The sequence below is a fragment of the Sceloporus occidentalis genome, unplaced genomic scaffold (genome assembly GCF_023333645.1).
Source record: "Sceloporus occidentalis isolate IW3139 unplaced genomic scaffold, rSceOcc1.0.p SCAF_4, whole genome shotgun sequence".
Classification (NCBI taxonomy): domain Eukaryota; kingdom Metazoa; phylum Chordata; class Lepidosauria; order Squamata; family Phrynosomatidae; genus Sceloporus; species Sceloporus occidentalis.
The window spans coordinates 87531797-87651990 of NW_028316984.1; the positions used below are offsets into that span (position 1 = coordinate 87531797).

Here is a 120194-nt window from a genome sequence, read left to right on the forward strand (position 1 = left end):
GAACAGCCGAAAATGGTAAATCGCAGAGACAAAACACTGCAGTCTTGCACAAGCCCTAGCCGTGACATTACATGCATCAAAATTATTTTGAGGTCAAGCCATTATGAAAGATTTCAGAGAATTTGCTGAGCTGGTTCCATTTAAAAATGGTTGTGTTCCCCACCTGTTTTGGCAACCATTCATGTCTCTGTCGAATTTGTCACCATTCCACACAAGCATTAATTGAGTGACCGAAGGTGACCAAAAAAAGCCATGATTTACCTTTAAAAACAAGGTGGGGTGTGTGTGTGTCAAAGGAAAATTAGAAAAGGTATAGAGTTGGGATATATTTACAATTAGCAGAAGTATGAACAAAGATAATGGCTTCTGGCCATACTACAATTTATTATCATAGTTGGCTATACAACAACAAAAAAACTATCAGAAAAGCCTCTTACTTCAAGGGAATTAACTTTCAGCTCAGCAGAATGTATTGCTTTGACTCCTCAAGAGCCACCTGCTTGACAAACCAGCATCATTTTACTCAGTCCTTTGAAGGTTTATGAGTGACCCTTGTCACAACTGGCATCTTTCTGCACCAGATGATGCTCTGCTTTACTGCCCCCTGCCAACTATGTAATGTGATTAGCAATAGCAAGTACATTTCTATACCGCTTATCAGTGCACTTAAGCACTTCCTAAGTGGTTTATAATGTGTAAGCTAATTTCCCCCAACAAGCTGGGTACTCATTTTAGGACCTTGGAAGGATGCAAGCTTGAGTCGAGCCTAAGCCCCTGGCTGATATTGAACTCACAACCTTGAAAAGTGTATTTCATCAATGCAGCTGAAGAAATAGACAGATTCACAAAAGCTCATGCTGAAATAAACCCGTTGGTATTTTCCCTTTCCATTTGATATTGAAACATAATGTAACTTAACTAATGTAACTCAGTTATGTTTTAGTTCAAGAGTTAGCAACTCCCACAGGTCCAGGGGCTAAGTAAGCCTCCCAGTGAAGCTGGGAGGGCTATATTGCCACCCCCTATTCTGTAGAAAATAAATGTTTCTATGAAAAATGCTCACCAAGCCTTTTAGAGAATATGAGGACAATTTTGCCAAGTTTCTGAAACAGACCAATATGGCTATCTCTCTGAAAATGGTTTCCATGTGTAGAACCAGATTGCTGCATGTGTTGCACTTCCACTTGGTTCCAGAAACGTGTTTCACAATGCCCTGACTCTCAACCCTCCTTGACTTCCCAGTGTTTTTCTCTGTTTCCGTAATGAATATGACTTGCAACGAGTTGTAGCAAGAGATCAAAACAACAAACATGATAAGGGAGAGGGTCAACGGAGCCATATAGGAATGATTAGGAAGGTCAAGTGGGATTTGGGTCTAATTCCAGCAGAACAAGTTCCACATGCTGGGTCCTCCTCTGGTGGCAACGACTGGCAGAGATAGGGTTGCATGCTGAGCCCAGGCAGAAGCTGAATGTATGGACTGCTTAACACATGATGGTGGGCTCTGTTTTCTCCAGGGTTGGGAAACATGTGGCTTTCTTTAGAAGTTGTCAGGTTGCAGCTGCAGAAGTTCACCGTCTTGGTTAACAACTATAGAATGTGGCTAAATGTAGCACCTTTGCTGTCTAGCCAGGTTTCTTGGGAAGGAAAATATCTGCAGGCATAAGAGCTACAGAGATAAGAGGTATGCAATGGTTGATGGTTTTCTCCGTTGATTCTTACTAGCCAGTCAGAAGAGATATCCCTTGAATCTGGTATTTATTTTGTTTTTCTATCATTTCTCTATTTAAAAAAAAAAACCCACAGTAGGCAGAAACTGGCATGTGATAGAGAGGTAGCACATGTTCCTTTTGAATCCTAAACTAACCAATAAATTAAGCTGACTCTACTAAGGCCCTGTGGCACATTCATCCCAACCTTTGGCTGCAGCCACTGTTGAAACTGAGAGAAGAGTACTTTGGACCTGTTAGATGAGCCTGCCAATAACAGCTGGCATTGGCAGCCTTGGTGAAGGGGCACTGACTCCCCCTTGAGGTTGATATCCTTGGGGCCACATAAGAACAACAGAAAGTAGCAGGGGAACCCCAGGAACACTTCTATCTAGGAGTCTGTATGAGAACATTTTGTAATTAACATTAGAAATGCTAGGATATTGAGATCAAAGGCCTATACGATCTAGTATTTTATTCTAGATGATCACAAGTTTGGCTTTAGTTAATCACATATCATCCAGCTGTCCTGATTCAGCAGGGACAGTCCGAATTTAACTCTGGCATTTCACTTTTTAGAGGCTCTTAAAATGTCCCTCCCCCCCCCTTTTTTTTTTTTTGGCCTCCTCCTACTTCCACTTTCATCCTCTGCTTACTTCCACTGTTGTAAACTGAGTTCAGCATGTAAAAGCGGACTCTCTGGTTCTGTCCTAGTATTGCCACATTATTCCATTGCCTGGGCTTTACCTGTATTTTGGGTCCATCTGCATAGTTTTTCTCCCACTTTTGCCCTTTTCCATAATCAGCTGGAAGTAGTGCCTGCCCATATGTTTATGTGCTCATACCTGTGCCAGTCGAATGTGTTCCCCTCCAGGTCTGGCCCCAATATGGGGCATTTAAATTCCTGCTCCTTCCCACTCCCACACCTTTTAATTCCATCTGTGCATTTGAGCTCTCTTTCCTTTTCACTAGCTGCTTTCCTCTGCTGTACTTAAAATAGTAAGTACTGCAAAGATTTATATGACATTTTAAGGGGGGAAAACAGCTGCCATGGAAGGGAGTTATTTAAAATATAAAGAACTTATAAATAACTTATGGCTTATTTGCAACAATAAATAATTTATATAGGACCTAAATATTCTAAAGGCACCAGATCCCATCTGATCTTGGCAGCTAAGTGTGGTCAGCTCTGGTTATTACTTGAATGGGAGACCACCAATAAATACCAGGTGCTAAAAACTGGCAAAAACACCTCTGAGTATTCTTTCCGTAAGAAACCCCTATGAAATATATGGGGTCACCATAAGTTGACAAGCAAGTTGAAGGCATATACGCACACACTAGAAGTAGTATATGCGCAGTACAGTAACTGTTCATGAACATCTGTTGCTCTGCATTAATTGGTGGGGAGTGAAGGGATGCAATGGCTCAGCAGTTAAGACACTGACTCTGACAACTGCAAGGTCAGCAGGTTGGCAGTTTGAGACCTAAATGCCACATGATGGAGTGAGCTCCCGTCACTAGTCACTAGCAGTTTGAAAGCATGTAAAAGTGCAAGTAGGTAAATAGATACCACTTCAGTGGGAAGGTAACAGCATTCTGTGCAGTCATGCTGGCCACATCATCACAGAGTTTGACAACACTGTCTCCATTGGCTTAGTAACAAAGATGAGCACTACCCCCTACAGTCGGACTTAACTAGACAACCCTGTCAAAGGGGAAAGTTACCTTTACGAGTGAGGAAGGTGCTACTTTTTGTTTTTCCTCCCTTCAAGCAATTTAAGGTTGTAAACTCCCTGGGACAAGGTCACTGACAAAATACATTAATGCTTGGAAAGGTAGAGGGCAGGAGAAAGAGAGGCAGACCACACACCAGATAGATAGACTCAAACAGGAAAGTCACAGGCATGGATCTAAATGAGCAGAGTAGTGGATGACAGGGCAGCTTGTAGATGTCTCATTCATGGGGTTGCCAGCAATCAGTGGCATCCCCATCCAGGGTTTCACCCAGTGTGGGGGAAGCATCTGGGGCAGGCAAAAAGGGCACTCCCCCTATTTCTCTGCCACGGTGCATAAAATGGCGCCAAAGCAGCAAGGTGGGGGGTGCTCTCCACCCTCAGCAGCCACTCCAGCCTTCCGAGTCCTGCATGGCCATGGCTGTGTGGGACCCAAAAGGCAGCCACTTCCCCACTGCCTCCCAAATTCCACATGGCCATTGCTGCAGGGGATCCAGAAGGTAGCTGCCCACTCCCCCCAGAGTGTACTACACCACTGGGTGACACCCCCCTCTGGGGCGTCACCTAGTGCAGTCTGCACCACTATACCCCCCCCCCTCCAGTGATGCCACTGACTTGAGTCAGGGCCAACCGGAGGGTAGTTAACAACAACAACAAAGCACTGGTGATATAATGGAAGATAAGTCTGTACTCTTGTTTTATAAATGAAACATACTGACGGGTTCAAGGTTATTCCCAGCCACATTTTTAGGTATAGAAATTGGTTTTAGAAAGTTTTTTTTATCAACAGACACAATAAAAAATAATTACTTGGTAAGTATTTGAGCAGGTACTTTTTGTAAAGTGACGATCAGCACAATAGATATTCTTGGGATTCAGAAAATTGTCAGTCTGTTTACAAATAGTGTGAAAATAATTGTTTTATCTTCCCACTTTTAAAAGTTTGTGTTTAAAAGCTCACCTCTGATAAAGAGTATTACTGTACTTATCTTTTTTTTTAATGGAAGAGCTGAACTCAGTTTGATTTTTGATTATTACAGTCTTGTTCTGCTTAGTGTATCAGGTCACTAAGACTTTTGACTTAGCCTTAAACTTATGTGGTGAAATATTTTACAGAACTGTGTCCACTGGAGTTTCCATGTTTCATATGTCATTATATCCCACTATTCACATATATAATAAAGGCTCCTGTACAGTGTTCATAGGCTCCCTCAATTTCTCTCACTCTCAATATCTTTGCTTTTATTGGGTAACTTTGTATTATTATTAAGGACCCCTCCCCTTTTGTTCTTGTATGTAACTAAAAATAGTTAAAACTTTAAAGAGGTTGTTATATTAGTCTGTTCCAACATATCAGCAAAGGGTTTTCTGACATTTTTAATGCTAAAAGTATGACTTTTTGTAGATTAAAACCCACTTCTGCATAGGCATCCATAAAAGTTCATGCAGAAATAAATTTGTGGATCTAAAAAGTACCACAAGATTCTTTGTTGATAAATAAAAATATATTTGTAAAAATATTATTTGTTGATCCAAACAGTTACAGTCAAAAACAAAGTGAAGTTATTGTTTGTTACAAAACAATAATAAACTAACTTAGGCCCGTTACAAACGGCCGTAATAGTACGGACTGGGTCTGTACTAGGGTTAGAAAGGGGCGTCACTTCTTGTCACCCCTAATCCTAGTACAGACCCAGTCCTTACAAAATGGCGGCACCCTATACAGATGGGCGCCGCCATGACTACGTCACCACCGTGCTGCCTCCAAACGAGGCGGCACGGTTGTGACGTTGTCGTGCCGCACGAGGGCGCCTAGAGCGTCCTTTCCGTGGCATGAGAAGGAGCTCCGAAATGGAGCTCCTTTGGCGGTTTGCATCGCTGGCGCAGCCTTTAGACAGCTGTGCCAGCGACGCAATGGAGAAAGGGGCCGAGCGGCCCCTTTCTCCTCCTCCCTGCCGCCATCGTGTGTCCTTGGGGCATGAAGCCCCAAGGACACCCCTTTCCAGGCCGCGGGGAAGCAACCTTTTTCCGCTTCCCCGCGGCCTGGAAAGCGGTGGATCGGGGCCTCAGAGGCTGCCGTTGTGGCAGCTGAGGCCTTGATCCGGCGGGGAAAGGGCTGGTTACAGGCCGCCCCAAACGGGTGGTCTGTAACCCACCTTACTTAGTTATATTTTAGTTCAAGAGTCAGCAACTTCCACTGGTCCAGAGGCTAAGCAAGCCTCCCCTTGAAGCTGGGAGGGTTATGTTGCCACCCCCTATTTTGTAGAAAATAAACATCTCCATGAAAAAAAAAATGCTCACCAAGCCTTTTAGAGAACATAAGGACAATTTTGTCAAGTTTTCCCAAGGGTTGCTTTAGGCCCAAGTGGAAGTGAATTATTTTGCAATGTTTTAGGATCCCTAAAACAGGCCAGAAGCATTACTTCCAATATTTCACAGGTAAAACTGGGGAACATATGGCCAAGCAACATCTGAATGCTCAAGATGACAACAATTATTAATGAGGATGAACACATTAGGTAGGAGATGATACAGCAATTTGCTTTTGCCTGAGTCTACAGGGAAGGGTAAAATCTGCCTCCTCCCTGTCCTCTTCTCCACTGATAACTGAATGCAAGCTCAGTTTGCAGCAAGGGAGAAAAGTGGGAAAAAAGAGAGAGAAATTGGGACATTTAAAAGGCATCTTAAAAAGTGAAACAACAGAGGATTAATCAGGAATGTCCTTACCAAATTGGGACAGTTGGGAGGTCTGCAGAAAGCAAGAGTAAAAAAACAAGCAAAATTGTACATTATGTCCTGTAAAGGAGGTGAGTACTTTTTGAGTGCCTTCCCTTAAAAAGAGAAAAAGTGGGGTAAAGACATTGTGAGGCACATGTATCCTGCTGGCCGTACTCTACTCTTTTAGTAGTTTGAAAAGAAATAACTACAAGTAATTTGTTATGTGTTGCTCATTACTTCCACATTTTTCCCTTGTTACTTGGTAGTGTAAATGATTTTACTGGTTAGGAGGAGGGATCTCATAGCAAAATGATGTAAACATTATGTAAAAATGGTAAAGCAACAATGATGTAAGCTAAGCCTCACGTCAAGTATTCTGAAATTCTACTGAGAATTAAAATTGGCAAACCAAGCTCACTTTCACATTGTTGAAAGGCTCCAGGGAGAATGTACAGCTTATCCCACCCTGGAAATGAACCTATTTATTATATAAAGCCCTAAACTTTATATAATGGTAGATTCTTTCATGTTTAATAAACACAGAGTCCCTAAAGGCCTTAAGCAGGCAAGAATGAGATCATTGTCAAGAAAGCTTACAAAAGAAGAAGAAAAAAACAGCTGTTATTGTATACTCACTAAGATTCCACATACAGCTGTGGATTCTCATCTGTATTCACAGAAAGTTCATCTCCGGTGAAAGATAATTAATAGAAACATACCTGAAGAACAAGCTGGAATACGCTCTGCTATTCCAGCAAAAATTTTGGATCCCCGCTGCCTAACTGGCCTTCTGCTTCCATTCTTTTATTTTCCATGTACATTGAATTGTCACAAAAAAGAGAATTTGTAAAGTACTTTCTTAGAGCAGCATTACAGTAAATTACATTGGTTACAGAATGTGATCATTTTGCTTTATAATACTTTCTGATTAAAGCAAGTTTAGGCACCCAGAAAAAATAGTTTAGCCCAGATCCACCATGACTACATTTACTCTGGTGTCCAAAGTTACAACAATTACACCAGTCCCACCACCACCACCAGCACCACATGTGTATTGATGTCAGCCAATCCACACTTTCCTCCACATTTTGCTCCAGCCCAAGGCAATTTTGCATGCTCACATTCCAAGGTGAAAATAGCAACTTCTGAGTGGTTTTTTTAAATTAAAGTTGGTGAGCATGAGCATATAGATGCATGAGGTTATGTATTTCTGATGTGTATGAATTCAAATCAATCCCTCTTGCAAATAGGTTATTTGCATTGAGAATTACTTTTGTACATTTCCAAGATGGAAACTAGTAGCATCTCTCAAGAGCTCTGGCTTCTATACATTTCTGCTGCCTCACTTGACCCATTAACAATCACACTATACTCCTTATTTATTCTTTCAGTGAGAAGATAAAAAAGAATGTATGCAATGAGTTTGTTTTGGCATAGGTATTGGGCTACCATTCATATTCTAAAACCACTGGCATCGGTAGAATTGATATCACCTCGTGTGGTAACTCATGGTGTAACTCTCATGGACCTCCTGGGTTGGAATAGTGCTCCCTGGGGAACCCAGCATCCTGCTGCCATTATCTTCTCCAGTTGAGACAGGAAAGATGCCCTCTGAGTAAGAACAGGTTTTTTTTTTAATTACAGTGGACCCTTGTTATACACTGGTGTTTGGTTCCAAATCCCCCGTGGAAAACAAAATCCATGGATGCTCAAGTTCCATTAAATATAATGACATAGCAAAATGGTGTCCCTTATAAAAAATGGAAAATCAAGGTTTGATATTTGAAATTTATACTTTTTTTTAACATTTTCAAACCATGGATGCTTGAATCCGTGTTTTAAAGAATCATGTATAAGAAGGGCCGACTGTACAAAAGACCTCCACTCTCAAGGAAAGAGGAAGTCACAGAAAGCAGCCTACCTGCCTCCAGAGGACAACAGTTGAAAGGAGCCAAATAGATTGAGAACCAGAGGTTGTGGGAGGGGGAGTAGATAGAAAGGTTTAAGGCTTCACTTACCCCAAAGGGGAGTGGCATGCCAAGAAGACTACCCTCTTCCTTTCCAGAGGAGGGGCCTTGTGATGCCTCATGATTGCCCGGTGTCACCCCATCTGATGGTGTCACCCAGTGCAGTCCACATCTCTTTCACCCTCTATTGATGCTGCAGTCTAAAATACAATGTTACATTTCTTGCAAATTCTCATTAGTATTTCACAAATTCCAGGCTTTTCCCAACAACACTGAAAAGCATCTTATAAAACTGGTTGGAAAATGTTGTACTTCCAGAGTGGCTTAACTAGAGATGGACTGAACATTTCTGCATGTCCAGGTCCACACATCTCAAAACTGTGTATATCCTGCACCCCATGTTAGAGAGGCAGGTGGCTGTGATTTGGAATTCCATTCCTGTAGAGAAGCATGCTGTGTTGACAATATGGCACCCAGTTAAAAGTTGGTTGTTGACCCAAGGCTTTGGATGTCATTAATTCAACCCAAAAACTGATATTTATAGTTTTAAAAACTTTTTTAAAAGTTAGATCTATCTCTAACTCATTATATTGTTTAATGTGCTTTAACTTATTTCAAATTATCTTTATGTCTTGCTATAGGGTGGGATATAAATATTTTAATTAATAAACAAAATGGCAGGCATATTATTGACATCAATGTAGATAGTTGAGTAGAAAGTGGTGTGGCCTCACTTGGAAACAAAACTTCAACCCACTCACCTACCCCAGTACCTGGGAACATTGAAAGTTTGTAGACCATCATCAAAGAAATCATTTAAGAACTCTACCACATACTGCTTTCAATTTAGAAAGCTTTGCATACATTCTTAAATCTTTCCTATGAAAATCAAAAGCATTCAACTTTGGTTGAAAAGCATCCATATATGTTTAATATTTCATGCATTGTTGTAAATGTGTTTTAATTAACACACACACACGCCTTTTACTCTTTCACTATTTGATTTGTTTTATGCTGCTTTTATGTGCATCATCAGGGCAGTGGTATTACTTTCAATTTGCCTTTATCTTTTAGTGAGCCATTCTGCAAACTATATAATTTTTAGATAAATACAGTCCCCATCTAACTACTTGCTTTGTAGAGGCCTCACAAGAAAATATGCCAAGGAACAACAGTGTAAAAGAAAATGAGATGTTATAGACAACAGGACATGCTAAAAGGAAAAGAAAGAAATAAGGTCTTATCAGCTAATCTTGTTTTGGCTGCTTTTTGATCAAAGTGCAGGGTGTGTGCATAAACATCTACTAGCATATTTTAGGAAACAGATAGTTTTCCGATACAAGAGTCATGACAAATGGAAGAAACAAGATAAATAAGAACCTGAGATATGAGTTAGTGAATTCATTATCTGAAATGGATATGGAGAAATTTGGGATACATCATTGAAGAACAAACTGAATTGCAGTGTTTCTCATGGGCAGTATGTACAGCAGCTGTTCCCAGCACAGAGAGGACCATGCTCAGTTTGTCTACTATACAGGTGTTAAGAATGAAGAGCTGCTCAGAAAACCAAGTTGGGATATCCTCATTCATCACCCAAAACATATTTGAATACATACGAATTAAGAACATTCAAAGCCCTGAGCCTGGAGAGATGATGAAATCTACAAGTTTTTCATTTTCCCACGTGTGTGTGTGTGTGTAAATAAAGTCTTTTCATCCCAAATATCATGCATTTCTGTAAATTTTTTGAACAGCCTAAAATGAAATTCTCCTCAGCTTTGGACCAGACAAATGGAACCTCCAGCATGATAAGAGACATCTGTTTCTGTTCCTGGCGTGTTGGAACATACCCTTCAGTCCTCAACAAAGCTTACTAGACAGTAGATCCCATTGATGTACATGAGACTTTTGAGTAAACTAGGATTACAGTATTTATTTATTTTAGGAGCAATAGAGAAAATAGATAATAATTAATGGGGAAGAGGCAGCCCCCAAAATACTGCTGTGCTGCAACTCTCTACTGCCCTAGTCTTATTTAACTTTTTTAAAAAGTATTTTTAATTGCTTATTGGTTTTTTGTTAATTGCCCTAAGAATATGAATGCTGGGTACTATTTAAAAAGTAAAAGAAATAACAATAATATTGTTGAAAATCCACCATTCAGCTAAGCCCATAAAGCTGATCGGGTTCTCTCAAGGTGAGTTTAAGGCAGAGGTGGCTTATGCTCTTGGACTACAGCTCTCCTGTCAGCCTAGTTTAGTAGTCTGTAACCCTGCTTCAATCCTTTGGGAGAGGCAGGGAAACACAAATAATTTTTTTATTATTATTATTAGCCAGGGTGAAGGATAATGGGAGTTGCAGTTCAATAACACTTAGAAAGCCACACATCCCTCACTACAAGAATGAATAACTGCACTCACAAGAGTAATGTGGCTGATCAACAGAGCTGGTCCTCTTGTGCTGAATCCACATTCTTCCTATGTTTCTATCTGCACTTGAGAATGTCTGCCTTCAGATCATTCCAGAAGCTCTGAAATCTGTCTGCATTCTCCATTAAGAGAAGGAGTAGATAGAAAGACAGATGGTTAGAATTCTACATCTTTAGCATTTTGGAAGGTGACCTGAGAAAATACATCTTCTCTCACAGATGTGTCTGTACAGTGATGTCTTCAACACATTGTACGATGAGTCACTAATGTTGGCTGTCTTATAGTATTAACTTCCTCTCTCCTCTCATTTTCATATTTTACCCATCAAGGCTGCACTTTCAGTTATGTTACTTACAGGGCTAACCTAAGACAGAAACAACTTTCATTGATAAGTGAAGACTTTTTAATACACACACACACACACACAGGGTTTGGGGATCTGACATCAGAAACAAGAAAGTTAGCAGGAAAGATTTTTCTTTCCTGCCCATGATGCCCTTTGCTGCCACCCACAAAGCTCTCTCCCTGGTAAGTTGGGGAATGCTATAACTTATGAATTTTCAATCTATCACAATTTTTGGCTGTAGCATTCTCTTTCACTAATAATTTAACCTGAATCCAGAATTAATGCTGAACTTCCTGTTTAAATCTTTCACTTTAAACAATGAACTAACTTGTCCTTTTTCATTAGAAACTTTTCAACTTAATTGGTAAATTCATTTATTTTAACTAGTTAGTTTCTGTCTCCACATATAAGGAAAGGGCTTTTTAAAAGTGAGCTGTACTGTTTTGTTGTTCTTGCCTTTTAAATGACTGTTTTAAATCGTTTTTAATTCTATAGAAAATTATATTTTAGCACTTTTTTTTGTATGCTTGTATCGTTTGTTTTTATCTGCATCTGATTTAATTGATGTGAGCTGCCTTTTCCACTTCTGGGAAAAGGCAGGAGAAATTAGAGAGAAGAAGGGAGAGAGAGAGAGAGAGATGTAATGAAAACAGTGTGTGTCCTCTTCCCAGCTTTTTTTTTTAACATAAAATAGCCATTTCCTTTCATGTCATTCAAGGACAGAGTACTTTTAAAAAAAAAAAAAAACAAGCAACAAAAATGTCTAAGCAGAGGGCCTAAATGCTCTAAAGATGTCAGATCCTGGCTGATCTTGGAAGGTAAGCAGGGTCAGCCCTGGTTAGTATTTGGATGGGAGACTACCAATGAATGCATGGTGCTGCAGGCTATATTTCAGAGAAAGAACTGGAAAAACCACCTCTGAGTATTCCTTGCCCAAGAGAACCAATTAGAATTCATAGGGTTGCCATATTTCAGCAAGTGACTAGAAGGCATGCGGGCAAACACACATATTGAGTAAAGAGTGCAGAAGCTGGAGTCAAACAGTCTTCTCCCACCCACCCAATCCAGGTGGTGGGATAGAGATATCATTGCCCATGGTGTGTATACATTTGTACATTTTGTTCTACCTCACAGGTCTGGCAAATGGGATTTACATAATAGGATACTTCAAAAACCTGCAAAAGCTGTATTACCAGAGACAAATGCAAGAAACAACAAATGTATGTGTGTTCACATATGATGGTGACAAATAAGCCTTGGGAAAATTCAGGTTTGCCAAAAATATAAAAGGGCAGGCAGATGATTTAAGGCTGTGGTGTGCTTCGAACCCACATCTTAACATTCCACAGCCTTTCTCCTGATACAGTTGCACTCTGTACAAAGTACTTTTGGCATTATAACATTTCCTTCAAAGCCATGCTTGGAAATTGGTCTACAGATGCAAGGGAGCTAGACCAATGGTTTTTAACCCTTTAGTGGTAATAACAAGTGAATCTGGATCACAGGCATGCAGGAACATGTGGTCCTCCAGATGTGGGACAAATCCTAGGATTCCATAGGATGGCGCTATAGCACCTAAAGGGCATTATTTCTACAGTGTAAATGTAGTGTAGAACCCTCAAAAAGCCTGGCCCTTGGAAAGGATTCATTCCCACTGTTAAGCACCCACTTCACAGCTGTCTGACATCAACAGAGAGAGCACAATGAGTATTTGTGTGCCTCTTTTTTCCATTTTGGGTTGTAAACAAGTCCATCTGAGTGAGGCTACTGCCCTTTACTTGGTGAAACTATTGCCAAACCAGCTGTTTCTTTGCATAGACTCAAGAGGCAGTTTGTTCACATAAAATGGTTTTACATTCATGTGTGTGATTTGGGATTTCATTGTTGTTTCGTTACCCATGACTCTAAAGGTGCACCTACACTGTTGAAATAATGCAGTTTGACCCCATTTTAACTGCCATGGTTCTCTCCTACAGAATCCTGGGATTTGTAGCTTGTCAGAGAAGGCAAAGGTCCCTTTGAAACTGCAAACCTCAGGATTCCATAGGACAGAGCTACAGTCTTTAAATAATGTCAAGCCACATTATTTCTATAGCATGAATGCACCCTAAAAGCGCCACTAAATCTCTCAGGTATATCTGTGGCTGTCTTTCAATGTGAGGAAGAAAGTTCTTTAAAATCACCTTTCTATTCTGTGTGTGTGTCATGTGCCTTCAAGTCATTTATGACTTCTGGTGACCCTAAGACAAACCTATCATGGGGTTTTCTTGGCAAGGTTTGTTTAGAGGAAGTTTGGCATTACCTTCTTCTGAGGCTGAAATAGTGTGACTTCCCAAAGAACACCAGTGGGTTTCATGGCCGAGTTGGGAATCGAACCCTGGTCTCCAGAGTTGTAGTGCAACACTCAAACCAGTACACCACACTGGTTCCTGTCCATTCTAGACAGTGTAAATTCTATATGGCACTCAAAAAGGCTGCATCATGAAAAGCAGTGTTTGTACACTTTCTACTCTAAACATAGAACAGTGTAATAACCACCCAGCTTCTCTCCCTGAGCTCTTTGGAGGCCAGGCTGGTCTCTGCTAGACAGAGGTGGTCCAACTATTTCAGCAGATGGGGCACTGCCAAATGCAGCTCACAGTTCCCAGACAGCAATGGGATGTAAGAAGTTCTTAGACTAGGGTTGGACCAATTTCCTGCCAGGGGCAACACTGTCAAGAATCCTCCAGAGGACACACTGTTAAGTACAGTAACCTCTTAGTTCAGAATACCTTTATTCAGTAACTAGAGATGTTCACCAAAGATGTTTGATGTCAAAGCTAACCAGGGAGCATTAGTAAAGCACAGTTAAAGTACACACAATTTCAGAACCTTGGCAGGCTACCTTCCTATTTGTTACAAAAGCAAAACATTATCCCCCCCCCCCTTTTTCTCATTAAGCCCACGTCTCCCTGACCCCAATGTAAATGTTCCTAAGAGACTGCCCTTGCATCCTCTAGTGGCATCTCAGCTACTTTCTAACTGCTCATTAACCAATAAGGAATGTGTGAACAGGTTTTAGCAATTAACATACCATTATGTATCTCATCATTTACCTGCAGTACTTTATAACATATGAAATGCCCAACAAATGACAGGTAAGTGAAGTCGTGCCCTTTTTTGTGAACACTCCAAACCATGGCAGGTAAGTGGAAAAATTCAGCTCCTGATGCACAGAGACCCCATTAATAAAAACAAGAAACCAGAAGTGGCTGGTCATCATTTCTAGGGATTTTTTTTTTAATTGTCTTTTTTCCCCCCAACACTAAACAGAGCAAGCAGGACCTGCATTCTATTTAAATGTTGAATTGCAGCTCCTGGAGGTTTCTGGAAGAGGCAATTAACTTGTTTTCTTTTTCTTTTTAAATCAGAGAAAGTGTGGTTTGGGAAGTGTCGAATACTTGAGGATTGTAAAAACATCCATGAAAGGCCACATGCCTAACTCAGAACTTGCAACAGACAAGGTTGTCTAGCAAATTGGAAGCCATTGACTTCACCTCAGATGACCTCATCCTCCATCCCTCTGTTGTGTCTAGAAACCTGGAGTTCTTCAAAGTAATAATGCAGACTCATTAGCTGCTTAAAGGCTGTAGCCTGTATGATTCTGTAGTAGGGATGTGCTGTGTTAAATTATTGATTCCTGCAGGGAAAAAATAATAACGTAATCAATTTTCTCCCCATTGCTAGAGGTCTTCAAAAACTAGGCAGCCAAGGATCTGGAAGACTATAGCTGCTTTCCTCCCCTTTGGCTAGCCCTGCATGACTTGACTTGGGGGGACAGAGGTAAAGACAGCCAGGGATTTTGAAGTCTGTAGCTGCCTTCCCCTCCCACCAGCCCCTGCATAACATTAGGAAGGTGAGAGGAGATGCAACCAGGGTTGTTTTTTTTCTCCTCTCAAGCATTCAAATATTCTTTCCATCCTTACTTCTTTGGTTTCTTCTCTGTCCAAAGCCACGGTCTAATGGTTCTAGCCTTCCCAGGGGTTCACCTGGGATGAACTTTCTACACTTTGACCAGGATATTATAACAAATCTGGCCTGGATCAAGGAAGAGATCTGCTGCACACATTTCACCCACCAACCCCAGTGGGCTGCTGCTAGACAGTTTTCACCACACTCGCCAAAGTACAAATACCAGTATTATGCAGCTGTTGTTCTCCTGAGCTGAAATATGTATCTTGTTGCTGGGTCTGATAGCAGTGCCCTGACTGCCAAAGAAGGACCAGCTGAACAGAGTTTGTTCAGCTGCTCCCTGCCAGAAAAGAACACTCTGCTCCAGCTGACAGCAAGTGACCTGGGAATGAAGAGCTAATGGGAAGGCCACTCTCTAGGTTCATCATTGCCTTTGGAATGAAGGGCTGCTGGGTGACTGTGCTGTTTGCCTCCTAGGAAGAACATCATGGCAAGAAAAAAAAACAGCTTCTGCCTTATTAGTCAACCAGAGAAGGAGGAATGACAAGTAGATACCCTCCAGTATCTCACAGGTGAAAAGCAGGACAGGTGTGGCAGAGCAACATCAAAATATGGTAAAGATGGCAAAAGCTATTACTGAGGGAGAGCACACAAGTAAGGAGAGATTGCAGCATTTTGCTTTTGTCAGAGCCTACTGGGAAGGGCAAGATTCCGTCTCCTCCACTGAGTTAACTGAGTACAAACTACATTTACATTTTGAACTCAGTTTTCAACAACTGAGTCAGGATAACACAGGGAGAAAGTGGGAGGAAGAGGAGAGAGAAACAGATATTGGAAAAGTAGCTGAAAAATTGGAGTGGCAGATGATTAATTGGGGCTGGCCCTGCTAAATCAGGACAGTTGGAGAACATGCAAGAAGCTTGTTTTGCTCTTCCCTCATGGAAAGAATCCCTTAAGTCTAAGAACATAATGACTAAGAATCAGTGCCAAGGTTGTTTTTCTTCTTCCATCCAATTCCTTTTTCCTTTCGTACTGTGTTTTTAAGGCTCTCAGTCCAAGCAGAGCTTGGAAACATTACTTTGGGGGTCACACCTCCCAGAATCCCTAAACCGGCAAGGCTTCTAGTCATGCTGTCCAAAAAAGTAACATTTCTAAGTACAAGGATGGGAGTACAGTAATTATGCTTTGTAAATTACTGTGGGAGCATTTTTATTGGAAGAGTGGGGTAAGAAACATAGAGACATAAATAATAGAAAACATTTATACTTATAGCTCATTAGAACTGTCTTTCATTTGTTCATTTATTTCATCTGTTATGCCTGTCTTATTCCTTTCTGTTCTTTCTGCCATCAAGCATTAACAGGATGATTATATTTCAGTGGAATTAACCACAGCTGCACAATGGCTAGCTTGTTTGTTTGTTTGTTTTTAGATTTACTTTGGGGCCTGGAACAAATGAATTCTGAACTCTCCCTAGGGGAAAAAAGATGACTAAATGAAGACTGTCATACTTTGGACGTGAGAAGAGAAAACAATGTTTGGTAAGGTAGAAAGCAGTAGGAAGGCTTGAACAGGGCTGTTGAGGATATGGTGACTTGGGGGTCCCTCATTCATAGGGTCAGTTTGACAGCACTTAACAACAAATGATCTTAGGTTGCTGTTTTTGTGCACAGTTATATTTAATTTTATGCTGCTGAAGTCAATCTTGCATAACAATTAGGACAAAACAAAAATGAGAAAAGATAATATGGAAAGAGGCTAAGCCTGCCATGCCCGCTATCCCAGCATGTTTTTTGAAAAAAGGATACATCTATGTCCATCAAAATGGACATCCTAAGAAAAATGAAGGCTGGTGAAAGAAAAAATCATAACTTTGGAAGAAGGATTCAAGTGCTTTCTAAAAGGTTCAAAATGTTTTTTTTTTATAATTATGGAAAGCTTCCTTGAACTTTCTCATGTACATATTGTTAGTTTTGAATAACAAATTTTCTTAAGCATGCTGAACTATTCTTTTTTGTGATTCAGAGAGTACAAGTTCCCCCTGTAGTCTCTGTGTTATTACTGCCTCTAAAGAATCACTGTCCAGGAATGCATCTACTTCATTAACTGAGGTGTATCTGCACTCTGATTCTGGCACAGCTTCAGATATGAATCTCTTAAGAGGAAAATGGTCACATAAGTCTGACTTCTGTATACTCTCTGACAAATATATTCTATGCCATTACAAAGGTATACCATTATACCTTTAACAAAAAATACTAACATTAAATATTACTGTACACCTGCATACCAACACTAAATACAGTCTTTTGATACTGTTGGCTGAACAGTCCATTTTTACACATTGCTTGATAGATTGTTAATGATAGATTATTAATTTCCAAATGATATTTACATAAAATATTATATAATTGTGTTAAAGTGTCTAACATTGTTTTACTTTCAAAGTCCTGCCCAAGTATTATTGGATATAAAGCACAATACAAATATTTTTAATACATTTTTCTGGTCCACCACACACTCAACAGACCAGTGAAGTGACATCAGCATGGTAGTAAAAACAAATGCAACACTTGTGGGGGGAAGAAAAGGGAGACGATAGCTCAGTCTAACTCCCTTACCACTGATCTCATGGCTGAACATACAATGATGTAGAAAAACATTGTCACACACACCAGGCTTGCTGGACCCAACCAGTCCTATCTACCTAACTCCTCCCACCCCCAGCCCCACATTGATGTCACTATGGAGCACAACCCGTGTGTGTGTGTGTGTGTGCGTGCACGCATGCACACACGCACACACACACACACAAAAATATTCACTGAAATCTAGAGTAAATCACCACTTTTCCTCCTCTGTATTAAAGCCCTGAGGTGTTGGAAAGGCTTGAATTTGGCCCAAATTGTCTCATACATCATCTGGACTTCTCATTGTGAAAATGAGATAAGATTGTTTTATTTCACTCATATATGACATGTCCCCAAATTCCAAGTTCAAAACTCAAATCACTACAATATGCTGACTCTGACAAGTTTATTATCCACGAGTTTGTCTAAGTTCCTTTTCAGCTGTGTGGCAGATACCATAATTCAACTATGAAGTTTATAAATAACTTCTTCTTGTAATCTTTCTTGGGTTTCCCACAATTTAGCTTCAATAGATGACTATGAATTCTTGCTTTATGAAAGACACCTGTTTGGGTCTACGGTGTCCATCATCTTGCTCATAACAATGTTTTTTTGGGGGAGGGGAGGTGCTGTTGATAGGAGTTCTTAGAGAGTGAATCATACAATCATATAAAAAGAAAATCCTGTCTTCCTTTCAGATGGTCCAGTTAAAAGTTGAAAACCCATCCCAAGCTATGTCCTGTGATCTTTTTGGCCCAGCCAGTTAGTAACTGCATTTATATTTCTGACAGACTGAACACATTTATGTGTAGACTAGTAGGAATCAAGAAATAAAAACAACTTAACAGCAATTAATTTGCAAACAGTATACTCCCCGGTGGATCTCTTTACTATTGTAAGATTGTTATTTGGGATTCTACTGCATTGGCAGTAAGAAAATCCTGAAAAAGAAAAACACCTGTTGTTAAATTAGAAATGCTTTTTCTTTCCCTGCACAGAGTATTAGGAAAGGAAACTTCCGTTTGAGATCTGAGGAATGGAAGCTGGTGGCTCCAACATCAGTGAGGCAGTGATTGTTCCCAGGGTTCAGTCCAAACTCAAAGGAGCTCCATAAGCTGCTGAAGGCTAGCCCCAAAATAGAGTCAGCACCTTGGATAGCTCCTCCACCATTCAGAGTAAAACTCAAGCATATTAATTGACATCTGTTAAGAAGATTCAGCTGTTATTGCCAGGATAATTTTTTATCCATTAACAAATCTACGTTAAAGGTAGTGGTGTTTGGTAAAAGACAGCAAAGACATAGATGGCAACTAGAGGGAGAGGCAATAGAACAAGTGAAGACCTTCTTCTACCTTGGTGTATTATTTTGTGAGAATGGATCCTGGTTACGTCATCACCAAAGGAGTTCACTTAGAGCAAAGGCACACACGAATCTTTTATTTAAACTCAAAGCACACAATTATCCTGGTTTATACATTTTACTTTCACGTTCTTCTATATAACTTTTATATAGAGTCTTATACAGAGTTTTATATAGAATTTTATCTTGGTTTTTTTTTTTATCTTGTAGTACTTTGAGGTGGCCTACGGGCTGATCAATAAAGATTGATTGATTGACATCTAATGCACTGCAAGGATAGGATCACAAACAGGAAGGACATATTTGCAAACAATGATTCTGTAGTCATACAACTGATTGGGGCAGGGAAAGTGAGTGAGAGAGAGAGAGAGAGACTGGATATAATCCTAAACTGTATCTAGCACAGTTATGATGGGACATGAGGTTGGTGTGATAAATATTAGGTTTTTTATCACATCAACCTTCTGTCCCATCACAACTGTGCTAGTTTAAGAGTTGAAGTATACTGGTTTGGCATCATTTCTTATCACACTTTCCCCCATGATAGTGTATTGGTGATCTATGGTCATGTGATCTGTTTTCTGCACTACAGAAATTCACCTTCTGGGAAGACAGGTGGAACAAGCAATCACAGCTGCCAGCTATTGCAACTGGCTGTGGGAGGTAATTGACAGCCACATCCATTTGTTCTCTCTGCCAAAGCACAGGGCTGCTGTGTATCCATTCACACAGCAAGCAATCGCAGCTGCCAGCTATTGCGTGAATGGGCACACAGCAGCTGAATCCAGGAAGCTGTTCATGGCCACAATCACTGAGAGTGGGGAAAGGAGTAGAATCACATCCACTTACATCACATGACTACCTGGGAAGTGGAACTGCAGTGGAAAGTACCTATCGCACAAAGACAGTAATGGAAAAGCAGTGAGACTGAGAGTCTATTGACAAGTTTTTCCATTCATTTAGAAGTTATACTACAGAAACAAATGGAATGAAAGGCATCAGGACAGGCACAATGTTGTGTGAGAGGTACCAGCCAAAGATGTTTTTTATCCTGTTAAAATTTTGCTTTTTTTTGCTTTGTGTGATAAAGTCCCTCATGTGGGATTCAAAGGGTTATATTAATTAGACTGTGAATACCATCTGAGAATTGAGCTGAACCCTGCATCTAAGCACCTTGCAGCTAAGCATTCCAGAGATAAGCTGAGTTCCTGGCTAAAAGTGTGCAAACTTATTTGGACTGTTTGTTTCCCCTCTTTCCAATCTGTGGGACAAGGGGGAGGTGTTTTACTGTGTCCGTTCTGCTTAAAACTGTCAGCTGTGCCATGTCAAGCTAGGTCCCAAGGCAGGTCATTCTGCCATGATCTAGGAACCTTTATGCCAGGTGAAATGATGTGACCACTTCTCTGTCACATGATCCACCATCTGGATCCATTAAGTTTCCACATATTCAGTAAACTTTTATTTTGTACCAGTAACTTATTCTAGCCTCAGTGATTTGCAAATCTTTTTGGGTGAGCTCTGGGTGGACCAGGCCTCAGATTAACAGAAGTGGTATTAAAATTGAGATCACTATCATGCCTTTAACACATTAGAAACAATAAATTGGCTGGGTGGATGGACTACTGGATGACAAGGGAATTAAAGAAGTATGCAAAGAGGATATACAGGCTACAGAACAAGCTGAATGAATTATTTGCATCTGCCCTCCCAGCAGAGGTTTGGGGCAGGTACTGAGCACAGCACTGATATTTCTAGCAAGGGAATCTGGGAAACTGAGGCAAAGAGCAGCAAAATGAGACCTTACTAGCAAGGGATAAATTTAAAACAAATAATCATGAGGCCTAGATGGTATTTATGTCTTTTAACTTTAAAGGTAAAGGTAGTCCATTGACATGAATGTCTAGCTGTAACCGACTGTAGGGGGGCAGTGCTCATCTCCATTACTAAGTGCCAGGGTTCTCTGAGGACTACTCCAATGGTCATGTGGCCAGCATGACTGCACCAAACACTGTTACCTTCCTACCGAAGTGGTACCTATTTATCTACTTGCATTTGTATGCTTTCAAACTGCTGGGTTAGCAGAAGCTGGGACTAGTGACAGAAGCTCACCCCATTGTGCAGCACTTGGGCCTAGAACAGCCAACCTTCTGATCTTCTGATTGTCAGAATTGGCATCTTAACCATTAAGCTACCACATATCTTTTTAACTTTAAACATCATAAATTACTCTAAATGGGAGGGGAGGTGAACAGTGAGTAAGCCAAGATTGCTGGCAGCACCGCATTATTCAGGATGGTAAGAAGCAGAAAGGACTGCAATAAGCTCCAGAAGGATCATTTCAAATAGCAGAAATGACACATACAGATCAGTGCCAGGTCATGTGAATGATCCCAACCTCACATATACAGTTATGAGTATTCGTTGACGGCCAAAAGAGGATTCTTGTGGTTGAGATGGAAAGCTCAATGAAAATGAATTTTAAAAAAGCAAATTCTGTTTTGGGGATCATGAAGAAGGGGAATGAAAATAAACATGCCAGTACTGCAAGGCCTTTATACATCCTATAAATCATCCAATAAAGCAGAAGACAGATAAAAGGGAAAAAATCCTTGAGACAACATGTAGATAAACTGTAAAATTTGATACCACAAGATATAGTGATGGCCATCAGCATAGACAGTTTTAAATAAGGGGATGAGTCAAATTCATGGAGAATAAGACTATCACCTGGAGGCAAACTGCTGAAATCCCATGCAAAAACAGGATTTAAAAGTCTGGGGGAGGGACCCCCCCAAAAGTAGGTTGTTTTTCAGACGTGTTTGTGTAAAGGCAAAATGACACGACATTAACCCAAATGGAAAGTTGCCAAAACCAAATCCTTTTTACTTTCATAAGTTCTCAAAAGTAAAAAGGAGCAGGTTTTGGTGACTTTCCATTCAGGTTAATGTCGCGTTATTTCTCCTTCACACAAATGTCATCTGAAAATCTTTTCCACTTTTTGTTCAGGTTAACCCCCAACGTCATTTGAAAATTTACCCCCTTTTACAGGGTTTTTCTAGTTTAAATTCAGCTTCTGCATGGGATCTGTCCTGTGTGATAAACCTGTATCTGCGGCTGGGCTCCAACAGTGGCCATGAAGCTAATGTAATGATCTATTATGCTGGCATTGCCACTTTCTTCATGCTCATGCAGGAGGAAGCAGCAGTGGTGTTTCCCAAATGCCTGACTTCTGGAGTGTCCACAGAGCCAGAGCAACATACCGCAAGACAGGTGATTTTCCAAGCCTGCTTTCCAATACTGTCTTGGTTCAGTGGATCCTGTCTCCTTGGCCAGAAGCCTGGCTTTTGGGAAACAGGAAGCAGTGAGTGTCTCACTACTGTCACAGTTGCCCTTTCCTCCTTTCTCCTCACCATTGCCAGCACAGATACACTGCTGGTAGTACCCGATTAATGTTCTTCCTCTTCCACAAAGACTCCTTTTCCACTTAAACCTGACCTCTTTACATTCCAAAAGATTGCTCTAATTCTTTCTGTCCATACTGCCTTCTTCCCCACTCATTTGCAATATCCCTGTCCTAGAAGTTACTTGTTTAAGTTTCCCCTCTGAATATGTTGTCCACATAGAATAAATCTATTTCCTTTTTCTCAAGCAGCCTCTTTCATTCCCACCATGATCTGCAACACCAAGGCACCCTCAGTTTCTATTTGAGCATCAGCCAGAACCTTTCTGGCCCAGTACACTTTATCATTCAATGAAGCTGAATAGTGGTGATATTCAAGACAAATACTTCTTCATACAGTGCACCATCAAGCTATGGAATTTGCTATCTGAAGATATAGCAATGATGACCAACACAGAGATTAACAAGAGTATTAGAGGGTATTAATTGAGAACAAAACTATCAGTGGCTACTAAATGGAACTCGCTTATGGAACTCGCTTCCCGACGAGCTCCACTCGACCACCTCCCTCAACCAATTTAGGAAGAGTCTTAAAACCTTTCTCTTCGGACAAGCTTTCCCCCAGTTATTGTAATGCTTCTTTGCCCCCCCCCCCCCCGCTCCTCTTTGCACCTACACTTTGGCAAGCTTCTGTATGGTTTTAATCTGTGTTTTTAATTCTGTTTTAATGTTTGATTTTAATATTGTACATGTTCATTGTTTGTTTTTCTGATGTTGTAACCCACCTTGATCTCGAGGAAAGGCGGGCTGTAAATAAATGATTTATTTATTTATTTATTTATTTATTTATTTATTTATTTAAATAGATGGCTATGTAGTAATTCAACTATCAGAAACAGTATGCCTTCTAACACATGAGAAGCAAGAGTTTGAGGATAATATTTCATTCATATGCAATTACTTAGGGTTCCCGGGGCGAGATTTGTCTCCACTACTAGGAGGACATTCTCCATCGCCGCCCCAGCCCTTTGGAACACGCTGCCCATAGAGCTCCGCTCAGCCACCTCCCTGGCCCAATTTAGACGGGACTTAAAGACCTTCCTGTTTGGGATCGCATTCCCTGATTAAAGTCCTCTAGGCCTCCTCCCTCCACACTGGCAAGGGATTGGCTAATCCGGGGCTTTTCTGTCTTTGTTTTTATTGATTTATTGTATGGATTTTACTGCGTATGTATTGTTTTAATTTGTTGTAAACCGCCCTGATCTGATGGAAGGACGGTATATAAATAAAAATTTTATTATTTATTTATTATTTATATCCTCCTTGTAGATTTCGCATAGCTATCCAGTGGGTGAGAACCAATGTAGTGGATAAGACAGACTATTGATCTGATCCACCATGTCTCTCTTTATATTCTTACAGTATATGACAATTCTCCATTCCCATGGCAAATAACCAGATTATATATAACTTCTGTTTCACAGACAACAAACCTCTCAGTATTCTGTTTCTTCCATTCTTTTATCATTTCTCTGCTCTGTATCTTTCATTATTTCTCTTGCTTTTCCTGCCTGGATTTGTAATCCCCTGCTTCTTTCTCTCACACACAGCCTTCCAACTCTGTTTCCCCTGCTGTTCTCTAACACACAGAGCCTTTTGTTTAATTAAAACTACCCCAGTCCATAGTGACTAATTTCCCAAGCTGCAACTACAATGTGTACCCTTTTGCCTAATTGGCGACTAAAATCATCCTGAAAGCAAATACGGAGATTTCATTCTCTCTCTTGCCATTTCTTTCTGTGGCTTAAGAGTGAGTGCCAAACTGAAGGCTTTGACATTGGGGAGAGGTACAAATACCTTCCAAACATGCCAGAGAGTTGGGTTGTATAATGGCACTGATAATGCTAGTTCTTTCTGAGGCTGCCAAAAAATGTGACATTGGTCATTTTTTTTCCTGATGAAATCAGTTCTGCAGACCTAAGCAACAGCCTTCATATTTGATGGCACCAGCAAGGCAGAACTGTGAAGCATCCTACAGTGGTTTCTGAGAATGGTTGTTACAAAGATTTTCTAATAGCGAAGCAAATGGAACTAGAAGAATAGTGTTGAGGTTCAGTATATGGATATAATTGGTTTTCATCTGAGCCTGGGCATTAGGACCACACTACATGGAAGAATATTGTTTGGAAGGTGACAGTGACACTAAACACGAGTACAGATGTGGTATAACACGACCACTGCATTTTCTGCATCTGAAAATATTTTTCTCTTTTATGCCTGAGATTGTATGGAGGAAATGCCATATGAACCAGAAGTACATGCACATACCGATTCTAGGAAAGGCAGCAAATAAGGACATTGTGGCAGGACTATAAAGGGCTGGATTTCTTTAAAGCTGTCTGTGGCTGTACACTGACACTTCTGGTTTCCACAGTTCTGCTATAATAGCAACCCCATATGAGGAGGAACATATACATGCCATATACCAGTCTTCCTTAAAATGATGCTGCCTAGATGTCTAGGATTGTGATTTCCATTATCCCCAGCCAGCACAGCCAATGGCTGTGCTGACTGTCAACGATTGGAGTAATTTCTTTGTTTCTAATTTTTCACTTATTTTTATTTATGTTAAATGTAAACTTTATATTTATATTTATATAGCAATTTATACCCCACCTTTTCCCAATATGGGACCCAACTTTCCATTTCTCTTTAATCTAGTTCATGCTGAGATTTAATACTTTTTAAGTCCACAAGAAAATGTGTGTGCATTTTTTCTACGCATTTCTAGTAAAGTATGCATTTTTGTGTGCACTTCCCCTATTTATTTATTTATTTATTTATTTATTTGTATCCCACTCTTTTCCCAGGACTGGGACTCAGAGCGGCTTCACAGTATTTAAAAATAAAAATAAAAATAGTACAATAAAATAAAAAGTACATTGAAAAGAATTTTTAAACTGGTCCAACATCGAACATCCCAGCCTGTTCTTATAGCAAATCCCTAAATGCCTGTGTGAACAGGTAGGTCTTCACTTGCCGGTGGAAGGCCATCAAGGAGGGAGCCATTCTGATCTCCCTGGGCAGGGAGTTCCAGAGTCTAGGGGCAGCCACTGAGAAGGCCCTCTCTCGTGTCCCCACCAACCATATTTGTGATGATGTTGGGACAGAGAGAAGGGCTTCCCCAGAGGATCTTAGAGTCTGGGTCGGTTCATACCAAGAGAAACGGTCTGCCAAATAGTGTGGAGCTGAGCCATGTAGGGCTTTGTAGGTAATAACCAGGACCTTGAATTGTGGTATATATGTGGTAAGCAAGCTGGAGAATACCACAGCAATATCTGGAGGAGTGTGAATTTCAAAGCACAACTGTGTTTCAGTTTACAATGTGGTTTGAAAATGTGGAATTTGGTATGTTTGCACCAAAAGGTACAACACATGAAACTGCCTCCCAATCCCTCAATATGGTACAACTGGGCAACTGGTAAGGCAAGTCTGTCATTCATCATCAAATGCAAGGAATTCAAAAAGGCTGCTATGCTTCAGATTGGATCTGGCTTTGGGGGGATACATTAAAATAGGGAAACTCCTTCTGATTGATTGATTGATTGATTGATTGATTGATTGCACTTATAAACCACCCACTAATCAAAGTTCTTTGTGCATTGTATTTAAGCTATAAAATTCAACAGTAATACAGATAACAAAATATACAACTAAGATATGTCATACTACCTGAAGTCTAATGAACATTAATTTATAGAGGAGAAATGACTACTCCTTTCCCTCAGCTTATCACACCATTTGAACTGAACAAATTTGAGAAGCAAAAATTTGGACATATCACTATGGGACCTGAGTGGACACCAGCCTTTGGCAAGGAAAATAGCCTGATGTGTGCTTTTTAATGTATGCCATAAGGCAACCCCTCCTGAATAGACTTTAGTCCCAAGCAGAAATACTTACAAAGGTAATTTTTGTTTGCTCATGTTCCAGTGGATACTGGAAAATTCCTTTTAAAGATTATGAGGGAGGCAAAGTTAAATATTTGAGGGCCATGAATTCCAGGGAGAGGAAAAATTATGATCTAGTCCCACATAGTGTTAGGCTGTAGATTACTATTATCTTTACTAAAATTCGTAGACTTTCAATGGCTCATCATGCATCAGTCTTTCTCAGCCCTGATGTCTGAAATCATTCTTCCTGCAGACTCCAAATAACAGATCTGGCATCTTCCACATAAAAAATATGTGCTCTGCTATTAAGTAATGAATGTCCCCACCTTACCCTCAGAGTTCCAATTGGTGTCAACACTGGCCTTCTGTCACCAAGTCAAAACATGGCTTTTTTAATAAAGCCTAATAATGTATTTTATCCATTTTGCATACTTGTTATGGTAGGCATAATTTTCAATTATTTGAATGAGTTTTAAATTATCAGGCTTTAGTGATAGCTGACTTAATATCATCTTTGAAAATCACTGCTATTGACTTAATATCAGCTTTGAAAATCACTCCACACAGACCAGCGCATGTGTGACATCACTGCGCTACTACAGGGTGCTTGGGGCACCCTTTCAGCGTTGTGGGAAGGAACTCCAAAAATGGAGCTCCTTTTGTGCATGTGTATCGCTGGTGCAGCCTCTACATGGCCACACCAGCAACGTAAAGGAGAAAGGCATTGGGTGGCCCCTTTCTTCTCTTCACCGCGCTTGTCGGGGTGTCCAGGGGCATGAAGCCCCATGGACACCTCTTTCCAGGCCACAGAGAAGCAGCATTTTGCTGCTTCTCCGAGGCCTGGGAAAGCACCGGGTTGGGACATCTGGGCTGCCGGTGAGGCTGCCCTGCCCCCAACCCGGTGCGGAAAGGGGTGGCTGCAGACCGCCCCTTTCTGTGGTCTGTACTGCACCATATATACCTTAAACATATAGCTTGAAAGTAATTTTATACACAATATTTCTAATAATTTTGTGCATGAAGCAAAGTTTGTGTATATTAAACCATCAGAAAGCAAAGGTGTCACTATCTCAGCTACCATGTGGATGATTTTGGATACTGGAAGATTTTGGATTTTGGAATTCCTGATAAGGAAGATTGTGTGTTTACCTTCTAAATTGCACCACTAGCCAGGGATGGACACTCCCCCTGCAAGGAGCCACTTTCAGATGGTGTTAGTGGTGGGGATAAATGAGGGTAAAATGTAGGGGCATATAACAAAGAATGTAAAGGATGAAGCAAACAAAAATAATGCCAAAGAACTTACAAAATTCCAGTAGGCATAACTGTTTGGGTTCACTCTAAAGGCTGGAGGGATGAGAAAATAAAGAGGTTCGGTGCTTCTTTTTGGTGCTCCAAAGCACCTAACAGGCATTAAGCTCTCATCTTTCACTGGGGTATGGTTTCTTTTTTTTTCCTTTTTTTTTTTTTTTTTTTTGGTAAATGTTAAAGTACAGTGTTTACATTAACCCATGGATAGTCAACCCATGTTTTTGGGCTCAATATTTTGACTAAAATGTCTAGACTATACATGAATATATACAGGAATCAGAACTCTCTGTCAAATCAGGACAGTTGCAGAGTATCCACTCATAATTTTAAAATTATGACCCCAGCTCTGCCTATTGTGACCTGAGCTCTGCCAGCAATCAGTTGCCCTTGGCTCCACCTGCAGTTACCTGCCCTTGCCCTCCATCCCACCAACTCTAGTGGGCACTAGTCCCTATTGCTCTTTCTGATGTGGAAAATGTGGCTGGGATAAGCAAACAGGTCCATCAAGGTAGTTATCCCATGTTGGCTGCTGCAGAGATCATAGAATTAATCGATGTGGTGATTGGTTTCTAGGTCCACATAAAACCTTATCAGAAAAGAACAGAGTCCATTGCTTGCTCTTTTGATCTTACTGGGGCCCTGATTTGCCTCTCCTATTTGGAATTTTGCCCTCAGATTAGAGGAGGATCTGACCCCAAGGGACATAGGGATTTTCTGTGTCTGCATAATGACCTGTGCATACTGTTTTAATTCATTTTTTAAAAAAAAAAACTTTGTATCATAGGATTACAAAGATAGCTTGTTGTCTACAAAATCCTGAGTAAGCTTCAGGTCACTATCAAACATGTTAGCACCAGACTTCCAACAAACAGGAGACCACCTCCCAGACATGCTCCAACTTCTCCAACTCCTCATTTGTGATACCCAGAACAGAGAATTAATTAATTCTCAACTCTGTGTTGAGCTGATCTGTTGGTTTATGAACAGTGAGTAATATTTCTGTTGAACAGTATAAAACAGTACCATATAGAACAGAACTGTGGTGAGACAATAACTGTAATAGAGAACATGCTGGGCATGAGAAATTTTAATGGCTGGCATATTTGATTAAAAGGAACAGGGAGTTAGAGTTGTAAGGGACCTTCACCTGAAACCATGGATGGTTGCTGCTGGAGTAGCTGAAGATACTGGACTAACTAGACAAAGACTTTGACCTGACAGGAAACAGCTCCCTATATTCCAGAGGTAATGGTGGCCCTGAATGGTTTGCATTAACCATAAGGTCAGAATATGATTAACATAAGCCCTGTTTTCTGTACAAATACATGGCTTCACATAAAGCTGCTGTAAAATGTTTAACACTAAATTTATACAAAGATGATATAAATGATACCAAAAAAAAAAAAATACAAAGATAATAAATGACTACCGTACTTTGCAGAATGGTGCAGGAAGGTTGACTTGCCATTGCATAGCAAGGTTGGTTTGGGAACACAATATATAATCATCAACACATATAATCATCACATTTTTTTCTCTAAGGGTCATGCAGTTCTCTAAAGGCATGGCTAACTTTGGAAATTAAAGACTTTGGCAAAAAGAAAAAGAAAAAAGGAGAAAGAGTATTTATCTTTCCCAGTTATGCTACCAGGCTTAGTTTAAGGGCAAGATGCTGGGGCAGACCATCTGTATTTTGTGCTATATTCTATGTTGCAAACATGGCCACCTCGTTGCTCATGCCTAATCTCTAACCATTTATTAACATGTTTAACAAATACTGGTCCAAACCTGGAGAACATGATTGTTTATAACTTTTTTTTGGCAAATACTTATTTCTGCTTTCTGCATTCTGCTCTTTAACTAGTTACCTATCAATAGCAGGACCTATCTTCTTACACCATAAGTTTGTTCAGGAATCTTCAGTGAGGGATTTTGTCAAAATCCTTTAAGTAAACTCTGTCAGCAGATCACCTCCAAGCTTGCTGATACTCACTGCAGACTATAAAAACCAGTGTTTTTCAGGCATATTTATCTGGGGTAGATCAGCAATCACCCCCATCCCCCACCCCCAGGGTGCCAGGAACCAGCATTAAATGATTCCCATGGGTACAATTCCTCTTTTTTGGAAATTTGCCAAGGACCATCACCAGTAAACTAGTGACCAGCACTGGTTCAGGAATGACCACTTTTAGTAACATTGCTCTGAATGGTAGTGACTCAGAACTTGCCTTTGCAGAAGCCATTTTGATACCTCTTTAGCAAGAGGTATGTCCATCCGTCAGAAGTGGGAAAAGTGTGTCCCAAAGAGTGCATATAGCCTCTAAACCTGACTTTGCAGCCTCTCTACCAGACCCCTAAACCCTACCTGAGCTCATTTTTTGTTTTTTAAAAAAATTGTACTGTTTTCCAGCAAAAGTCACATCAAAATCATTCCTCAAACCCTGCAATTGAAAAAAGTGTCAAAATACCCCCCCAACACACACACACACATTATCAGAACTTCCCATAACTTCTTTTTCATCCACCAGACAAAACAGTAACTGGAATTGATCCAATATAACTTCTGGTCACCATTTCACTGGGAAGTCTAAATATCTTCAAGGTATCAGACCTTATATGATCTTGGAATTTAAGTGGGTTCAGGCCTAGTTAGCACTTGGATGGGGACCTTAAAGGAATACCAGGTGCTGCAGGATATATTTCAGAGAAAAGCAAATGCAAACTCTAAGTATTCCTTGCCACCTCTGAGTATTACATGAGTCAACAGTGCAATGCGGTTTTAGGGTGCCTCAATAGAAGTATAGTGTCTAGATCAAGGGAAGTAATAGTCCCACTCTATTCCGCTCTGGTCAGGCTCCACCTGGAATACTGTGTCCAGTTCTGGGCACCACAATTTAAAAAGGATGTTGAAAAACTGGAGCGTGTCCAAAGGAGGGCAAATAAAATGGTGAAGGGTCTGGAAACCATGCCCTATGAGGAACGACTTAGGGAGCTGGGGATGTTCAGACTGGTGAAGAGAAGGTTAAAAGGTGATAGCCCTGTTTAAATACTTGAAGGGGTGTCATATTGAGGAGGGAGCAGGCTAGGACCCAGAGCAATGGATGCAAGCTACAGGAAAAGAGATTCCACCTCAACATTAGGAGGAACTTCCTGACAGTAAAGGCTGTTTGACAGTGGAACAAGCTCCCTCGGAGTGTAGTGGAGTCTCCTTCCTTAGAGGTTTTTAAACAGAGGTTGGATGGCCATCTGTCAGGGATGCTTTGATTTAGATTTTCTGCATGGCAAGGGGTTGGACTGGATGACCCTTGTGGTCTCTTCCAACTCTATGATTCTAAGAAAACACTATGATATTCATGGGGGTCACCATAAATTGACAAGTGACAATAAGATATCCACACATGGATGAAAAAGAAGACATTTGGGAGTACTCTCTGGCCCATGTGGACTGTGGCCCCCAACAAACTAATTGGCCTCTACCCCTCATGCAATTATCCCTTCTTGATCTATCTGTTTCATAAATGGTATATTTAACAATTTCAACCCATTTACCTGGAACAGATAGATCACTGGAACCACCTGGATCTGTCCTGGATCCCTTTTTAAAAACGTGTCAAATGGCTGCTTTCCATTTCTCTGGTACAGTGGCTGACAATAGTGGCCTATTATATATATTTTCCTTAGAAGATGAGCAATCTCAGACATTTGTTCTCTATGAACTCTAGGAAGGATACCATCCACATAATAGTAATTGTGGTGCGTTTGTCAATGAGGTCTAGAACCTAATGTGTTTTCATCAGTATCTGCTTCCATTTCCCAGATTCCCTTCCTGAAAATATCTATCCATACATTTTTTCCACTTATATAATGTATAAATGTATGCTACTCAGAAAACACTGAATATAGAGTAGCATACAACTATCAAAAATATTACAGATACTGTATAATTATATATACAATTACTAGTGCATATCTGGCAATCAAGAAGGAATGTTAATCCTAGAAAGATAAGGAACTATAATCAATTACATTTGGCTATAACAGGTGTATGGGTGAGAGGTCGATCAGTGTGTCCCAAAGCTTGTTCCACATGGGCACAGCTAGAACCAAAGACCTGGCAAAGGAACAATCCTGGTTTGTTAACGGTGCAGTCTGTTCTGGTATTGACATTGTGATCTGTAGATAAAGTACTGTACAATTCAGTTTTTTACTGGATTGTTTTAACTTTTTTTTTAAAAAAAATTGTTCTGTATGCAGAAATTAGGAAGCACCTCTTCCTATATGTGCCTGGGGTAGTGGCCTGCTGGCAGTGGTGCCCTTCTCTGTTTCCCACCAGTGGGGGCAATACAAAGTGTGAGAACATGGGAGAGGGCCTTTGCAGCTGCAACACTCCAGCTGTGGAATGCCCTCTCCTTGGAGGCCTGATTGGTGGCAAAGCTCATTTAATTAAGGGGCCAAGTAAAAACACTGATATTTATTAAAGACTTTGCATCTCACTGATTTGCAGTAGATCCCATGGATACCAAAATCTGTGGATGTCAAGTCCCATTACATACAATGGCATTATAGAATCAGAAGGAGGGAAGAACTGCCGGACCTGATCCCCTTCCCCACCACCATTCCCTTCTCCTTTTGTGTCGTGTCTTTTTAGATTGTAAGCCTGAGGACAGGGAACCGTCTAATTAAAAATAATAATTGTAAGCCGCTCTGATAGCCTTTAGGGCTGAAGAGCGGGGTATAAATACCGTAAATAAAATAAAATAAAATAAAATAAAATAAAATAAAATAAATGATGTCCCTTATGGCAAAAATCAAGGTTTGCTTTGTGTAATTTTCTTTTTTGGGGAAGATAATACAGTTGTCCCTCCATATTCACTAGGGTTAGGGGAACAAGACCCCATGAATATGGAAAAACCGCAAATAACAAAAACACCATGTTTTTATCTGAAGGACACTTCTCTAGGAATCTCTAGGTCCTCCAGTGCAACTCTGTGGTCAATGTCCAACATACACTGACCATAGAATGGCACTGGAGTAGCTACAAATGGTCTTTCAGTGCAACTTTTAGTTAAAGTTGACCACAGAGTTGCACTGGAGGACCTAGAGAGAACATATTAATGAAATCCGTGAATAATCAAATCCGCAAATATCAAAGCCGCAAGGGATGACTGTATTTTCAAGTTGTGGCTGGTTAAATCTATGGATGCAGGATCCGTGGATATGGAGGGCTGACTGTACTTCAAATGTTTTAAAACCAGTCTTTATAACCCAGTCTAACATGTTTATGTGTTTAATAAAATTTTAGTCTAAATTATTTTTATTGTTTTAACCTGCTAGTATTAATTTCACTTGTATATCTTTTAAAATAGGGCAAGATACAGATATTATTAATATAATAAATAAATGTTGTTTTAATTACATTTTGTTTTACCTTCTATTATAAGCTGCTTTGGGACTCATATGGGAGAAAACAAGATATACTTTAAAGGAAGAAATAAAATAAAATAAATTCAAGTCAGCAGGATGGGGAAGTATGGAATAATAGAAAGGATGGGAATAAAATACAACCAAAAAGCTCTGTCTCAAAGCTGGAGGTGGAATCCAAATAAGCCTGCATACAAGGGGAATCAGAGCATTATATTTGCCTGAGTTCTGTTTACTTGAGCTCCTATCCACTGTTCAAGGAACAGAATTCTGGTGAAATGAGCTTTCAATAGTCAGGTAATCAAAAACTATATTCCATCGTATCTCAATACTTTTGTATTCATGTACAGTGGGCCACAGAGAATGTACATAGATACATTCAACGCACATAATGAGGAAATTGAAATTGTTAAAGATCTTCTATTCTTTGGCTCAAACAATGATCAGAAAGGAGACTACAGTTATGAAATCAGAAGATTAGGAATGGGAAGGGCAGCTATGAAACATCTAGACAAAATCCTAAAGTGTAAAGATATACAGCTGAACACTAAAGTTAGAATCATCAAAGCCATGGTATTCCCCATCACTGTGTATGGATGTGAGAGCTGGACAGTGAAAAATGTGGACAGGAAGAAAATCAATTCATTTGAAATGTGGTACTGGAAAAGAGTTCTGAGAATACCATGGACAGCCAAAAAGACAAATAATTGGGTCCTATAACAAATCAAGACTGAACTCTCCCTGGAAGCCAAGATGACTAAACTGAGGCTGTTGTACTTTGGCCACATCATGAGAAGGCACATCTCATTAGAAAAGGCAATGACGCTGGGGATGGTAGAGGGCAGTAGAAAGAGAGGAAGACTGCACACCAGATGGATAGACTCAGCTTTGTGAGACCATGGGCCTGACTCCACAGGACTTAGCAAAGAGGTAGAGGGGCTTGGAGACATCTCATTCACAGGGGCCCTATGAGTCAAGGTCGACTTGAAGGCAGCTAGCAGCAAACCACAACAGTGGGCCCTTGGTGTCCACTGGGGGTTGGTTCCAGGTACCAATATCCACGGATGCTCAAGTCCCTCTAAATACGATGGTGTAGTGAAGTGGTGTCCCTCATATAAAATAGCAAATCAAGGATGGCTTTTTGGAATGTATATCTTATAGCAATGTGGAGGGCCTTGATTTTAAAAATAGAAATAACAAAGCAGTATGCCACCACATTTAGATCCTGATACAGTGCAAGGAACTAAGTTCAGGGTGGGGGGATAGTCACAGGAAGGCAATGGGATGCTTGAATTGTCATGCATCTAACATGCTTCAGAGGAAGTAGGCTTTCAAGTCTATGAAAACTCATGCTCCCTGTTTCTTTCTTTCAGTTAGTCTCAGAGGTGCTACAAGATATGAAGTCGAAGGCTTTCACAGCCAGCATCTGTGTTTTTTTGTGGGTTTTTCAGACTATGTGGCCGTGTTCTGGAAGAGTTTATTCCTGACGTTTCGCCAGCATCTGTGGCTGGCATCTTCAGAGAATGCTGGCATGGAAGTGAAGTGCCAGCATTCATTCTCTGAAGATGCCAGCCTCATATGCTGGCGAAACGTCAGGAATAAACTCTTCCAGAACACGGCCACATAGTCTGAAAAACCTATAGTGCTACAAGATCCCTTTGCATACGGATTTTCCAGACTCACACGGGGATGTCTTGATATGGAAAATTACTATTTTATATGATTTGTACAGTGAGACTTTTATTAGCTACAATGTGGAAACAAGAACAAATACCAGATTTGGACTCATGGGTTTTAAAAGTCTACGATTGTATGGAAATGGGCAGATTGGCTTGCTACATAAATAAAAGATAATAAAGAAATTTGAACAGGATTGGAAACCATGGATAAATTATTTGAGTGAAGAAAAAGGGACACATGGCAGTATTATTTTCGACAACTCCTTAAACTAAATCACAATCTACTTAAAGATGTAAAAAAAATGGAATTGGGGGAAAAATTGATAAGATTATATTAAGATGGGAAAGGAGGCCAAAAAAAAGTTTTATATTTACCAGTAATACACATGTGAAGTACATTTAAATGTTAATTTGGGGTAAGAAAGTAACATTAATCTGATGTATAGTATACAAAATAGGTAAAGACAAAAGGAAGTAACATGTAAATATGTACAAATAACAGACATACAATATTATGTATTTTAGTATGTAGAATATATATATATATATATTTTGAAAACACTGCCTTACCAAATTGGTTTTGCCAACTTCTGCCAATTGGTTTTGCTAATATGCATCAACTGGTGAAACTGGTCTTCCCAGAGAATCTCATGGCCTTTGATATTCAGACCAACAAAGACCTCTGCCCTGCAGCAAGTTTCTATGAGCTGGGGTTTTGCAGGGACGTAGCCAAGGGGGGGGGGGTTCTTGGGGTCCGGACCCCCCTCTTCCATTAGAAAAATGAATGGTGTGTGCTGCTGCGCTGCCACACCCAAGCCCCATTATAATGGTGAAACTTAGTTTGGACACCCCCCCCTTCCTAAAATCCTAGCTACGTCCCTGGGTTTTGGGTGCTCAGCCAGCCCTATGGGTGCTATTCATCTTGGCAGAAGGATCCTCTCCTTCTGGCATATAGTTATGGCTACAGGGGAAAGGGTTACTTCAAAACCTCCTCCCTTCCCGGAGTGACCAGACTTTCCCTCTCTTCCAGGGCCTGTCCTCCATTCCCCGCTTCTGTCCAGGAGGAATCCCAAAATGCGTCCTCCATGTCCCTTGGAGAGCCCTCCATTTAGAGCCTGTGATTAAGCAGCTATAATTTATTATTATTATTATTTTCTTATATCCCGCCTTTCTCTTAATATAGAGACTCAAGGCGGCAAATTTACCTTTCTGATAGGAGTGCTCTTAGCTTTGCTTGGGTCCTGTCCTCCCTTTTTCTTGAACACCCTACATTTCTGCCATGACTCTTTTTAAAAAGGGGTTATAGCAAGTCCATGTCTTTATGTGTGTAAGCTAATTGCCCCCAATAAGATGGGGACTCTAAAATGACGTTTTAGATGTCATTTTATGACATCTGGTCACTCTTGTGGCAGACACAGAGAGAGAGAGATACTGGAATATTGTGTCCAGTTCTGGGCACCACAGTTCAGAAAGGACACTGAGAAACTAGAGCATGTCCAAAGGAGGGTGACCAAAATGGTGAAGAGTCTGGAAACCAGGCCCCATGAGGAACACTTTAGGGAGCTGGGGATATTCAGCCTGGAGAAGAGAAAGGTTAAGAGGTAGAATCACAGAATCATAGCGTTGGAAGAGACCACAAGAGCCATCCAACCCAGCCCCATTCTGCCATGCAGGAAATCGAAATCAAAGCAGCCCTGACAGATGGCCATTCAGCCTCTGTTTAAAGACCTTCACGGTGATATGCTAGCCCTGTTTAAATACTTGAAGGGATGTCATATTGAGGAGGGAGCAAGCTTGTATTCTGCTGCTCCAGAGAACAGGACCCGGAACAATGGATGCAAGCTACAGGAAAAGAGATTCCACCTCAACATTAGGAGGAACTTCCTGACAGTAAGGGCTGTTCAAACACACTCCTTCCTCGGAGTGTAGCGGAGTCTCCTTCCTTGGAGGTCTTTGAACAGAGGCTGGATGGCCATCTGTCAATGGGGAGGCTTTGACTGAGAGTTCCTGCATGGCAGATTGGGTTGAACTGGATGGCCCTTGCGGTCTCTTCCAACTCTAGGATTGTACGATTCTATATGTGTGTGTGCCTGTGTGTGTGAGAGAGAGAGAGAGAGTTGTCCTGTAGGAGCCCAGGGGAGAAGCCAGCGTCCATCCGGGAGGAGAAGGGCCCCAGGGAGGAGGCTAATCTATCCCCCTCCCCACTGCTTGCCTTCCTTCGAGAAAGCCCCCCTCAGCACTGCAGCCACCCACCCGGCCATCCCCCGCCGGCTCCTTCGAAAGAGGGCGGGCAGCCAATGGCAAGCCTCCCTTCGGCCAGGGTCGGGCTGGGATTGGAGGAGGGACTCTGCTGATTACTCCGGGTTCCTCCTGGGGATCCAGGGCGCGAGAGACCGGCAGAGAAGGGGAGAGGAAGAGGGAGAGAGCCGGGACTCATGCTGCTGCTGCTGCTGCTGCTGCTGCAAGTGATGCTCGTGGCGCGCGGCGGGCTTGCAGCCTAGAGACAGCGAGCCGAGCGGGCGCCGGTGGGGCTGCGGAGGGAGGAGAGAGGCAGGCGGGGGGGGGGGGAGCAAGACAAAGAGGAGGTTTGAGAGGCGCTGCTGGTCCAGAGGAGGAGGCCGGCTCCCTTCGCCAGCGGCACCGTCCCCAGCGCAGCTGGGAGCCCGGCGGGGCTTGGTCCATGGGGAAAGGCGGCGAGCAGGGCGAGGAGGAGGGCGGCCAGCCTCGGGAGGCGTCGGCGGCGTCGGCGATGCCTTCCTTCTCCTGGGAGGAGGTGCAGAAGCACAACCTGCGGGCGGACAAGTGGCTGGTGGTGGAGCGGAAGGTCTACGACATCAGCCAGTGGGTCCGGAGGCACCCGGGGGGCCAGAGGGTCATCAGCCACTACGCCGGAGAAGATGCCACGGTAACAAGGCGCCGCCGCTTCGGCCCCCGCCCGGCCCTCCTCTCTCTCGCCTGCCTTGGCGGCCACCTGCTGCCCCGGGGGCCTCTGGGAGGGCGCTCCCGCCGCCTGCCCGCTCGGCCGGGAAGAGGGGGCCAGCCTCCCCCACTTGGAGCGGGAGCACGCCTCTGGCGCTAGCTTTCTGCGGCCTTGCCTTGCCTTGCCTGCCTTGCGGCGACGCCTGGGGTTTAGGGAGGCGTCACACTCTCTCAGCCTCAGAGGAGCCCCCCCCCCCGGCCTCTGAACCAAGCTGGCAAGGAAACCCCGGGGAGAAGGGGCTCAAGGCTTTAGGGTCGCCATAAGATGGAAAGAGCCATCAAGGAGGACAAAAGAGGCTCCGAGGGCCTTTGTGGCTGATATTGGGGGGGGGGGGGTCTAAATAACCCTCTCCTCAAGGACCAGTCCTCTCCCTGAAGAAGCCCAGGACAAAGGCTGAAGGCAGCAAGAGGAAGCGGCACACGGCGGCAAAGAGAGCGGCTCCGGCCCTCAGGCGCCGCGGGGCCAAGCCAAGGCTCCCCCGGCCTTCGTTCGCCTGCCCTTCTCTTCCCGCTCTCGCCTTCGGTTTGTTCAGAGTATTCCTGCCCCTCTCTTCAGCCACAAGGAGCCTCTTTCGTTGTTGTTGTTGTGGGCCTTCTGGCGAGCCTGTCCCTGGGGTGGGTCTCCTTTGGGCCAGGGGTGTTCCGAGGGGCTTTCCGAGGCTGAGAGACAGAGGGACTTCTGGCCAGGGAGGCCCCTGGGGCCCCAGCCCTCTGCCCTCCCGAATGGCGTCCCCTGGCTGTCAAGTGGCCTGGGAGAGGCAGCGCTGAAGGAAGGAAGGGCTGGCTCTCTGGGTGGATCCCCGGAGACGCAAACTTGGTCTTCTTGGGCCTCGGGTGCTGTGGGGCTGAAGAGAAGGCAGGAGTGGCCAAGTGCTGGGCCTTGACCCTCCTTAACCCCAATGCTCCAAGCGCTGCTGTGCCAGGAAAGGTGTAGGCACCAAAGGCCTCGGGGTCCCCGTTTCCTTCATAGCGAGAGCAGCGCCTGAAAGGAGCCCTGCCAGGCTGCCTGAGAGAGATGGAGGCCTTCCTGGGCCCTTTCTCCAGCCCAAGAGCCCTCCTCAGGTGCCAGTTGGTGCCCTGGCAGGGGAGGGAGGGAGGGAGGGAGTGGGCAGAGCTAATATTAAAGTCACCTCTCAGGAAGAGGAGGTCTGAAGACAGGCCAAGAGCAGGGTGAGCAGATGTCATCACCACAAAGGAGGGCACTGCGCTGCAAAATGTAAGCCATTCAAGAAAAATGGAGGGCATTGTCAAAACACTCATGGGAGTGTAAATTCATGCCATTTTGTCATGCTCCAAATGGAGGACATGTCCTGGCAAAGGAGGAGGTCTGGTTCCTCTGGCCAGGGGAGACAAAGAGGGGAGGGAGCCTGGCCTTTCACTCGCCTCACCTGGCTGCCTGGTTGACCACCATGCAAAGGAAATGCAGGACTAGAGAGGGCCTTGGGTCTGGGCCCTCCCATCTGGCTCTTCTTTTGTTTGTAGGATTTTGATGTGGCCTGGATGCACTAAAAATGCTAAAGGCACCAGATATTGTCTCCTCTTGCAAGCTAAGCAGGCTCAGTCCTGGTTCGTACTCAGTGGGAGACTGCCAAAGAGTACCAGGTGCTGTAGGCAATCTTTTAAAGGAAAGAGCTGGCAAAACCACTTCTGAGGATTCCTTGCCTAGGAAAAAATGCATGAGGTTGTCATAAATTGACAGGCCACTTGAAAAGGGCTGCAAGCAATTATGGCATTCAGAGATGGCAGGGCTGGTTCTAACTTCAGACTTGTGTGCTCTGCCTTGGTGTGTCTTCTGCGTTTAAGTGGTTTCCATCTTTTGGTGACAGTAAGCTGTGAACCAAGAACCAAATGCATCTGAGGAAGTAGGCTCAAGTCTACAAAAGCTCATGCTACTGACGTGTATCTTTCAGTTCAGCTCAAAGGTGCTGCAGGATCACTTTGCATAGTGAGGTCCTGGCATTTTTTGACAAGATTTATTCAGAGGGGGTTTCCCTTTCTCTGAGGCTGAGAGAGTATGACTTGCCCAAGATCACCTAATGGGTTTCCATAGGTGAGTAGGGATTCGATCCCTGGTCTCCAGAACTGTAGTCTAATGGTCAAACCACTGTACCCACACAGACACAGATGGAGTGTCTTTTCCTCAAACCATGGCTGCAAAGTGGCCTTTGATAGGCAGTGGTCAAGGAATGGCTCTCTCTCATACCCTGGGACTCTCTTTTTCTTATTGGACCCCATTTTGAGGGGCTGAACCTTGATGATGAAGGGACAGAGAAATTGGTCAAGTGGTGGGCCTTGGCATTAGTTAAGCCCTGTACACAAGAAGCATTAAGGGCTGATGGGCTGTGACCATTGGTCCTAACTCTCGGCTACCTGTGGTCACACATTGGGAGTGAGGAGGGGGGTCACTTTTGTCATTATTTTACATGTAGTAAAAGATTAAGCTGTGACTTCCAAAACAAATTTTGCAGAACTGTGAGTAGATTCATGCATTTATTTTAGGGACCATGCATTTGTCTACATTTTGCTCTTGATAGGCATATGTTTGTTAAGTGGAAACACACATTCTGTTAACATGTGGAGTATTATTAGTGATATATGGGAACATTCCTGAAAGTTGCTGTATCAGCCTTAATCTGCAAGACTTTCACACATAAAAAGAACATATAGATCTTCCCAGAGTCATAGGTCCATGTAAGCCTTCTGTGAGTAACTTGGCAGTTGGTGTGTGAATAGGTGTGCCCCCTAAGGAATCAGTAAAATTTGTAGCTGGTTTCTCCTCACTGTCTGCTACACAGAGTTCACTATATTCTGAGTTCAGAAAATATGCATCTCTTCAAATCAGTCTTACCTTCAAAGACTGAGAGGATGAGAAGGAGGACTTCAGCTGAAAGAAACAGCCATTATCAATAGCTGTTATCCTTACATTTGTGGCATTTTAAAATATGTGGCTCCAGATGTCCCACTGCTCTGTAACTGCAGTTGTTAATTTGTTTAAATTACTGTTGTCATTTTGCTCTCATGTTTGATGCCAGAGCCATTTCTTTTTAAAAAAAAAACCCCACAGTGATTCTATTGTTGTTTCAGATCACTGTGAGTTTTTCTAAAGCAACATTTTTAAACAATTGAAGGGACATGCTGAGCTAAAGTGTCCATATAGTAGCATTCTGTGAAATAGGAATATTTTATGAGTGGATGCCATCCCTTGATTTCCATGGTGTTTTACTTTATGAATCAAGAGGAAGCATCCTTTTTATGTGGAGTGGTGGGAGTACTGAGTGCTTGAGCCATTGAAGAATTACTTTCTGAGGAGAGAGCAAATTACTATTAAACCAGTTTTATTCTGTGCAGTGGCAAGAAGACAGTGGCACACTGCCTTATCTATCTCATAGCTTTTTCCATTGTAAATTAATAGTGCAACCCTATATGTGTTAACTCAGAAGCAGGCCCCACTGCCAGGTAAATCTGTGTAAGAGTGCTGTTTAAAGGTTGTATCCACTTGTGGACACTGCTGACAGAAGGCATTTAAGTGAGGTGGGGTACTACTCACACTTCCCTCACATCTGATCCTATTCTGCTGGCAGAGATGCCTTCCACCAGAGAAGTAATAATGGGTATAACCCACACTGTTTATCTGTTTTCTGCAGCTAGGTAATGATGCCAAAATGATTTAGAGCACCAAAGTCCTGAATATTAGAGAATTCAATTTGGCTGAGTTTGGTGCTAAAGCAGCACTTTTGAGGATCTGTTTTACTTCATTTAAAAAATAATAATTTTCTCTGCCTCTTGAAACACTGATTCCTGCTGAGTGAGGAGGGAAATGAAGTGAAGAAAGAATGGATGAGGAGACTCAGTTGGAAGAAAGGCCCAGGGAATAGGCAGTAGATATTGGCAGCATCATGAAGGCATTGGCAAGAACTGTGGGTTTGGAGCCAAAGATGTAGAGTGGCCTCAGCAACAGCTTCTTAGCTGTAGGGATGGAGTTGGGGGTGGAGCACAGTGTTAGGTTTGGAATACATTGGTGAATACAAGCAAGTTGTTTGGCTGGCAAATACTAAAAGGTACCCTCCAAACTGCCACTGCACCACTCCTGCCCAAAACTGCATGTTCTTGTGCTTTCATTAATTATTTTTTTATGCTTTCTATGTCAACAACACACAATACTGATTTACTACACTACACACACAATACAATACAAACAAACACACAACAAACAGAAATACTTTGACTTCCTGCCCTTCATCCTAAAGCCACAAATACCAATAAATGTTATTCCCTCTCTTGTTTGTACATAACAGAGTTTAACCTTCTAGTTATCAAATACAAAAAAACCTTAATAATTCATGGATCTGTTTTAACAGCTTTGTTCTTTGGATTAACAGTTAGATGACAACAAATGCACAAGCAGCAAGAGTGTGATTCATGCTTGTGTTTTACTGATTCATCTGATGGGCAATGTGGCCAAAGGAGCTGCTGTCATTCTCTCAGATACTTTGGCTTAATCTATAGACTGGGATGGAGGAATATGCAAGCAATCCTGCCCATGCTTACTTGGGGATGAACTCTGTGGTATATGCCTCAGTAGATGTTCATAGGGTTCTGCTATCAGAGAGATAAGCTGCACTGTGCAGTTTCTTTTATATAAATACACAACTTAAGCATCTAGCAAGCAAGCAATATTGCTAGTGCAAGGTAGTGTCAAGCCTTGATGTATCTGGTAGCCAGTTCTAAGAACACAGAACTAGTTTGTCTTTATGGCCAAATTCTCACTGCTGTTCTTTCAGCCTTGATCCTGTAAGCATGACACTGACCATCTTTTTCACAGAACATTTTGTTAGGATTCATTTGACTCCAGTGGGCCATTTAGTGATTCTTAAATAGATAACTGTTGCTTACCATCTACTAGCAAAGTGTTCAAGAACCAAAAATGTGACAGCTATCTGTTCAAGGGAATGGTGTTGCTGTAGCGGTTTTATAGATCGCTTTGCAAATAAGCCATGATATGCAAGATGATATGGATATGCTACAGGGTGGCAATTGCTGTGATTTTGGTGGCTACTTTTATGCCCACGATAACCTCTGATTGCCCCACAGACTGCCCCCCCCTAAAAAAAACCATGGAAGTAGTCAGAAGGCCATTTATGGGCTTGAAAAAAATATTTTAAAAATTGTTTAACAGTGACGTGGTGGAGAGTACTGTATTCTGTTTAAAAGGTAGATTGATGAAGGTTTCCAGGAGATGCAATTTGCTATTTTTTGGCCAGAGAAAGGTCAGTTGAGGGAGGCTGGAGCAGTTGAGGATTGCAAATATGCTTGGAAACCTATTTGCATGCACTAAGATTCTGTATGTGTCTTCGCCCACAGCCATTCCTGCAGTGCAGCAGAGGGAGAGGTGGTAGGAAGCAGGACAATTTCCCCAGCTTTGCTAAGGGATACTTGGTTTTTCCTCTTTTTCCTCTGTCTCCTTTGCACTCAGGTCAGCTCTCTTTAGGCAAAAGGCCTACAGTCTAGGGGCTCATTCCCACTACAATTTGCAGCAAATCATAGATCAGGGTATATGACCCTCATTCCAATTTGAAATCGATTCCAGTCCTTAGTTGATCGACTTCAGTTGGGATAAAGTGGGGCAAATGCAAAAAAACCCAACAGGTTTTCCTGATAGTAGTTTCAAAGTGGTTCTTTTCAGAAGAATCAGTTCTGAAGCGTGTTCCTTAAGTGGCAACGCCAGATCAGAATCGATTCATTCTGAGGGAAGGGACAAATGGTAGAGTGTGTACCATCCTTCCCCAGAGATGTCACACACACACCCAGTACTGCCTTTTGGGGTTCTTTTTTTTTAAAATTTAAAACGAAATTTAAAATTAATAAAAAAAATGATAGAATGGTTTAGCACAGGGGTCGGCAACCTCCGGCCCGCGGGCCGCATCCAGCCCGCGGGCGCCTTTCTGCCAGCCCCTGGTCCCTCCTGCCGCCGAAATCGCTGCCGATTTCGGCCGCTCCGGACGCCATTTTGCCCTTCAAAATGGTGGCGCCCATTAGGAGGCCCGATGCGGCCTCCGGAGCCCTGAAACGGGGCTCCAGCAGCAGCACCGGGCCTCTGGGAGGCCCGATGCGGCCTCCGGAACCCTGAATCGGGGCTCCAGCAGCAGCACCGGGCCTCTGGGAGGCCTGAATCGGGGCTCCAGCAGCAGCATCGGGCCTCTGGGAAGCCCGATGTGGCCTCCGGAGCCCTGAATCGGGGCTCCAGCAGCAGCACCGGGCCTCTGGGAGGCCTGAATCGGGGCTCCAGCAGCAGCATCGGGCCTCTGGGAAGCCCAATGAGGCCTCCGGAGCCCTGAATCGGGGCTCCAGCAGCAGCACCAGGCCTCTGGGAGGCCTGAATCGGGGCTCCAGCAGCAGCATCGGGCCTCTGGGAAGCCCGATGCGGCCTCCGGAGCCCTGAATCAGGGCTCCAGCAGCAGCACCGGGCCTCTGGGAGGCCTGAAACGGAGCTCCAGCAGCAGCACCGGGCCTCTGGGAAGCCCGATGCGGCCTCCGGAGCCCTGAATCGGGGCTCCAGCAGCAGCACTGGGCCTCTGGGAGGCCTGAATCGGGGCTCCAGCAGCAGCACCGGGCCTCTGGGAGGCCCGATGCGGCCTCCGGAGCCCTGAATCGGGGCTCCAGCAGCAGCACCGGGCCTCTGGGAGGCCTGAATCGGGGCTCCAGCAGCAGCACCGGGCCTCTGGGAGGCCTTATGCGGCCTCCGGAGCCCTGAAACGGGGCTCCAGCAGCCGCACCGGGCCTCTGGGAGGCCTGATGCGGCCTCTGGAGCCCTGAATCGGGGCTCCAGGAGCCGCACCGAGCCTTCAAATGGGTGCTGCCCACCTCCCTCCTGGCTCCACCCACCTCCCTCCTGGCTCCATCCTCCCTCCTCCCTCCTATAAATGGAGGGGCGGGGGGGGAAGGAGGAGGAGGAGGCAGAGAGAGAGAGAGAGGGAGGGAGGGAGAGAAGAGAGAGGGAGGCAGGGGAGGAGAGAGAGAGAGAGAAAGGGTGGGAGGGAGGGGAAAGAGAGGGAGGAAGGGGAGGAGAGAGAGAGAGAGAGAAAGGGTGGGAGGGAGAGGAAAGAGAGGGAGGGGAGGAGAGAGAGAGAGAGAGAAAGGGTGGGAGGGAGAGGAAAGAGAGGGAGGGAGGGGAGGAGAGAGAGAGAGAGAGAGAAAGGGTGGGAGGGAGAGGAAAGAGAGGGAGGGAGGGGAGGAGAGAGAGAGAAAGGGTGGGAGGGAGAGGAAAGAGGGAGGGAGGGGAGGAGAGAGAGAGAGAGAAAGGGTGGGAGGGAGAGGAAAGAGAGGGAGGGAGGGGAGGAGAGAGAGAGAGAGAGAAAGGGTGAGAGGGAGAGGAAAGAGAGGGAGGGGAGGAGAGAGAGAGAGAGAAAGGGTGGGAGGGAGAGGAAAGAGAGGGAGGGAGGAGAGGAGAGAGAGAGAGAAAGCATGGGAGGGAGAGGAGAGAGAGAGAGAGGGAGGGAGGGGAGAAGAGAGAGAGATAGAGAGAGAGGGTGGGAGGGTGGGAGTGAGAGGGAGGGAGGAAGGGAGAGAAAGAAAGTGGTTTGAGACAGTGGCATGCATTTTTTGCTGTTTTGTGGCCTTGCCTAGTTGCTTCCATTCTAGCAAATATTGCTATTATTATTGTTGTTGTTATCCTTTGGTATTCTCTTTGCAAAATCCCCCCACATGGACTTGCTTGCTCTTTTCTGGGTTGAGACAGTGGCATGTGTTTTTTGCTGTTTTGTGGCCTTGCCTAGTCGCTTCCATTCTTGCAAATATTGCTATTATTATTGTTGTTGTTATCCTTTGGTATTCTCTTTGCAAAATCCCCCCACATGGACTTGCTTGCTCTTTTCTGGGTTGAGACAGTGGCATGTGTTTTTTGCTGTTTTGTGGCCTTGCCTAGTCGCTTCCATTCTTGCAAATATTGCTATTATTATTGTTGTTGTTATCCTTTGGTATTCTCTTTGCAAAATCCCCCCACATGGACTTGTTTGCTCTTTTCTGGGTTGAGACAGTGTGCATGCATTTTTCCTGTGTTATGGCATTGCCGGCCCTAGTAGCTTCTTGCAAATATTATTATTATTATGTGGCTCCGCCCCTGGATAGTGGAAGCTCCGCCCTGGCATGCGGCTCCGCCCCAGAGGGTGGAAGCTCCACCCCCCGTGTGCGCCTCCACCCCCGGAGGGTGGAAGCTCCACCCCCCGGCTTCGGCCCCCCCCCCCCAGTTGTCCAAGGGACAGCAACCCGGCCCCCGGCTGAAAAAGGTTGCCTACCCCTGGTTTAGCAACTAATTTTTAATTGAGTCTCCAGGCCAGAAGTGGTCAAAATACAGTCCACATGCAACATGCAGGACAGTTTTATTTGATTTATTTTTTTCTTTTCACCAGGTGCCTACAAATGCAATGTAGGGAGTGAGGGGGCATTTTCAGCCCAGGAGGAACCTTTTTCTAGAACTGAAAGTGACCTCAGGATATTTCCTGTGGCTTAAAAAGCCTTCTGGTCCAGCCCCCCCCCCCAACACTGTAAAGTGCCACCATCTAGTTGGCATTCAGGAGCAAAAACCCTCTAGTTTCTCACAGTTGCCCTTCCCTGCTCAACTCAGTATAAAGAACTTCTGAGCCTGAGTCTCCAAGAACACCTTGCTTCATTTTGGCCCTAGGAAAAAAATACAATAAAAAAGAAAGTGCCTTGAATTTGTTTTCTCTGTAAACAAACAAACAAAACCAAAAACCCTTACAGTCCTAAAGAAATTCTTCTTAATATCCTAAGGGTACTTGGCAATTTGTGATGAATGAAGAAAATTTGTCTGGGAAAAGAGAACAGGGAGCAATAACAGTTATACAGTGAGCCCTCCCCTTACACGTTCCAGATCCCTCCGCATAAGGGGAAATCCGTGCGTGCTTGAGCCCCATTGAAGATAATGGGCCTCGTGTATACGGCGACGCACGGTGCACACACCACAGGCATGCATGCCATTACAGTTTCTGGACGTGCCAAGGCTTTTTCCAGCATGGATCTCCAGCGTAAGATGGAGTCCGTGTAAGGCGCACCCACATATAACATGGGCGCACTGTACAGACAAAAAACAGTGGTCATCTACATATGTGTTGCTTATGAAAGGAGAAACTTGAGTTGAAAATACAGTCTGCCCTTCCCTTACGCGGGGGATTCATTCCGGAACCCCCCCACACACACACACATAAGGGGAATTCCACGTATGCTCGACACCCATTTAAATGAATGGGGTTCGTGCATGTGGCACGCATGAAGCAGAGTCCCGGGGGACGGCATTACTTTTTTCTCCTCCTCCTGCTCCCAGACTTTGGGATGTTGTTGTTGTGTGCCTTCAATTAATTTCTGGCGACCATAAGGTAATCCTATCACGGAGGATTCTTGGTAAGTTTTGTCAGAGGAGGTTTGCCATTGCTGTCCTCTGAGGCTGAGAGATTGTGATGGGGGGGTGTTGTGTGCCTTCAAGTAATTTCTGACAACCCTATCATGGAGTTTACTTGACAAGCTTGATCTGCAGGGGTTTGCCATCACCATCTCTAAGGCTGAGAGAGTGTGACTGGGTGTTTCTGGGGACCCTATCACAGGAGTTTCTTGATAAAGTTTCTTCAGAAGGTTTTCTTTTACCATGACCATCCTCTGAGGCTGAGAGAGTATAGCTTGCAGTGTTTCCTGATTTAGGGCGATTCTATCACAGGGTTTTCTTGGCAAGGTTTCTACAGAAGGTTTTTGTTTTGTTTTGTTTTGTTTGCTATGGCCACCCTCTGAGACAGAGAATGTGTAGCTGTCCCCTGTTTTTGTGTGCTCTCAAGTCTTTTCTGACTTAGGGCAACTCTAAGGGGTCCCTATCACAGGGTTTTCTTGACAAGGTTTCTCCAGAGGTTGTTGGTTTTTTGGGGGAGGAGGTTGTTTTTGTTTTTGTTTTTGCCATGGCCATCCTCTGAGGCTGAGAGAGTGTGGCTTGCCCCTATTTTTGTGTCCTTTCAAGTATTTCCCAACTTAGGGCAACTCTAAGTTTCTTCTGAGGAGGCTTGCCATTGCCTTCCTCTGAGGCTGAGAGAGTGTGACTAGCCCATGGTCTCCCAGTGAGTTTCATGGCTGGGCTGGGATTCAAGCTTTGGTCGCACATTCAAACCACTGGCTCTCTTTGTTCTTGTTATTGTGCTGTGTCTTCTGTGCTTTATTCTGCTTGTTGTTGTTGTTGTTGTTGTTATGTGCCTCTAAGTCATTTCCAACATATGGGCCCAGAGCACCCTTCCGAGTGCCAGTTCCTGGTGACCCTAAGGTGAAACTACCATGGGGCAAATTTCATCAGAGGGGGATTTCCATTGCCATCCTCTGAGGCAGAGAAAACGTGACTTGTGTGCATGGTGCCTTCAAGTTGTTTCCGACTTAATGGCGACTATAAGGTGAAGCTATCACGGAATTTTCTTAGCAAGTTTTGTCAGAGAGGGGTTTGTGATTGCTAGCCTGAGACTGAGAGAGTGTGCCTTGGGTTTCTCCCCCTGAAGTCCTGCCCCCAGAAGGTGGAAGTCCCACCCCACCCTGGAAATCCTGCCCCCAGCACCTAGTGACACCCCATGCAAGAATGCCCCTCAATCTCTAAAAGGTTCATTATCACTGATATAGGGGCAAGGGAAAAGTAAAAAAATCAGTGGAAGAGATAGAAAAGAATGGATAAAAGTTCTTTGGAAAACAGTTATTATATTATCTCTCTTTGTTCTAGGATGCATTTCGGGCCTTTCATCCTGATATTATGTTTGTGCGGAAGTTTCTTAAGCCTTTATTGATTGGAGAACTTGCCCCTGGAGAACCCAGTCAAGACAGGGGCAAGAATGTGAGTATAGCAACCTCTCTATGGTATTCTCTTTGTATCTTCCCTGAGGCTTGCCTGCACTGTTCATGTGTGCAGTATAAACACCTGTAATTCACACAGACTCCTACTCTTTATGGCTTACCCCAGAAGATACTGGGGAATTCAGATGCTTGTTTCATTTGTGTGCATTCGTATACTGTGTAAAGTTCCATAAACGCTGGATGCATGGAAATACTATTTTCATGCAGACTTTCCAGTGGAGTTCAACCACCTCATTGAATCTCAACATAAGCAACTCTTATCAGTTTTGCTCATTCAACTGATTGCTTGTCTAAGATTAGATATGTCAAAATCATGCAAAATTTCAAGATATGTAAGGTATGAAAAACTGATCACTATACTAGTACTGTGACAATTATTATTATTATTATTATTATTAACCTTTATTTATAAAGCGCTGTAAATTTACGCAGTGCTGTACAATGACAGATGTACGTTTAAACGTGGATCTCCTCCCATCATATAGAAAGAGGGAGTGTTTGATTTGAACAAAAGGGGACATAACTATTAAAGGAGCTATTATAATATAACCCTGGAAGTGAGAGTTGTAAAAATAGGCCTCTCAAGAGATGTAGAATTTAAGGGTGCTTTTTAATATCTTTAAATATAATAATAATAATAATAGAGTATTTATATTTCCTGCCTTTCCCAAGGATCGAGGCGGGATTACAGCAGTAAAATAATACAATAATACAAATGTAGAATTCTTAGGCAAGTGAAAGTATAGAGGAAATGAGAAGGAAGAAGAAAGGAAAAGAAAGAAAACAAGAGAAACGGGCTGGGAGATGACACAGTATTGAGGAAATGGGGAGGACCAAGATAAAACACTGAAGAAAAGATAAAAGGAGTTAGCTGGAAACATACCTGTGATCCCCTTCCCCCAAATAGAGCTGAATGGCGTTCATGTGATAAAGATATTCTACCATAGAATCTTCACACCGTTGAGGGCAGTAAGATTGGGGAAGAGAAATGACAGGTACTAAATTAACCAAGTTGGGTAAAGCAAAGGATTTTCATGAGCTGCTGTTCCATTTGGCAGGATTCTGCACTCAAGCCACTAACGATAATCTGTGTGCCAAGCCAGATGTGAGTGTATGTAACTGTGTATATGCATATATAGTTGCATAAATTTCCCTCACTACAGGTCAGGCCTGGTTTCCTGTGAGTGTTAGGAAGATATGCATGATAATTTAAAAGACATTTTGAGTTCTAATCTGGGGGACAGCTTCACAAACAACACCCTGCTATACCTCCCCCATCTGTCTCCTACTTGTCATGTCACTTGAGATTTCTCGAATCCCAGATGTTCAACTTATCAATTATTTAGACACTCTGTCTTGCTTGGCTGATTCAAAAGAAGACAACCTTTTCCATTCCCTCTTGTTCTGGGATGACTGAGTTCATGACAAACAAGACAGTGCCTAAATATTTAACCTGAAGATTCTACTTTCCTAAGGGACCATATTCTACAGAGCAGTGTTCTGCCTCCCAAAGAGTGTGATTATCAGATGTTGGGGGCAGGAACTAGCCCATTCTTTTTCCACTTTATTTTTTATTTGAGTTACATAAACAAAACAAACAAACAAGATATACTCAGGTTCAGGCTTTGGGTGAATAGGAAAGTAGGCGTAAGAGACGCTCGTTGGGTTTTTCCATTGGAGCAGATATCTGGGCTGTGTTGGATATTACTGTCCATAGTGAGTACAAAATTCTCTCAGGGTCTTATGATTTGTTTGAGGTCAGACAGAGGATGTTTTTCAATAAATCAGCATGTCCTAAAAGCAATTGAAGCAGATGAAAGCAGGTGTTATCATAGGGGCTCGATAGACCGCCCCGAAAGGAGGCTGCACCAACCAAACACTATGGCCCCTGTCAGGATTAAAAAACCTGCTGAAAGCAGGTTCTTTTTAGTGTGTGCGGCAGGTGCCATGAGTGTGTCAGTGGTGCATTTGCACACAGTGATGATGCATGCGTGGCACCACAGCATTTAGATGCTGCACTGCACTTGCATAACATGGCAACCCCCATATGGACAGGGCCACGCCATGATGACGCCACCACAGCGCAGTACGGCTCGGGAGCATGTGGTCACTCTGTAATCCTGAGCCCTAAAATTGGCCCCAGACCACCACTTTCCAGCAGTCTATACAGGGCCATAGTTGGTGAAAGTTGACCAGTCCTCATAAAAAGAGTGTGGTTTTATTTATATCCGTTACAAGAGCTGATATGGTAGGAAAGTTTTTTAAGTAACCATATTTTCCAGACTTTTGTCCACCACTTTTCAAGAGTGAGATCACATGTCTTCCAGCAAACAGCTCTTGCAGCAGCCCAGAAGGAAGGCGATGAGGTTTCTGTATTTTAAAGTATTGTTGTCTTTGATATAGAGATAAGAGTAAGAGGAGTGCAGTAGGAAAATGGATAGTTTGTTTGGTGACAAGTGAGATCTGTTTTATAACCAACATCTACAAGGTTTTGACTTTAGGACAGTCTATCCACATATGGACATAGGATTCAGTCTGTTTGCTTCCCCTCCAGCACAGTAGTGAGGCGGTTTTTAGGAATTCTCGATGATCCAGTGGGGGTTAACTACTATTTGTGAATTGTTTTAAGTGACCCTTCTCTTGTATTGGCTGACCTAGACATATAGGGAGAGGAGACCAGATATGGAACCAATTTGAATCAGTAATGTCCAATTCACAACTGGTTACCAATCTAGTTTATGAGAGAAGTCATTTCCATAAATAGTCTCCACCAGTACATTATGAATGGCTGAAGTTTCTCCTTTGGTTTGTGAATATTGTTGTGCACAGAGTGACTCATAAGAAGTTAATGGATATGGGATTTTTCCTTTTGATGCTAAACAGGTGGCAAAAGAGTGGGCTTGGTGCATTTGAAACCATGTCATTTTAATATGTTGTAATTAAGCAGAAAGAGATTCATTCATTTTAGGCTGCCAACCCATAAATAGGTCTTGAGTGTGATTTAGACCTTGATCTTTCTATTTTTCAAAATATTTAAATTTGTTTGACATATGAAAATGTGAATGAAGTAAAAAAGGTCTCAAAGGAGAGGAACCAGGAGCCAAAATGTGTCTCCAGATTTTCCATATGGTTGATGAATAGTGAAGGAATGGATTTTGTAGGTCTGTGAGTGAATTTCTTGAGATTGTGGAGAAGGTGAGGTTGAATTCTGGTGAGGAAATATGCTTTATTTCTGCATTGGTCCATCTAGTGAAAATTGTGTCTGACAAGTCAAGTGAATTGTGTTAGAAGCATGCATCTGAAATTGCTACTCCCCCAAGATTAGAGTGGATGTGATTTATTGATTTTGAAAATCTGGAATGTTTCATTGGTAAAAAAAAAAATATTAATGAGGTTCTGTTACATTTCAATTTTGGATACTGGATGGATTAGACTTAAAAAAGGAAGAGCTAGCAGGGGACAAATAATTTTTTTATTAAGACAATACACCCCAAAATGGACAATTGAGAGAGTGCCATGATTGCAGTTTGGTTTTTATCCACTTGATAAGGGGGTTGTAGTTATAGGGAATTAGCTGAGAGATGTTCTTAGTAATTAATACCCTTAAATAGCGAAATCCTAAGGAGCCAGTCCTTCATTGCCAATGCTCTTGTAGCGACTGGGACATATTTATGCACATAAAAAAGGATTTTTGAAAGTTGATTTTAAGGCCTGAGTAAATGCCAAACAATTCTATCAGATTCTTTACCGTTGGGAAGGACTTTTCAGGATTTTGGAGCTAGCCCATTTTTAATTATCTCCTGTGGCCTTCATGAAACCAAGATGGAAGACATACATAGAAACAGCAGAGACATCTGGTGAAGCCGTACTTGAATAAGTGAAAATTGTCACTGTTGTATTGATTCTAGAGCAGCCATTATCCTTAATATTAGTAACCTTTCCAAATACTGGAGAAAAAAGTGGCTAGTTGAGCATGATCCCAGTGGTTTCCTTTCTGGAAGTCTGCTTCAAGGAGAAATAGATGTTTCCACCATTCAAATGGCAACATCTTATCATTAGAAAGATGGGCTTACCATACTATCAAATTTCAGTTGTAGCTGGCTCAAACACTGGCATTGATCACCAGGGAGCCAGGTTTATCTGCAGTTCAATGTCCACAACAGATTTGCTATGCACAGCATGTGAAACTGTGCATCAGGTCCAGTCCCTAATATAGAAAAGCCACGAGGAATTCTGTTGCAATTCACAGACAGAGGAGTTCATATTCCAAGGATTTGAGGATCAAGAACTGGGATGCAGAGAACCTCTGATGTATTTCTTTTATTTATTTCCAAAACATGGGCAAGTACTTTGAGAAAGTAATTAGCTCTAGTTACCATTTGAATTTTCTTAGCTGTGCCTGCTCACCTTCCTCACACATTGCACAGCCACCTTTTACTGTAGTTCCCTCTTCATCCATCCAGGCTTTATGACGATCACAAACAGTTATGCCTGGCAGAATTTTATACATTTTTGGCACTTTTTTTTTTTTTTGCTTCATCTTTTCCATCCTTGTTACATGTTACAAGTTTCACCCTTGACTTATTCATGGGTCATATCAAAAATCCATAGTTTTGACCCCAAAACCTCCTCTCTACTTATACATAAGGTTGACATATAGTCAAGTATATATGATATTTTCAGAGTTCTTTGCAATATCTGAAACATAGTTTTAGTTTTCATAAGCAGTCAGTAACTGAACCCCCTTTTTGTCCTATATTTGTGTTCCTGTTTATTGAGTGAGGATGAAAATGCAGAGGGTGAATATTGTATATCAGAGGTGGGGAACTTTTGGCCTACCAGATGCTTTGGACTCCAGCTCCCAGAAGCTCCAGCCACCATGACAAATAGTTAAAGGATTTGAGAGTTCTTTGTCCCTGTAATATAGAGACCCAGGATGCAATCCATGTTTGTGTGCTTAAGTTCCTTTTCTACCACCAGGACTTCTTTCAGTTTCCTGTACTTTCACTTTTCAGGCCCAACTAGTAGAAGATTTCCGTGCCCTGAGGAAGACAGCAGAAGACATGAACTTATTCAAAGCCAGTCCTACATTTTTTTCCCTTTGCTTGGGTCATATTCTTGTTCTGGAAACTCTGGCTTGGTTAATGGTTTCATACTATGGTACGAGTTGGATCACAACCTTTATTCTTATCATCATCCTTGCAACCTCTCAGGTGAAATTTCATTCTGTATCTACTGATTGTATCATCTGCTAGCTAGTTCATTCATACATTGACTTTATTTCAGTAAACTTGCATACAGTATTAACCAAATCTCCATGTAATTACAGTGGGCTCTTGGCATCCACTGTAGTTTGGTTCCAGGACCACCCATGGGTACCAAAATCTGTGGATGTTCAAGTCCCATTAAATACAGTGGATAGTAAAATGGTGTCCCATAAATAAAATGGCAAAATCAAGAATCCATGGATAAGGAAGGTCAGCTGTATTTGCCATTTTGCAGTAGGAAAAGAGATCAGTAGATCATCTAATGAGTGTAAGGACTACAGAGGAATGGACCAATCCAGGCTCTCTCCCTGTCATTTGTTTAAAGTCTTTCTGCTCTCTTCTTCAGCAAGAAAGGGATTGCAATTTGAAGCTTCAATTAAGGAGCTCACTACAGTTTTTTTTAAAAAAGAGAATTATTGTTCCAAGTTAAAGTGCAGTGATGGAATGGGCAGGTACTGGATACTGGTCCAGCAGGGCTCAAATGGCATAGAAACTGATTTTTAAAGAATAAAATGATTTCATAGATCTATTTCCGATATATTTTCCACTCTTCCTTCACAGATATAATATCTGTATGGACAAAGTATTACTTATGTATTGCTAACTTGCATTCTAAGTACAATTGACCCTCCATATTTGCAGATTTCATTTTAACAGATTTATTATCCCAAGTTATTTGCTGCCACTTCTACTGCTGCCCTCTGCCATGTTTAATAGGGATTGCAAGGCTCACAAGACTGAAACTGCAAATAAGGCTTATATGTCCCTATTAATGGTGTAGCATAGCAGTGGAGGAGGTAGCAAGCCCCCAACAGCAACCCACTTCTGCTTTGCAAAGGAACCCTATCACCTTGAAGGCATCTGTGGTAGCTTGAATCCACAGATCATACTTTTTGGGTGTGTTTGAGGGCCTGGAATTATTCAGTTTTTTCCACTTTCCAAGGGTCCTGCTCCTCTAACCCCAGCAAATACGCAGTTGACAGAAGCTGTTATTACGGCAGTAGCAGCTGTAAGTGACAGTAATACTTTCCATATTATAACTGATTTTGAACATAGACACCTGGACTTTCACCTACTTGTCAGCTCTGCTGATGTCAGTAGTGTACAGAAAATGGATAAAACACTAATGATTAGAAAGATTTTGATGTAGTATTTCTGTGAGATGTCCCTTTTCTGTTATGATCATTCTCTTTCCTCCAAAGGCTCAAGCTGGGTGGTTGCAGCATGACTTTGGACACCTCTCTGTGTTTAAGAAGTCTATGTGGAACCATATAGTTCATAAGTTTGTGATTGGTCACTTGAAGGTAAGGCCACTTCAGATGATGGCATTAAGGCTGTCTTTATTCTGGAAGGGTTACTGTGTGTTTAACAGCTACATGTGGAAATCCAAGATGGAAACCCCCTCACATGGCTAGGACACACTGAAGACCCATTGGAATTTCTACTTGTTGTTCTGCTATTAAAAGCACAGAACATAACTACACAATCTGCATTGGAGGCCTGCTGGATCATTTTTCATTCTTCAGTTGTGAAAATAGTAAATTCTAACCTCAGATTTGACTGAGGTTTTTTATTCCCCCAGAACAAGAAATAAGCAAAACCAAATTATCAGTCTTTAAATTAGTTCTCAAAGAGAAGTACAGCCTGAAAGCTAATGCTAATATGTTTGGAAGAATTTGAGGTGAGAAAAACGATAACTTCATTTTTCAAAGCCTGGAGCATTTGTTGCAATCAAACCTATATGAACAATCACACCTTTCAAGTATGTTATGGGATCAGGGCATAGGCCGCTTTTGCAAGATCAAAGCCAGCAGTAATGTTGATGCAGGAGAAAGCACAGTTGTTTAACCTAGAAATGAGGAATATTACACATTAAGAAGATAGAAGCTGAAAGATCTGATTGAATCCAGGTAATTGGTGATAAACATATATGAGCTAGAGGAGCAAGAGTTCAATACTTGGGTGCGGTACAGAGCACCAAAAAGAGGTGCCTTCCCGGCGCCTCTCTTTGCTCCTCAGGAGCGCTGCAGCAAACAAATTCTGTGGCGTTGCTGCGCAGCAAAAAAGAGAGCCCAGAAGCGGCTCCTTTTTCTGGTGCTGCTGCGACGCAGCAAAGCACCAGAGACCTCATGATGACATTGCAGCTGCGCCGCCCCATTTGGAAGCAGTGCAGCTGCGATGTCATCCTTATGCGCCCCATCTGGTGGGTGTGCCGCAGCTGCAGCACCCTTGTCACATGCGAGGGTTCCTGGGCGTGTGGGCAGTCCGCCCACCAGGCAACCCTCACACGTGATGAGGGCACCGCAAAGGTCCATCTGTTCTGGGCCAAGGAAGTCAAGTCTCCAAAGAAGCCATGATCATTTGTAGAGCTGTTCGAAAAAACCAGGTTAAAACCAAGAGTAGCTACAGCCTGGTTTTTTTTTTACCAAACAGAAGCAATGTGCCTGGCAGGTGGATGCTCTGTACATGCCACGAGCTGGCCATAAGCAATTACTGCTAAGAAGCACTGACTGGAAACACTCTTTAGAAAATTAGTGGCTCTAATCCTAGGATCAGAAACTTTTCTCTTTTTTCTTTTTGCTCACATGCCTTTAGCCTAGCTCATAGAAATTAAGTAGGAGATGAAGCAGAAGGAAACAAAGGGGCTGGACAGATGGGCAGAAGAGGGCAGTGAGATGCCTCAGATGGAGGCTGCAGCAACCAAAAGTTCCATCTTTTATATGAGCACTCAAAGACTAGAGCCGTTGTGTCTATGCCATATCAAACCAAAGTCTTTAAGTATTGGCCATCCTCATCCGTGCTAATTTCTCAACAATTCCCTTACTTTTTCTGGGTTCCATACCTCTGTCTGGGAACAACTAGCATTCAGTGTATATGAGTAAGGCATTGTAAGTGCCAGCTATAAATATGGGCTGGACAGAGCCTTTTTGTGAAGGAAGACTTTCTTAGCCCTTAATTTCTCGGAAACAGTTTGGAACAGCTCAGAGAGCCAAGTGCCGCTGAGCCTGTTTCAAATAACCATGTGTCCTGGACTGCACTTTTGTACAAGGTCATCTGGGAGTCACATCCTAAAGAGAAAAAAGAAGGAGCCAACAACCCCCTCCCTCACATTTCCTTTAACCATTTTTACTGTTTGTTATACAGTGCTACCTCGGGTTACGAAATTAATTCGTTCCGCGGCGCCGTTCGTAACCCGATACATTTCGCAACCCGAAAAGGCTTTCCGTTAGCGCTGGAAAGCCGCTAGCCGCGCTTCGCATTTAAATTTCGCGCCGAAATGAATTTCGTAACCCGAAAAATCTTTCGTTACCCGGAACAGTTTTTTCCAATCTAACTTTTTCGTACCCCGGAAATTTCGTAACGCGATCAATTCGTATCCCGGGGTACCACTGTATAATGAAACTACTACACTTAACTAGACAGGTCCATTGATTCACTGTGGTTTACATAAATGTTGATTTATCATTCGGTAATTGATTCAGTGGGTCTGCTTTAGTTGGGATTAACATTTATTTGGCTTTAGGCTGCTATCTTAGGGCAAGATTAAAATTTCTGGAACAAATTGGGCAGGGGGACAATTATTACATAATTGCATACTCACCCAACATTGTGTAATACTGGCTCCTTAAGACCTTGAGTTATGTATGAGCTTTGTAAAGTGGGAGGAACACAAAGTGGAGAGAAAGGAGGGAGAATTTTTAAAAAATGCTTGTGGTTACTGAAGGGCTAGAGAAACTAAAAGAAGAAAAGTCAAGGCAAAAAGAGCAGTTGAAGAAAAAGGGGGGGAAAGGCAGCAGAAAGCTGCAGTGGAGCAGCTGAAGAGGAAGCTAAGGAAAAACAGCAGAGTAGAAAAGAGGAGATGACAGAAACAATCACCTTCAACCACTGTAGAGTAGTGAGATTTACTGGCTGAGGCCAGCATGAAGACTTTGTCGGAGCTGTGAAAGGCACTACTTCTATCCTATCAGGAGCACTATATTTTCCATTTCCTGGAGTTAAAATTTAAAATAGTTTGCATTTGTTCTGTGTATTTAAATTACTGGCCTAAATACTCTAAAACACTAGCTCTCATCTGATCTTGGAAATTAAGCAGGGTCAGCCCTGAATAGCACTTGGATTGGACACCACCAATGAATATCAGATGCTGAAGGCTATATTTTAGTGGAAGAAACTGGCAAAACTACTTCTGAATATACCTTGCCTAAGAAAAGCCTGTGAAATTCATGGGGTCTCCATGAGTTGAGTGGTGACACATATACACACACGTTTAAATTGCTACTACCTGGAAATTTTAAAGATATATTTTTTCATATTTTTTTTAGAAGTTCTTGAATGATTGCCCAACTGTCCCTCTAATCATGCTTTTAGAACCTAGAATGTTGCATATGCTTGTTGCTGGTACATATACAACCTCAAAGGGTTATTTTGGTACAACAAAGACACACCCAGGGAAAGGGGAGCTGTATAGTTTAGACTGAAGGAAGGTGAAAGCTATTGCCTAACATCGGCCTGATACATACCTCCCTGAAAATCCGGGCTGCAGGCATCCGGTTTTCCTGCGGAGGGACACCACAGCAGCCAAACTGCATGGCGACCCTCCGCCCCAAAAAGAACCTGGAAAAAACAGGTTCTTCTTGGGATGTCACATGCATATTAAGAGTGCGCCATTGGTGCACTCGTGATGTAAGCAATGCGCAGCAACGTCTATATGCTGCACATCGATTACATCACTATGGTGGCCCCCATATGGATGGGAGGCCAATGTGACCCTGGCGCCAGCACGTCTTAGGGTTCCGGAACGCGCGGTTGCTGCGCGCTCTGGAACTCTAGAATTGAGTGGAGGATGGCGCTTCCTGCCCATCTATCCCAGGCCATCGATTTGCAATGGCAGCAGAACACTTGGTTAGAGATTTCCATCACTCTTTTCCATAGGTTCCACAAATACTTATCACACTGGATACACATTATTAACATTACAGCCTCTTTTGGTGCACATTAATAGTTTTTAGAATATGGAGATGACATGTTGACAAAAATCCAAGATATCCATGGACTGTCCACATGTTTCTACAGGGTGCCTCAGCAAATTGGTGGAATCATCGTCATTTCCAGCACCATGCTAAACCTAACATCTTCAGGAAAGACCCAGATGTGAATATGATGCATCTCTTTGTTCTGGGCGATACCCAGCCTGTTGAGGTAAGATGAGGCGAGGCGAAGGCAAGTTGTGTTTGCACTGGAGCATTTTGTTTCCAAGTTTTCAGATCTACTTAGTCTGTTGTAATAAAAACAGAGTTGTAAGAACAGCAGTCTTGGACAAATAGAGTAGCACATCATTTGTTAATGGTCCAGAGTCCACCTGCTTCTCCAGATTTTGTGAATGTGTTCCTGTTTTGCAGTGAACAATTTTTTTTAATTGACAAACACATTTTTTGTAGTAAATGGCTGGATTCTTCAGTTTGTGGCATTATTGTGTTCAACCAGTTCCAGATGTGGATACATAAATTAAACGACTAAACATAGGACATAGATCTACATGTAGACCTCCTATAATTCCACCATTCAGCAAATTGCATTTATGGAGTTTTGTGGGAAGAACATACTAGAACATCAATCAACTAGGCTCACATCAACTTCACAAAGACTTTACTGTAGCTGCTCCGAAATTGTGGAATGGTCTTCCAGAGGAGATCCATCTTATTGCCTCCTTGGAGGCATTTAAGAAGGCACTTAAGACAGATCTCTTCCAGCGAGCCTACCCACCTGACCTTGTGTAAGAGATATCCCCACATCTTTCTGATCGTTGTATAACGCTTTCAGATTTCCACCTGATGATGAGCCACCTTTAACTGTTAATTGCTAATTATTATTTCATTCTATCGATGTGTTTTTATGTGTATTTTAATGAGCTGTAATCCCACCTCGATCCATTGGGAGAGGTGGGAAAATATAAATAAACTATATTATTAAACTATGGCGCGAGACAGACCGCCCAAAAAGTACAGTCTCCTGGCACCCAGCTTTGGTCCACAGGGAAGCCACAGCCTCCAGACTGCAGGACTTCCCCGTGGACCAAAACGAACCCGCAGAAAGTGGGTTCTTCTTGCGGCGCCATTATGACACCGCAGTGTCACAATAGTGCCGCGACATGCGGATGCTAGGTGTCTGTCATGTAACGATGGTGTACAGGGCACTGCCATTTTGACGCCCTCATCATGTGTGAGGGGCATCTAGAAGCGTCGCCCCTCGCACGTGACGAGGGCACCCTATCGCGCCCATCTGGACCAGGCCTTAATTATTATTATCAAAGTTATTGCCAAAAGAACTATATTTACATGTTTGGTAGGTTTTTCTGCACGGTCAAAAACACAAATCAGGACTGCCGTTGAAAATAACTATTCCTCCTAAGAAAAGCTGATTGCCTACTTTGATGACTGGATTTTGGCAGACATGCTGACGTCTTTTCTTAGCAGTTAAGTTTTCAATTCACTTATGAGCACTCCTGTTGCTGAACCTTTTCCCATACATGTATACCTGCTATATCCTCCTTTACTATGGGGTAGTACATGCTAAGAAAGCATACCTCCAGGTGGTTTGCCATAACAACACAATGGGAAGTCCCTAGTCTATGAAAACAACATTTTCATATTGTACAAGAATGTATACCCAGCTACAGGTATGAGTTCTAAGAAAATCTGTGTTTTTAATACAAGAGCCAGCTCTTGACAGCAGGAGAATCTGCCATTTGTAAGTAGGAAATAAAAGATAATTCTTGGGTGCTTGGATAATTCTTGTGAACAATCCTGCAGTGGTACATTGCTCTTGTTTTGGAATATCTTTGGAACATGTTTCCTCTAGACCAGAAGTGCAGCATGGTTCAGTGACTATGTTCAAAGTTCCTTGTCATGATTTATACCAACTGGAAGCCTGTGACATGGTTGTCACAGCAACTAAGGCGGGTTATAGACCACCGCTTTGAGGTGGTCTGCTGCTGCCGCCGTTTGCTCCGTAAGGGAGCCGTCGCAGCCACACCGCGCAGCTCCCTTGCGGAGCAAAAAAGAAGCTCCAAAATGGAGCTTCTTTCTGCGGCGCCCTAATGATGTTGCGAGGCGCCGCTGGCGCACTCGCGACGTCATTAGCACCGCGACACGTTTGGACGCACAGCGTCCGATACGTAAAGATGGCGCCAGCCGTGTGGAACGGCCGGCGCCATATTGTACGGACAGAGTCCGTATTAGAGCCAGGGGCGTCTAGAAGAGACGCCCCTTTTTTAAAATGGGACGTCCTGCGGATGTCCCAAGTGCCGGTCTGTAACCGGCCTAAGTTTCTAATGCATGTGCTAAGCGAAAGCTGTAAAAAAGAAAGAAAGGAACTAAAAGTAAACCCATAAGCTTCAAAATCAGTATATTGTATATTTTAGTGGCCATGGGGAAATTTTTTAAAATCTTTGAGAGCATTCTATGGTTTTTCATAGTCTGTGCAGCCAAATACATAACTGTAGTCAATAAAGCAAATGCAGATTCTCTTTTGGAATTCCCCGATATGTTCAATTATCCATCATACATTTGCAATGTGATCCTTAGTGCCTCTGCCTTTCCTGAAGCCACCTTGCACCTCTGCGATTTCTTGTTCCATATATGGTAGGAATCTGCTGCAGAATCTTTAGCATGACTTTGCTTGCATGCAAAATTAGTGTAATGGTCCTGTATCTTTTGTATCTCCTGTTTTGTGTATAGGAATTGATTTCAGTCTGTGGACCACTGCTCCGTTTTCCCTATTTGTTGGCAGATTTTAGTTAGAACTGAACTTGATTCTGTGGCTTGTAGCTGTACTGTTGCTGTGTCATCTATTCCTGGTAACATATTCATTCCAGTTGCTTTGAGGGCAGTGTTCACTTTCCAGAATATGAGATTCATCTTCACATGTTTCTTCTTCCCTTGTGTCATTTATTCTTTCACATTTTTATATAGCTTTTCTATGTATTGTTTCCATCAAAATTTGGCCTAGTACAGATCGCCCCAAAGGGGTGGCCTGCACCCACCCCTTTTCGTGGTGGATTGGGGCCAGGGCAACCAAACCGGCAAATGCCGCTTCTCTTTGGCCTGGAAAAGGGGTGCCCTTGTGTCTTAGGCGTCAATGGCACCCCGGCGCTAAAGAGGAGAAAGGGGAAGACGCCACGGCTCCTTTCTCCTCTGCATTGTTGGCGTGCCCGTTTGGTTGCCATAGCAACGATGTGGGGGCCTAAAAGGCGCTTCATTCCAAAGTTCCTTTCTGCGCCTCTGCCAAGCCGATGTAAGTGGCCTGGGGCGGTGCGGATGCATCACGTGTGTGCTGCACCATTTGGATGTGGTGCGTGCATGACATCATCATTACGCGCACCGTGTGGACAGCGCCGCGTAATGATGGCACCCCCCCACACATCCTAGGGTTAGGGAGCATGTGGTTGGTGTGCACTCCCTAACCCTAGTATCTCCGGGAACACGCCGCTTTATGGCAGTGTGTACCAGCCCTATGGAGATGAACCAAACTCATAATAGACATATCTAGGTGTTCTTTTATTCTGTAACACTCTTTGATTGTTCTTTCCAGAAAGCAGGCTGTCCTTTAGCAACAGTTTACTCAAACAAAACAAATAATGGAGTAAGGCCAAATTTCAGTACTGGGTCATTTAGAAACTGCCAAATGGGTTTGGGGCTGGGCATGTGGCGGGCGGGGAAAACTGCCCTTTTAATTGGTACCTGAATTTTCTTTTTTTTCTTTCCCTTGATTATCCCTTCTTCCCTTTATGTCATGTCTTATCAGATTTTAAGTGATTCCATCTCAGTTTAGTATGTAAAAAATGAAAGATGTTTTAGAAATAATAAATAATTAAATGGGGGAAAATCTTGAGTCAGAAACAGAATGTGATGAAAAGGAAGATATTCATTTTTCCCTCTGTGACCAAGACACTGGCACATCTACTTTTGGCAAATGTTGAAACAACTTATGCCAATCCGATTTAAGCATAAAATTCTGCATTATCTCATCTTGAACAATGAGAAGCAATCAATTTGGGACAGCCTATTCTAGAAGCAATCTACCTTTCTCTGTATCATTTAAAAATGAAAGTGCATCATTTCCATTCCTTCACTTCAGATGCCAAAATCTTCTAAAACATCAGTGTAAAAACTAGCCTTGGGGGCCCCCAACCCTCCAGAATCCACAGACCTTCCCTTTTTCTGCCCCCCCCCCAAAAAGGAGGAGTCTATAGTAGCAACAATTTGTCTTTACATTTTAGTTTTACATGCATAACATTAAAAAATTATCTGTTCATTCTTTTGTTTGCAGAGGTGGCATTTGTGGCTTCCCATCTTGCTTATCTGTGATTAGAAGCCAAATGTGAATGAGGATTGGATCTACATACCACCCACCCCTTGCTCCTTTCCTCCCACGTGCCCTTTGGCACAAAAATCTCTGTTAAATTTAACTACAAACAGGATCAAACTATTGGTTTGAATATGTTGGCTCATAAAGTGGCATTCAAGCACAGTTCTTTGTTTCTGACATGACTAGGTATTGTGGTTTAAATTAATTAGGATCTAAGTATTAAAGCTGAAATGGAACTGTGGCCCATTCACACTACACAGTTATAATGCAGTTACTCCACTTTAATTGCCATAGTTTCATCCTGTAGAATCCTGGAGTTTATAGTTTGCTGAGACACTCAAACTCTCTGGGTTAAGAATTCTGAATACCCTTAAACTGCAAATCCTAGAATTCCACAGGATTGGCAAATAAAATGGACTATAGGTCTATAATTGTATAGTGTAAGGATGTGTCCATACTGCAGAAATAAAGTAGTCTGACACCAGTTTAACTGCCATGACTCTATCCTGCAGAATTTTTGGATCTGCCTTGGTGACACACCAGAGCTCTCTGACAGAACAGGCTGTAACACCTCACCAAACTACAGATCCCAGGATTTCATAGGATGGAGCCATGACAATTAAAGTGGCGTCAAATTACTTTATTTCTGCAGTGTGGAAGAGCTGTAAATGGCCCCTTGGTGGAAAGGAGGGGAGAGCTCACAGGCCCATTAAGCTGGGAGCATTATGTCTGAGCTTTCTTAAAGAGAATTTCTCAGATAATTCCCCTGTGGCAAAGTCTTAGTTTCACTGAGTCACTTGACTAGCATACTGCATTATCTAATTATTAATCCTTGTTGTTATGTGCCTTTAGGTCGAGAGTGATATATGTGACTCTGTCATAGAGTTTTCTGGCAAGATTTATTCAGAGGAGGTTTGCCATTGCCTTCCTTTAAGGCATGGGTGCGCAGCTGTGGAAGCTCTGGGGGCCACATTAATTCTGTAGGAGATATTTGGGCCACAACCCCTCCACGACATCTGTTCCCACTATATATATGTGTGTGTGTGTGTGTCCGTGTCCCCCCCCCCAATACCCCCTTCCCAGGCATGAAGGCATGTTTTGGATCTTGCTGGACCCCCTAGAAGGCATTTTTGGAACAAATTTGCAAAATTTCATTTTGACTCCAGATGTGGTGGAAATGCCCCTCATCTTCACACCCTGGACATTATTTTTGGGCTTTTTTGTGTAAAAAATGCTTTTGATCTTTTTCTTTATCCCTAGGGACCACAAAAGCAGGTCTGAGGGGCATGTGGCCCAGGGAGTATATATTGCCTACCCCAGCTCTAAGATTTGAGAGATTATGACTTAGCCAAAGTCAGCCAAGTGAGTTTTCATGGCTAAATGGGAATTTAAACCCTGGTCTCCCCAAATCCTAGTCCAACACTCAGACCAGTATTGCACACTGGCAGTCTTGTGGCTAATCATATTATTGGCATACTGTGAATGGGCTTCTGGACTTTTTGGAAGTTTTGATGGTTGTTGGTTTCTTTAGATTTCTGTAGGCAGAGACAAATTCACAGAGATCCGCTCTGTCAGCAACTATCAGATTTAACAGGTAAATGGAACTTCTAACTTCAGTGTTTTACTGAATACCTTTGGCCTTCCAGGTTTTTTGTTCTAAAACTCTCCCCAGTGCCCTTCAGCATGAGCAATGGTAAGGATTGTCTGAGGCATTGACCAAAATATCTCAAAGGCCAATAGCTCTCTTAATCCAGGTACTTGCTCTCAAAGTATATTGTATGGGAATAGGTAATCTCAAATTAATGCAGTTTGTTATACAGTATACATATGACTTTGGATCCAGGCTATCTGAAACACTATACAGTGCTACCTCGGGTTACGAAATTAATTCGTTCCGCGGCGCCGTTCGTAACCCGATACATTTCGCAACCCGAAAAGGCGCTGGAAAGCCGCTAGCCGCGCTTCCGATTTGAATTTCGCGCCGAAATTAATTTCGTAACCCGAAAAATCTTTCGTAACCCGGAACAGTTTTTTTAAATCTAACTTTTTCGTAACCCGGAAATTTCGTAACGCGGTCAATTCGTATCCCGGGGTACCACTGTATCATCCTATATGAGCCTGCCTAGGCTTTAAGATTTTCAGGGGAGGGCTTTCTCTCAATCCCATCACTGTCACAGGCCTGTCTGCTTAGGACACAAGAAAATGTCTTCAAGGTGCTTGCTCTCCAACTATGGAATTCCCTCCCATGTGAGTTTAAATTGGCCCTCTCTCTGTCTTTTTCTGTCGATGAACAAATATAGGCCTGGTACAGACTGCTGGAAAGCCACAGTCTGGGGCCGATTTTAGGGCTCGGGATTGTGGAGCGACCGTATGCTCCCAAACCCTACCGCATGATGGTGGCACCATCGTGGCACGGCCCTGTCCACATGGGGGCTGCCATGATGACACAAATGTGACACAGCGTCTAAACATGATGCCATGCATGCACCATCACTACGCATGAGTGCACCATTGGCGCAGTCATGGCACCCACTGCACAGACTAAAAAGAACCTGCTTTCAGCAGGTTCTTTTTAGTTTTGATGGGGGCCACTATGTTTGGTTGGTGCAGCCTCTGTCAGAAGTAAAAACGGGCGGCTCCAGTCCATCCTTTATCAATTTATTATCAATTAATTCTGTTTGAATTTGAACAGGGGGAAATGTAAGGTACTACACTTAAGCAAAATAATAAAATAACAATAACAATAAAAGACTCAGATATAGGATGGTGGACACCTGGCTTAACAAGACTACATGTGAAAAGGATCTGGGAGTCTTTGTAGGCCACAAGCTGAACATGAGTCAGCAGTGAGATTCAGTGAGCTGCTGGCAGAAAGAGCAGGGACTGCAGCGGCCTGCTTTTAGACTGGACCATCCGGTCACCACGGTCCTGTGCCTATCGGGGGACACTGAGGTTGGAACAGCGAGAAGCTGCTCATCTGCTTCACCCCTTTTTAGGGGAAAAGGTGGGATATAAATAAAATAAAATAAAACAAAATAAACAGTTGAGCTTCTGGAATAAGAAGATGCACTTATGCAATTTTCACCAATCACATACTGAATTTCAGAAATTAAAGCATTTGATTGCTAAAATATGTACTCTGAAGGAAATATTTAGTATGCATACTTTACAGAACCAGATTAGGTATTGAGGGATTCCTGGACTAAATTGTTCTTGAAAGCTTCAGTTGCCCAACTCATGCAGTAATGTTCACATCCAAACACACACATATACAGAAACATATTTTCACATCCTTAGGAACCCACTGGAATTTAATGGAGGCATAAAAGTTACAGGAAGGGGCAACTGGGGTCATCAGGAGCATAAAGCACCTTTCAGCTGAAGCTAATTTTTTGTTGGGGCCTTCCAGGATGGAAAAGTCATTTGCTTGATGGGGTTGAAAACAGAGAAAGCACTCTCTCAAAATACTAAATGTGGACTCCCATCATGGAGGTAAATGCCACAGTGAATCTGTTTACTTTTAAGGTGCCACAAGTTTATGCTGTGAGTGATTGCAGCTGAGGGATACAGCTACCTTTCTAGAAGAGGATATTCACTGTGTTTTTTCACACCATATATAATTAATTTACAGAATTTATTGCCACAAGATATTTTATGGTCACTGGCCTATTCAGAAGAATGAGAAAAGATTGATGTAGTAGTTCCAATGGCTATTACCTACAAATTCAATGCAGATTCAGAAGCAAGATACCTCTGTTTATTAGACATAAGATGGGCAACAAAAAGGCAGAATTATGCAACACCTTCTTTGCCTCAGTGTTCTCAGAAAAGGCAAAGGGTGCTCAACCTCAGGAAAATGGAGCAGATGACAGAACAGGGGAAATTCAGCACAGAATAAATAAAGAGATAGTACAGGAATACCTGTTTAATCTAAATGAATATAAGTCTCCAGGACCAGATGAACTACATCCAAGGATATTAAAAGAACTGGCAAATGTAATATCTGAGCCATTGGCAGTAATCTTTGAGGACACCTAGCTGAACGAGACTACGTGTGAAAGGGATCTGGGAGTTCTAGTAGACCACAAATTGAACATGAGCCAACAGTGCGATGCGGCAGCTAACAAGGCCAATGCAACTTTAGGCTACATCAATAGAAGTATAGTGTCTAGATCAAGGGAAGTAATAGTCCCACTCTATTCTGCTCTGGTCAAGCTCCACTTGGAATATTTTGTCCAGTTCTGGGCACCACAATTTAATAAGGATGTTGAGAAACGGGAACGTGTCCAAAGGAGGGCGACTAAAATGGCGAAGGATCTGTAAGCCATGTCCTATGAGGAACGCCTTAGGGAGATGGGGCTGTTTAGTCTGGAGAAGAGAAGATATGAGGTGATATGATAGCCCTGTTTAAATATTTGAAGGGATGTCATATTGAGGAGGGAGCTAGCTTGTTTTCTGCTGCTCCAGAGACTAGGACCCGGAGTTATGGATGCAAGCTACAGGAAAAGAGACTCCATCTCAACATTAGAAGGAACTTCCTGACAGTAAGGGCTGTTTGACAGTGGAACAAACTCCCTCAGAGTGTAGTGGAGTCTCCTTCCTTGGAGGTCTTTGAACAGAGGCTGGATGGCCAACTGTTGGGGATGCTTTGATTTAGATTTCCTGCATGGCAGGGGTTTGGGCTGGATGGCCTTTGCAGTCTCTTCCAACTCTATGATTCTAAGAGTTGGCAGTCCTCATCAGTCTCTTATCATGAGCTTCCATGTGGTTCTTGCCTGATCATGATGGACATGCAGTGCTGGTGGGCTAGACTGAGTTTTGAGCTGACAGCAGCATAGCAGCTTCTTTGTTCTTACACATACCAGGATGTGTAAGGATATAATTTAGGAGGAGGGAGCAATTCCTGATTTATTTTAAGCTCATTTTAAAGGTAAGCCTCAGTTACCTAGCTTTTATCTTGGGGTTTTAATTTTTTACTAGTATTAGAAAGAAAGAAATACTTTGAAACAGAAATGTGGGTGCTAGAAAAATTCTTTGTCTTTCCATGGAAAATTTTCCATACCATAAATGTATCCATTTGTCCATAGTTCTCTGGTCTGTTCTATTTCAGTCGGGAGATGAAAATCTATTCTTCTAAAAAGACGAGCATAGACAAATCCTAGTACTCTGAGGAACAGACGAATAGATGAACACACTACTAATCTTGTTCCTGTTTCACAAAATCTCATGCTTCTCAATCAGACAGAAATATTGTTGAAGTTATTTTTTTAATTTATATCTCCCAATAATGGAACAACTACAGAGTCAAGCCAAAATGTGATAAATTGCCTATGCCCACATATCCATCCTTTCATATCCATCCTTCAGTGAAACAGTTGTACTGAATCAGGTTTTTTCCCCTCAAATTGAAATGGAACTCAGTGCAGAGAGTGAGTGAAGCTTAAAGTACAGTACTATACTGTAGTTTTTCCTCAGGAAAAGAAAGTTAAATTGCTGATGCCAGATATATTAGGTGCATATGTCTTAGTATGTGTCTTTAAAAATAGTATTCTTTCAGATGTAGTCATTCTTTGTTGTTCTTGTTCTTATTCTTGTTGTTAAATATATTATTCTCTTTCCATTATTACAAGTATTTAACATTGATACAAGTATTTCAATAAAATAATTTCCACATAAAGCTTTTTGGGTATATGACTGTAACATTTAAACCATGTGTGATAAATCTGATAATGTTGTTTAGAACACTGGATTTTATTTTATTTTTATTTTTATTGGAAGTGGAAATATATTCCAGTTCTACTTTTCCAGAAAATTCACATTACTGCTTTGAAAATTAAATTCATACAATTCATGGATTTTAATTTGCAGTCAGTGTGCTCCACTTTTAAAATGGGCAGTAATTCCTAACCTGTCTTCAAATTTTATAAATATTACAATAATGTTTCCTTTATAATTTGTTACATACATGCATGTAATACTTTGGAATTTGATGTGTAGTTTCATGATGAGACCATATGAGAGATTAGCTCTCCACCCACATCTAGTTATTCTCTGCTTGTGGTATATTGTACGGAGTGTAGGAAGGATCAATACAGGAGCGAGCAACAATTTCAAAAACAGTGGGGATAAGATTACATGATACTTGTATACAATGTGCTACTTAAGCATGTACTCAGCTATCCAAAGATCTTAATAACATATTTAATAAATCATGTCTAATCAACTAGCATGATTAAGCGCTTGGTTGTTATCTTCCATTCATCTGGCATACTTCCAGTGGTTTATAATTCCAGTATAATAATAACTGCTTATTATCTTCTATGATTTCCCCCCTTATTGCTTAGCAGTTATATTAAGCTATGGCATTCTTTTGAAATATCAAATGTGACATACAACATTCCTCTAATTTTTCCCAGGAAGTCAGGCTTACCCATTTTTTATTCTCACAACAACAGTATGAGGTAGATTATTCAGAGAAATAAAGAGTGGCTACATGGCTACAATTTTTAGAATAATTATACATTTTGATCAATTTTTGGTTAAAACTGTTTGCCTGCAGAGGGACTGCCCAGCATCCCAAACTGCCCAGCATCCCTCCTCCCGAAAAAGAACCCAGAAAAACCATTGGCACACTTGTGTCGTAAGCAACGCGCAGCGACATCTATATGCTGCACATCGCTCACATCAAGATGGCGGTCCCTGTGTGGACAGGACAATGTCATGATGCTGCCACTGTCATGTGCTAGGATTCCAGAGAGTGTGGTTGCTGCACACTCCGGAAGCCTAGTATTAGCAGTGGCACACCACTTTTGGCCCATCTGTCCAGGGGCCTATATTTGTTTGGTGAGGTCTTGAGCAACAACTCCAAGGTAGTTATGGTGTTTCTGTTCCTTTAAAGCAGGGGTCAGCAACCTCCGGCCCGCAGGCCGGATGCAGCCCACGGAGGCCTTTTGGCCGGCCCCTGCCTGCCCCTGCCGCCGCCACTGCTGGTTCTGGCTCCTGGGCGCTGCCATTTTTTTTCAAAATGGCGGCGAAGTCTCGTGTGACCTTCCCCGAGGTCATGCGAGACTTCGCCGCCATTTTGAAAAAAAGGCCCGTTGCCTTCGCAGGGGTCCTCCTGGAGGGCTCCAACGGCGGCAGCAGGCCTCTGGGAGGCCCGTTGCCTTCGCTGGGGCCCTCCAGGAGGGCTCCGGCGGCGGTGGCAGGCCTCCCAGAGGCCCGTTGCTTTCACTGGGGTCCTCCAGGAGGGCTCCGGCGGCGACAGCGGGCCTCTGGAAGGCCCGTTGCCGTCGCCAGGGCCCTCCAAGAAGGCTCCGGCTCCGGAGGCCCTCTGGGAGGTCCGTTGCCTTCGCTGGGGCCCTCAAGGAGGGCTCCTGCGGCGGCAGTGGGCCTCCCAGAGGCCCGTTGCCTTCACTGGGGTACTCCAGGAGGGTCCCAGCGGCGGCAGCGGGCCTCTGGGAGGCCCGTTGCCTTCCCTGGGGCCCTCCAGGAGGGCTCCTCCAGCGGCAGCAGGCCTCTGGCGTCAGGGGCCGGCAAAGAGGCGGAGGCCTCCAGCGCTGGCGGCCCCCGCCGGCTTTTTTGCCGGCCTTTGCCGGGGCCTGGGGCCCCATCAGGGGCCGGCAAAGAGGAGGAGGCCTGGCCCCCGGGGGGTGGAAGCTCCACCCCCGGGTGTGGAAGCTCCTCCCAAGGGTGGAAGCTCCACCCCCGGCACACGGCCCCGCCCCCGGAGGGTGGAAGCTCCACCCCCGGCTTCGGCCCCCCAGTTGTCTGAGGGACAGCAAATCAGCCCCCGGCTCAAAAAGGTTGCCTACCCCTGCTTTAAAGAGTTTGGCAGCAACTGCTTCATTTCATTATGAAGCTCAAAGTCTACTAGTATTCCATTAATTTTAGAGAGTTTCTGTATTGCAGAGAGAATTTTTACTGCACTGCTGCATCAGATAACTCCCTGGAAATTACCTCCCCTAAACTACAGTGGACCCTTGTTATACGCTGGGGTTTGGTTCCAAGATCCCCCGCGGATAACAAAATCTGTGGATGCTCAAGTCCCATTAAATATAATGAAATAGAAAAATGGTGTCCATTATAAAAAATGGAAAATCAAGTTCTGATATTTGAAATTTATACTTTTTTTGAACATTTTCAAACCGTGAGTGCTTGAATCTGTGTATAAAAATCTCTGTATAGGAGGGGCCGACTGTATTCCTTTACAACATCTCTTGTGATGCTTTCTGAACCAAAATTATTATTATTATCATTTATTTTTATGTAGATGGTGCTCTACAAATAGTTGTAGAATAAAATATTTATTTTTCATGACAGAATCAAAAAATGTATGGCAGGCTATACTATCATACATACCTGGATGACAGATTTATATCTATTAATTTCTAATTTTGTGGAGCTTGAGTCATTCTGAGATAGTCTTAACTCTGGTCCAAAAATGGCAGCTTTTTGAGCATTGAATTGATACTTAATGTTCTCAGAAACATTTTAAATCAACCTTGCAAACAGCCTGACAAAAAGTAGTAATCTATGAACATTTTAATATTATCCACCTACTAACACACATCTTTCTGTGGTCTAAAGGAGGAGTAGAAACAGTACCTAAATCTTCCTTGATTGGTTGCCAGGAAGCAATTCTCACTTGCTAGAGCTGCCCAGGAAAGTGTTTGTTTAAGAGTGTAAATGCACACTCATCTTATTTAGAAACAATCCCTTGTGAGGTAAAGGAGGCTTATTCCCAGATGAGTGTGTATAGCACTGCAACCCTTAAGGTCAGGTAATAAAAATTAGTGTTGCCAGTAGTGGTAATGATAAGAAATGCAAAGAACAACATGTTTTTCCTTGTGAAAATGCTACAGGCTATGGGTTTTAATAGCAATACAACCCTGTCTGTTTATTAGGTGATTACTGCTAAATGAATGAGGTGCATATTTAGATATTTTTTCAAGTAAAAAGCCTTCTTAAAGAAGTTAATAATATCAAACTATATGTATACTATTAAAAACTATTTGAAAAGTAGATATAGCAATACAAATACAGTGGCCCCTTGTTATACGCTGGGTTTGGTTCCAAGATCCCCCATGTATAAAAAAAATCCGTGTATGCTCAAGTCCCATTAAATATAATGTCATAGCAAAATGGTGTCCCTAATAAAAAATGGAACATCAAGGTAAATTTATACTTTTTTGGCACATTTTCAAACTGTGTATGTTTGAATCCGTGTATAAAAAATCCATGTATAAGAAGGGCCGACTGTAAACAGTAATTAAAAAGGTGGGTCCAGTGATCAAATCCATTAAAAGGGAAGGTCTTGAGAACATATCTAAAAACTATAAGCAGAGAGGGTTTGGAAAATTTCCCCTGGGAATAATTCCACACTCAGGGACCTAAGCACTGACAACATTCCCTTCCTTCCTTCCTTCCTTCCTGTAGTATGGAAAAAAGAAGCTGAAATACTTCCCTTATAACCGGCAGCATGAATACTTCTTTTTTGGTGAGTGTCTTTGTTTCTTTCCACATTTTACATGTACTTATTTATTTATTTTATATCCTGCCTTTCTCCCAAACTGGACCCAAGGCAACTTTTAAAAGATGAGCCACTTTGAACATGTAGAGAAGACTGGAGTAATTTTTATAAAGGCCTTTCTCTCCATCCCACCACCATTACAAGCACGGTTGGTGGGGACATGAGAGAGGGCCTTTTCTGTGGCTGTTCCTAGACTCTGGAACTCCCTGTCCAGGGAGGCCAAGATGGCCCCTGCTTTGTTATCCTTCTGCCGGCAGGCTTAGACCTGCTTGTTTAGACAGGCTTTTAAAACACAGGGTGCTGTTATATTGTTTTAATGTATTTTAAGCATTTTAACCTTTTTAAATTTGATTTTAGCAACAATTTTGTTTTAATTATTGTAGCAATTTAATTCTATTTTAATATACTATTTTTGTATGTTTTTAACTGTATGGTGTTTTTTTAATGTTGTAAGCTACCCTGAGTCCCAGCCTTGGAAGCAGGGCAGAATAATAATAATAATAATAATAATAATAATAATAATAATAATAATAATTTCTTCACATTTAAACACAGCTCTTTTGGGAATATTTATTTAATTTATACACCAAATAAGGGACCCAAGTGGCAAGCCCCTTTCTCCCTGTTTAGGTATTAAGGTCTTCCCTCTCCCCTACATATTTAATGGGCAGCTATAAATTTGTCCCTTTCAAGTTTCCAGAGCATTAAATGTTTGTTGGTTGGTTTGTTTAAAAAACCACTCAAATCATACTGTGTGTACTTCTCCTAACTCTTTATATTTTCAGAACTCCATGGTGTCTTTTTATTTGTATCCCACTCATTCTCCAAAAAGTGTAAGACAGCATACACTCCCTCCTCCATTTTATCTTCATGTAGTGAGCTACATAGCCAAATAGGGGATCTGAACTTGAGATTCCTCAGTCCTAGTCCAACACTCTAACCACAATACTACATTGGTTGTCTTGGTTTGAATGATGAAGCTCTGTAAAAGTTCAGGCGGCAAAAACCCTAGAGCTCCACCCCAGGCTTTTTGTTCTTGAAATTAAAAGATAATCAAATGAAAGTAAGAACTGATTTCATTGTTCAGATAAAGCAACTAATAAGTACTTTTGCTATAGTAGCACTTTAGGTATGTCATTTTCTTAATATAGATTTCAAAAATTATGTACCCATGGAAAGCTAACATGTCAAAGAAAAGGCTAGGCTACAGCTTTTCTTTCTGAGGTCTAGCTTTTCACATGCAAGGAGTGTTTGACATTGGTATATTTGAACATGGAGTTTCCCACTTGTATTTTGAAGTAACACAGAAGAGTGGATTGTTTTATTCTAAACATTAGACTTGGAGATAAGTAAAAAAAACAACACATACTTCTTTCTGGAATAGATTGACTGAGATGTTGGACAGACCACAGATCAAAACAGACTCCTCTATTTTCTTTTTTCTTGAAAGTGGTCCCTACACTCCAGACTTTATTTTTACTTTTTTAAGTTTTACTTTTAAACATTAATCTCCTGGCCACTTGTATGCTTCACACTTGCCTTACTCCCCTAATCTTCTGGTTTTCCTTTCAGTTTTCCCACCTCTCCTCATTCCAGTTTACTTCCATATGCAAATCTTCACGACCATGTTCAAACACAAGTTCTGGGTGGTAAGTGAAAGATTCTGCTTCCCATGTCCTACATTTTCTTCATTAAATCCCATTTCACCAAATTCAAAGGCTCTCTGACAAGATCTTATTGGGGGTGGTAACAAAGCATCTCTCTGCATTTTGTGTAGACATGAGAACTAACATAAGGAAGAAGAAGAGATATCACCCATATCATATTATCTCTTTCTTCTCTCCCTAGGACTTGGCCTGGGCCTTCAGTTATTACATACGCTACTTCATTACATATGCCCCATTTTATGGAGTTATTGGATCCATGTGCCTCCTCACCTTTGTCAGGTAGGAGAGAGAAACGACCTCCATCGTTCTGAAGCCTTTCCTTCCAGGGATGGCATGATGACATCACAACTGGGGAAATTTTTCAGAGTAGCCTAGTCACATTGTTGTCATGTTATACTTTTTCACTTTTCCTAAATCTTTTCCTTGTTCATCCTACTTTGGTCTGCTACAGTATACAGTGGGCTGTTGTTATCCACTGGGGTTTGGTTCCAGGACACCCCTGGGGATACTGAAATTAGTGGAAGCTCAAGACCCATTAAATACAACAGCATAGTAAAACTGTGTTCTTTATATAAAATGGCAAAATTGAGGTTTGCTATTTGGAATTTATACTTTTTAAAATATTTTCACTCGGTGGGTGCTTGAATTTATGGGGATGTGTGAAACAGATGGGCAGGAAAAGCTGTATTGAAATCCCACCAACCACACTGACCACTCCCAAGGTGGCTAGAGTGTGCATGTCATGATCACATGGTGTGGCTTCAAGTTGCACCCCTGGGTACTTTTTTTTTACTGTTCCTCCCACCATCCCCACGCACCTTCACAGGAGTGAAGCGCTGGTGACTGCCACTTCACCAGGACAGGATATCAGAGCAGATGTGTGCCCATGCAGATGCCAGCAAAGTACAACCATGCCCCCCTTCATCCCATGCCCCCTCTTTGTCTGTTTTGTGTATGTTGTACTCATCTCCATGAGAGGTGTCGCGGTTTCTCTTTTGGGCATTGCCACCCTCACTGCTTGGGTACAGCAGCTCTGTCCCTTTTAAATGTACTCCTGCAATGGGGCATTTACATGCAAAATTAGTTTTGGAAAGAGCACCCCTTTAGAGCTGTCCTGGCGTCAGTGCATTTATCTGTACATGCAAAGGTGCGCACTTTCTGGGAGGAAGCAGAAAAAATCCAGTTCCTTTTTAGTCTGGCTTTTCTTCCAACAACAACAACAACAACAACAACAATAATAATAATAAATTTTATTTATGTTTCCCCACCTCTCCCAGTGGATTGAAGCGGGTTACAGACTAAGTGGCTTGGGTGCACTTTCCAGCTGGCTTCAAAGTGTGCATTGTCTAAATGTCCCACCTCGAAGCTGGTATGCACATCACTGGGTTTCTCTGTAATTGTTTACTGTGCCCTCAGAGACTTTATTCTGAATTTCAGCTGAATTGGCTCCATTGAACTGCATTGTGTCTGAGATGGTGTGATGGCAATATGGACGTTCTGTCTCTCCTACATCTGCGGTGCCCTGTTCAAACATTCATGTCATTATCACTTGATGCTACTGCCCCTAGAGGGTTCATTCAGGGTCATTGAAAACAGTATTTTCAAAAGAAAAAAAAGTTACTACAAAAACTATGTGGGCTGGGAGTGTTTGTATGGATATAGTTAAATGGCAGGGGTTTTAAAACCTTGCTGGTTCATTGTAGCCAGGACAGAAAGTATATATGGTGGAATTGCTGCTGTGCTCTGACAATTCCTGATTTTAAAATCCCCTTCCCCCAGTTGGTTTCAGGAAAATGTAACTATGTCAAGGGAGCAAAGTATTTCAAATACAACCCCTCTGTAGTCCCAAAACACCTGGGTTGAGTCTCTTTCACCAGTTAGAACATTATCGGCAGTTCTTCTATACTTACAGAACGTTCTGAGGATGGAATGATGTCCTGTTGGGTGGATATGCTTCCCTGCTGGTGAAGGGACACTTCTGTCCTATCCTAGTCTCCTTCATGATGGTTAAGATTCCTCTGTCTAATCCAAGGGTGGGAAAAGGGACTGCTTGTGCCCCTCTGGAGTTTTTTCCCCCAAAAAAATAAATGTATTTGCTCTAAAATCCCCTATAGTGGAAGGCATTTTCATCACATCTGAAGGTTATTTCCTGGTTTCATTTCAAAGGATTAATTTTAGGCTGAAACAAGCTGAAAACAAGGGAATGGGCCGTAGGATAATACAAGTGCAGGCCACAGACTACATGGCAGCCCCAATACAGCAATTAACCTGCCAATTTGTTTAAGGCAGTGCAGGTGGCTTTTTCTCAAGCAGGAAGTGACTTCTAGTTATTTATTTGTTTGGAAAAACACCTCTCCTAGACCTGAAACAGGCTAATGTCCCTCAAACCATGGCAAAATGGACTTCTAAGACCCCCAGAGGTTGCAGATGAACTGTCTGTCTGTCTACACATGGGGGGGGGGGGAATGTTGGGGTAGTATGGATATAGAGAGATGGATGCAGCTCCATCACATCCAGAAACAAATGTATAGATTTCACACTTGGAGTAGTTGCCCACCCATGTTCTAAGGTGAATACAATACAGACAAGGATAAAAAAAAAACCTTAAGCATAACTGGGGCCTTGTCTGCACTGGCCAGTGGCAGCCCAGAGTATCCTGGCCCCACAGCTGCTCATCGTAAACCATTACCTCACCTTCTCCTTCTGCACCACAGCAGCTGTCTGTGTGGGTATCCTGCTGAACTACATAATGCATCCACTGCCACCACAGGTCACTTGCTTCTGAGTTCAGAACAAAGTGCCCAGCAACAGTCACATTGTGGGCTTCTCAGAATAAGTGCCCCATGGGGATGGCAGATGTACCAGTTAGCCCAGCAGGATGCCCATGTAGACATCTGTCATGGCATGGAAAAAGAGGGCTCTGGATCATCCAGGAAAATCCAGAGCAAAAAGTAAGTTTAGTTACTCCATGTTAACATTGTTATCCCCTGGTTCTTGTGTGGAACTTGCTGGATGTTGTCCGAACTGCCCACACTAGAACCAGGATTTGGGTTGTGCATTGTCCAGACACTAGAGTGGGGTGGGGTGGGAAACAGACTTTTTAGCCTGTGCTGATAAGATTTGGAACAACTTTTGCCCCGAATGCCTTTGTTGTCTTCTGTATCTTATATATGGCACTGGAATTTGACCCAACATGGAAAGTAATCTCACTGCTGATATGTGTGCATGCATTTCTATTGCATTGCCTTAATTAATTCTATCCAGACATCTGCCTTATCTCTGTTGAGGACAGACATTTATAAATTGCAAAGTAGATGGCTAAAAGAGGTAAAAGTAAAAAGGGATGCGGTGACTTAGTAGTTAAGAGGCCAATTCTGATGAACAGAATATCGGAAGGTTGGCTGCTCGAGGCCCAAGTGCTGCATGATGGAGTGAGCTCCTGTCACTAGTCCAGCTTCTGCCAAACTAGCAAACTAGCATGAAAACATGCAAATGCAAGTAGATAAATAGGTACAAAGTGGGTGGGAGGTAACAAAGTTGTGTAATATTGCTGATGTAACTGTTGATGTACTGTATTGCTCGATTATTGTACTGCTTTGTATTGTACTGTATTGTATTGTGACATATGTCACATAACCGGTATAATGTGAACCGCTTTGATCAGACAGAAAAGTGGTATACAACTAAAAATTTTATTATTTATTTATTATTAAAGTTAGGTGCAGTCATGCTGGCTGCATTACCGCCGGAATCGTCTTCGGACAATGCTGGCTCTTTGGCTTAGAAATGGAGATGAACACCACCCCTACAGTCAGTTACAACTAGACATTCATGTCAAGGGACTACCTTTACCTTTAAAAGATGTTTATGACATATAAAGACACACTGCTAAATATGTTTTCTGGTGTAAAAGGTTAAAAATACAGCTAAGGGATTTGTGTGTATAGAATGGGGGAGACTGAAGTGAAGACATCACTGGAATTTAGTTGAAACAGGGATTTTACGTTAATTGCTCTAATAGAGCACAAAGGCCACAATTCCACTCCACTAACTATTTTCATGCCCATTATTATTGTTTAATGAGTCCAGATTTATGAGATTGAATCTAAGTATGTTTGTGTGTCTTTTCTGTTTTTTAACAAAGGTTTTTGGAAAGTCATTGGTTTGTTTGGGTCACACAGATGAATCATATTCCTATGGAAATTGACTATGAGAAGCACAGAGACTGGCTCAGCGCTCAGGTAAACTTTTCTAGTCTTATACAATTGTTGAAATGTGGTGAATGCATGAAAGCCTGTGCACATATCTGAAAGACTTCTTTAGAGTGCAACTTTAGGCTGCAACCCCAAATCTCCTTATCTGGGAATAAGCCCCCTAGAATTCACTAGGATTTATTCTGAGCAGATAAAATTGGGCTGTTTGAGTAGTACGTTGCATAATGTGGGATTACAACTGAAGATTCTCAAAAAGCAAAACTTGCAAAGTCCATTTCATTATTGTCCAATTCTGGACTTCATGAAGGTTCATTGTTTTGTGCACTTTTCTTTTGCAGTTGGCGGCTACCTGCAATGTTGAACCGTCTTTTTTCAATGATTGGTTCAGTGGACACCTGAACTTTCAAATAGAGCACCAGTAAGTATGCAATATTTGGATATGAAAGAATGTTGCCACATGATAAATTCAGAGATAGTAATCTTTTAGGGAAGGGAAACTACTAAAAATGAAAGAACAAGTTGTTCATGTTATTTCTGTCCCACTTTCTCATGTTGTGTGCCCAAGGCAATGAACAACAACACCACATAAAATTACAGTATGGTAAAATCACCCATATCATGTTGTACTGTGGGCTATTTTAAAACAAAACAGAAGACATTTGTACCAAACATAATGCTACTATTTCAGCACTGTATAGTCTGTTCTAACTATACAACTTTCTCTTAGCCATATAAGCATGCATACATTCCATAGAGTGCAATGGGTGATGGATTCTGGAAATTCAAATTTTGAATGTTTCTTCATGGGAACTCCCCCCAATAACTAACACATCAGAATTCTATCCCATCACACTCCTCTTCTACTAAGAGGAATCAACTTATTACTTCTTTACTGGGGGGACCATTTAAGTCATCCTCTTTCTTCCATTCTACCACCTCAGGATTCTGCTATTTTAATTTGCTGCTGTTTTGTATGTGTACATACCTTCAAGTTACCTGCTGACTTATGATGACTGCATGAATTGCATAGGGTTTTCTGAGACAAGGAATACTCAGATATGGAATTGCCATTTCTTTCCTCTGAAATATGTCCTACAATACTTAGTATTCTGATCTAACCAGGCCTGACCCAGCTTTGCTTTCCAAGATCCGATGGAATGTGGTGCTTTTAGGGTATTTAGGCTGGTGCTGCTACAGGGCAGCCCTTATTCCTTTAAGCAAAAATGGAAAGGAGTGAAGTGAATTTATTTGATCTTCTATTCCTGCTGGTTTCTTTTTTCTTTTAAGTTTGTTTCCTACAATGCCACGCCACAACTACTACAAGATAGCGCCACTGGTGAAGTCACTTTGCGCCAAGTATGACGTCCCTTATGAAGAAAAGCCTCTTCTAAAGGCATTCTCAGATATTGTTGGGTAAGAAGCTTGGTGGGGATTGGCAATGTGCTCGTGAAATCATCTAGTGCCAAGGGTGGGAAACTTCCTTTAGCCCAACAGCCAAGTTCTGTTTCACTGAAAATTCTGTGGGAAGACATGACCAAAGGCAAATGGATGGGACCAAAAATAGCAGAATTGTACATTGTTGCTTAAAGCTCATAAAGCCAGTAGCTAAACCTTAAGAAAACCCACACAACATTTGTAAACCCATACAAATTTGGGAAACCACCCAACAATGGTGCCATTAGAAGGGACCATTGCTACCTGGGGAACCCAAGAGAGCCAGATTCAGTCCTAGGACTTGAGGTTCCTCACCTCATTCTAACGATTCTAAAAATATGTCAGAAGACCTGTAAGCCATATTCCGCCCACCAAAGTTTTTGTTCCTTCACCCAAGAAAGTGCATTGAAGACAAATGATTGGCCAAACACTGATAGGCTTGGGGACTCCTCTTTATGAGATGGAGAAAGGCGATGGTCCAAATGTCATTGGCTACATATACACTTTGATTTGCAATGTGGGCAGCGCTTCTGTATGCCCAAAATGGAATCTTTCTCTCACTATTGTTTTGCAAAGAAAAGATAACATATTAAGTATATGTACAGCTACATGATGGACCATTCTGCTCACATCAAAAACTGGTGCATACACTTAACAGAGCAGTGTGTATAAGATTCAGATGGCCCAAAATTAAAAATATTTGTGTACTGCATACAACCTGTTTGCTTTATAGTACCTGTCTGTTTAAAAACACAGCTGCCATTCAGCTTGATAACTATTAAACCAACCTAGATTGCAGGGTTATTAGGATGAGGAAACAACAGGATGATACTATGTGTCCTACTCTGAATTTCTTGGTAGCAGGAAAAAATACAAATATGGTGAAGAAATAGATAAATGAAAGGAATGTCAAGTATTATAAAGTGAGAAAAGAAAAAACTTATTTTTTGTGGGTTTTTCAGGCTATGTGCCCCTGTTCTATAAGAGTTTATTCCTGACGTTTCACCAGCATCTGTGGCTGGCATCTTCAGAGAATGCTAACCTGGAAGAGAGAGAGAGTGTGTGTGTGTGTGTGCGTGCGCCCACACACACACACACACACACACACACACACACACTGTGTGACCCTGGGTGAGAAGGAGTGATTCCCATGTTAATCTGTGTATTGTTCTGTTATTGATGGCCTCCTCGGGGTAGGAGGATATGCAATGAAAGCCTTCGACTTCAAAAAACTTATTCATTGCCTGATACCAAGTCATCTTATAGGCCTTTAAGTGGGCTTTTATGACACATTAGAACTACCTCCTAAAGGTATCACTCAAGCCAAATCAACTAGTCTCAAACAGTGAGCCAATGAAGTGTCCAAAACGGATGAGACCTGGAAGTGAATTTTCTAGCTTAGAAGCCGTGATCACACTGGAATTTCATGCCTTTCTTCTTCCTCTGTAGGTCCCTAAAGAAATCTGGAGAACTCTGGTTGGATGCCTATCTCCATAAATGAAGCTGGATTTCAAAGACAAGGGGGAAGGTGTTGGTAGAGGGGAGGGGGCTGGGGGAGTGACATGTGTTCTTATTGTCCAATTTCAGTCAGTATCTGTGTTTGCAGTTTGAAGAGTTTCCACTGATGATGGGGTGGGTTCAGGGGACCTGTTTAAAATCAGATATTGTTTCAGCTATTTTGAGTATTACCTGTAGAGGATGAATGGAAAACACAGTTCCTAAGACATGATGGCTGAAAATTGGCCCAATAAGTTGGAGGGAGTTTTCAGTAAGACAAACTGGGGAATGAAAGTGCACATATATAGAGCTATCCCCTTGTTCCTATTCTGACTACTTTCCCATCTTGGTCTCAGGCACATGGTTTACACAGAGATTTAAAACAATAACAACACTGTCCAGCTTCCAGGTATTGGTTTGAAATGCAAACAGTAAAAGGAGCACAACTGGCTTCTTTTAAAAAATCTTAAATTATTTTCCCTTTAATGCTGGAATAAAGAGTAGGAAATGTAATGTGAAACACTTGAAACCCCCGTTTTACAAATCCTTCTTAAGGGGCTCACAATTGAGACAATAAAAACTATAATTAGATGTTTTTAAAAAGCCACAACACATTATTTCCAACTTATGGCATCCCTAAGGCAAACTTATCACAAAGTTTTCTTGGCAAGATTTCTTCAGAAGAAGTTTGCTTTTGCTTTCCCCTAAGGCTGAGAGTGTGTGATTTGGCCAAAATCACCCAGTGGATTTTCATGGCCAAGTGTGGACTTGAATTCTGGTCTCCAGAGTCTTAGTCCAACATTCAAACCACTACACTATGCTGGCTGTCTAAAAACTAGTTAGTGTCACCCATGATACCCATTAGAAAATTTCCTAGGGGAATTCTTCACTCTCTTTCCCCAAAGGAGAAATGAAAGACACAACTGCAATTAGCAAATGTATGTCTGACTCCTTTGCTTACAGCCCTAGGATGCTATGTGTCTTCCTTCTTATTTTCTCCCTCTCTCTGATAACATTCACTGCCTGAACAAAACTACATGTACTTGCCTTGCATTGAGTTTTGTGCAGTTCATTTCCTTTTCTGTATTAGTTCTCTGCACAAATCTGTGCAATAGTCAAATCAGACATTCTGATCCATCAAAGGGTTGCATGTGTGGGAGCAGGCTTTCACATCTGTATCCCTAACTGGATAGGGAATCCTGCACATAAATGGCTGGTGTCTGCATAGTACACAAGCTGTGCAGCTCCAATTGGATGCTGGATTTCAGGCTGAAAGGGGGGACACTTATTTCTTATTTATTCCTAACTGATTGGAGCTCATTTCTTTAGGAAGCTTGCCTCTTGCAATCAATTCAAAAATCTTTAAATTGGCCTAAAAATGAGGGAGCTTTTTTTCAGGCAGAGCTGTAATCATTGCATTTATCTGACCACATTCCTCCTAGAGTGTTTTCTAAAAGGTAATGGCTTCATCCCTTTGCCATTTCTGCTCAAAGGTTTTTACTTTATGTTGTTGAAAACAATCTGTCTCTGATTTTATTTCTGATATGAAATTCCATAGATGTTTAAGGAATATTTCATTATCATTTTTCTTAGATACAGTATAGACAGCTCAGAAAACAATGTTGTGAAAACACTTGGTACAAAGTTTGCTGAAATCATGGAAAGGTCAGAATGATTGTACTAGAACAGTGATTGTGAACCTTTTTGGGGCCGAGTGCCCCAACTTAAAGGTTTTTCTGGCACCAAATGTTTTCCAGTGCCGGGGACAAGACTTCCGCCCTCCTTCCGAGGTAGGAATTCACCCCCACACCTTGGAGAGACAGCTGGAGGCCAGGAAAGGTCTGGGAGGAGAAGGAACAGGCATGCACTTGTTCCTCCTTCCCCCTCTCCACACCTTTCCCAGCCTCCAGCTGCCTCTGGAGAGACAGCTGGGGGCCGGGAAAGGTCTGGGTGAAGGAGGAACAGTTGTGTGCATCTGTTCCACCTTTTCTCCACCAGGTGCTGGGCCAAATGGCATCACGTGCCATAGGCTCACCATCACGGTACTAGAATATGTGGACTCTTCAGCTTGATAGCATTATATTGTGTTCAGTTGTCAGTTCACAAACTTTCATGGGAGAATGAATGTAACACTCCCAATCAGTAGGCAAAGTGTGGAATATGCTGCTGCCACACTTGCCTTTTCCTGTCCTCTCTGAGAGAGATGTGTCTTTTATTGTCTCTCTCCATCATGCATTAGCTGGATTTTTGTGGGTATCTAGATAGTTTCCTCTGTGAGTATTGCTAAGTTTTTACATGTTGAGTTTGTCAGAGGTTTTCTTTAATGAAATCCTAAACATGCCTGATAGAAATAAACTCCACTAGGTTCAGTGTGATTTTGCCCCAGGTCTTGGTTGCACAGGATTGCAATCTCCGTTATATTTCAGTTCCCCTTAGATGGTGTATGTTAACTTTTAATAATTGAAGCAGAATAGAGAAACAATGAGATGTAATACGAATTAGCACAAGGCCAGCCAAAATGCCATGGATAAATATGCAGGCTTTTGTGTTCTCCATCATGTTCTTCATGTTCATCAAACTAGATGATTTTAAAAAATGCTGTAGGTGAGAGGGTTAGCACACATGAAATACAGATTAGGTCAGATTTTTTATGGCATGAGATCTGTAGATATTTTGTGTGTAAAAGGCAGCAATAGCCACAACTCAGTTATGTGTCATGAAATAAATACTTCCTTGGTCCAATTATAAATGGGGGATATCAAATGGTTTAAAGAAGTATTTTTACCCCAATGGATTGCTTTTTCAGTCCTCCCAATTTTAAAAGTGAGATCTCATCCAGCGTGGACTGCTTCTGATGTTGCATATCTTAATTATCCAGCTTACCCCAGCAGGCACACCCAAACTAATTGAACAGTCCTAGATTTTGTTCCTGCTCTTTCCAATTTACGTTGGGTTAAAATAAACCAACCTGGAGAGGTGATATAAAAAGTCTCTGATCATACTGGGATCATACTGGGAGCTGACAGAAAATTAAACATTTATGGATCTTCAAAATAAAATTGGAAAGTAAAGGAACATAATTTGCAACTTTCTGGGTTCTTTAAGCAGTCTGGATGCACTGGGTAGTTAAAATGCTAAAACAATTGCTGCTAGTTTCAAATTCTTATTCAGTTAGATGCCCATGCAACCTAACTTTCCTCCTACAATTGGTGAGGATGTAAGACAGTCCATACTATACTGAGTTTGTTGAAGGAAAGATGGGTTATGAATGTAATAAATAAATGAATAAATATAGCCATGTGAATATGCTTCCAGGAAAGCCACTTGTTTCCTGCATCAGAAGAGTTAGAGATGTGAATAAGACCTGTCTTACAGAGGTTCTGAAACCTTCTTGATTGTTCACAGGCCTCATGTTTACATCTGACTTAGTGCATATGGTATATTAATAACTAATTTCAAATCAAAGTAAACATATTGTTTTGGTCCACACCAAGTGAAATGTTAAATTAGCCCTTCATGACTAGATGTTATTAATTCAAATCACAGTTGAATCTGCTCCTAATACCTATTTGGTGCCTCTTGACTATTTTGTAAATGATATAAATCTTACTTGCCACTATGTCTGTAGCTACCACAATGGATGTTTCAGTCCACATTTGCTCAACGTTGTTTCTGCTGTGAATCTGGGAACCTCTGGCACCTCTGATTCCCAAATTAACAGGAACATTTATGTTTTGCAAAACTTTTGGAATATTGTATAGGAAGAATATTAACATGACACTGTGGATAACACAACTGCATATTGCCTTAATGTCTCTGGGAATGACTCAGCCAGAGTTAAGAATTTTTAAGTCCCGTTGATTTAAACTTGAGAGATTTATACATTTAATTTAGTATTGACCCATAAAAATGCTTAATTGGCTGAGTCATGCCTTCTTCCTGGTTCTGTGAATGTATTTCATTTTCTCTGCTCTAGTGCATACACGTGAGTGTGCACTCACATGAACACACAATGTACTGTAACATTTTCTTTACAGTCTTCCAACTAGAGAGCTCACTTGAGCTGATTTTTTTCAGTTTCTTTGATTTTCCAAACTTTACTCTGGGGGGGGGGGGGGGCTGTCATAACATGCAGCAGTTTTCTTCCTAGTTTTGCTCTATGCCATCCTTCTACTAATTTTCCACCTTGCACCAATGTCTTCTTTTTCCTTGGCTCAGAATAGCCCCAGAAAGTTGGGGACTGAGCCTTTGGAAGTCAGTAGACTTTTTTCATCAGTTATGGGGAAGATTTAGTTTTTTATTGAAATAAAAATGTCATGTTTTGCACTGATGGTATCTTTGGGAAATGGCACTTTTATCTTCTGATTGCTAGGTAAACATTGCTTAGAATTCTCCCACCAACCACAACATGATTGGTTGAACTTCATGAACCCCAGATATATCAGACTACAACCCTCATCACCCAAGGCTGGTTAGTGGTGGTGGAATGTGTAGACGAAAAACACTTGGAGAGCACCAAGTAGGGAGCATCTCTGATTTTGAACAAGGAACAATGTTACTCGGACAATCAACAGAACTAGAGGCCAGTGTGCAGCTATAGAGGGCAATTATTTCCAATGAAAATACTGTGAGTCCTGAAGAACAACTTAAGTACTGAAAAGGGCTTTTTCCAGTTTGGGGCAAAGATTTATCTTCCTCCTTTGACAAAGATAAGTCCAGTGGCTACTTTTATGGAAACCATTCTTGTTCATGGGGGATAAACACACCAAAAATTCACTAACTGAAATAAATGTAGCTTTTGTATTTGGGAGATATTCTGAGTGTTCTGTTTCATTGCTGTTGTTGGAAGGCAACATTCCTCTCCTCCCAGGAGATCAAAACACCAATTCTTCGGTACGGTGCACACTGTTATTGGGTATATTCAAATGTAGTCATTCCGGCTTTAAGTACAGAACATCATGTGTTCACTTTTCAGTGGGATTTGCAGCTCTAACTAGTCTCAATGCAGTTACAGTCCCCAAACCCATCTGTTTCCTTAAGATTTGTTTTCCAGAAAATTTGCATAAAGTATGCTTAGCTACATAGTGTGAAAACTATATTTATTTTGGATGAGTAGGTGAATTTTCTCAGTTCGAACAAAGTATCTGCCTCTGATTCCTCTAATTTTAAAGTCTTGAAGAAGGCTGTGTTCCAGGGGAAATTCAATAAAATGGAAATGGATTTGTATAGCCTGTGATGTTGGAATGAACCAAAATCCTTTGCTAGGTGTTGAAATCAATATATTGAGCTTATCTTTCTGACTATGAGGCTGGAGCCACCCATTTTTGTTCCCGAGGAACGTCGCAGAGGCCAAACTGTGCGGCATCCCTCCGCACCAAAAAGAACCCAGAAAAACCAGGTTCTTTTGAGTCCACATGGTGGACGTCACAAATATGCCATTGGCGCACTGTGATGCATCAGTGATGTAAGTGATGTGCAGCAACATCTATATTTTGCACATCGCTTATGTCATGATGGCAGCCTCCTTGTGGACAGGAGGCCGTCATCATGGCGCCGCTGTTACGTGCTAGAGTTCGGGAGCTCGCGGTTGGTGCATGCTCTCGAACCCTAGAATTAGCACCAGCACTCTGCTTCCCGCTCGTCTGTCTCAGGCCTATATGACACTTGAGAAAGACTTATCTATACAGTTGAGCTAATATGTGTGGGCTTCCTTCAGCAAGGTAGGAAATCCAAGCTGTCAGATGGATTTATAATGAGCCAGTTTCAGTTGAGATGTAGTTGCCAACTCAGCACTGGTATTATGGGCAATTTAGGATGTTTTTGCACAGAAGTAAATTATGTGCCTGAGTGGAAAAATCATCCATCCTCTGTCTCCCTGGCAAACCAGTGTGGAAGTATATCTCTTAATTTCTTTTCATGAAGAACAACAATTAGTTACATGAATGAAAAAGAGAATGAACTGACTTTTGTTTTCTTTGCTATTATCTTAGAAATTTTCCAGATGATATCTAAGTAGCAAAAGGCGTATATAAATTGTGTTACCAAAAAAAAAAAAAAAAAATCAGCAACATGGAAAGTGTGTAAGAAAGTAACAGGGTTAGAAATGTGGTGTGAGTGAAAAGGAAAAACATGAAAGGGGAAATAGCTATAGCTACAAGAAGAACCAGACTGCTTCATATTTTGTTTTGTAACAATGGCAGTTAAATAATGTGTGGATTGTGAATGATGCTGCAAGGATATAACAGACTTAAAAAGAGAGGACATGTCCATTAAAAAAAAATTAAAGTTGTATATGGTCTAGAGCCAGAGGCCCAAATTTACCCACCTCCTCTCCTGCATCCTTAATAGATGGTGAGAGCAACACGCTTTAGTTTAAGCTGACTGATTTGATGAAATCTGTGTTTCTGAGAGCCAATTCAAATCTTCATAAAACATCCAGGAACAGCCTTCTGAGACTGCACCATCTCAGATTACAGATAGTTTTTATACTATTTTTAATCTAGCATCTGAGCGCATTATAAAGCAGGGGTTTGACTCATGGAGCCCTTATTTCTATGGCGGAGCCCCTAAGAGGCCTACCTTATGTCTTACAAGTTAATGGTATTTAGGAGTATATATAAGAATATATTCTTATTCTTTAATTTCATTCAGTTTTTCTTTCATTTTCCTGGAGCTGCCACAAAGCACCTGGAAAGTGCACACTAAGGGCTCCTCAGAGCACAAGTTAGGAACCCCTGTATATAAAGGCTGTCATTTTTTTATGTGTTTAGATTTAATGTGTGAATTCTTAGGTCTGTGGCATATGACAAAATTGGTGATACAATAGCTGGAATCCAGAGGAATTTGCCAGGCAACAAACATAGTGCCTAACCTCACATTTCATTGGAGTTCAGTTGCCCAATTTGCCTATTTTTTTAGTGTCTACTGTTCAATAAAATCATAGCTGTTGAATATAAAAGCGGGTTGAGTCTTAATTATTAAATAACTTTTCATGCACACACACACACACATACAGTACATGAATTTACATTTCCCATATGGTTTCCTCAGTCAAACACAACCAAACAAGTTGAGAATTTATCTGTTATATTTGACTAATCAAAAAAAGGACTTCCAATGCTAAAAATGTAGTAAAAGGTCTGGATGCGCTTCTTACATTATTGGAAATCAGGAGTATGTGCATACAGCCCTCTAGCTATTTCCAGACTTTGATGCTTATTACCTCCAGCCAGCATAGGCAGTCATAACAGCTAATGGGAATTGTAGTCCAAAAACAGCTGAGGTGACAGATTGTCCACCCTGATGGACATGATGTTTTCATGTTCCAAAACACTGACATTTGCTTCCATTGGCTCAGGTGGACTCTGAGTAAGTGATCTGTGATGTTAACATTGCATCATCAACAACAAGCCAAACTGAATTTTATATTATCACTGAAGAAATCATTTCAGGATGCATCTGCACTGCAGTATTAATGCAGTTTGACATCACTTTAACTGTTACAGCTCAATGCTGTAGAATTCTAGGATCTGAAGTTTTGTGAGCTATTTAGCCTTGTTAGTCAGAGAGCTCTAATGCCAAAAACAAACTACAAATCCCAGGAATCCATAGCATAAACTATATTTTCCATACATTTATACAGTCTAGAGGTAATCTCATTGTTTACACAAACATAATTTTGTAAAGGCTTGTAATAATCAGTCAATGTTTATTGATTAGCCCTTAGGCCAAATGACACAAAAGCAGATAAAACATGCTATAAAAATTCTATAGAAGTTCTATAGAAATTAGAAAAGCTAAATATAATCTAAAATATGAATAAAATACTGTACAGGTACCATGTGAATGCCATACAATTTAAGTACAAAACCCATAAATGAAACAAAATTATATAGATGTTTATAATCAAGTTTTATAAACGATTCAGAATACAGTGGGCCCTTGCCTTACGTGGAGGATCCATTCTGGACCCCCCCCCCCCCACGTAAGGCGAATTCCGACTATGCTCAAGCCCCATTCATTTGAATGGGGTTCATGTGCGGTGGTGTGAAAGCATGTGGGGCACCATGGGTGTGCGCCCCATTCATTTGAATGGGATGTGCTGCCCCTTGCGCCCTGCGCGCTCCCCATGGACACACTGTAACGTGGGCACACTGTACAAAAATGGGCAAAATGTGCCTGCCCCTTTCCCTGACGGATCTGGGCCTGAGCTGCCACAGCGGCGGTCCCAGAGGCCCCAATCCGCTGCTTTTCTTGGCCTCGGGGAAGTGGCAAAACACCACTTCCTCGCAGCCTGGAAAGGGGTGTCCTTGGGGCTCCATGCCCCAAGGACACCCCAACAGTGGTGGGGAGGCAGAAAAAGGGGCCGCTCAGCCCCTTGGTCTTTTGTGTCACTGGCGCAGGCATGTAAAGCCTGCGCCAGTGACACAAACTGCAAAAGGAGCTCCAAAACGGAGGTGGCGCTGCCATTACAACACCGCAGGTATGTGCTAGGATTGTGGGGCATCTGGAAAGGATGCCCCAAGGCAACCCTAGCATGTATCCAGGCTGGCGCAAAGCTCCGGTCTGGATACTGCTATAGAGAGGGGGGAAATACAGATTTAAAATGTAAAGGCTTATAATGTAGCCCCTATATGAATTCCTAAGGGGTCAATCAGCCACATCTGCTGAGGGGTATATTTCTAATGTTCTACCATGAATGTTGCTTATGTAGCCAAAACAGTACCAGCCATGAACCATACACATACACACCCCTAGGGTCATCCGCCTTCAACAGCCAGTTGAGGGCTGAGCCACCTTTAAGGCCCTTTTGTACTGCATGGTTATAGCAATATGATTCCACTTTAACCACCATGGCAACATCCTATGGAATCCTAGGCTTGCCAGTTTAGGAAGAGGTACATTTAGACAGCCAGGGAGCTCTTCTAGTGTCTCTCCAAATTGCACAGTTAAAGTAGTATCATAATGCCATAACTGTGCAGTGTGAAGGGCCATAATAAATGTATTATAGCATAGGTATTGCTGAATAAGGGAGTCATCCAGGATTCTTAAGACGTTTGAAGTGTTATCCCTATTTAGGAGATACACACACACACACACACACACATATATATACGTCTATAAGTCAACTTCATGTATAAGTCAAGAGCAGGTTGGGGGCCAAAATTATTGATTTTGATAAGACTCATGAATAAGTCGAAAGTAAATCTTAGGATTATTTACCAAAGGATGTGAAAAATGAATCTAAGGAAACATATGCCAAAGAACTTATAAAATTCCAGCAGGCACAACTGTTTGTGTATGACACTAAAGGGTGGGTGGATGAGAGAGTAGAAGGTATCAGTGGTTTCAAGACACATTACACTTTTGCCTTCCAACAGGGAATGATTCCATTTTTGAAAAATAAGAGTTAATATAAAGTACGTACATTGACTCGTGGATAAGTCAACTCAGTTTTTTTGGGGCCAATTTTTTGACTAAAATGTCTAGACTTATACATGAGTATATACAGTAATAGAGATGGCTAGCAAGGTAGGAAGAAAAAGAAAATGAAACATACTATGATACAGTTTAATAATTACATCAAGGCTTAGGCCAGAACAGTGTGGATGCACTATATACCAGTATAGCGATGCCAGTGTAATTGATGGTACCATGAAGGAAAACGGACTGGAGTCAGACCACCCAGAGCTATCAGGTTTGGTCTGCCTTCCCTTACTAACTGCATGACCCTGGAAAAAATGCAACCCTTAGTCCAAATCACCAACAGGAATATCGACCTAATTTTGAGGTGGCCTGATGTGTACACAAAGCTACCTATAGAAATTTACATGTTGACAAAATTTAACATGGACATGAAAAGTCTTGTTCACTCCTTCAATCTGCTTGTGACCCTGCAGTTTGGATAGATTATAGTGTTTGGGGCAAGGAACAACCAATCTCCTGGCCTTGGGAAATCATGAGAAATTTAGTAACCTAATTCCCTGTATGTTTGCATTCATTAGCATAATCCTATCTATTTTAGAATTTTCTTCTCGTTGAAGACATCCAAGATTGACTCCAGCTACAGTGCCACAAACAAATCTAATCAAACTCAGTGAGACATATCTGAGCAGAGACCATCAAGATGTGAATTCCTAGGAAATGAAGAAAGCCTTTAATGGTTAAATAAGCATTTATGAGTAGAATTTGATTTTATTTCCAATTGGAGGTTGGTATTTTGATTCAGGCTCTCACCACAATCATGTTAGCTAAAGAAAACAGAAACATGCTGGTTTGAGAGTAACCTTTATCACACATCTCCACAATAGTTCAACTGGGGATGTTTCTGCCATCAGTGGTTCCTCATGCTGGTGATTCCTGTGCTCCCCTTTAATCCTGCATCCTGGCCTATGCCCTACCCAGCATCCCTTTTGGCAGGTATTTTTATTTTTAATGTAATTTTGGAGTTCTGCTAATGCAATTTAACTTTTTTAAATATAAGTCAATCAGCCTGTTTCGGATTAGCGAGAGGGAGGGGAGACGGGGAAAGAGGAGGAGACTGTGATACCACATGACTGCCAGCATTTCAAGGGCTGTGGCAGCAATATTTTGCACCTGAAGACTAATGGAACTACAGCATGATTGGGAGTTTATTGACATGTTTTTCCCATCAGTGAAAAAGGACGCTCTAACAACACCTGAAAATAAAGAAGTGACAAGCTTGAGATGATACAAATATTGTCAAAGGTCCTATTCTGTAGCTTTAACAGCAGTTTAACAGTGTTTTAATTGTAGGGTTTTTGTTGTTGCTGCTGTTTGGTGATATTTGAGCTCCAGTCTGACATAAAAAAGCAGAATACAAATGGAAATTACAAATACATTTCTAATCGTAAACTCTTCAGCTTCTTGCAAAACAGCTATAATCATAGGGGCATGTTTGTGTGCTACAAGGTAAAGGTTATCTTGATGTGAAACTTACCCTCTCTGCGATTCAAAATTGCCTTTCCGTCCCGAGGATGGTCTTTGGCTGGCTTTGGTGGGGTGACAGTGCATTTACATAAGCTTCAGTTCATGGTGGGTTAACAGTCTTGAAGAACAGTTATGTGACTGCACAAAGTCCACCTGCCTTGACACCTAGGGTGGCCTCTCCATTCCAGGGGTTATTATCAGGCATTTATGAGCCAAATAAATAACCCAATAACCCTTGTCCAAATAGCTGGAAGAACACTAGATCATAGTCAGGGAAAACTGGTCTGTTGTTTGAACCCATCGCAATGGTACAAGGGACAGTGCTGTTGGAGTTAGCAGCACAAGATCCATAAACATGTTGCAGAGGATCCAAAATTTCTATCTGTCTGGCCTCTAGTCTTCAACACTCTTGTTTGCTTGATTGCTGGTTTTGTAAAACCATTCTTGTGCCACTTTTTGGTCCTGAAAATGATACTCAAGACAACTGACCATTTTTTTAAATCATTTTTGTCTTGAAGAGGATATCCAAGACCACTAACAATTTCAAATCACTCACAAATAATACACTTTAAAAAAAAAAAAAAAAAAAGTTCTTTAAAACCACCAGCAGAGCAGGGAGCATTTCAAGATGAACAAACTACCTGACAAAATAAGGCAGTCTTCATAGCATGTAGAAACAGTATTACTATTAGAAACAGCAAACCTTTTGAGTCAATGAGACTTGATAAAACAACATTTACATAAGATTCAAGGGGTTTACTCTAATTGGGACAAACAATTTTGATTTAGACCAATATAAGAAAGGAGTTAGCTCCAAGGATTGGAATAAATCGAGGTGGGTGCTACAGCCAAAAGTCCCCTGCCTTGTATCCTCACCAACCACTCTCTTCTCATGCCATCTTTCATCTGTGCTTCCTTTCCTATTTACAACTTTTATTAATAATAGGCCATATCTATCACAGATTTAATTCTGAGGTCTGGTGGGGGCAGGAGTATGTTGTGTTTTAAAAGCTCTGGCATAACTAGGGACAATACAGCTGTGACATTTCTCAGCAAAGTAGCTGCAGTTGTCTTTTTCCCAGCTTCTGTCTCTTATACTCTCAGAGACAAAGGGGTTGTTCTCACTAGGTGAAACCCCGCGTTCTGAATCGAATCCAAGGAGTGGCGTTCCTATTAGGATCCGATTTAAACCTAGAACGGTTCTAGAGCAACCCGCAATCGTCCCCACTACAAATCGAATTGTAGAGCGGAATAAAATTTTGAATCGAGTTTTCCTCATTTAGCGCGTGTTAAAAAAACACTAGGGTCCGACCTACGTTTTTCCATTGATTCGATTTAGGAACCGGAGCATTTAAATAGGAACAACAGCCTTTGAAATTGCGTTAGATGAATGGGAGGAGCGGAGTGCGATGGGGCTGTCCTTGGGGGAGTTGCCCTTTCTGTCCCCATCCGTCTGGCTGTCGCCATTTTTGCTTCCCTCACCCCTTTGTTCGCTGTGGTCTTTCAATAATAGATAAGGATTTTTTTATTTTTTATTTTAATGGTTTACAGGCGCTTAATCTCTTCAGCGCTTTAAACACCTGAAGTCCCGGCTGCTCAAGGCTTCCCCCGGTGGATTGCAACCTCCCCTCTGTGTGGGGAGAGCCCATTTCTAACGGAGGAGAGGCAGGGAAGGGATGGCTCCTCGCGAGGAGACATCTGATCATCTCGCCCAGGCAGGGAAGGGCTCTAATCAATGGGGGGGGGGGGGATAGAGCCTTTCTCTCTCCCTTTCTCAAATGGAATCTGCCTTCTCCTCCAACCCTGGAAAGAGAATCTTTGGGAAGAGTGCTCCCTCCCTGCTTTTCCAGCAGCCTCCTTCATTGATCTCTGTGCTCTCTGAAGGGATTCTCCCATAGTTCCTCTGGAAAGAGCTTCGCTTTGCCAGAAGCCTCTCCCATTGATCTCTGTGCTCTCTGAAGGGATTCTCCCTGGCTGTCTTGGGAGACAGGATGCTGCCCTCCAAAACCTATCCCATAGTTCCTCTGGAAAGAGCTTCGCTTTGCCAGAAGCCTCTCCCATTGATCTCTGTGCTCTCTGAAGGGATTCTCCCTGGCTGTCAATGAAATGGAAACGATGCCAAAAGATAAATCGCTTCCAAATATTCCGGATTAACGTTACGTCATTCTGACGTACTATTGATTGACAGCTCCAAATAAGGTATGGAGGAGAAGAATCGCTTTATTTAAACACCGATTTCATGCCAAATAGGAACGCTTGCAGGTAAAAACTTCGATTTAAATAACCAGATGGGAACGATGAACAAAGCGATTCGGATAGCGGGATAAGAACAGTGTTATTTTGAATTGATTTTATTAAAAACGTTGTATTTTAAATCGTTTCAAATCTTAAGTGGGAACAACCCCAAAATCAGAAAGCTGTTTGCAGATGGGTTGCGGGTCATTTAGTGCTTGTGCTGAGGGTATTGGGATGGGTGACGCTGCTTGTGCTCTGTAGCCCCTGTTGCAACATAAAAGCTGTTTCTAAGGCTGCATCCACACTGCAGAAATTATCCAGGTTGACACCACTTTAACTGCCATGGCTCAATGCTATGGAATTCTGGGAACAGTTTTGTGAGACATGCAGCCTTCTCTGTCAGAGAACTCTGGTGCCACAAGAAACTACAGTTCCCAGAATTCCATAGCATTGAACCATGGCAGTTAAAGTGGTGTTAGTTAGAGTGGTGTCAATCTGGATTTTTTCTGCAGTGTGGATGCAACCTAAATCAACCTTACTCATGCAAGTGAAAAATATAGAAAGAAGTTTCTGGCACCAATCAGACGTGTCTATGAAGCCAGTCTAAAAAGGAGGTATATTGCCCCTTGCATCTCTTATAGTTCATCAGGCTCAATTAGCTTCCTTCCAAAATCAAGTGTACTCAGAACAGTGACTCATGCAGAAACTCTAAGGAGTTTTTCACATGGGGGAAACTGGAAGGTTATCCCAGGGGCAATGAGGAGGCAATCATGTCGTTAATGGGGTTAGTGTATTTTCACATAAGCTTATCATACCACATTGAATGGAATCCAGTGACAATCAGAATGCAATGGAGAGTCATCCCCAAAATGGGTAAATTCACTAAATATCTTATTTACAAACCCTGTTGCACTGTGAATTTACCTTAAATTCACATTTGTCTTGGTGTGGAATGTATTTGTAGATCACCCATGGATCCCCTTCGGTTCCCATGATCCCATGATCCTCCCAAGCCTCCTCCCACTCCTTCTCCTCCTCCTCCCTCCAGTGGCACCAACACCAGCCCTTCCCAGACCTCCCCAGTGCTGGCAAGAGCCTACTAGCCACAGATACCACTGCCTCCTCCTCTGGCCCCAACCTCAGCCACTCATTCGCCTCCTCTCGCCTCCCCCCTCTCTCTGCCTGGCTGCCTCCAAGGCGTCTAGGGGCACCTGCACCACCAAAGGGCCCCCGCCAAGGGAGATGCTGTGCCAGAGGACCCTGCATGGTCTCAGTCACCCCAAAGCAGTGCAGGGCACTGACCCACCACTGCCATGTTGCCTGCCTCTCTTTCCCGGCAAACAGTCACACTCTCTCAGCCTTGTGGAAATGACAGCTGAAGCATGCGAATGTGCAGAAAAGATAATTTGCAAGGTGGCAATGGGGATTTGTCCTCCCCCATTTGATGCTAAAATGCGAATTGGGCCCTCTTTAAAGTGGATGTAAATTCTTGTGCTTGTGTATGATAACCATTGCTCAAGATCAGTCATTGGGCTTCTGTGGCTGAGTACGGATTTGAATCCTGGTTTCCAGAGTCATACATTGTTCAACAGCCAAACCACTGCACCATGCTGGTTCCTTACAGCTGCATTACACATTCAAAATTAAGCATAAGCATATATGTGCAGTCCTGTGAGCCTCTTCAGGGTCCACAGCTAATGTGCCCTACATTTTAAAATTAAATGGCATATTTCAGGAATGCTTATGGGTTAGAAAGGGTGAATAATTTCTAATGCCTGGAACTCATTTTTCCCTCCCCCAGTCTTTGGCAAGCTGTACCCACACCCTAAAAACATACCTGGTTCCTGCCCCCAGGCAAATTACACTGTCGGAAAAACCTGGGGCATGTGATATAATTTTTAATATTATTTCTTTAGCCAAAATTGTTATAGGCCAGAAAAGGAACTTTTTAAAAGAAACAGGAAAGAGCCAGATGGAGTGCAATTTGGCAATTGGGGAGAAATTGGGGGAGCTGGGGTCTGGGGTTAGAATTAATATGGGGGGATAGAAACCCCTAGTGGTTTACACATGGTTCTGAGACCACATTTGCCACAGCCTGGTTTACGATTTGATTGCCTTATGAATCAAGCCCTCCGCTTGGCCAGAGGTATAGCTACAGGTGGGAGAAAATGAGGACATTGCCCCCTCAAATAAGAATCCTGCCCCCATGAAATTTTGGGGAGTGCAGTAAAATTTCAATGGAGCATCAGAATTCTTATGGGGAGGGCAATGGCCTCATTTTGCCCTACTCATAGCAACATCCCTGCCAGTGATTCGGTTGCATTTAGCATATGCTATAACATTTCTTAATTGTCTCACTCATAGATGTTCATATTTGTGGCATATCTCCATGGATTGCACATATAACCGTTTCCAGGAGCAGAACCAGCATTAGAGCACTCATCTGTCTAAATCGGGGGTGGGCGAACTATAGACCACAAGCTTTATGTGTATAGAGGCTTCCCTTTGGGTGGCCTCCAATGTCCTCCATGCCTTCGCATTTCTTCTGCCACTACTAGAAGATAGGCAATGGCACAAACAAACCAACTACATAATGCAGTGGCTGCATTGGCATAGTTCCTTTGAGAGTGGTAATCTAGGAGCTGCAGTCTGTGTTTTAGTATATGACATGTGGCAATTTTGTGCTGCCTCTGGACTTTCATGTTGCCACTTCATATACTGCTAATACAGACTTTGCTAGAGAAGGAAAACAACCAGCAAGCAGCAAGCAGGCTGATCCAGAGCACCATATCTATTCAGTGATGACTCTTTAGTCATATCACTGATATGAAGGGGAGAAAGAGAACCAAGGAGAACAGAAAGAAGACTAGAAAAGAGTGAGAGAAAAGCAGGAGGTAGAAAAAGAGAAAGAAAGAGAAAGAAAGGAGTTTTCCTACTTAAGAAATGTTGTCAAACCCTATTATGGAGTAGCAGTGAGCAGAATTCAAGCTTGTGAAATCTAGGTGGTGTTGGTGATGGTGGGTGCTGTTATTAAACTCCAGAGTCTACCAAGTACAAACAGTGGCTAAGAAAGTTGACACAGTTTTAGAATTAAGGAAGAAAGTGTCTCTGAGATAGGGTACAAATCTTTTCTTGTTATTTTATTCTTACATGTAGTAATGAAAAACACTTTCAAAATATGGGTGAGATTATTAGAGCTTTTGTCCTTTTTAAAATGATTTTTCACATTTCAGGACTTTTGTGAACAATCTGCATTTTTTAAAATACGCTCTTTTGTTGTTAGCACAGAAAATACTACAGTCCAATTCCTCATGTTCCAACTTGTAGTTTTCCCTCAAGTAGGGATGGAAAGACCATTCGAACATATTTTTAAAATGGTCTAAAATATGGTTTTTTGTGGTATGTTGATAAATGCTGATGAGAAAAATCCTGGACTGACAAGAATATTTGCAATACAGAACTTATTCCACACAAAATTTGTGTGTAATATTTTGTGTCTAAAACAGCATGCTCTGTGCTCAAAACAGCTCTTTCTGCACAGAAAATAATATTTCTGCATATAAATGTTATTTCCTGCAAGAAAATTCTGTTTCCCACACAAAAAAGCTTCCTTTCTGTGAAACATAACCATGTATTAATTTCATGTAGAATAAGTTCTGAATGCCAAATGGACTTTGTGGTTTTCACACAGTTGGATGAAAATTGCTGAAATTACACACTGATTCCTTTTAAAAGAAAAATAATAGAGAATTACTTCACTACCTTCAGGTTTCCCTGTTTCAACAGCTGACTCCACATGGAGTCAGAAATTCTTAGCAAGGCACTACAAATCATCCAGTAAATCCTGATATGTTATTTGCCTCCTCATCTTCTAGAGTAGCCTATTAACATATAGAGGCTGGCCATCTGTGCTATCTATGTGCAAGTCTAACATAATAGCAGATATCATATTTTGACTCTCTAGTCATCACTTTAGGCTTTGAGTGACTCAGGCCTACCTATAGGGTACACCAGATTCAAGAGTAATCCTTTGCCTGGCTTTTACTTTTTAGCTACAGGAGCAGGAACTGCTTGCCTTCCCCTCCTCTGACCTCTCACAGTGTCACCATTTATTAAACTCCAAGTTAGCTTTCCCAGATGCTTCCTTGAAATGTAACACAAATTTCCAGTCTGCATCTCCGTGGACAACCTGACCTATTTTCACAAAGCTAGCCTGCTTAAGAATCTATTCCAGTCTTCAGCGTCACTGAGGCATGGAGATCTAGAAGATTAGTGTCAATGACTGGCTACTACAACCAGACATGAAATCCCATTCAAATCCTACAGTCAATGTATATGAATGTACATGTTCACACAGCACAAAGCAAATCACCTCAAATATTTAGTACAAGTTCAGTATCCCTTATCTCCAATGCTTGGGACCAGAAGTGGTCCCAAGCATTGGCTTTTTGGATTTTGGCTTTTTATTTTTATTTTGAAATATTTGTATATCCATAATGAGATATCTTGGAGATGAGACCCAAATCTAAACATGAAATTCATTTATGTTTTGTATACACCTTATATACATAGATTGTTTTAAATAATTTTGTGCATGAAATAAAAGCAGAAAGCAAAGGTGTCACTATTTCAGCCACCCATGCGGAAAATTTTGGATTTTGGAATTCCAGATAAGAGATACTCAACCTGTACATTGTTTTCTACTCGCTATCATGCCACAAAATTAATTTCTGATAGGTAATAATGTACAGTTTCATGCCTTGCTTTACATAAAGTACCTTTTTATTGTTTCACATAAAGCCAGGGAGGGGCATATCATGCCTAGAAGCCTAATGTGGCCCATACAGTGTTTCCAAGAACATTTCTCTGAAGTCTCTTCTCCTCCCAGCTACTGGTGAGAAAAGTTCTATCTCCAGTTACTGTTTGGAGATAGGATGATTGTCTGGAGATAGGCTGGATTCCCTTCCACGCTCTCAGACAGCTCTTGCAAAGGGAATATGAGTGTTCTGTTTATCTCCCTTTCCTCATATAAGGAAGAGAGAGAAGTAAAATTGGGCATAACCAGGGGCTATGCAAGTATTTATGTCACTGTACAAGGAGGTATCCAAGCACATCCTTGCACAATGTTTCCTTCTTTGTTGTGCAATGCTTTGCACCACCCCCTTCAGCCAATTGGTTGGCTGATTGGCTGTGTGGGCTAACCATGGTTGTTACTCTTTCTGCAGCCATCACCCACCTGGACCTCATCCGTCTGAAGTAGTCCTTCCACATCTGAGGTAGACCACTGTTCAGCCAGTCTCAAAGAAAATCCTCATCAGAAACCCACTACCACTACATGAGGTTAGGGCAGTGGATACATTGGATAGGGCTTTCTTTGCAGCAGTAGCCCAACGGTGAAACTCCCATCCAAAGGAAGTCAGGCTGGCTCCATCCCTTCTGAGTTTCCATCAGGCAGCTAAAATTGCTATTTCAAGTGGCAAAAGATGGAGGAGAATACAATGCCTGGGACCTAGAGATGGAAAAAACCCTGAATGCATTTGTTTGTTGTTTTTTTAAAATGTTGAAAAATGTGCTTCTTGTCTATCAAAAAGTCCAGACAAGAGGAATCCTGCACTGACAAGGATATGCAAACTATTTGAAACTTAACTCTTTTCAAAATTCACACATAGTTGTTTTATACAGAATTTTATTTCTGTGCAGGAAATGGCATTTGTGTGTGCAAAATAATATTCTGAACATAAATATTATTTTCTATGAAGGAAATTCTATTTTCTGTTGAAATCAATGATGTACAATTTTTGCACACAACAGGCCCTAACTGTGAAGAATGTTTGAAAACTAGGTTTTGAAGACATTCTCACAGTAGGAAGAAAATTGCTAAAATTACGCATTGCTTCCTTTGAGAAGAAAATTAGCAAAGAATTACATCCTTACTTGGACCCACGTCAGATGTTCCATGAAATGTTGCTCTGGTCCCATATCGCCTGCAACTGAGGCTTATTGCATTGCTAGAATTTCTAGCAATTCACCTACTATTAGGTAGATTTGTAATTGGTTGACAGAACAAATCCAGAGACTGTTCACCAATAATTAATCTTCCTACTGGAGAGAAATGAGTACTGAGGTGTCCCAGGGTTCTGTTTGGAGCCCAGTGTTGTTTAACATCTTTATATATATCTTTTGAAAAAATATGACTGAATAGAAAGCATGCTTATCAAATTTGCAGATGACAAATTTAAGGGGAGGGTTAAGGAGAGGCTAATACTCTGGAGGACAGGGCCAAAATTAACAAAATTAATTTCCACAGGGATAAATATAAGTTACAACATCTAGGCGGGGGGGGGGGGGATTCACAAACATAAGGTGGATGACACCTGGCTTGAAAACATGCAAAAAGGATCTAGAGGTCTTCATACTGTACAAGTTAAATACATGTCAACAATGTGATGCAATGGGGAAAAACAACAAAAAGGCAATGCAATTTTAGATGGCATCAACAGGAATATAGTGTCCAGATCAAGGAAAGTAGTACTCCAACTATTCTGCTTTGGTCAGACTTCATTTGGAATACTGTGTCCAGTTCTGAGTGCCACAGTTCAAGAAGGGTATAGACAAGCTGGAACATGTTCAGAGAAAGGTGACCAAGGCCTGAACAACATGGGCCAAAAAGAGTGGCTTCCAGCTGCTTCATAGGCATGGAGTGCAAAAGACGCATACCCCCGGAGTGGCCAGAAGCCACTCTGAGGCTGCCTAAGGCAGCCTGAAGCAACCAGCAAAAGGAGATGGCAATCCACTTTCAGAGCAGGCCTCCTATCATCATGGTGCTAGGTCAATCGGGGCCCAATCATGGCTGGAGAGGCCAGAGGCTGCTCCAAGCCGCCCATCTGTTTCACCGCTAAGATGATAAAAAATCTGGAAATCAAGCCTTATGAGGAATGATTTAGGGAGTTGAATATGTTCAGTTTGAAGATGAGAGAACTCAAAGAAGACTTCTATCTGAAGGGATGTCATGTAGAAGATGGGGTGAACTAGTTTTTATAGGGTTTTTTTGTGGGGGGTTTTCGGGCTATGTGGCCATATTCCTAACATTTCGCTAGCATCTGTGGCTGGCATCTTCAGAGAATGCAGGAATAAACTCTTCTAGAAAATGGCCACATAGCCTGAAAAACCCACAAAAAACTATGGATGCCAGCCATGAAAGCCTTCGACTTCATATTGAAATTATTTTTGTTTTTGTTCTTGATTTTGTTTTTGTTTTTTTGCTGCTACTGTGGAGACTAGACCATGAACCAAGAGATTAAAATTACAAGGAAAGAGATTCTACTTAAACATTAGGAAGAATGTCTTTATACTGCAAGATATTACAAGGCATGAAGTCCAGAAACAGAATAGTCCAATATTTACCAGAGTGATTGTCCCACCACCTGGACGAGCTGTAAGATGATGGGCAAGAAAACAGTCATGACAGAAATGGGAAGCTTCTGGGTGCTGGAGAGCCATCTTGTTTATAACAAAAATTGCTTGGCCAGGGGGCTTCAAAGGCCACAATTCTGTGTGTAAACAGGGCTTATGGGAAATATGTGCCTTTTTTAGAAAAGCAAAAACACACCCCTTTTTTCACTACTGTTGTGGTGGCAAAGTTGGCAGCACCACAGAGGTTGCAGACCCCCACTCCAGCATTAAGAAGAGGGTAAGCTAATTGCACTCCATCACTATTCTTCCAGTGAAGAGACTCAGCACTGAGCAGGCTTGGTTGGCATAAAACCAAGCAGTAATAACCCCAATCTTAATTATGAACCTTGATAAGAATGTTCTTTGTGGCCATGGGAGAATATTAGTCGGTAAGAGTGGAGAGAAACAAGCAGATGTTTCTGGCAGTTTTGTGTTGCTCAAACAAAACTTTCTGGGGAGACAGAGCTTTGGTTCCCAGATGTCCAATAACCACGGCCAATGTTTATTCCCAAATAAAACTCAAGGCACATTTCACTCTTACAGCTGAAAGTTCTTGCTTTGGGGGCCAAATTAGTTATAACAGGAGTCAGGGATCCATTAATTTAAATTAGAGCTTGGAAAGTGCCCAGAATGCCCAAGCCAAGCCCTTCCAGCTCTGCTTTAAATAAGGATCTGACACAGTCAAGTAGAAGCAGGATGCAAGGTTGATCTATTTTGCACTGGAAAGGGGTGCAGAATCCTCACCCATCCCGAGCCTTTTCCCAAACACAATGTGTTGACCTTACTTTTGATATTAGGAGGGATATCCACAAGGACAGATTATCTAGGTATCGTTTTGTGCATGTTGGAGGAGAGAAGTGTAAATCACAGCTGGAGATTGAGGGATCTGGCATTCATTACATATGAAATACTTTTCCTACAAAGACAGACATTTCTTTCTTTTTACACCAAGGATGGAGAAACTTTGGCCCTCCATATGTTTTGGATTTTAGCTCCAAGAAGCCTAAGCGAATATGGCCAATGGTGAAAGATTCAAAGTGCTGTGGTTCCAAACAACCAGGGCTATTCATACTACCCAATTATAGTACTATATTCCATGGGGCATGCAATTTAGGGAGAGATATATAGAATTTTCAGCTAGAGATCTCTAGTGCCTCCCAAAGTACAAAACCCAGGATTCCATAGGATATTGCCATGGCAGTTAAAGTGGAATTATTGTGCTATAATTGGTTAATCTAAAAGGGCCCTCGGAAGACTAAAATTCTGAGCAGATCCATGTTCTGCAAGCAGTACTTATAATTTAACCCTCAAAGATAATCTGCCCTCAAATAATTTGCCCTCAGAAAACTCCTTTCATTTGTTTTTTCATTGGTTTTTGTTTTTAAATGCTCCTGGGCAAATACTGCTGAGGTAAATCAATGCCTGTACATATGTGGTTTTGTTTGGGAGAAAAATAAGTGAGTTTCTGTCACTGTCATCATCGTAGTCATTATGAATAAGGGCAGCCAACCTAATTCTTCTGAACCCATCTAATCCTCAGGCCAAATATACACGCACACCCAGCTCTTCTGTTATGGGATAATCCTATATGGGGAGGAAACTGGATGCTGAGACCAAGCACCGAGAGCCGGAGGGGTTTCGTGGCTCCCACATCAGTGATATGATGAATCCATTCTTATTTTTATTTATTATTTATTAAAATATTCGTACTGTATCCTGCCCTTTACCTAAAGATCCTAGGGCCTCCTACGATAAATCCAATCTGACTAATTTTAGAAAGTGTAAAAATCCAATGCTCTTTCAGGCTACGAACATATTAAACAATTTAATGAGTTGAAAAGACATGTTAACACTGATGAAAATACTTTTAAGTGATTTTAAACCATGCATGTGGAGTGGGGGGGAGGTCATGTAACACGTGTCAAATCCCAAAATCGTTATTGAACAGCCATAGTTTCACTTGGTGCAGGAATGAATAATAGTACTTGGGCCGAAAAATGAAAAGCACAGATATAGGATGGGAGATACCTGGCTGAATGAAACTACGTGTGAAAGGGATCTAGGAGTCCAAGTAGACCATAAGTTGAACATGAGTCAACTGTGTGATGTGGCAGCTAACAAGGCCAATGTGATTTTAGGCTGCATCAATAGAAGTATAGTGTCTAGATCAAGGGAAGTAATAGTGCCACTATATTCTGCTCTGGTCAGGCCCCACCTGGAATATTGTGTCCAGTTCTGGGCACCACAATTTAAAAAGGACATTGAGAAACTGGAGCGTGTCCAAAGGAGGGCGACTAAAATGGTGAAATGTCTGGAAACCATGCCCTATGAGGAACGACTGAGGGAGCTGGGGATGTTTAGCCTGTAGAAGAAAAGGTTAAGAGGTGATAAGATAGCCCTGTTTAAATATTTGAAGGGATGTCATATTGAGGAGGGAGCAAGCTTGTTTTTTGCTGCTCCAGAGACTAGGACCCGGAGCAATGGATGCAAGCTCCAGGAAAAGAGATTCATCCTCAACATTAGGAGGAACTTCCTGACAGTAAGGGCTGTTCGACAGTGGAGCACACTCTCTCGGAGTGTGGTGCAGTCTCCTTCCTTAGAGGTCTTCAAACAGAGGCTGAATGGCCATCTGTCGGAGATGCTTTGATTATTATTATTATTATTAACCTTTATTTATAAAGCGCAGTAAATTTACACAGCGCTGTACATACAATCTTTTTAATTGGACGGTTCCCTGCCCTCAGGCTTACAATCTAGAAAGACACGACACAGAGGGAGTGGTGGTGGGGAAGGGGCATCTCTAGTAGGATAATACATATAAAATACATAGCAATACAGGAAATGATTCAATAAAACAGACAACAAAAGAACATCAAATAGCAAGTGACAATTATGGTGATTTCCTGCATGGCAGGAGGTTGGACTGGATGGCCCTTGCGGTCTCTTCCAACTCTACAATTCTATAGTAGTCAGAACTTTATATTAGCTTTCCATTCTGCCTTAACTCGAGCATTTTGGAGAGATCCAGTGAAGTTTACTCTAGAACCCAGAATGGATTGATCACCACCTGATGTCTTTGATACGGGTGCCACCAGTCACCACTATAAGAAGGCAACTCCACCATGTTATCCCTGTCTTCCCAGCCTTATGCCTGGCACTGTGCTTGAATGCCACTGTGGGATGTAGGGAAAGAGCGGGTGTGAGCACCTGTTTAACCATTATTATTATTATTATTATTATTATTATTATTATTATCATCGCTACTGGGGAAGAACAGGGGAATGTATCTGAGTCCATTTCATATGAAAACACCTGCATGTTTAGCTTTTCAAGGACAATGTATCAGTGAGGCTTTGTCCTTTGATGTGGCTCCAGCTCACATATTTAGGGACTGTTTTGTGAGCAGGTTTTGCTTCTTTTGAGCACATTATCACTCAGAGTTTTCTGCACTTGTAAATAATCACCCTTTCTTCAGCTTCCAGAATTTCAACTGAGATCTCACCTTCTGAAACTGAATACAGTGAACTGTTGAATTGTTAAACTGTTATCCAGACTTCAAAAGAGATGCACCTTTCACAGTGTATTGGAACCTCTGTCTGTGTTGTCCTGCATCTATGGTTCCCACTTTGAATTGTACTCAGTGAATGTGACTGGGTATGGCAGGAAAAATCCTCCTCAGTAATGACTTGTCATCAGAAGTAATTTTGGACAGAGCTTGGAAAAGGTACTCTTTTGGACTAATCTCCCAGAATCCCTCAGCCAAAGTGGCCAGTGGAGCTGCAACATTTTCAAACATCAACTTGGGGTTTTATACCTAACTGCCTAGTACTCTAGCTTAACTACTTTAGCTTAATACTTAATACATTAAGTAGCCCACAGTATTTCCCCAACAGATGTGCCATCAAGGAAATATTCCAGTCTCCATTACTGTGTAGGGTTGCCATAACCCGGCTGCAACCGGGTTTTTCCCGGTTTTGGCGGCACTTGCCCGGTCACGGCACGGGTGCAGCCAAAAACCGGGAAAAGCCCGGTTGCAGCGGGGTTGCTAGGCAACCCTGGGGCCTCGCTGCCCTCCTCCTCCTCCACCGCGCATGGCTGCGCGGAGGAAAAGGAGGGCAGCGAGGCCTGGGGCGGAGGAGGCTTCAGGGAGGTGGCGCCTCTTGGTCGCAGCCGCGCCAACCTCCCCGCCTCCCTGCAGCCTCCTCGCCTCCTTCCTGGTCTCCGCGGGGGCCAAGAAGGAGGCGAAGCCCCGCCATCGCCGGCGGCCTGCTCGCCTCCTTCCTGGTCTCCGCGGGGGCCAAGAAGGAGGCGAAGCCCCAGCCATCGCCGGCGGCCTGCTCACCTCCTTCCTGGTCCCTGTGGGGGCCAAGAAGGAGGCGAGGCCCCAATCCTGGCCTCCGATCGCAGCGAGGCCCGGGGCCCAGGCGGGGAGGGAAAGCCTCCTTAAGTGGAGGCTTTCCCTCGCCACTTGGCTTCCGCTCCCTGCCGCAATCGCGAGGGGAAATGTAGGACAAAATTTTCAAATGTAGGACACATTTTGTGTGTCCCACATTTGAAAATTTTGTCCTACATTTTTCCTGGTTTCGAGGTCCGGCACTATGGCAACCCTATGTGTAGAGCTGCTGCCACACTGCAGAAATAATGTATTCTGACACCCTTTTAATGCCATGGCTCAATGCTAAATTCTGGGATTTGTAGTGATACCAGAGCTCTCTTACACATCTCACAAAATTATAAATCCCAGAATTCCATAGCACTGAGCCATGACAGCTAAAGCAGTGTCTAACTGCATTAGTTCTGCAGTTTAGATGCAGTCTAGGCCACCTCTGAAAATCAACTAGCATAAGGGTGGCAAATATATGTCCCTCTTTATATTGCTGAAAAACAATTCCCATGATCCTTCACCTCCCTCATGCTGACTAGGGCTGATGGAGAATTGCATAGGGTCACCAGATGTCCTCCTTTTCTAGGCCATCTACATTTCAGCCTCCTGTCCAGGAAAAATTTCAAAGTGTCCTCTGTTTTGAGCATGACTAAGAAGCATGAATGTATATTTATATGAGTGGTTTTAGCTTTTATTTAGGAATTTCCTACTACATTTTTTTTGAATGCCCTCCATTTTGTTGGTGTCTTGTCGTCCTTTACCGTTAGGACATCAGGTCGCCCTGGAGTTGCAGTTAAACAATATAGGAAAGACCAGATGTCCATTGTCCTGGTGTAGCCTAAGAACAACTTCTAGTTAACAAAATTAAGTGCAATATTATCCAGTGAGAGTTTGTGGGTTTTCCTAGTTGTTACTGCAAATATCTAGCTTTCCCACCACACTGTGACTTTGAACTTGAGCTGTTTCTATAATACTTCCAGAGAGATGTTTGAGAAGAAAACCAGCCACCTCCTATCAAGATAAATTGCCACCATTCACCATAAAATTAATTATGCTTCTTTGAAGTTACATTGCTTTATTCTGGCAAGGTGGTAGCATTCTGGAAATTCCTCTCAGAAGCTGTCAAATAAAAGACAGGGAGTTGGAAACAAAGAGCCTCAGACCTTGCAAGGGTTTCAGAACTGTTGGGGAACTTTTGGGTGACAGACTACAGAAGAACGGTAAGTCAAAATGGCTTCATCAGGATGTCTAACGGACAATAGAGTGCCACAGATTCACTTCCCATGGATAGAAATTCTGACTCCCATGAGCTGACGGCGGAGATTATCACATGGGGATATAAAACAAGAGAAAAACAGAATGCTTCTGTTGTGATCATGTGATTCTCCCATGAATAAACTGTAATGGAACTTCTTATTAACAGGAAACCCCATGAATAGTTTGCTGATAGTGCTTCATTCATGCTATCACAAAGGCACAGAAGTAATTAACAATCCATTTGTGCTATGGCAGAGCAATCCAGGACCTTTTCTCAGACTGCCTTTCAGTACAGGCAATTCATTCTCATTGCTAGGATTGTTTTTTGAGTAGATTTCTGTTTTATTTCGAGGTGTACGGCATGATTTTGATTGAACTGGATAAAACTAATGTTGTGGAATATAGAATTTTTATTTTGTTCTGTTCAGGATGGTACCATGATTTTCAGGCATGCACAGTAATGCCAAAACAGCTTGAAATGTCCAATCACAATATAATAATGCATGAAATGTCCAATCAGCATATAATATAACTATATATATAAGAACTAAACACAGATGGGATTGTTTTTTTGGATGCAGAACACAATTGTGTTTATCTTTTATTATTATAGTATTGTTATAGTGCGATTGTGTGAAAATGTTGCTCGCTATAGCGCTATGCTTCCATTATCTTCAAATAGCATGATTGTTGTGAAACTGGCCCTAGTGTGATAATCTCCAATGTGTAGATGAGAAAGTACGGAAGGAAAATCAGGAAGGTGATTTGCTGGCTTCAACCCAGACCTCCACATTTTGACTGCAATTTCTGAGGTCTAGACACCCTAAAATGCATAGGCTTTCAGTATACATTTTCTGTACCCTCCAGTCTGTACAGTGTTTTGTTTATTTATTCCATGTAGGGTGGTGATCTTTTGAGGAGCCTAGTTTAGGACTGGTTCTTAGCTAAATTGTTGGACCTCTTATTTGGACTTCTCCTACTGATTAGATCACTCGGGGAGTTTCCAGATTAGTCATTTGCCAGATAATTGTACAGACCTATTTCATGTTCACTTATGGGAGATCCAGATGACAAGTCATCTTCAAATTGCATCCCCTTTTGAATGTCCTCTTTGATTCGTAAGACTTTTTCTCACCAGTGAATATCTGTGAATTTAGAAAAACAGTGGACCAGCTGCATCATGTTTTCTATTGTGAGCAGTAAGAACCCCCTGTTTGGGAGCACCCACTGTATGTTGGTTGTGTATTTATTTATTTATTTGGTTCTGATCACTCTTAGGTGCTATCAGTCAAAAAGACATTGTGCAGCTCTTCTTTTTTCAGCTAAACACATGTTTTTCTCATTTAAAAATGGAAGAAGTGGTCAGAAAACATGGCAAGGTTACCAGGGGAAGAGAAGATTATCTGAACCTCACTTAAAGTTCTGTCAACAAGATAGGGCAACTGCATAATAAAAACTCTGTCTGGAAGTGTGTGCATGCCTCTACACACACACACACACACACACACACACACACACACACACTGTAATTTTCCTGTGCGCCTATTGTTAAATTTTGGTTAGCTATGGATTTTACCAAGCATAGTTTAGTTAAAAGTTTCTCATTGTTGTCTGCTCTGCTTGCATCTTTCTTCTTTCTCTCACCCTAGAAATGTTGTCTTTGTGCCTGTTCATTTTTTTTTTTTTTCATTTATCTCATGTATGGGTTCTGAATGTGCTATCTGTATTTTGTCAATATGGAGGGTACAGATCGTCCAGATGTTATTTTGAAATGTTAAACTTTCAGACATAGCTAGAAATAGGAAGTTTAATGGGGAAGTGCCACTATCTAACATTTATGCTGAAAAACAAATACTGGCACTTTACAAACTGCCCAAAAAGGGCGGTCTGCTGACTCCTCCGTTTCCACCGCTGGGAAGCCTCAGCCTCCAAACGGAGAGGGTTCCTGGCGGCGGAAAACGAAGCCGCAAAAAGCAGCTTCTTTTTGCGTTGCAGTTGTGATGCACAAGTGCACAAATGGCGCACTCATGACGTCGCAAATGCAGGGGGACGTGTGGACACTAAGCATCTGGCATGTCAAGATGACGGTGTCCATGTGTATAGGGTGCCACCATTTTGTACGTGCTCGGCAGATACTAGGGTTAAGGCGTCCAGAAGGGACGCCCTTTCGTAACCCTAGTACGTGCTGAGCACGTACTTTTTGCCCATGCGGAACGGGCCATCGTAACCAAAACAAAAACTTCTGTTACAGTACATTGAAAAGTGGGTGTTTATTTTGATTCCTTTAATTTTGACTTTAGTGTTACATTATGTTACTCCACTAAAAATGTTGCAGAAATCCAAGTGAAAAATCCCATCCATGCTTTCACTCCTTCTCTCCCTTCCAATTTTATGCTTGGGAGAAAATGAAACAGCTGCAGGGATTTTTGGAAGCCTATATCGCCATCAATGTTATGTAACTTTCAGTATACTTAGCTGCAAAGCTATCTAGCAGAGATGCTAGGGGCCCCTGTTAGTGGTTCCTAGGAAGATCTATGACAGAACACTGATGAGAGTGCCCAGTGCGCATTGGTGCCTAATGTGCATCGTGACTGGTGCGATGTGCATTGAGACTCATGCAATGTGAAGCAGTACCAATGTGATGTGCATCTCATTGTGCACTGGTCTCTTTGCCAGCTCTTTTATGTACTAACATAGCAGCAGCCCTCTATTGGATATAGATTTTATGGAACTGCCCATTTCTAATTCCCGCAGATATAATTACACTTATTACAAGTATATAACTTCCTAAACAGGATTCTGCCCCACATTTTTCAGTGACCCACCCACTCAAGAGGCATGTGTGAGATTAGAAAGGAAGACATACAGTGGTGTTTATGCATTCATAACTCCCTAATTGCATTCTGGCCAATGTATCTATATCTTCAATCAATTTAAGTTGTGAAGTTTCCAAGGAAAATGGCATGCGATTCAGGCAACTTAAACATTTGCACCCTGGCACTTTCCTTAGGATTTAAGTCCTGGCCTATGAATGTATGATGAATTGCCTTCACAAATCACAGTCATTGGGGAAACAATTTTCCCCCCAAAAGATTAGTAGTTTGTCAAAACCTTAAGAATTATTGTGTAATATGCCTCTATGTTCTACTGTTTGTAATCAGTTTCACTTTTATTCCTCTGGTTAGTCTCTCAATAGTTTCTAATCTGAATTTTTGTCCTTGGTCCATTGATTACATTGTTTGTTTCTATTTATGTCCACAGGATATCCAAAAGCCCAGACTGGGTGTCTATTTGGGTGCACAACTATTCATTTTATGTGCTTTGAAAGGCTGCTGTGAAATGCAACCCATTTTGTTTCACAGAAAATACCCTCAAAATGATGCTAATTTTCATTGGGAGAAAAATTCTTTACATTCTGTTCTTAGATTACTTCTTTTAAAAAATAAAATAAAATCAACAACAATGTTTTTTTTTTATTGTAAGCAATTGCTTAATCTTTGGAGAAGGACAAAACTTGTAACTAATTTTATACAGTTGTTATATGTGCTTAATAAATAAATGGGGAAAATGTATCATTACCAGGTCTTTTTACTTGCTCTTGTTTTTAATAATTTGATCTACCAAGCACCTTTAGCAGGTGGTAAAATTTATCTTAATGGTGTTTGTGGTTTCACCTGCTGATTTCTGGAACAGAAGTTCTTGATCGGGGCACAGGAATAGGCAGGTTAGACTGGCTTTTCAGTAACCTTAATTCCCACTGATAGCTCAGTCTTCCAGGAAGTTGAATAACTGTCCTGCATTGCATGTTCACAAGGTTACCAATGTCTCTACTGAACGTAACATTATAGGTCACAAGGCATCTCATTCCAGCAGGATATTTGCTTGACAATGACATTGCAGACCTTGCATCATCACTCCCTGGCATATGCCAGCACCCTGTGACACTTCAGGCCACCTGCTATCTGCTTTCTTAACTGCAAGCCCACTACTGATAAGCAACTGATAATATATGAGTAAACTGGCAAAGAGTGACTGCAAATAAAATCTACACCATCAAATGAGATTTACTTTGCAAGCTCAAAGTGATACATAGCAATGTCTGAATCCACTCTAACATGATTTAGGAAATTGTCCATGAGAAAACAGATAAAAGATTCATTACAGAGAGAGAAAATGGGGTCAGAAGCAGAGTTTCTTAAGAGGTCAGAAAGCAAAATTGGAAAGCAATTTATGATTAACTGGGCCCAAGACATAAAAAAATCCCAATAATGTTAGGTAAATAGGAAAAAATTGGAATAGGAGGTTAAAATATACATCGAGCTACAATATTAAAGAAAACTATTATAAACTACAATACAGGTCATATTTGTCCCCTCAAAAACTATCAGGAATTTACAAAAACAACAATAAAGAATGTTGGCATTGCCCAGCAATACTTGGAACCTTTTCCATATGTGTTGGGAATGCTCTAGAGCAAAAAAATTTGGAAATTAATCAACATAAAATTGGAAAATATTTTGACACTCAAATTAAAATGGAGCCAACCTTCTACCTCTTGAATATGATAGATGACACAGATATGGAAAAGAAACATGGCAAAATAATTTTTTACATGATGAAAAAGTCAGAATGACTTTCTCAAAAAGATGGAAAAGTAAAGAAGAACCAACCAGAGGAATGGAGAACTAAATTATGGGACATGATATCGAATAAAGTCACTCTCCTGATAAGAGGCAGTGATAATGATAAATTTATAGAAGAATGAGCCCCACTTGATAGATATCTCAGTAAAGAAATGGTTAAAAGTGAACAAATGTGTTGTTAAATTAGAAAACAATAAATTGGATTTAAGTTATGCATCACATTTCTATTTCATTGATCATTAGAATGACTAGTTATTTAATGTAAAATACAGAGTGTGTCCAAAGAAAGGAAATTAAGGCCTGTTACAGATTGCCAAAATAAAGCTGCTTCGGGTCTCTTTGGAGGTATGCTATTTAAATGATGCATGCATCCTAAGAATCCGGAAGCTGCACCAAAAGCTGCACTCCGGTGCTTAGGAATGGAGTGTGGCTTTGGTGCGACCTCCGGACTCTTAGAACCCATGCATCATTTAAATAGCATACCTCCAAAGAGACCCGAAGCAGCTTTATTTTGGCAGTCTGTAACAGGCCTATATGAATGAGTATAGAGTACGTAAATATAATTTCTTAAATGATAGAAAATGAAAAGTGGGAAGAATATTATGTTGTAAATCTGTAAATGTGTACTGATATGAATAAGGAATTATGAACTTAAAAGAATGGAGAAAATAATGATAAATTTACTGAAAAATGGAAATAATGGAAAGTCTTGATATAAGGGAGGAAATGAATGGGGATATTCAAGACAAGGGAGAGGAAGCTATTTTATGTATGATGTTTTAATGAGATAATGTTTTGTAATTTATGGGTATTTTGTCATGCAGCTGTTTTATGTATGTTTGTATATATGTTTTTATGTTATATAAAAATAAATGTAAAAAACAAAAACAAAATTGGAATCAGAATATTACTGATTCCTCCAAATAGGGATTGGCATTACAGTGCGCCTGCAACATAAGCAACTTTCAGCCATGCGCTGGAAGAGGCAATGGCATGCACGCCATGCCATGGGCACAAGCCCCATTGTTTTCAATTAGGTTCCAGCATGCACGGTATTTCCCTTATGAATCCCCCATGTAAGGGAAAGGCACACTGTATTTGCTATTGGGGTGGGTGGGTGTTTTTTGTTTGTTTGTTAATATATCCAAACAACATTTCTGTAGACATGAATAATTTCTGGCAATTCCCAGAATTCCCAGCTGCAACATTTGATTCCCAACATCAAGTGGGCTTCTTTTTAATTTTGTGAAATATGGGGACAAAATATTGGCATAGTGCATCAATGAAATGACACTTTTGCACTATAACCCTAAAGAAATAAATTCCGAAAGGATAAAATTTGTCGTTCAAACCACAGGCTCCCCTGAACAAACCAGCTACCAGTTTAAAAAATTCTTTGGAAAAACACCAGTGCAGATGCAAGTAATCACAAAAGCTCCCTCACCTCACTCAAGAATGGAATAACTGGACAAGAGGTGACAACAACTAACAAATTCCAAGGAGTTATTTATTTTATTTTTATAAGCATACCATGCTTCTTGGACCAGCACTGCTTTTAAAGGTATAATAACCTACTAATTTGGAAGAGACTCGCTGAAGCAACCTCCCAACACATTTGTCCTATCCAGAACAGCTTGGTTCCAATGTTACTTTCTGACCGCCTATGAAACAAAAGACAGTGGCTAGAATCCTGTTCAGCAGGTACACATACATAACCTACAGTTGTGCATTCACAGCTGCTATATATTCATGATCCCTGAGTTTAGGGGCTATGTTGATTGTTGTTGTGTGCCTTAAAGTCATTTCTGACTTATGGCAACCCTAAGACCCTCTCAAGAAGTTTTCTTGGCAGAATTTGTTCAGAGGGTTTTCTCCATTGTTATCCTCTGAGGCTGTGAGAGTTCAACTTGCCCCAGGGTCACCCAGTGAGTTTTCATGGCAAAACCAGGATTTGAACCCTGGTTTCTAGAGCTGTAGTCCAATGCTCAAACCACTACACCACACTAGCTCCATGTTACATTGTTACAGGCTTTAAAAAAAAAAAAGAATGACCATTCAATGGTCCACAGAAGAAACAACAGAATTTATTCAAGAGTTTGTGTGTGTGTGTGTGTGTGTGTGTGTGTGTGTGTGTGTGTCTGCAGTTCATGAGAAGTATAATTCAGGCAAGGATCTAGGCAAGTCAGGCAGGCAGCCAGGAACCCACCACCAGGGCAAAGACTGAACCCACTGTCACTCGCTGTCACAAAATGGCTGGTCTTTGGCCACAGAACTAAAAAGGGCTGCCCTAAAAATTGATGTAAAGACTGTGAAAGTCCTCCAAACCCTACTTACCAGTAAGCAGCCACTGGGATTAATAGGAATCCATTCTCATTGACGAAGAAACAAATGCCGGATATTCCCACCCACCCCTCATGCATGCACAAGAAAGAATTGTGAAAGGGGTCTGCCTTTCTGCTTATCACACTGAGGATCTCTCCTAGGAGGGGTTGAGAACATCAGATAGCTCCTTGATCCTAGCAGCTGTTTACTAGTAAGTGAGGTTTGAGGCGGGGATGTCATGCCAGAATTCACATAGTTGTGGTGCTACGTATACATAATGGTCATACAGAATTCCAGCAATTTCTTACTGGGCTGAGATACTATAGCTGTAGAAAGTTACTTTTTTGAACTAAAATGTCAGGAGTCTGGGAGCTGTAGTCCAGAAAAAGGAAAAAGGAAAGGAATGTTTTCAAGCCATGTGAAACAGGTTATTTATATATGGTCACAATGGAAGATCTGTGTCACTGAGTGGTAAAATACATGTGTTACATGCAGATGATTTCAGATTCAGTCCCTTCTGGGGACAGGGAGGTTCTGGGTCTCTTCCCCACCCGCTAATTTTCTTGGTCTTCTCCATACAAAGTAATCAAGATTGTTCAGCCTGTACGCTCTCTGAAGCACCAGACAATACAGGATTCTCAATAATTTAATTTCAGTTTGGTTTTAGTAAGAATCTTGCAATGTTTTCCATATTCAGGAATAAAAGATCTTGTAGTTTTGTTTTGTTTGTTTTTTAAAATGAATCTGGGAGATACGGAAACTTGCAGATACACCTATATAGTCCCACAGCTTTTGAGTACTTCACTCTTCAAAATTTAGGTTTGCATCTTCTTTTCCAACCCTTGATGCTCATTACCTGGAGACACAGGAGGTCTCTGCGGAATAAACCCTCCCCATTCCAGAATAAGGCACTGTAGGAGGCAGGAAACAGAAAAGATGGTGGAATGTGTCCTCCACTATCAGGCAGTAGAACATTTTGCATCAATCCTGGATTGGCTGTTTATTCACAGCATGGTAATGTCTTAATCCCTTTTGTGTTTTCATTCCACAGCATTCCCTGGTAGATTTTCCAGTCCAAGTGATGGTACCTGGATTTGTGTCAAGCTTGGTTATACTGTTATTCACTTCTTACTCCAGTCTCACCTGCACAGGTAACCTATATGCTGTATTATTAATACATCCTAGAACAATGCACTAATGTTGGCTCCCTCCAGATGCAACAAATATGTTAGGAGGTTTCTCGAGGTTGGGATATTTATTGCTGTAGTCCTTGGTGCCACACACACACACACACACATCTCCAAAGGATGATTCTGTTGTTCAGGACAAATTTTTTGACAATTCCCTGTCCTAGCTGCAACATTTTACTCCTCCTCCCCTCATAGATTTATTTGTAATCCTTTAAAAATCTTTTTAACATAGCAGAACAATATATTGTCTTTCTTTCTCTCTCTTTTTAAAAAAGCTTTTTTCAGAGTGATAATGCATCACCAGTGCAGTATATGAGTGAAATTGAATTTTTGTACTTAAACACTATAACTCTAAGATTGTTATTATTATTTTTATTTTTAAAAGAAGCCACAGGACTACAACCCACACCTCAGGAAAAACCCTATTGCAGATCCAAGAAATTACTACAAATAGCCCCCAAAAGAATGGAACAAATGGATATGAAGGAAAGTGCACCCAGCTAAACCCAAGAGGTCATATCATGAGAAATCATACTTCTTTAAATCACTCTTGTGTTGCAGCACCTTGTTCTCTAAATGGTGAAAATTGGGGCAGAGGGGCAGTGCTTTCCCATGTTTGGTTTTGTTTGGAAAGAGATTCCTGGAGGCATTACTAGTGATTTGTAATATTGGTGCTTGCTTACAAATATTATGTTATAGTATCAAACACCCAAAAGGATCTTCCTCCCTCTCAAGGCAATTGCTCCCATCTAGATGAAGAACCAGTCTAAGAGCCTTATGGAGAACAATTAACTTCTTCAGGTGTTTCTTCTCTGTGTTTCCCTCTGATTCAATTTTCCAGTCTATTTTTCTCTGCACTGACCTATTGCTCACCAGATGTTGGATCTTTTTTCTTTTCTCTTCTTTTTTCTTTTGATTACAACTCCCATGATGGCTGCTAGATGCAAGGAATTAAAATTTTAAAAAGGAAATATTTCCAGGTTCGGCTTATTACTTCGATCATCTCCATCTTGGAAGAAGAAGTGGCACTCACCTCTCCAAAACAATCTCTATCCAGTCTTAGCCACCAGATATCATTTAACCACAATTGCTGTAAGACAGGGAGACAACCCAGGTCACTAAGGACCTTATCACAAGGGGGAAATCAGGGGGAAATCGGTGGTTTAAACAGTGTTTCTCCCATGCAAAACACAATATCACAATTACGATTTTCACACATATTGCTATTAAACGAGCAATAAACAGCAAAAAAATCATTTTGGGGATTTTTCCATGAACAATTTGTTGCTATTTGCCTATTTATTGCCTGTTTAATAGTGACATCATGTGAAAATCTTAATTGCAATATTGCATTTTGCATGGGATAATGGCTGTTTAAACCTCCCTTTTTGCCCAATTTCCCCCGTGTGATAAGGTCCTAGGGTAGTCTACTGCAGTCCTAGGCCAGAATCCTGTTGGTAACCTATGCTCTTATACCAGCAGTTGTTCTGCTCGGGTCAGAGTTGATGTCTCCTATCTATGCATGTGCAAGTGGAGTTCCACTGGCATCATCCTTTCACAAGTGGTTACACTTTTTGTCACTGTGTAATGGTACTTGCTGCACAGAGGTACTCAAAGTGGTGGTCAACAAACTGGTGCGTGTGTGCAAGCCATCAGCTCTCATTCCCTGCAAAGTTTCCAGGGCAAAAAAAAGAAACATTTGTAACCTATGGGCATAAATATGGTACCAATTTATGGCACCGTGTGCCAATCCCACACATCAGATAGCTCCAGAAGCAGTGCCCTGGCACAAATGGGAAATTTCCACTACATACTCTCCCTCACTTGAAGCATGCATTGGTGTGGTTCCAGGTACTGAATCTCAGACTTTATTTCCAGAAGTCCTGCCTTTAAAAAAGAGGTTGCAAACTATGCAAAGGGGAGACCAATTTTCACCCCTGAGGTCCCTCTGGTCTGTATCAGTTCATTGTGATGCACCAAAAGGGACATCATGTTACTTCTACTTGCCATTTTCAACCAGTTTTGGGCTGGAAAAAAGAGCATTTTGGACATTCAGGTTTCTGGAGGGTATAAAAACCCAACTGATCCATGTGAGAGTAGTTTTCTTGTGTTTTGGCTTTGGTTTTAAGATTTTATTCAGCCCAGAGAGGGGGGGAGGGGGGAAGGGAGAGGGAGAGAGAGAATTGGGAGGACTGCCAGGGCTGTTTGTAAATGCAAAATTAGGATTTTGAGGCTGTATACTGTCTTTAGACTACCTTTTCCCCATCTATGAGTGACCAGATGCTACTCCTATGACTTTATCACACGAGGGTTGAAAAGTGGAATTAAAGCAGGATAGCAGCATCTGTGGCTGTAACCTATCACATAATACTGTATCTGTCCAGTAGATGGTCTGTGGTCCCTCCATTGCTGGAATACTTTTTCTCTTTAATGGGCAAATTCCATCAAGCCCCCTAATCTCTTTTCCTGTAATCTCTTTTCCTGTAGCTTGCATCCATTGAACAGGACCCGGAACAATGGATGCAAGCTACAAGAAAAGAGATTCCACCTCAACTTACTTACTTACTTACTTACTTTATTTATTTATTTATTTATATAGCACTGTAGATTTGCACAGTGCTATACATACAAACAATAAAATAGATATGAGTAAACCTGCCCATGGCATACAATCTAAGAAATAGTAGCATAATACATATAAATAATACATAACAATACAGGAAAGGGTTCAATAAAACAGGCAACAAATTAAAAACATCAAATAGCAAATAATAGTCATGCAATGCCTGGGAACGCTCCTCTGACCAGGATGGTCTTCAACTCAGTTTTGAAACTAGTTAAAGAAGTGATGGCCCATGTTCGTGGGGGAAGGAGGTTCCAGGAGTGAGGGGCAGCAAGTAAAAAGGGTTGAATCCGGGATGGGGCAGTGAAAATCCTAGGCTGGAGGAACTTTCTGACAGTAAGGGCTGTTCGACAGTGGAACACACTTGCTCAGAGTGTAGTGGAGTCTCCCTCCTTGGAAGTCTTTAAACACAGGCTGGATTACCATCTGTTGAGTATGCTTTGATTGAGAGTTCCTGCATGGCAGGAGTTTGGACTGGATGGCCCTTGCAGTCTCTTCCAACTCTGTAATTCTATGATTCTAATCATGCTACTTTTTCACTTTGATTCACGGTTCATAAGTTTCACCTGCTGCAGGTCTGATAGGCAGGCAGTCACATGGTGACAATGGATGTGATTATTCTCCTCTTGCTCTCTACCCCTCCCCCTTGCTGTTCCCAAGCAGGCTAGTTTTCATTGTCTTTTTCTAAATTTCTTTTATTTTCTTGTTTTATTTTATAATCAAAGGATTGCCATGATTGTGAAGTTGTGCTAAAATAAAAATCAATACAGACTGAAAGACATGCTGGGAAGGAGGTAGCTCAGGGAGGCAGGATTGTGGAGGCTGGCATGCAGAAGGCAGAGGATGGAACAGAAGCAGCACCTTGGTGCCTTGGAAGAGTGTGTAATAATTATTGTCCCCAAAACCAGTATGCTTGCATTTTTTACAGAAACACTGTTGGGTTGTCTTATGAGCCTCATGTGATAAAATATTTACAGTTGCAAAATCACAGGATTGAAGCGAAGCCCAAGAAGACAACTAGCTCAGTCCCTAAATTTACATAATAATTGCTAGTCAAACTCCTTGTGCTTTTTTCCAAATGCTCTTGTCAAATGTGAAACCTTAATTTGAATTATTTTCATGCTGCATTTCTAGGCATGCAAAACCATGTATAGTTGTCAAATCAAAATTACTAACCAAATCAAACCAACCACAACAAAATAGAATGCCCCACATTTAAAGAGGCAACCAACTAATCGAATGCTTAAAAAGCAAACATTGAAAATCAAATGAAATCAGATGCAGCCTGCACTAAATGCAAATAAGAGAGAAAAGCTGAATTGAGACCCATTTAATTAATTGTTGAAAGGTATTGGGGGCAACAATTAATTCCTAATGCTCTGATGAAACAAAATAACAGTGTGTGTGTGTGTGTGTGTGTGTCTGTGCCTTCAAGTCACCTGTCAATTTAAGGTGACCCCACGAATTTCATAGAGTTTTCTTTGGTAAGGAATACTCAGGGGTGGTTTGCCATCAAAAAATGATGAGAGAGAAAACAAGGTGTAGTTTGTAAGGAAAGATGTTCCATAATCTGAGTAGAGCTACTGTTTTAGGTCACCAGATATGCCAAATGTTGCTAGATTGACAAGTCTAGTGGGCTCCTGTCCTTTTAACAGTTATATAGAAGAGACAATTTCAGCAGGCATTGC

At 41.9% G+C, this 120194-nt stretch overlaps 1 protein-coding gene across 2 annotated transcripts; it reads left to right on the plus strand.

Moving 5' to 3' along the window:
• Nucleotides 1-37063: 37063 nt before the first annotated feature.
• On the plus strand, nt 37064-88402 carry LOC149314269 (acyl-CoA 6-desaturase-like). 2 transcript variants are annotated; one of them, XM_089520764.1, is made up of 12 exons: nt 37064-37518; nt 48346-48456; nt 53492-53689; nt 54946-55047; nt 58817-58942; nt 72545-72605; nt 74211-74287; nt 74487-74584; nt 78450-78546; nt 78858-78937; nt 79807-79932; nt 81403-88402. In XM_089520764.1, the coding sequence occupies exons 1-12, from the start codon at nt 37294-37296 to the stop codon at nt 81452-81454; spliced, it is 1353 nt and encodes a 450-aa protein (XP_089376890.1). In that variant the 5' UTR covers nt 37064-37293; the 3' UTR covers nt 81455-88402. The 2 variants fall into 2 exon arrangements, with proteins under 2 accessions (XP_089376890.1, XP_089376891.1); XM_089520765.1 differs by lacking the exon at nt 54946-55047.
• The last annotated feature ends 31792 nt before the right edge of the window (nt 88403-120194 follow it).

What these genes read in the sequence shown, in the direction of transcription:
- LOC149314269 (XM_089520764.1), top strand. Translation starts at nt 37,294, where the DNA reads ATGGGGAAAGGCGGCGAGCAGGGCGAGGAGGAGGGCGGCCAGCCTCGG. An exon ending in TGCCTCCTCACCTTTGTCAG is followed by an intron (nt 74,585 to 78,449) that starts GTAGGAGAGAGA and finishes TTTTTAACAAAG; the next exon opens with GTTTTTGGAAAGTCATTGGT. An exon ending in AACTTTCAAATAGAGCACCA is followed by an intron (nt 78,938 to 79,806) that starts GTAAGTATGCAA and finishes TTTTCTTTTAAG; the next exon opens with TTTGTTTCCTACAATGCCAC.